Genomic DNA, 144,179 nt, shown 5'->3' with positions numbered 1-144,179 from the left:
GCTTGGCGCGGTCAGCGGCGCCACGGAGTAGAGTTGCGTCAAGGCCGCCAAATTTTACAAACAGTGGTTGTGGTTTTTCAGTTTAACTTTCACACGTAGAGTCATGTTAATTAAATGGTAAAGACCTTTCTCTTTGGCTAGCGATATTGAGGCTACTAAACTATTTTACGAGTGTAAAAGTAAGTCATAGATATTTTTTTATTCTATTCTTTACATTTTACATTTATAAGCGAATTTATTTTTTACCTGTGTAAATAAAACTTGTGATTTCTGTTTCACTCACTATCGTCAAAGTTTCAAATGACAAAATCTGACTGAAGAACATTACATATAGTCTACCCCCCCCCCCCCCCCCCCCTGGCAGCGATGTGGGGAGGAGAGGAGAGCAAAAGAAGAAGATTATGGTAGCCTCAGGGTGAGGAGTGGGGAGGAGGGGGGGGGAATGTTTTATCTTTATCTTTCATTGTAATCACCTCAGGCGCGTCGCACCGATAAGCTCCTATGCTACCAAATGCACATGGAATTAACGTTTCGTGAAGACGTGGGAAATCGGAATTGTACGAGACCCAGATGGAGCAGGAATATCTTCATCGTCATTAACCTCTAAATGCCTTGTTGATTTATGCTGAAAACACGTTCATAGAGCAGCTAGAAAGCAACTGTTCGAACGTTGCGGCTGGCAGCATTTGAAAACATGATGTCATAGTCACGAAGACTACCGACTTGTGCCAATACGTATGAAGCAGAACTATGGAGCAAAGTGACACTGGTACGGCGGCAGGCGGTGGCAGCTGTTGTTTATACTGGAACCTTGTGGTGTTGTGTTTTTCATTATAAGATATTATGGTTTAAAAACCTGAATTTCATAACAGTATTTTCTAAAAAATGATTTTGGTCATTCTAAGTCTTATCACAACTCACTCTCTGAGGCCGGTGGGGTTGGGGGGAGAGGAGGGAGGGAGGGGGGAAGTGGTAGAAGGGAGCGCGTTGCGGCACCTAGAAGTTTAGAAATTAAGCACTGTGGTGAACCGTTCAAGAACTAGTCCAACCCGACAGTGCTTAACATCGGTGATCTGACGTGAACCGATGTTACCACTGGAGCAAGGCCGTTGGCCTTCACTATGGCAAGAAGATCTAATTTCAGACACGTTGCATTTGCAGTTTATTATTTAGTATGCTAATATCTGAACACATCGGAAAATCATTCATAACAAGTTTTCATGCAGCATCTTGAAGTTCAGTTACCTAGGACTGACAAGTGCAGAGTCTCACTGCTCTGTTCTCTAAAGTCTGAAATGTGATGCTGACTCCCAGATCTATGTGAATGAAGAGTCTATTTCAATGACGTTTGCATGTGGGGTATGCGTCACGCAAAATGATTCCGAGTATATGTTAAAGGACTGAAATCTCAGAAAACGATGCATTTCAGACAACATACGAGCCTTTGCCAAGATTTTATCTCACATTACCTCGCAAAGTAGAGAGCAGATTTATTGTGCCTCAGATAGGGGAGCCAAAAGACTGCTCCTTCTGTGATTGTATGAACTATTAGGAACACTACTGATATTGTGACTGACAAACAAACTGTACTTAAGTCTTTGGTTTAACTTAAACACTTTTATTGTGAATAGTTCTGTTCACTCTTCTGCAGTGAAGCGTAGCCCAGTTACTGTTCACACTGCAGTGCTCAGAAACTATTTTTTCCTCATCCCCGCGGCTTGGCTACTCGAGTCGAGAGGATAATAAATTAGAACATCATTGACTTTAACAGGACATTTCACTAAACTAACGACTAAGTTTTCTTCTAATAATCTAACTCTTGTATGTCTCTATATACATTGCATACCCTACCCTCTATATTACTCGTGGTTTGCATGCTACTCTGCATCACATCCTTTGAAACGTCCCCTTAGGAAAATTATGAACGACTGTGCTTAAACTGACCTACAATATTTTTAGCGCAACGCAATCTGACTGTCCAAAATCCCTACAAAAGAATGGCCCTGAGTACCAATAACCTATACCTTTCATGAATTACTTACCTCACAAAAATCTTCGTTACTCAAACTACTGCAATACAGCGTGCGCCAATACTGCCAAGCTGAATAAAAGATTCTAACTACTGATAGGCACAGTTAGCAAATGAAAGATTTTGATAAAAAACAATGTATTTACCTTAATAGTGTTCAAAAGGCATAATATACATATCAGTTCATGATATGCAGTATTACAAATTTACTCTTTCTGGCGCACACACGTCCAGATCGTAAGCTCTTAAAATTCTACCATCTCTCTCCACACATCCACCACTCCTGGCGCCTCACCTCCAACTGCGCAACGCTACGCGCCGTTAACAGCCAACTGCCCAACACTACAATAGCAAATTCCAAGAATGCAAACCAGCCACGGGCTGTACACAGCACAGTCAGTGATTTTCATTTAGAGCGCTATACAGCCTACTTACACCTTTAGCTATTGCGTTGTATCTTGCAATTCATCTACATGATCTTTTTTGGCAAGTGTCTGGTGACTCCACCTCAACTCAAGCACCGGTTGGATTTATTAACTGGTAGCTGACTACCTGCTGTGAAGTACTGGTTGTCATTAGCATTATAACAAGGCCCCCTTAAGTGCCATGTACCACGTCCACAGCTACTGTTCCATGAACACGACTACTGTCGCATGAAAAGTGCGGTTCCCAATTACGGTTGACCCCATGCCCATTATCAGAGTGGTTAGCTTAAAATTTTTTACACTATTCTTTTCATTTGCATTTCGATCCGTACCTATTTCTTGCTGTAAGTTCCGGGATGAATTTACATCACCTTTAGCAACAACTGCCATCTCCCTGTTGTTATTCGGAGAGCAGCTGAAGATATTTCTAACTTTGTCCATGAATATTTTAAAGTGATTAATTCGTACCACTTCTTTTATCGTGTCGTGCACGGTGAGTTCTAAACGATAATTCGAAGAATGCCAGATGAATAAGTTTGGAAATATTTCCATCACCTGCTTTGCGAGGACAGACTTTTTTCCTAATATGACAGAAGCTCCATCGCAAGCCAAAGGGATTAAATGGTCTTTCAAAAAGTTATAGCGTAGACCTAGTGATTCTAACTGCTTTAAAAGTTCTTTCAAGATACCAGATGCTGTTGTGTCATTTAGCTGAAAAAAACTTTTTAACAAGTTTGTAAAGTACACAAATAAAGCTTTTTTGTTTGAAAGAGAAGTGGCTTCATCTAAAAGAAGTGAAAATTTAGGAGTCACTCTTTATTAAATTATTTATTAGATCTGACGTCAACCGGTCAGAAATATGAAGCATTATAATATAGCAAGCAACATTTGAATGTAGTGTTCGGCCCATATCCAAAGCATTTTTAACTTGGAAATCAATTTCTGTCTCAAATTTATAAAACGGTCTATTTTAATTTGCTTGCTTATAAGCTGTGCGAAATACGCGCTCAGTAATAACTTGTTGTTCCTTTACCATGGACGGAACTGAGTTCTGAATGTGATTTTTTTCTGCGTTAGTCTAAACCGTGAGCTTGGGATGTGAGGTGATCAAATAGTTTTTTCCTACGAGACGTTAGCTGGTATTTTTTATTTGTCCCATATGAGCTTACAGTTCGTAAAACCCATTGCTCACTCAGTTTTAACCCATTAGTTTTTTCAGCACCTAGTGTAGATACACTTTTACAAACTTGGCAACCTAGCTTTTCTTTCAATAGTTAACTACGGGTTTTTTTAGCTTTATAATCTGCAGATTGCTCGACAGACCAAAAATCACGCTTTTCATCATCATTACCATTACCTGTAGGTGTTTTGTCCGTATCCATATCCACCACCTTACAGAAATTTTCATTTAGCAACGACGACGCAGGAGAAGGATCGTTTGCTTTGTTGTTTGTAGCCTCCTCTCCAGCCACAGCTGAAGTCGTGGATTCTGCATCTAAACTGCGGTTTTCATTGCTCTCTCTGACGTTTTGTCTTTTAGGTTTGAAGAAGTCACTACCTTCTGTAGAGGTATACGTAACTATTAAACTATCGTGTCCACTCACAGTCACAGTGTGTAAATAAACATTACGAACAAACCGAAACAATGCTGTCGCTTCTGAGCAGAACGAAAATTGAACTGCAAGCGACTGACGTACATAGAGTGAGTGAGTAATATGGTCGAATGTGAATTCCGAAAGTGCCTGTTGGATTGTTTGTTGGCTTCTCTGTGAGGCAGCGATGGCTAACAAGGTAAACTGATTCAAATTGAAAAAGCCGTAGTCACGACCTGTCTGAATCGTGGACTGCAAAGACTGAATCCACAAACAGACAAACAGATAGGCAAGTATAACTCGAGAACCACTTATGCGATTTACATGTTTCTTTCTTTAACTCACAGATATATTCATTTACTATCAATTAGTGTATATTTAGCTACTTTAGGTAGCACAAGAAATAAGCTGTGGCTATAATTGTAAGTCAAGTCGGAAGAAAGTGGGCTGCCGCAGCGCTCTCTTGCAGTACGCTGCTTAAACTATTAGAGCAAAATGATTTGATTTAGTAATGAATTGTAGACCTCAAAAAGAACCGCAAAATGTCGGCGAGGGCATATCTTTGTCTTTTACAGTTGGGTGATAATCACACTCTTTCTGCTTTGTAGGTGCTCAAACAGGCGACTTCAGGAGACAAAAATCGTCATTATCGTTCAACCGTAATCTTTTATTTAGGTACACCTTTTTGAGCTCTAAAATCTGGTACTACATAACGTGATGTCGTTCTTATGGACTACGTAACATATTCCAAGAGAGCACGCTGGTGGATAACATTTTTACTTCCTATAGCTGATGAATTTTGAGCGGCTGAATAAACTTTCAGAAATATAGCCAAGAACCGTCCCGATTGAACAAGCTTTCAAATAAAAACACTGCTTTAAAATTGTAACTTTCGTTTCAGAACTACGTTAGGGCAGACAGACAGACTGACTTAAGGGTCAAACATATACACCTCCATTGTGCATTGGGAGTTGAAACACTTGTGGGAAAATACGGCAAAAGAGACTGATAACAGTCGTTCGCAGTTTCGAAAATAATTGCGGATACGACTGTTTAAGTTTGTTTCTAAAATGTATGACTCCAGTGACGTGTCACCTGAAAAATATCACCCACACCATTTAGAAGTTAGCTTGGGTGGATAAATGAGAGGACTATCTCACAATGTGTGAAACTTACATTGGAACTGGGAACAAAGAAGTATCATAACGAATTCTGCTTCCTTGGATGCCAGACATACGGCGAATCATGCAAGAAGGGCGTTAAGAGCACACTCGCACAGACCGGGATGGCATACCTGGTCAAAACCAACCTGGGCTGACATGAAACATGGACTATAATTTGAGGAAGAAATTTCTGAGGAAGTACGTTAGGAACACAACATTGTATGAGAGGGGATCATAGAGTCTAGGAAAACCAGAAATAAATAGAGACTGCTCCAGATTCAGTGCCATAAGAAGATAATTAAAATTATATGGGCTGATAGAATATGAAATAGGTAGTTTCTCCTCGAGAAAGGAGGAGTATATGTGGTAAACAAAGAGATACGTTTTAGTCTATAGACGCAATTTATTATTATGTCTTCTGGGTACAGGTTTCAGTACACAATATCATCCTCAGGCCATTCAAAGAACTACAGTAGATAGTAAGACAAAGAGTTTAAAAAAGTCATGGGATACATCCTAATACCGTATCGGACCTCCTTTTTCCCGGGATAGAGCATAAATTCGACGTGTCATGGACTCAACAAGTCGTTAGAAGTCCTTTGCAGAAATATTGAGCCATTGAGCCATAGTGCCCCTATAGCCCTTCATAGTGCTGCCAGTGAAGGGTTTTGTGCACGAACTGACCTCTAAACTATGTCCCACGAATGTTCGGTGGGATTCATGTCGGGTGATCTTTGTGGCCAAATGATTAGCTGGAATTGTCCAGTACGTTCTTCAAATACAGGGAACAGTTGAGTCCCGGTCACATGGCATACTATCATCCATAAAATTTCCATAATTTTTTTTGGAGTCGCCAGCCTCTGTGGCTAAGCGGTTCTAGGAGCTTCAGTCAGGAACCGCGCTGCTGCTACGGTCGCAGGTTCGAATCCTGCCTCGGGCATGTATGTGTGTGATGTCCTTAGGTTAGTTAGGTTTAAGTGGTTCTAAGTCTAGGGGACTGATGACCTCAGATATTAAGTCCCATAGTTCTTTAGCTATTTGAACCTTTTTTTTTTTGGTAGTGTGACGTCCATGAATTGGCTGCAAATGGTCTCCATTTATGCACTCTAATCGGTTCAACTGAATCAGAGGATCCAGTGTATTTGATGTAAACACAGCCCACACCATTATGGAGCCATCACCAGCTTGCACCATGCCTCGTTGATAACTTGTGTCCACGGTTTCGCAGCACTAGAACCTTACTGTCGGATACTACCAATGAAATCGGGACTTATCTAAAGTGACCACCGTATTTCAGCAGTCTAGCGTCCAACCGAAATGATCACAAATGTAGGACAGGCACTGCGGACGATGTCGTTGCTGTTAGCAACGTCACTTTCATCAGTCGCCAACTTGCCATCACTATTAACACCAAATTTCCCAGCACTGTCCTAACCCGTGCATCCTACATTGATTTATGAGGTTTTCTCATGCATATTTGCTTGTCTGTCAGCACTGACAATACTTCGCAAACGCCGAAGCTGTGAGCGGTTAAGCGAAGGCCGTCGGCTACCGCGTTGTCGGGGATTTGGAATTCGCAGCACACGCTTGATACTGTGGATCTCGGAATATTGGATTCCCTAACGATTTCCGAAATGGAATGTCCCATGCGCTTAGCTCCAACTACCATTCTGCGTTCAATGTCAGTTAATTTCCGTCGTGCGGCCATGATCACGTCGGAAACCATTTCACATGAATCACCTGGGTATAGATGATAGCTCCGCCAATGGACTGTCATTTTATACATTGTGTATACGATACTACCACCACTTGTATACGAGTATATGGTTATTCAAGACTTTTGTCACCCGAATATAATAATAATCTAAGAGAAATTTACGAAATATTTTTTTACTGTGATAGCAAACATATTGCACAGAACACAACCTGAAAATGTGTAGGCATCGGCTATTCCTAGAATGACGTCGTCTCAGTTTCTTCCCAAGCAGGTGTATCAGACACTAAAATTGATGATCTAAATGGACCTTTACACAGATGCAAACTCTGACCAGCAATGACAAGAGGGACCCTTATGAACAAAGTTTAAATTTTTTCGTGAAGAAAAGAGAGTAGCAGTGCAAGGGACATGTAAAAAATAAAAATACCATAGTTTACCGAAAGTAAAACAGTATTAAGCAAGGAATGCCGGCCGAGGTGGCCGAGCGGTTCTAGGCGCTACAGTCTGGAACCGCGCGACCGCTTGGTCGCAGGTTCGAATCCTGCCTCGGGCATGGATGTGTGTGCTGTCCTTCGGTTAGTTACGTTCAAGTAGTTCTAAGATCTAGGAGACTGATGACATCACAAATGAGTCCCATAGTGCTCAGAGCCATTTGAACCATTTTTTGAAAGCAAGGAATGAAACATATGTGATAAACAAGGAAAAGAAGGGGCGGAATGGTAATGTATGTGTTGAGACTTCAGATAACAATTTCCTTCGTAATAGAGAGAGTTGCAGAGGGTAAGAACCGGAAGGAATGAAAGAGATTGGACTACATGCAACATACAATAGAAAACGTTAGGTGTAAGTGCTACTGGTGTCAAGGATGTCACTTCTACCGGCGACGAATTAAATTTTTCTTACAACCATTTTCAAGAATCTCGTTCAATTAGTTTAGGTTGTAGCTCCAGACGAATACTATTAATTATTTTCTGTTGTAACTTTCGAAGAAGAAGGAGAATTGGTTCTGATTGTTAGGATAGAGGTATTCTTGTGTGCTTTTAATGCAGTCACTGTAGTACGAATTAAAACTTTTCTCTCTTGGTTCTATTTGGGATTAAAACACTAAACAACCGGGCTCACTCTTTCGATACATTTCATTCCTTTCGCATCCTTATCATACTGTGTTACAGGGCTTGTTGACAGTTACATAGACACATTCGCTATACATACATCTCGCGCACACCCACAATCCCTCCCCTCCAACCTCATACTGTCAACAAACACACACAAAAGATTCGGGACGTTGTTGGATGTCCTCCAGTCTCTATCTTCCCCTACATTTTTTACCCTCTACTGCTCCCACTGTTACCAAACAAATTATTACCAGGTACAGTAGCCAATTTTATCCCCAGAAACAAATTAAAATAATTCCAGCCAGCAATTTCGATTCTGGTTTTCTGGAGATTCATCTTGGTCTTACGACGAACTACAGATCTTATAATTACCTTCCACTTATTTCCAAATTGGTACACCTCTACACTTTAACTGCGAACTCGCATACTATTTAACTGAGCAAAATTAAGACTCTCTAATAAGAGGGATTCTGAATAGATAAAAAGAAAAATTGTGCAAACACTTCATGCACAGGATAAAGATAGGTTGAAGAGGACTGGTTAAGCTCATTTCGTAACACCTTATTGTAATAAAACTTCGGGTATCCATCCTGTTGCTTGACCACGCCCATTGGTTCACTAGACCAAAATGTGAGAATAACTGTTGTGACATTAAACCATCAAATGAGAGATTTATTTAAAAAAGCGCCGACTTTGTACTCAGTACGCATATTTAGTGCGCCGCATCCAGAAGTACAATTGCCGTAAATGTAAGCACCACTGCAGCCCCTGTCAAATATTGCTGTGATTTCAGTGACAGTAAAGAGTTCAGAGACGGTCATGTCTGATTTCTTTTAATGATATGTATTACCACCTTATGTGTCACAATGGGGTCATTCGCTTGCGAATTGTTTTCTTAGGGTACTACGGTCGTTATCACGAGAAAGAAAACTGGCGTTCTACGGTTCGGAGCGTGAAATGTCAGATCCCTTAATCAGGCAGGTAGGTTAGAAAATTTAAAAAGCTAAATGGATAGGTTAAAGTTAGATGTAGTGGGAATTAGTGAAGTTCTGTGGCAGGAGGAACAAGACTTTTGGTCAGGTGAATACAGGGTTATAAGTACAAAATCAAATAGGGGTAATGCAGGAGTAGGTTTAATAATGAATAAGAAATAGGAGTGCGGGTAACCCACTACAAACAGCATAGTGAACGCATTATTGTGGCCACGATAGACACGAAGCCCATGCTTACTACAGTAGTACAAGTTTATATCCCAACTACCTCTGCAAATGATGAAGAAATTAATGAAATATATGTTGAGATAAAAGAAATTATTCAGGTAGTGACGGGGGGACGAAACTTCAATAGTCATGGGTGACTGGAATTCGAGAGTAGGAAAAGGGAGGGAAGGAAACGTAGTAGGTGAATATGGATTGGGGGTAAGGAATAAAGAGGAAGCCGTCTGGTAGAATTCTGCACACAACAACATACTTGGTTCAAGAATTATACAGGAAGGTTATATACATGGAAGAATCCTGGAGATACTAGAAGGTATCAGATAGATTATATAATGGTATAAAATAGATTTAGGATCCAGGTTTTAAACTGTAAGACATTTCCAGGAGCAGATGTAGACTCCGACCACACTCTATTGGTTATGAACTGTAGACTAAAACTGAAGAAACCGCAAAAAGGTGGGAATTTAAGGACATGGGACCTGCATAAACTGACTAAACCAGAGGTTGTACAGAGTTTCAGGGACAGCGTAAGGGAACAATTGAAAGGAATGGGGGAATAAATGCAGTAAAAGAAGAATGGGTAGCTCTGAGGGATGAAGTAGGGATGGCAGCAGAAGATCAAGTAAAAAAGACGAGGACTAGTAGAAATCCTTGGGTAAGAGAAGAAATATTGAATTTAATTGATGAAAGGAGAAAATATAAAAATGCAGTAAATGAAGCAGGCAAAAAGGATTACAAACGTATCAAAAATGATATCGACAGGAAGTGCAAAATGGCTAACCAGGGATGGCTAGGGGACAAATGTAAGTATTTAGAGGCTTATCTCACTAGGGGTAAGATACATACTGCCTACAGGAAAATTAAAGAGACCTTTGGAGAAAGGAGAACCACTTGCATGAATATCAAGAGCTCAGATGGAAACCCAGTTCTAAGCAAAGAAGGGAAATCAGAAAGGTGGAAGAAGTATATAGAGGGTCTATACAAGGGCGATGTACTTGAGGAAATGAAAATGGAAGTGGATATAGATGAAGATGAAATGGGAGATAAGATACTGCGTGAAGAGTTTGGCAGAGCGCTGAAAGACCTGAGTCGAATCAAGGCCCAGAGAGTAGACAACATTCCATTAGAACTACTGACGGCCTTGGGACACCCAGTCCTGCAAAACTATACCATCTGGTGATCAGCATGTATGAGACAGGCGAAATACCCTCAGACTTCAAGAAGAATATAATAATTCCAATGCCAAAGAAAGCAGGTGTTGACAGATGTGAAAATTACCGAAGTATCAGTTTAATAAGTCACAACTGCAAAATACTAACGCGAATTCTTTACAGACGAATGGAAAAATTGGTAGAAGCCGACCTTAGGGAAGGGTTATGGACTGTAGACTAAAACTGAAGAAACCGCAAAAAGGTGGGAATTTAAGGACATGGGATCTCCATAAACTGACTAAACCAGAGGTTGTATAGAGTTTCTACATTCCGTAGAAATGTTGGAACACGTGAGGCAATACTGCCCCTACGGCTTATCTAGGAAAACAGATTAAGGAAAGGCAAACCTGCGTTTCTAACACTTGCAGACTTAGAGAAAGCTGTTGACAATGTTGACTGGAATACTCTCTTTCAAATTCTAAAGGTGGCAGGGGTAAAACACAGGGATCGAAAGGATATTTACATTTTGTACAGAGACCAGATGGCAGTTATAAGAGTCGAGGGGCATGAAAGGGAAACAGCGGTTATGAAGGGAGTGAGACGGGCTGTAGCCTCTACCCCGATGTTATTCAATCTGTATATTGAGGAAGCAGTAAAGGAAACAAAAAATAAGGCGTAGGTATTAAAATCCATGGAGAAGAAATAAAAACTTTGAGGTCAGCCGATGACATTGTAATTCTGTCAGAGACAGCAAAGGACTTGGTAGAGCAGTTGGATGGTATGGTTAGTGTCTTGAAAGGAGGATATAAGATAACATCAGGAAAAGCAAACCGAGGATAATGCTGAGGGAATTAGATCAGGAAATGAGACACCCAAGTGGTAAAAGAGTTTTGCCATTTGGGAAGAGAAATAACTGATGATGGTCGAAGTAGAAAGGATATAAAATTTAGACTGGCAATGGCAAGGAAAGCGTTTCTGAAGAAGAGAAATTTGTTAACATCGGGTATAGATTTAAGTGTCAGGAAGTCGTTTCTGAAAGCATTTGTATGGACTGTAGCCATGTATGGAAGTGAAACGTGGACGATATATAGTTTGGACAAGAAGAGAATAGAATCTATCGAAATGTGGTGTTACAGAATAATGCTGAAGATTAGATGGGTAGATTACATAACTAATGAGGAAGTATCAAATAGAATTCGGGAGGAGTTTGTGGTACAACTTGACAAGAAGAAGGGATCGGTTGGTAGGACATGTTTTGAGGCATCAAGAGATCACAAATTTAGCATTGGAGGGCAGCGTGAAGGGTAAAAATCGTAGATGGAGACCAAGAGATGAATACACTAAGCAGATTCAGAAGGATGCAGGTTGCAGTAAGTACTGGGAGTTGAAGAAACTTGCACAGGATAGAGTAGCATGGAGAGCTGCATCAATACAGTCTCAGGACTGAAGACCACAACAACAACAGGGTCCAATTACCAGGCGCACAATTCGAAGAAGATATGCGTTCCAGGAATGTGAATTAACTTCAGAAATCTCTGTTGTCCCCAGACACAGCGTATCTATTACTAAGCGCGAGCGGAGGAAACATCATTCCGAATGTAATAAATGATTCTGGGAACCGGCCTGCAAATACGACTGAAAGACGATGTCAACTGCATTCCCACTTCTCCGAACGCTGAACCTGAGCAACTATTTCCAGCCCTGGGGTCCAGTATCGGTTGAAAGATGAAGAGGAGGGCAATAAGCGTGTGTTATTATTTCATCAAACAAGCTTCATGAGAGAAGTAAAGGCATCATGCATGCCGGGTCTGGTAATTGCAGTTACTGCTAACGTTCTCAGGTAGAACTTGAAAGGAGTAGAGAGAAACTGTTAGCCCCATAAGATAAATTTTGTGACGGCAACAAATTATCCAGTACGATGATGAAAGATATCTGGGAGAGTCTGAAATTGAGCACCAATCTTTAAAAAATGTGGATTTCGACGCCCTTGTATCTGTTTTTGTTCATGTAAAGAGATCTAGTCACTTTTATTTACGTGCCCACAGGCTTAGGTAAGTCAGTAATTTTAAGACAGTTTATCGATATCATCGCAAGCATATTGTATGTGTCTTCGTACAGACATGTGGAAGCCCTTTGGGCAGCCATAGAGTAGAAATATCTCTGGAGTGAGAATTGCTTTCGCGGATGTTTCAACATTAATCTGCGATTTTCACATTATCTCTGCATTTCGCTGTTACCATTAGTTCTCTGTCGCGTACGAAACATAAATATTAGACTTTTAGCTAGATCATACAGTTTCTTTATTTGTAATACCAGTAAAGTATTGCTGTTTTTACGACAGATGGAAAGAGAATGACGTGGAAGGAGAAAAAGTTTGTTGCATGATTACGTTGGTGTATTATGCTTTTTATGCTGAATTAAATAACAGTTTTAAACGTGTTGTTATATGTGTAAAATGTGTACTACTTTTGGGCAAAGTCTTTGTCATTTGTAGCACTCCTTTCTAATAGTGAATTCCATCTTCGTGTTCTTACGCATAACAGGCAATGAAAATCATCATTTACAATGGTCAATTTATTTTGACAGTGGAAATCAAATGCTGTGTGGGAGTGAGACTTTTTCTCTCTTGATCCAGTTTTGTTACTCACATCTGCATTATTTAAGGTCAGTGAGGTTGATTTAAACCGGAATTTAATTACCATGTCGTACTCCGTAACACGAACAACCGGTTTTTGTATTTCATTCAAAAAGAAAACGTTTGTAACATATTGTATCATTATCTGGAAAGGGGGAAGGGACGTTTGCACGGTGAAATACAGTGCAGAAAACTGAAAGAAAATAATAATAACTCAAATTTGTGCCAGTAGCAAAGTGAAATGAAGATCTGGGAAGTATGTAAAGGTGGATAATATGAAATGGTGGATTGCGTAAAATACCAGGACATATCTGAAGTTTGTTTTTTGTGCAATCCTGGTATGGAACACATTTTTTTATTTTTATAAAGACACTTGCATCTTCAGACCCAAGGTATATTTTCGGCTTCGCAATTAAATCAGTAACAAACCAACATATTGAATATGTATCGTCATAGTTGGGAACAGAAATAAGGCAGACAAAACGAGAGCAACAAAACACAATGTAATAACACTTCTTCTTGTCTTCAAAATTTGATTATTAGGCATAAAATATTAGTACTTAATATGCCAGCTAACCCTTTCATATGTGTCATATGGTCCACTTCTCTTGATGCTATTTGATGAGTCAAATGATAACACTGACGCTGTAAAAAAAAGTTTTAGAAGAAGTGTGGGCTGCAGTGTGACAGTGAACACCCTGAAATTTTTGCTGTGCAGACAGATCGAACTGCAGCGACGCCCAAGCTGCATCTTAGACTGGAAAGTCAAAATTCAGCTATAATCTGGCGGAGGCAATGAAAGTGACTCTAAAATAATGGTTGTGGTAATACAATGGTCTGTAATTTGTCCTGATGTTTAACTAAAATGGGAAGGTAAATCCAAAAAGATCGTATAATATAAATTAAAAGTCTCCAAATAGTATACTGGTGCTTACTGTGTATGAATAATGAACATGAACTACGAGAATTGCAAAGTCACCTTACTATTTAACCTTTACCTACTACTGTATTAGAAATTAGTATTTACAGTACATTTATCCAGCTGTTTGAATTTTTCGCATGTTACGTGCTCCTTAATGTGAGAGCTCGCACATAACACGTACTAAGAAATACGTCAAAATGTTACCAGTAGGCCGGCCGCGGTGGTCTCGCGGTTCTAGGCGCGCAGTCCGGAACCGTGCGACTGCTACGGTCGCAGGTTCGAATCCTGCCTCGGGCATGGATGTGTGTGATGTCTTTAGGTTAGTTAGGTTTAAGTAGTTCTAAGTTCTAGGGGACTGATGACCACAGCAGTTGAGTCCCATAGTGCTCAGAGCCATTTGAACCATTTTTTTGTTACCAGTATTTGACAGCCTGCAAAAAAAGGAAAGAATAATAATCGCCAATGTTCGGCAAATTCGGTGTTCTTCGGGACATTTTCAAAGCCTGTGGGTTACTATGAAGTCGATTTGGAATGTTACCAAAGCAAAAATTTATTAGAACTGATTTGATAATATGATAAAAATGCCTCGTGAAACCAAAATATAGAGGATAAAATCCAACGTCAAAGTCATAAATGAAGAAGATTTGCTACTTTGACGTAGTACTTTCATCCATACATGTTTTAAATCAGCAGATCGCCTATCTATTCAGTGGTAACGTCAAAGAATAACAAACAGTTTCTGCTGGTGAAATCTCTGAGTTCAATTTGGGTTGCTGCGACGAAATCGCGACGATTCGATGATTATCACTCCAAACATTATCTTGTAGCGAGGTCAGTGGCAAGTGTCACAGAAATAAGAAAAAAGGTATGTGCATTTTGACTTCAACACTTACTTGCAAAAGAGCGGCATCATCCTACATTTAGTACTCGAGAAATAAGTCTGTTCCTTTCTCGGTATGAAATGCAAATAGCTACACCAAAACCACGAAGCTTACGAAGGGAAACAGTCTGTACTAGTGATTAAAAGAAATTATAGACGAGGGTGGCAATGCACGTTGACAATACGAAACCTGAATGCTCATTTAGAAATATTTCTGCTCTATGGTGGCAATGTGAGAAACAACTCGGAAATGCACGAAGGTCAATCATTCTATGGTGGGGTTCCAGACTGGATGGCTAAGCAGCCACGATAATTTTCACAGCTTTGTCATCAAAGTGTTACACAGTCAGTGCTGCAGATTGTTAAATACAGGCTGCAGTAATGAAGTTTCTGTATATTACTTTTCGAACGCGTAGATATATTTCTGTTTAACGAAGTTCCCTCTTTAAATGTATCTGTGTGAGTTGCATCACAAACCTAATGAATTGTGTGTTTTCATAAATAAACTCACTTAATATTAGGAGGCTACAATACTGTTATAATTTCATCGATCCTCCAGACTCAGCACGATTCCCGCTCATGGTTTAGTTTATTTTCACTTTTTTGTGTAGAATTCAGTTGTATCTAAGTATTATTACAGCCATCAATAGGCATTTGCGGCGCTGCGTCAATCAAAACACTGGGTATGTTTATTATAGAAACAGTAATTCAGTCAAGCCGTTGCACGAAAATTAGCCAACTTGCAACTTAAATCCTACATTCAGCTGCTTAGCACGTCTGCAAAGCAAAGTTTGAGCTAAATGTTCTCTGCTCTCAGTCAGAATTTAACAATCCTGACTGCTTTGTTTAAATGAATTGGATTACATGAATAGGCCTCTACGTGACCACGTACAGTCAATTTTGTAGATAACTAAAGTGATGTAAAAAAAGCATGTAAAAACAAGTGAAATGTATTTTTTACGTTATTCCTGTATTTCTTGACCAGTCATGCGCAAAAAAGTAATTATTAATGATCGTTTACAAAAGTTCCGAACAAAGGGTCAAACAATGTCTAGGGGAGTCGAATAAATGATTTCCAAATACCTTGTGTTACGAATCTTTGTACAGTAATACAAAATTGTTAAGACAGAAGCCAATAGGCAGTTTCTTTGTACAGTGACCTTTTGACTGTGTACGTCATCAGTACGAGTGGGTTTCTACTCGCCTTATAAGTATTGGACATGTGATGCAGTGAGCATCACACTACCATGATATGTAATACGCATCATTGAAGGAAGGACAGGAGATTAGGACACAACACCCCACCGACAACGAGGTGAAGTCCTTAGAAGCCCTGAACGATTAAGAATGGGACACGAATGCTTATGAACGTATGCTGGATGCTTTTCCTAAGTAACCATAGGATTTTCCGGCAAAGCTGTTAGTATCTCAATTTTGCCAGCCTTACAACTTCGCCAATAGCCTAAAACTGTCGATCTCTCTCTCCCACTCATATTTTCGTGGTATGGTTTCAGGAATGGACGGCAACTTCTTTGACTGTTACTGAGACTGTCTTCAATTAGTCCAACACTCCATTTACGATTTCATCCAAGGTAAACAAAGGAGGTTTACTATTAATTCAAACTCATATAGATTCAATATGTGAAACCGATGTTAATTTTGGATCTCACAAGAAAGCTTTACCTCCTTTGACAAACTATACTTTCTCGTAGTATCATCAATATGCACCCAGATCATGTTTGATAATCCCCTTTCTTGTTCTCTTCTTCTATTCCTCCCAGGTATTCGTATGGTACTTCTGATAAGTGAAGTATCCCGTTGTCAAGTAACAGTTCATTTCAACTATCTACGAAGTTAATTTGCCTATACCCACATCCAATTACTAAGTATTTCATAGGTGAGCAGCATTCCGGTTAGGAAAGGTAAGCACGAGATGCAGCATGAATGGGTTTCTACCAGATAGAGTACTCGCCTGACAAGTACTTAACATGTGACACAGTGATCACTACACTCCTATGAAATTACGAGTACGTGTCATTGAAGAAAGAAAAGGAGATTAGTACACAACGTCTCATCGACGAGGAGGTAACACTGTACCATTAAGAATGGGACAAGGATGGTAAAGAATGCTGTAACGGGTTAGTAATTATTTTAAAACATATGTTAGGGAAATGGATGAGGTTGCATTACTTCTCTGACAATAGTTGAAGTCTGATTCAGAACAAAAGGGAAACAGAAATTTGAACAGAAAATTAAATACTCCTCCCACGAATTATAAAGAATCAATTCTCACCCATTTGACTGCACGTTGAAAGTATCCTCTGACTTCTACTAACAACTGTTCTGCAATGCTCCTGTACGCAACAGACAACTTACCTCGTCTTGCTTCTACAACTGTGTGATCAGCAACATGCTAAAATATTTCAAATAAGCAATCCTGCGATTCATGCAGTGTGCAATGCATGGACCAAATTCAAAAATTATTACCTTAATTTTATACATAGAAAATGAAAGATAAAGAGAGATTTAGATAACTAACCTTAAACAACATAAAGAAAAAAAATGAAAGAATCCTATAAAAGTTTTAATTTACTATATTCAGAAAACTCGTGATTCAAATGCTGACAAACTTTACACAGACATTTAATTATTTCACATTGTCCATACTCAATAAACACTTTCCTGGCCACAACAAAGATACGAATACGACCCAGTGCGTAAGCAACCAACAACTTAGTGCAGCAAAAATGCCAAATCACCTATGGCGCTATTAACACGTTCACAGCAGGCAGCGACCTTTCATGTCGCGCGGATTCTCTCCATTGCAACCTCCGTGTGACAAGTTCCGAATACCTTCGACAACTACTTGTTCGCTACCACTCGCGATAATAATACCTCACACTCAGAGTTTGTGTATGCACGGCCGGCCTGAGTGCCCGTGCGGTTCTAGGGCTGCAGTCTGGAGCCGAGCGACCGCTACGGTCGCAGGTTCGAATCCTGCCTCGGGTATGGATGTGTGTGATGTCCTTAGGTTAGTTAGGTTTAATTAGTTCTAAGTTATAGGCGACTAATGGCATGAGAAGTTAAGCCGCCTAGTGCTCAGAGCCATTTGAACCATTTTTTTGTGTATGCACACAACAGAATTATAGACGTCCAACTTGCAATGTATGCTGTGTCCTTTCCTAAGTAAGCATCCGCCCATCCCCCTTAACTGATTGAGAGGAACCATATAAAACTTCAACGTCCATGATTGAAGGAAATCACTGGTAAGAAGCCTTCACTAAAGGAATGGTCAAGCACCTACACCGCAGAATATAAAGATACACGGACACTGTGCTTCAAAATTTTGCTTACGAGTACGATATTATTATAAAAGTATGTATAAGCCTTTCTGAATATTTATTTACGGAATGAAGTTCCGTAAATACTGGATCGATACTGGAATCATATTCATATTCTTCAAAGCATATTCATATTCGTCAAAGCATAGTCGTCACAATGACAAGATATCGACAAAAGAGATTAACACGCAGAAGAAATATGCATTGTAAACAGTAACCTTTGAATAGTCATAATTTGAAATTTCTTGTAAGGTTAAAATTGTGCTCTTGATCTGAACTCGAACCTGGATACTTTGGAATTCGTGGGAAAATGCTGTAACGACTGAGGTGCCCTCACGCCTTTACTTCCAACAGCACCTGTGAAAGTTGGAAGTAGGAAGATGGAAGACAGTTGGACAAAGGGCAAGGTATCCTCGCTCGAGTTCTGATCCGGCGCACAGCTTTAATCTGTCATATAGGTTGAAATCGGCGCACACTCCACTGCAGGATGAAAACTGGATCTGGAGGTATGTTACACATTTTCACTGAATTGTGTCCTTCTTACCGGTAATCGGAAGTAGTTGAAATGACAGTTTCAGTTACATGGTAATTGACAAACTTTGCAGAAAAGGAACTTGAAACTTCTTAGCGATGTAGAGCACCAGTAATGGAGAAGTATTTCGACTCCATTTCGAATTAAACCTCGGGAATGGGTGAGGCCTTGCAAAGTGTTGGTACTCACTAGGTATCATCGTCTGGAAAGAATTTGATGTAATACTTAATGCAGAATGCAGCAGGCGAGCTCTAATACAATTCCGCTGTATGGACAAAGATTGGACCCTTACGGCGGTGTTTCCTGAATGATAAATTCCTTCGCTTCTATCCAAATCGAAAGAAATATTTTGTCACTTCTAAACTAACCTATGATTCATCCGACAGAGAAAAATCATCTGTTCTTTGCGTTCTACGGTAAACGTTATAAATTACATTGTAAACGAGTCCTGGCGTAGCGAACGGCAGAGTAACATGTCGGTAGCTGCGTCTTGAAATAGCCATCTTCAGCAAGTTACCAGGCACAAAATGATCATTCTTTTCACTTTAGTCGTTCTACGACGAAACATGGGCTGTTCCTGAGCGTACTGTATAACTTATTTCAATAACGAACGACGAACACTTAAATACATTGAAAGGGTATCACTTTTCCCATTTCACTTTCGCCCTCAGCAGGTCGTGATTTGAGCACATAATTTCGTTGTATCTCGATACTGTGTTACCAAAGTGCTACTGAGAAGGAATGGACGAACTATGTTGCTTTATTTTTCAGTGCACATCGCTGGGTAATCCTCAAGTGACCTCGTTGTCTCAGAAATTATGTTTCTCAGTTTTGTTTTCTTTTGGTGGTTGATTTCGTTGTTGAGCGGCTTGGGATGTGTCGTCTGCTCAGGTGATGGAGGAAGCTTTCATAGCTGCTGCCTGTGCAGTCCCAAGTTTTTTTCCAAGGATAGAAAATTTAGATTGAGAGGTCAAGGATGTGTACAGTTTGCAGATTTGGTCGTCAATGGTTGGTAGGAAGTGCTCCCCACCCCTCTCCCCATCCATTTCCGCCACTCCCCGGAAGAGGAATTGGTCGCTGCTGACGCCATGTTGGCATTAGGACACTGCGCCGATGATGGCCGTTGACTCTAGTATGTGCTCCGCTTATTTTCCTGATAGCAAGGGTATGAGTATATAATATTTAAGCTGACTTACACACTAGTCCCTTCGTCTTTAGGAAATATTTTGAGCAACTGTAAGGATGATTTTTTTCATTTACTTGCGTAGGAGAACTGAGTAGGAACGACTTAATCAACGAGGCGCCCTCGTCCTATACAAACAGCCTGCTTCGAAACAGGCTTGCAACTGATTCCTGCGTGTGCTAGTCTTAAGTTGAGATTATTTGCATATGGAAGGTAGAATTAGGATGAGCTTACTTACGTTTAATTTCTTTTCAACTCGCAAGCACGAATAAATGGTGAGTACTTTGAAAATCCATAGTCTCCAGTGGACTTCTTGGTCACTGCTTGAACAGAGAATGTCTAAAGTGCATGCTTGATCCGATTTCATATGAAGCTTGAGTGTGTAGATAATAAGTAGAAATAAATGAGTATAGAACTAAGCTGAGTTTACTTTTGTGTGACATCGTTTGTACGGACAAGTGCGGTATACAGTGACTAATTTGAATTATCAGCGTCTGTGGCGGACCTCGTGGCAACTGAGTACACAGACAATAATTGTGGAGAAAGCATGTTTCATCCGAATCCAGTCGAGTATCGCGAGTGCAAGTTTAAATGATATTACACAGCATGTTGCTTGATTAATTAGCTTATGAGTTTTTATTTAGGAGGTAAAATCTATTACTAAACAGCTAATTTAATTTTATGTAGATCATGACTGTGTATGTGTATGTGAAAGAAATTGACGTGCTAGGGGACTGTGAAAAGTAACGACATTTTCACAGTTTGATTTACGGCCTGTGTAAACTGCCAAATTTGGGCATAGCGCGCTTGAGTACTACGAGAGGCCACAGTCCTGTTCTGCTATTGCTGTCTACCTTAAACTGTCGGGAGTATAGAAGACCTATGTGGGATAATATGTGCAAATGTTTAATTGAGGAAACAACGTTTCTCCGTTCCTAGTACAGAAAAACATCGTTTTAGAGGTCGATTGTTACATGGAGAAAGTGAATAAACCCATTGTTTTCCGCCAAGAGTGGTATTTGCTAAAATGAGAGTCAACAGTTTACGATGTAAGTAGGAGACCAGTAGTTTTAGTAGCCAAAAAAAAATTAGAGTCTTTCTACAACCCTCCAAAACGGGCTTTCCCGAGTAAATCAATTTTGAATATGTTCAAAGAACATGGAGAGATCTCAATTTTTCTTGGCAAACATAATATTAATCGATTTGCAGCATTTTGTACCCCATTTTTGTACCCCCATGACCACCATTATCTATATGCCAAGACCGGCACACGCCATGAGGAGGAATAAGAGGGACGTGGACAATCCAATTCTAAACATTCATGGTGGTGTCTGTTTGTTCTATATCGTGTCTCCCTACCACTTTCGCGCAACGACGCTCTGAGCGTGTTTTTTAGGGAATTGACTAGTTTGAACCTGGGACCTGTTGCTGGTAAGGAGACGCCAGACCATACATGACATGTAGAACTCAGAAGAGTTCAGTGAGACTAGCGATGATATAACCAAATACTAAATGATCTCAGCGTCAGCTCCACTGCACTCCCTGTAAAAGAATCTTAATACTAACTAAATTTAGTGGAAGGGGTTCAAGGCTTTCCAATTTTAATTAGCTGGTAAAATAACGTCGAAAAAACAGTTTAGTTTACCATTGGAAATTTTATTCTATTCACAAAACATTGTCTATAAATTGCACTATTGATAAAAGGAAGTGTTTTAATACAGGATGGTAAAAACCAACTGCGTTCAACAAAAATGTGAACGAATATTCCCTGAGTGGGTTTCCAAGTTCTACAATGGATCGAAGGATGACCTATGCCATATCACATTTATAATCTAGGTTTAAATTAAGTTTCACAAAAGAGAAAAATGGTGTACAGTGACCCACAATTATTTTTAATAACTTATCTAACTTGTCGTAAATTGCCATGGCTGATGTGGCTTCTCAATAACTATATAACAGAAAAATCATCGCCTTTCAGATTTTTACTTCAAGTGGCAAATGTGAACACCATGAGCTTTAATTGACGATCGATACTAGTATTACGCAAAAAGGAGGTGTAACAGATGAGACTTCTGCAGTTCTGAGTGAAGCTTTATACGCTGTTATGCGGCATCGCGTGCGTTCATTACCTTGTCGATGTTCGTCAGGGGGGCGGCGGCCGGCGCAGCAGACATCCAGCTCGCCGTCTCGGAACTAACTCTCCGCCTAACTTCTCCTTACTAAAATTTACCGAAGTTGGTTTAAAAAAAACTATCTGGCTGTGTTTTCATCTGACCAATCAGGGTCTCAATGTTAACCTTAAGCTCCGCCTACAAAAATTCTGTCTATCCAATGAGAAAAGTTATACTTTTCGTGGTGGGGCAATGTTTTTAAAGTTTGCAACGTAGCAGAGACGCGAAAAAGTCTCACGCTAAAACTTGCATCTGGTGTGGTCCTTTTAGCGTTCTCGTAAGATCTATACTGTTCTTCTGGATGGCTGTAGCTTTTAACATCGGCTGGGGGGTGGTGCTTGACGTAACAGAGACGCGAAATAGTCTCACGATCAAACTTGCGGGTGGTAGTGGCCCTTTTTGTGTTATCGTAAGATCTATACTATTTTTCTGGAGGGCTCTATCTTTTAACATGGGCTGGGGGATGGTCCTTGACGTAACAGAGACGCGAAACAGTCTCACCCTAAAACGTGCGGGTTGTGTGGCCCTAGTGGTTAGCTGGCGACGTGGGTGTCCAGTCCGTCCCTTATCGGAGGGCCTTCTAGCCTAGTACGGTTCTGCCCTCGGCTTCTGTTCTCGTTTCTCCCCTTGGAACTGCGTCAGTCTCACGGTGGGAAGGTACGACATGCATTTAGGCATTCTTGTGTTAGTCTGTGGTATTCCATTTGCTCACTCGTTACTCGTATTACTTTGGTTAATATAATGTCACGATTTATTCGGAGGTATGTGACATACTACTGGATTTGCTTATCATGACAGGGTTTTCATGGAAGATGTTGGATTTTCATGACACCTTACACAATAATACAGTGAATGGGTCACTTTGCGTACCTTTCGTTGATGTAAGTTCACTTAGTTTTTGAACCTAAATAGTAAATGGTAATGAACTCACTTAGGGGCAGTATATGTCCAATCTATGCATGTTTCAAGTTCCGTGTTGGGTTCGCAATAGACCTTAATATTCTATGTGTCTCGGGCATGTCTGAAAACCCGCCAAACTTATCTACGTCTCCCATCTAAGACAGGTTTTAACACACAAAGAGAAGTGATTCGATGTTAAGATTCATAATAAAAATTTGTCTAGTTAAAATAGAATACAAGAAGACGTAAAGGCATTTCAACAAACCACTGTCATCATGGTTACGTGTATCTAGGTTTTCAAGTATTTGCTGACACTGAGTGATCTTATAAATAGGCAGAAGAGCAAGTCTTGCTACACCGAAACATATAAATTTCATTAAACTCGAGTTCTGACACATCTTGCAACGTTGTAGTGTTGCTTTTCGTGGTGCATGTTATTCTCTTCAGTTTACCAACAACCTGTGGAGAATGGATGAGCCGATCTGTTCATTTATTTTTCTCACACATAGCTTTTCCAATTCCCAAGAGCTCTATATGTAACCATGAGTGAATATGTTTGTATCTGGAACTCGAATGTTTCTGCTGGCAACCAGCGTAGCGTAGCGTTTAACCCTCGCAAACTTAACAATGTGATAAAGTTTAACAAAGACGAAAGTTGAGAGCGAAGTCCAAGATTGACCTTACGAGTAGACTTCGTCGTCTTGTACAGACACAACGAGACCCTTCTTCCCTCCATCTGTCTTGAATGTGGAGATAACTTGCTGCAGGGGCCTCACTCTGTCAGCACCTGGGTACGTGAGCAGTCATGCTCTTGCGAGCTATCTTTTTCGGTGGAGGCTACAGGCATTTAATGTAGCCATTTAGTCATAGAAGTGTTTAATCCATTCGAATTCAGCCTCATTTATGATCGCAAATGCTACCTCATTTTTCATCCACTAGAGTAGTTTGATGTGCACTACTTCGTTCAAACTATAAACCATCACACCGTGATTTAAGCACTGTCTGCTGTTAAGTCACGTATCACGTGATAAGTTTTGTGTATGGTTCAATATTATTTTCATGAGTTTATTTTGCCCCTGATATCGTGATCTCTGCCTGATATAACCCCCATTGTTCAGTAGTTCATAGCTGTTAAACAACGTTGTTATGTGTTTGGTAGTGTTTGAAACTCTGCCCCTAACAAATACCTATTGGATCAGATAATTACTTGCCGTTAACGATGTTTCAGATTTTTGACAAAATGTTTTCGACCATGCGCCTTTGATGCATCGATATCCACTGCCCCTTTCGTTTGTGCTATGTTTAGTCTTAGTCGTGCAGCGTGAGGCGGCGGAAAGTTTAGCACATGATACTCACATTTCGGAGGATCGCGGTTCAAATCCACGTCCGACCATCATGACTTAGGTTTCCATGGTTTCCCTAAATTGCTTCTAGCAAATGCGAGGATGGTTCCTTTAAAAGTGCACGGCTGATGTCCCTTACCAGTCCTTGAAGCATTCATTGTGCTCTGTGTCTAATGACCTTGTAAGAGGTCCATGATTAAAGAATTTGTTGCTAGCGCACTCGAGCTGATGTAATTTCGATGGATTGCTCACGTGCTGCCTGCGATATGTAAGCTGTAAGAGAATCTGAGACCAAAGAGCAGTGTTGACTGCAGTAGGAACTGTGTGGCAGTAGCAGTAAGTAGTTGCTAGCAGTCTGGTGTATCGTGTTGGCTGGGCCCGTCGTGTGCAGCGATGGCGGAGCCTGAGCGTTGTAGTATAAGGTAAAAGCAGCCTCGCGCATGTGTAGTATTGTTACATCAAGTCCCATGTAAATGTTTCTAAAAAAATCTCTTAATGATAATCTTTCTCATAAAAAGTAACTTTTGACAATCATCCATTTCAATTTAAAGACTTTACTAATTTCTCCGATCCTTGGTCATCCCGATTATTGAAAAAGAAAAATCATTTGTTTCGTTTTATATAAGACAAATCTATTGGCCAGCATTACACTTAGCTGCGCCAGAAAAATTTCTTATAGGAGCAGATATGTACGCGTTATCCAGTGACCTAATTAAGGTAAGATTTTTCAGTTTATTCACAATGATGTATCAGGGCCATGACGCAGCTCTGCTGACGTCCAAAATTTACCGGGTTAAATTGACAGTCAATTATTGAAAAGTTATTAGTGAGTCGCAATTTTTTTGAGAGATTAATCGCATTGTATTATTGGTAGGTTACGGAATTTATCTGTGGGAGGTTACGCTGAATGCTATAAATACTTATATTTCTTACTGTTGGGAGGTTACGGAAGTTATTTTGTGGGGAGGTTACACTAAATGAGAATATTGTTCATATTATTTTATTCTGTTGGGAGGTTACACTTGGCGACAACCGACCAGGATCGTATTTTTGTGAATTTCTGAGAAGTAGTCAGTTATATATCTGCTCTTATTTACTTAATATTAAAAGTAGTTTGCATCTGGCGCAACGCATTTACTAATTTGTCACTCTTTCACAGATCATCGGCAATTTATTGCTTTTTGTTGTAATTGTATTTGTTCCATTTTGCTTTGTCCTTGTTTGATTTTGTGCTTAGCTTTGAACTGTGAAAATGCCGCGAAAAACTGCGAACAGTTCATCGTGATGTGCAATGAGTGAAAAAGCCGATTCGAATAATTTGACCGATTATACTAGCGACACTCAGTGTAATAGTGATAATCCTCTAATTACAGATAATCAGTGCGTGACGATCACTAGTAATGATTCTAATCTAAATGATGAGCAAACAAATTCAATTGTGTCCACTGTAAATTTATCGACAATTGATGACGCGGCACTTTCCGTTGCAATGAATGCTGTCCAGTTTCACACGGCTGATTTGCAAAATTTACGTAGGGAACAGATAATTGTTTCTAACGAAGGTGAACAATGTACTCAAAGTACGTCAGATTTATTTGATTCCGATGTAGTGACCAACAGAGCTCATCCGATTTGCAAACCTTTTCCTGAATCAGACAATGACCTAATGGTTACACAAAACGTGACAAATGCATATACACCATCACCAGTACAGAGAATAGAGACGGTAATTTTGGCTTGGATCAAGTTGTAGCATTATTGCTACAATTCAATGAAAAACAAGACGACAATTTCAAACGACTTAATGAATCGAACAAACAACTTAATGAAAAACTAGACAACAATTCCAAACAGTCTAATGAAAAACACGAGAGGTCGATCAAACAAATTAATGAGAACTTTAAACAGATTAATGAACAGATTGCAGCCGTTGCCGTGCAATGTCATGATAATCAAGAACAATTAGGTGAGGAAATTATGGCTTGTGCTAGGAATAATAGTGAAGAAATTAGATCCGTTGCACAAGAATACACATGCAGCCTCAACTAAATTACTTAGATATGAAATTAGTGCAGTCGGTAAACAATGTTCTGAAAACGCAACACAGTTACGCGACGAGTTTAAATTAATGTCATTAGAACTTTCACGCACACTGGATCCGAAAGTAGACACTAAATTTGAACAACAAAACAGCCAAATTGACGAACGTTTTAATCGCCACCTACATAACAGTGAAACGCGTTACCGTAAATTCATACAGGAACAGAACAAAGTAAAGAAATAAGTCATGGAAACAATTACTGCACACAGACAGGAAGATAAGCGTAAAATGTTTACGAAGGCGAAAACATACGTAGACAACAATATTGCAACAGTATCAGGCGAAATCAAACAGTTGAACACCGATATGCATCATGAAATCTCCGATCTTAAAACAAAAACAGACACACACACAGTAGACATTCAGACAGTGACCAACAGACTTGAACAATTAGAATTAATACAGGATCCCGATGCCATCAAAGCAGACGTTAAGAAATTAAACAAAACCACATGTAAAACCAAAAAACAAATTAATGCTTGTGCGACTAAAAGTGATGATCAGGTTAAAGCATTGACTGAAAAATTTGATGAATTGGCCAGTCGTATTAAGGTTATCGAAAATAACAATGATACCAAATCAGACAATACGTCACCAATTTCTTTCAATCAAACACCCGAATTCCAAAATTTACAGCAGACAGTCAGTGACATAGGTTCGTCCAATAATAGATTGCTTAGAAAAGTGTCGTCTTTACAGCAAGAAGTGACGGAGATGAAAAATGTCTCAGCCTGTAACACGACACAACATACGCCACTCTCCGAACATTTCTCACACTCACACAGCCAGTATAATTTAGGTAATTTACAGAAAGTACGTGACTTTGATTCCGGGCAGACACAGACAAACGGATGATCATACAGTCCTGAACCAGTTCACACAATCAGAGACGATAACGTTGATTATAAGCAAATTTTATCCGTGAAAAAATCTAAGGTATTTAAAAATGACAGAACACAAATACATCCTTTGGACTGGATACGACAATTTGCTTTTGTATTTTCATCAGCTTGGCCTGTAATGCAGAAACTAGAATTGGCCTGGATACAACAATTTGTTTTTGAATTTTCACCGGCATTGCCTGTAATGCAGAAACTAGAATTGGCCTGGATACAACAATTTGTTTTTGAATTTTCACTGGCATTGCCTGTAACGCAGAAACTAAAATTTATTTGCAGCTCGTAAGTGACCTCAGGGGATTCATTACACTTCGATGAATATGTGCCGTAGCGTGCACAGGGCCCCGAGCCGTAGTAGTGCTATTCCATCTTTAGATTTCTGCACTGCTGCCTTCTCTTTTACTATCCTTTATATTTATCGAAACAGCTCTTCAACTATCGATCTATCTAGGTGACAGTTTTCATTAGATACTAGCGAAATAAAAAGAAATACCAGCATAATTTTAATAACAGTCAGAATTTTAATCATCAGTATGTACAAAATTTTTAGCTATCGCAGACGCATTTTGGCAACAATAGAGGCTTTTCTCCGCAACAGCATCAAAACCAGCCGGTTGGCATACCTAACCAACAATGTATGGAAAGTCAACCAAGCTACACGTATAGCGTCGGCTCCACCAAATAGTCACGCACAGAAAAAAGGAAATCACTACGTACAGAAAACACACCAATTCAATTCTTATCCCAAAGCGCCGTATAGCAATGATTACCATGACAGACGTAAAAGTTATGAGCACAGTTTTCAGCGTAACAGTCGGTTTTACCAGCAGCATAATCAACCACAACAACAGATCATCATGAATGAACCTGAAAGTCGGTATCATCCCGAACCTAGTACGTCAGGAAGAAATAACAGAACAGTACAAATAGTCGAGATGCCACATCATCCTCCCGCAAATAACAGCACGTCAGAAAGAATTTGACTAGATACAGCACAGGTTGCATCCTTCAACAACGTAAGTACTACTTTCGACACGCAGAATGTTATTCACGAGAATGTTATTGCTTTTGACGACATCCGAGACACTCTTTTGCAGGAAAAACCAGTTACTCAAAAAACCATTTCCCACCCTGTCATTGAAGTAAAGATTGAATCATCCACATTTTCAGCTGTAATCGACTCTGGATCACCTATGTCAGTTATAAATGAGGAAACTTTCAAGGAATGTAACGAAGAGAATACTTATCCTACGTTACCATTAGGCAAAACTAAAGTAAAAGGAGCAGTATCTGGTAAAGGAGTAGATGTAAAATTACAGACACACTTATCATTTTGTATTGCAGGTCATACGTTCCCCTCAAATTTTTGAATTGTTCCCTTATTGACAACAGACGTTATTTTAGGTACGAATTTTTTGGTACAACATGACGCAATTATTGACTTTCAAAATTCCTGTTTAATGTTAAAGGATGAGAATGTACAATTGGCATTAGAATTTCCGCATGCTTTATCTGCAGATGAACAGGCAATTAATCGAACAGTGGTCATTTCTACATCGCGTAACACGGACTGTCATTGCACATTGTTCACAGATACGTACGTACACAACTACAATACACCAGACGAAGCCGACTACGATGTTATGCAAATGATTTCTGAGAAAGTAAAACAAAGCAGTGCAAATACAGACGACGAACGTACAGAGCTACGCAAAATTCTTTTACAGCAAGCTCCAGTTTTTGACAACATCCCTGGTACTATGTCCGGTTTCATGTATGAATTTCAAGTTAAACAGCACGATACGTTTAAAGCCAAACATTATTCCAATCCGTATATTCACAGAGAACAAGTTAAGAAAGAATTGCAAGCTATGCTTGAACAAGGAATTATTGAACCGGCAGTTAGTCCGTACATAAACCCGCTCCATATTGTTAAGAAAAAGGATGGCTTACTTCGGCTCGTACTTGATTCGCGTCACGTCAATGACGTTATTATTAATGAATCAGATCGGCCTCAAACACTAGAAGAACTTCTACAGATATTTCATGGTACTGCTGTTTATACCACATTACATTTGAGATCGGGATTTTGGCAAATTCAGCTCCATCCGAACTGCAGAAAGTACACAGCATTTCTCAGTTTTGGTGACTGTTATCAATTTTGCAAATTACCGTTCTGTTTAACAATTTCTTCAGCAGCGTTTATTCGCGGTTTGAATACTATACTTCCGACAGAATTAAAAGACGGAATCACAACGTATGTAGACGACATTCTTATTACAGAAGCTAACTGGTCTGAACATAATCTGATTCTGGAACGATTGTTACAAACTTTTCGTGCACAAGGACTCACAGTTAATCTTAGAAAATCGCACTTTGGCAAAACTTCTATAAAATCTCTTGGACATGTAATTTCAGCAGAAGGCATAGCGCCTGACCCGGAAAAACTTCAAGCTTTACGTGACATTACTGTTCCCACGACAAAGAAACAATTACGCAGCTTTCTGGGTGTAATTAACTTTTTCCGTAAATTTATTCATTACTCTGCTTTAGACACCCCTAGATTATGTCAATTGACGGGTAAAAACACTATTTGGTCCTGGGATAGCCAAGCACATTCTGAATTTGTTAATTTGAAACATGCCTTGTTAAATGCACCTCTTTTATCTCACCCAGATCTTACTAGAAATTTTTCCATTGCCCTGATAGTTCTAACACAGCTTTAGGCGTACACATTTTTCAGGAAATTGAAGAAGACGGTAATACAGTAATTAAAAACATCGCCTTTGCAAGTCGCATTTTGTCACCTGCTGAACGCAATTATTCTGTTACAGAACTCGAAACATTATGTGTGGTATGGGCATTTACGAGATTTAGGCATTTTCTTTATGGAAGACATACTACCGTTTACACAGATCATAGAGCTATACTGTTTTTACTTTCCGAAAAATTTACACACGACAGGTTAAGCAGATGGAAACTTTATTTACAGGAATTTTATTTTACAATTGTTCACATTCCCGGTACACAAAATATTGTAGCAGACGCATTATCCCGTTCTCCCGGCAACGATCAGCAAGACATCGCAACCAACTTCTGCCAAGAAAATTTTAGTGTCATGTGTACTCAACAAGTTGCATTCGAAAATTTCATTTCGTCGTCATTACGAGATATAGCACAAGAGCAGAGTAAAGACAATGTATGGAAAGAAATTAAACACCTTTGGCAAGATAAGAATAACGTTACCATTAGAAACCATTACACGGTACACAATAACATTCTGTTCTGTCGCTCTCACCCTGACGGCAACAACTGGTTATTATGCATTCCTGAGGAACTTATTAACAAATTAATTTGGTATACTCATTTGACTTACGCACATTATGGAGCCAGAAAATGTTTTCTTATACTGAGACAGAACTGTTATTTTGCCAAATGGAGAAACGTATTCGACGAGTTTTAGCGTCATGTAAAACCTGCCAGAAAGCTAAATCAGACACGACTTCACATATTCCTCCGTTACATCCCATTGTACCTGTTAAATTGAGACACATGGCCGCTGTAGACATTTTTGGTCCGATTCCCAGATCTAATAGAGGGCTTTGTTACATCTTTGTCGCTGTTGAACTCACTTCGAAATTTGTTACCTTCACTCTGTTACGCAAAGCTACTGCTAAATCTGTTTCGAATGCATTTGTAAAACATTTTCTATATCATATAGGGCATGTACTGAATGTAATTTCCGACAATGGACCACAATTTCGATCTGCGATATGGACACGTATGTTACGAGCTAGAAACATTTCTGCGATCTATATATCCAAGTATCACGTTTCTTAGAACCCTTGTGAACGACTGATGAAAGAAATTGGTAAACTGTGTAGAATGTACTGCCATAAAAGACATATTGATTGGGATACACACATACTCTCATTCCAGGATGTAATTAACTCCATGCCAAATGAATCTACTATGCTATCTCCGACTGTTATATTGAAAAATGTTGAACCACCTAACAAAATTAAAGAATTAGTATCCTTTTCTACATCTCGTCGACTGCGCCACCATGAAATAATTGAGATTGCGCTCAACAACATCAAACGTGCCGCAGAGCGCCGGAGAAGACAGCAAAAACAGGTTTGTACACGCCGTGACTTTCACATTGGACAGAAGATATTAGTACGCACACACTATTTATCCAACAGAGGAAAGAGTAGATGTAGTAAATTTGAACTTCTGTACGCAGGTCCATACAGAATTCGCAGCATTCCTCATCCCAATGTGGTACATGTTGAAACTTTGAGAACCAGAAAAAGCCAAGGCAATCACCATGTCTCCAATATTAAACCCTTTATTGAATGAACATACTTCATGATTTATCACATTGTAATGCCTTTTCCGGTTATTGATATGAACACTTACTGATAATTATCATATTTTTTCCTGGCAAGTGCCCGGCAAGGTAAGGTTAGCAGGTCGCTTTTCTTGTCGTTATATATCAGACCGTGCACATTTTCTTTTTTTTGTGTCTGTATGATTGTTTTCCTATCGAAAGTAGAATTTTTGTCTGTATGCACTATGAAATGATTAAGATGTAACAAACACCAATTGACATTGACATTTTGCATTATGATATGTCAACATCTTGACTATTCTACATTTTTTGCTACTACATTATGATACTGTGTGTATATTTTATGCACTTAAAAGCTGTCTATGTTTTTGACTTAATATGTTTTCTGTCATGCTATGCTGTATGCTTAATTATATCACTAGAAACAAGTTTTCATTTAATGAGTATGTGATTAAATGCAAGATATTAATCCTTATTCATCATTTTTCAGAAAGCAATACTGTGTAAAAGAAATGAATTAAACAACCACAGTGGTTAACTGTGAAATGGAAATTTTACCATCAGAATGAAGGAAAGAAAATGCAATATCTTGTCATGAAGAGTAAATGGATCAGAACTAACAAGCATTAACCAGAATATACTGTACACATCGTATGATAGCAGTCTTGACTAATTATTTTTCTTTCAGAGTACAAGGCGATTGATGCAGTCTGTCAGACAGAACTACAGATGTTAATTTTAGTGATGCAATATGCTAGAAGTAAGAAACTCTATACTATATGAAGTCATGAATGATAATGAATAGTTGTATGAAGTAAATGCCAATATGAATATGCATAATGAAGTGTCGATTTTTTGCAGATGATAATAAGTGATGATGAATAGTTATATGAAGAATATGCTAATACGAATAATGAAGTTTTTCTTGGCAGGTGATTATAGTGATGAAGTTATGGTAATATGAATAATGAAGTTTTTCTTTGCAGATGATGATAATATTTACTGTTAGTTAACAAATGCTATGTAGTTATTTAAGTATTTGTTGCAGTTCCTTTTGATGGCATGTCTTATGTCGCATTGTATAATGATTGAATGTTTTGGGAAAGACAGCTAGAGTACATACATATTAAGTACACGTTTCATTACCTGTTAATTGGAAGTTTACTACTTTTCAGCATAATACACATATTTTTCTTTCAGGTCAATAATCCATTTTGTATATTTTCCAGGAGAGGGTTTTCGTGATATTAATGTGCTATAAGTAGTTAGTTATTAAACCTGTTCTAGTAATTGCATTTTTTTTACCCTGTTGTGTCTATCATTTATGAATGTGATCACATATACTGTACTTGTTTCATAACCTTACTACAACTGACTCATGACGAATGACGTTAATAATCCTTATTTCCAGCAATAAGTGAAAAGCAAATATTTTAATGCCCTAGCAGTTATCGATCCTAACGCAATGCATTGCTAGCACACAAAAGAAACCAGTCCCAACTATTACCAGTATACAACTAAATAATGCTACCAGTTTAAGATATATTTTTATTCTTAAATAAAATTCAAATTTTTCTGTGTATTGATTCCATTATGTCTATGTATTATTGGACTACCGACCTTGAATAATAGTTCCAATGTCTTACATTGCACTTACATGATATCATATATAAACACCAGTAGCTTCATGCTACACTCAGTAGCTCCTGTTTTAAATGATGACTTGTGAACAACACTGAATAATGTTTTGTAACACTATATGAATACTTTGTAACTAACCAATGAATGTCCATAATTACTGTCATGAATTGTCTTATGAATGCCAATGATTACTGTTATATGATGACTTATGAATAAATATTATGCCAATAATTTCTGTAAATAATATTTTGTTATATTGTGTAAATGCTATGCCAATAATTACTGCAATCAGATGAGTTATGAATAGTGTTTTGTAATACTCAATACTTACTACATCTTTAGTAACTAGCCAATGAGTGCCAATAATTGTTCATATCGGTTGATACACTAGTGTAATTCTATGATGACTAGCATAAGAGTAAATCACCTTGTGATCTAATTACCAGCAATTACTGCAATATCCGTATGTCCCGTCCATCCTCATGATCATGGAGCACTATATTTGGTTTTGTGCACTAATTCTCTGTTGATATGAGAGTATGGTTTCTACAAGAATGTGCTGTTGTCATATCAAGTTGTCCACCACTCTGACCGAAGGAGATGTTATTATGGTCCTACTGTTTGGTGTACCTATTGTACTACCAAAATGATAACATCGAATATTAATACAACATTTCAGTGTCTTGGCTACACTGATAAATACTTCATGGAAGAGAACTTCAGAGTGTCTCACTTGGTGTTGTGCTTCTGTAGAAAGATATGGTCTTTCAGTGCAGCTACGTGCAACCTACTGTGCTACAACCATTATGCAATCCTTCCCATTCCTTTCCTAGTTCCTATAAAATGGTAAAGACTTATACAGTGCGTTTAAATTTGTGTGAAACGATAGAGACTTATACAGTGCGTGTGCTCTTCATTTCATTTGTTAACAAGATCAGTTGTCCTAAATATGCTCTACAGAGCGTGTGCACTTTATTTCACTCCTTGATATGTTTATTTCTTGTAAAAATGCTAAAGACTTATACAGTGAGTGTGCACGTCATTTTCATTTCTCAATTTGTTTAAATTCTTGTAAAGTGGTAAACACATATACAGTGCATGTGCACTTTATGTCATTTGTTAATATATTTTGTACTCATTGCGTATATACTTTGTCATTTCTGAATATGTTTTGTACTCAGTGCATGTGCACTCTATTTAATTTCTTAATATGTTCTGCACTTATCAATGATGTATATACTCTATGACTGTAGATAAAGTAACTAAATAGATTATAGAAAAATTTGTTGCTAATGGAAAGTCCAATTGACTCACCATCGCTGCCAAATTTTTGCCCCCCAGTGGAGGGTTATGTAAAAGGTCCGTGATTAAAGAATTTGTTGCTAGCGCACTCGAGCTGATGTAATTTCGATGGATTGCTCACGTGCTGCCTGCGATATGTAAGCTGTAAGAGAATCTGAGACTAAAGAGCAGTGTTGACTGCAGTAGGAACTGTGTGGCAGTAGCAGTAAGTAGTTGCTAGCAGTCTGGTGTATCGTGTTGGCTGGGCCCGTCGTGTGCAGCGATGGCGGAGCCTGAGCGTTGTAGTATAAGGTAAAAGCAGCCTCTCGCATATGTAGTATTGTTACATCAAGTCCCATGTAAATGTTTCTAAAAAAATCTCTTAATGATAATCTTTCTCATAAAAAGTAACTTTTGACAATCATCCATTTCAATTTAAAGACTTTACTAATTTCTCTGATCCTTGGTCATCCCGATTATTGAAAAAGAAAAATCATTTGTTTCGTTTTATATAAGACAAATCTATCGGCCAGCATTGCACTTAGCTGCGCCAGAAAAAATTCTTATAGGAGCAGATATATACGCGTTATCCGGCGACCTAATTAAGGTAAGATTTTTCAGTTTATTCAGAATGATGTATCAGGGCCATGACGCAGCACTGCTGACGTCCAAAATTTACCAGGTTAAATTGACAGTCAATTATTGAAAAGTTATAAGTGAGTCGCAATTTTATTGAGAGATTAATCACATTGTATTATTGGTAGGTTACGGAATTTATCTGTGGGAGGTTACGCTGAATGCTATAAATAATTATATTTCTTTTGTTGGGAGGTTACAGAAGTTATTTTGTGGGGAGGTTACACTAAATGAGAATATTATTCATATTATTTTATTCTGTTAGGAGGTTACTACCTTGATGTCGACAGGTCGTTAAACCTTTATCTTCTTCTCTGTGTCCTTGCTAGAATGGAGGATACAGTAATTCGTTGCACATTTCTTTTTTAAAGACGGAATGTGCGAAAATTACGTAATTTTATTCCCTACGATGGGGCTCTGAGGTCACTGATCAGTGGCTGATTCAACCCCGATGTTCCATGCTGGCATGTAGCCCAACCATGATATGCTGAGGGACCCGAATTCAGTAATCAGCAATGAACCTGTGCCCCTGTTAGTAGAATCGGATTTGCTTCATCATTGTACTTCAAGATGTCGTTAGAAGTAAGTCATCAGTTATTTCGCTTGAATAACGCGTCACGTTCTACAGTAAAAGAACTCCACCAACTTCACAATTAATTTTGCTACCATCCGTATCATTGCCCATCAATCCACATATTCTTTCTCAGACAAAAAGCATGCTATATTAAAACAGTTTTTAAGAAGACAATAACAAATGTGATAGAGGTAGTTCCATAACTGCCGGATATCAGTAACGTTCTGCCGCTACTACAGTGGCATTCACCTGAAGATGGCCAGAAGACTCTGCGACGAAATATCGTGGCAGACCGTTACTGATATACGGCAGTTCTCCCGTGTTTTTATGGAACAATCAGTACGCCGGGAAAGCTTTAAACATCGCATGATAGAGGTACAATACGATAAAGACTAGTGTGATTTCCGTTGCCTTACCTTCTCTGACATGTTTGTTTACACTTACATCATCCATTATGCAAACTCGCAGAGTTATTCATTTGGGCCACATCCGTTGTACCACAATATTTTGGTGAAACAAGAATACAAACTAGCGAATGCGACATAACTGGAGGTGGACGCATTCGTAAATTTTTATTGAAGCAAACACAAGTTATTTCATCCTCCTTTTAAGAAGCGATCCTGCAAAGGATTTATTCATTAATTGTAATCAGTTTCCAGGATCACCTTTTATGTGGCGACTCAGTTCAGGCGCTGATCTTCTTTGTTTCCTATACCCTCCTCTAATGTGGCAAGCTGTGCTATTGATCTACTCAAATCCGAGGATATTCCAAGAAACAGACATATATCAACCACATTTTTTTCAGAATTTACGAAATTCTGCTTGTGTTGGTCCAGCATAGATTTTAATCATTGTTATCAACGTTTTCATAGAACATTTATTTGTTTTCTTTTCGATGAATTTTATTAGTGTTTGCACATGCAAGTTAACATTTTTATTCGCAAGTTTTTATTAAAATAAATTAATATTTGGTAAAATTAGCGACCATATTTTCAGTGTCTTGTAATGTATGTATTAGCATATACAAATGTACATGAATATTTTTAGGATGAAAGGAATGGAAAGGAAATGGGATGATAAAGAGATGGCAAGGAAATGATGTCTTCCAGTCGCACAGGGCATTGCGACAATGCAAAAAAAATTTTCAAATGGCTCTGAGCACTATGGGACTTAACATCTGTGGTCATCAGTCCCCGGACTGAGCGCCTAGAACCGCTAGACCACCGCGGCCGGCTGCGACAATGCAACGGTAAGAGTTGAAAATTAATGCGTGACTGGGATTCAAGCGCGGATGGTTCGTTTTTCTAGAACGATTGCCTGAACCGCCTTAGCCATCCGGACACTCTTCTCGTCACATCCAAATTCCCAACTTCTCGCTCGGCGCACCTCAACAATCCCCGCCCTTATACTTATTAATCCCAGATTTCTGATTTTTGAAGGAGTTTTGACGTCGTTTGTGCATCCGCACTCCAAATTCTTCATCAAACAGCCGTCGCGCTCTTAGAATTGAAGATATGAGTGCCGTCTGTTCCGTTGGACATGTCTGATAGAACAGACACCACTCATGCCTGCAATTCTATCGGCATGACGGCTGTTTGATGAAACTCCTACGAGAAGCTGAAATATGCGAGAAAGGGGGCTGACGGACGTAGGTAGTTGCAGTGTGGCGAACGAGAAGTTGTTGGGTCCAACGGAAAGCGTGTCCGGTTGGCCGAGGCGGTAATGGCAACCAATCAGGTTCGAGTCACAGTTCGGAACAAATTTTCAACTCGCTGTTGTGTTGTTGCAATTCTTTGGGCGTCTGGAAGACATTATTTCCTTTATACCTCTTTCCTACCCCGTTTCCTTTCCATTGCTTCCACCTCAATTATTCATGTGTGTGTGTGTGCCAGATGCTTCATAGCAAGTGGTGTCTTTTCATCGGATATATCCAAGAGAACAGACGCCACTCATATCCATATAGTGTGTGACGAAAAGTAGGAGTAAAAAGCATTGTTACTTCGTCGAAGACAAGAGGTTTAGTTGCTGCTGAGAGTGAGCAGATTACCGTTTTCTCAGAGACAGATAAGTGTGTTCAACCTGCCAGTGAAGGTATAACCGACACTCAGGCAACGTCAGAACGCTATTCAACCCTCCACGCATTTTAGTAGTTGGTATTCTTTGCTTGCATAAAACGAAGTAGGAGATTTTATTCTTTTATCAAGTACATTTAGCTGAGAGTGTGTTGTATCCAAGTTTACGATCTTCAGCATCCTCGGGATAACTTTTTGTGGCCAAAAAAGATACGAAGAAATTTTGTCACAGTTTTCAGATTTTCGCCTATTACTCGGAAATTACGCATCTTACTGCAAATATTACCTGTACCAATACGAAATAGAACTAAATTGTGAGTCGAATAACTTACTTAAATGACAAAATCGGTGCAACCGTTTAGCCACAAACAGTTGTCAAAATTTGTTCATTTTTACCAGCTTGACTAAAAAGTCGGCTCCAACATCTGTGACTCATTAATGGCTACTAATAACGAAAAATGTCAAATTATCAAAGTTGTAGAGCACGGAATTTTACATTATTAAAGCAGCTAGTTTTCCAATTTTGAGGTACTGTAAGTAGGCTGTTTAGGTTTTCTTATTGGTAACGCCACATAGCGCTCCGTATAAAAATCACTGGCAGTGCCGTGTGCAGTCTGTGGCTGGTTTGCATTGTTGTCTGCCATTGTAGTGTCGGGCAGCGGCAGCTGGATGCTAACAGCGCGTAGCGTTGCGCAGTTGGAGGTGAGCCGCTAGCAGTGGTGGACGTGGGGAGAGAGATGGCGGAGTTTTGTAATTTGTAAGACTGGATGTCATGAACTGATATATATATTATGACTATAAAGGTAAATACATTGTTTGTTCTCTATTAAAATCTTTCATTTGCTAACTGTGCCTATCAGTAGTTAGTGCCTTCCGTAGTTTGAATCTTTTATTTAGCTGGCAGTAGTGGCACTCGCTGTATTGCAGTAGCTTGAGTAACGAAGATTTTTGTGAGGTAAGTGATTTTTGGAATGTATAGGTTAATGTTAGTCAGGGCCATTCTTTTGTAGGGATTTTTGAAAGTCAGATTGCGTTGCGCTAAAAACTATTGTGTGTCAGTTTAAGCACATTCGTGTATAATTGTTCAAAGAGGACGTTTCACATAGACCAGTCTTGTATAAATTGTTCAAAGGGGACGTTTCATATGTCGACCCTTAGCCAAGGATACCTTACTGGAATCTTATGATTTTTTCTTGTAGTTTGTGTAATTAATGTAGATTTTGTTTATTGCTAGCACGTAATTGTAGAGAGAATCTCCTTTGTAGTTGTAGTCTTTCATTGTTGTACAGTACAACAGTTGTAGCATGCATGTAGAGTTGCACCAAGTATTTCGCAGCTGCGCTTGAAATTAACTAGATATTATTTTCAGTGCTATGTTAATGTGTTCTCTTATTTTTGTTCTTCAAATTGTGTTTTTCTGTGTTGTCGTGTGAAAAATTGTGACAATAATGGCGTGTGAAAAACGTAACACTAGGCTCCAAAGTAAACTGAGAAATGACAGTGAAGACGAAAGCAGTGTGTTAGCGTCACCATCTAATGAATTCACTAACGTTCAAAGTAGTAATTTGGTAATAGCGCATAAGGAAATGGAGCGGGTTGCAAATAATGGTGTAGGAAGTGAAACAACTAGTGAACAGGGAAGTATTATCGATCGATCGGTCGGCAACAGCCCGCCTCAGGATTGCGAAATGACAGGACACAATCTTGCAAATACTGTAGATTCAGATTTTGCGTCCTCACCGTTTTCTCAAATAAGTCAAGACTCATTTTCTGTTTTTCAAACTGCGAATATTGCCGGTTCAAATGCATTGCCGAATAGCACTGAGGAACATGTTTCAGACACCAGTGCACTGTTATTACAGTTAATGCAACAAATGGGACAAAGGCTACAAAAGTTAGACACAACGCTTGAACAAAATCAGAAACAAATGGGACAAAATCTTCAAAAGTTAGACACAATGGAACAAAATCTTCAAAAGTTAGACACAATGGAACAAAATCTTCAAAAGTTAGACACCTTGGAACAAAATCAGAGACAAACACAGCAAAAGCTTCAAAAGTTAGACACAATGGAACAAAATCTTCGAAAGTTAGACACCACACTTGAACAAACACGTGAAGATTTAACTACTGAGTTACATAACATTGAATCGAAATGCCAAAAAATCTGTAATGACGTTAAAACACAAATTTGTGAGCATTTTCAACCTATTTTTTCGCGGCATGAAAATGCATTACAGAATCATGAAGCAGCCATAAAAGAACTGCAAACTATTGTTCGTGAAAATCACGACACCTTGCAAGCTAAAATGGACTCAGTTGCATCCACCGATTCGGTTACGCAACTTGCAAGAACTCAGGAAAACTTAAAGGTCACAGTAGATTCGATTTCATCACAAATGGACACTCTGAAACTTGGTTCAGAAAAACACACTGAGGAAATGTGTTCACTATCGGAGAAAGTAGCCGAACTTTCAGATCAGTTCACTAACTTATCTACAAAGGTAGATGATGATCTGAATGATACAGAAGGGTGCGAACAAATTATGAAATTCAAACAAAAGCAGAATCAAATTAATACACAACACCAAAGAGAAATTCGGGAAGTGCAAGATCAGCTGACACAGGTAATACAAGAATTACGTATTTCAGAGGACAGTCGCGCTCCAACACGGGAAGAGGGACTTATAAATACGGAAAAGCCACAAAATAATAACACAGGGCATTTGGGAAATTGTGAAAGAAATTGGCAAGGTGCACCGAATTTTGAGATGGAACTGCCGACACGACGTAACAATGAACGATATGCTACCCGCCGACACGATGATTTTGACTATAAGCTGTTCATTACTGCACGTAAATTCAAAACATTTAAGAATTCTGGCAACGACATTCATCCACAAGCGTGGCTCCATCAATTCTCTCATTGTTTTCCTCCCAACTGGTCATTAGAGCACAGATTAGAATTTATGTGTGGCTACTTGGAGAATGAACCAGCTGTAAGAATGCGATCGGTCATTCACGATTGTCATAGTGAAGGAGAATTTTATCATGCCTTCCTCTCAACATATTGGTCTCAAGCTACACAAGACCGAGTAAAACATAGCATCATAATGATGAAACATTTCGAACAATCTGAATTTTCCAGTCTTGTCAAATATTTTGAAGACATGTTACATAAGAATCAGTATCTTTCAAACCCATACAGCCCCTCAGAACTCATCCGCATTTGCTTAATCAAATTACCTGAACATTTACGACAGATTATTTTAGCAGGACGATGCAAAGACGACATTGAAGCTTTTCAGGGACTGTTACAAGAACTGGAAATTGACACTGACAATCGCGGAACGCGAAAACAGGAACACAACAATTACAGGTCACACCTGTCACAATTCCGCGATGACAGAAATAATACACGACAAGGCTATTCGTACAGCGTAAATCGTGACCAAAACGGACACCACCCGTATGACGACCGTTGGCAGAGTAGTAATTATTACAGGGAAAGATCACCTCTCTGCGGTAATGACTATCACAGAGACAATCAGAGAAACAGACAATATGGAAACCAAAATAATTATTATCAAGGGAGACGGAATAACTTAAGACGCAACGGTCCAGCGCGCAGTTACGATTCAGGGAGAAATTCTCCACCACGTGACCGACAAGAAAGAAACTATGGAATCTACCGACATGATGACAGACGATATAATCATAAAGACAGACTGGAATTTCATCAGAACCGGCGGGATTCAAACAGAGCTGGGCCCTCTCGGCAAGGTGAATTTGTAGAAGTTAGGTCTCCTAATCCCAATAACGGCGCGCGCCAACAAAGAGACAGACAATGACTCACACCGCAGGAAGCCGCGTGCGCCGGCTGGCTCAGAGAAAAACAACATAGACGCTAACCTTGAGAAAAATTCCAGTATTCTTTACCGATGTGTACCGCATTATAATTGCTTTCAAGTTCAAACTCTGAGTAATCTGAAGAGTAAAGGATTGCACCACACTTCACATGTAAAACCGTTTATTAAAAGATAATCTGCTTTTTAACTTTGTCTTTGGCATAAAACATTTCACTTCACATTTCTAGTATGCTTTGTCAGACTTAGAATCTGTTAACATGCAACAATGTTTGAAGTTAAATATCCAATCAAGAACCAAGAGAACTTATCTAAACAGAAATTACGAATGCAGTGTTACAGTGAACAGACGACACAGTGTTTTTATTTGTACATTCTTGCTTGTTAGTTGCACGATTACGTAACGACTATAAGGCTGACATACTTAGAACAGTTACCAGTACTGCTAATGAGATTTTAATGCAACATTTTGGTTTACTTGAAAATAAATTCTGGATTTAAAGTTCTTTCTGTGAGATTAAAGATGACTTAGCATTTGGTTTCTTTGATAGCTACACGATTATATCACGACGTTACTAATATGTGACATGGTTTGCATTGTTGCTTTTGCGGTGTATCTGTTTTATATCAGCACAGTTTTTCTGAATTTTTCTGGAAAGTAAAACATGTTTTAGTGGTAACTTTTGTGGTATAGCTACAATTAGACAGCCTTTTCCATACCACAGCAATACGTTACAGCATAGTACTGTCTTCATCACGGCAATAAGCGTAATAACTAAGATATTTATACGCAAAGCAATTCACTTCCTTTATTACGAGGTAGGTACATTGACTTCAGTAGAACTTTGCTTGCAGAGGACGATAACTACGACACTTCCACATAATTATCTTGCAACAAGACGCACAGTTTATCGCTACAGTAGACGTATTTGAGTGATTAATTTTGTACTTAAAACATTTATTTTTAAAGATATTTGAAGTACAATGATACAAAGGTTTTCTGTGATACATTTCATTCCATTGCTGTAATCTGTAACACCTGAGGATATAATCACATTAATCGTCAGGGGGGTACACGCTTGCTTTGTGTACCATGTGTTTGGCAAGCACAAGGAGCCCTAGCTAATATGGTATTTGCTTATACAACTCTACACATCGGTACCGTATTTATCCAACACATAAATTACACAGCTATCTGATCATTTAACTGAGAGAAACAAACATTTATTATACTACATCAGTGACAGATGTTTACGTAATTACACAGTTGGATAACTTCACACTTACGAAGTTGTATTTTGTGAACTGTTCATATTTTTTCGGAAACATTGTGATACTATGAGAGCTTTGAATGACATATTTGGTATGGGATCACGATTTTTAAAGTACGTTTGAGGTAGATGACACTTTTGACATGAGCAGAGAATTTTTTTAGATTTTGAAATTATTGGAGGAAGCTACGACGATTTTGAGAATTTGACTGTGGTGTTATGATATTATTACGTCGACGATGTGAATTATGCTGCTGAAGTATGCTTAAGCTGATGCTATATGAGTTATTTGGTTATGCTACATATCTGTTATGATGACATATTGAAGAAGTGTCGACGAATAAGGTAAGGAATAAAGAGTAGTGGTTAGGGACTCTGATTTGTGAGAAAGGATGTTGAAAACCGAGAATCGTACTTTAAGAGTTATAAAATGAGTGTATATGCGTGAATGTATCACTATGTGGCGAAAATTATTTGGACACTATTCTATTTAAAGGATTTTGTTTCTACATATTTGTAACGCAAACTCTCAACCTGTGAAAATATTTTTATATGAGACTGCCACTGTAGCAGAAACTGGTCTTGTAAATATTTCGGTAAGACAATTAAGTGACCACCTGCACGTAATGCGTCGTGGGCACCCAGCTGCGCGACAACCACCTGACAAAAGAAAGCCATTAGTGTGTGCCTGTCAGAGGCACAGGTGGAGAAAAAAAAAAAAAAAAGATGCCGTTATCCTCGCTATTGACATTCCTTTGTAGAAAGCACCGCAAATACGACACGCTCATTTCTCGGAAACATTCTTACATCTTCACATCTGATTATGACAAGTGTCTTTCTACGAGAGTTGAGAGAACTTCTTCTGACTTATGAAATGCCAAATAAGCTATTGAATGATGTTTTTATTCTTTACTTTGCATTATTGCTTATTTCAGTTGATATCTGGTTTCCAGCTGTGTTGCAGCATTGGTTTTATAAAATAAAATTAAATGCATTTGCTAATGTGAACACTTTCTGTCAACAGATCTATTAAATAATTATTTTATGATCCACATTCTTCGAAAAAGGAGCTCTTGGAATGGAAAGAGCAATAAGAAGCGACTAATAACAGTAACTGTATATATAATTTTCTTTTCAAGTACTTGGTAATTTATTTCATTGAATAAGTAGTGGTGCACCACTTTAATTGCATAGACATTAAGATGTGAATAGACATTGTCCTTATCTGCATTCTTGTCTTTAGTGTAACATTTTTTCTGATTGAGCTTTGTCATGTTTAGGTATAAGTTATAGCATTTGCTGCGGCTGTTTGCCATTCATAGTGCTACTGAATGTCACTTTGTATTACTAGGTTAAGCCAATTTTATTACTGATTTATTTTTCTTGTTTGCTGCGCATTGCCTTACATTAGTTGTAATATTGCTGCCTTTTTTTGCCAATTTCCATTTTTTTATCATTGTTGTTTGTGTAAATTGTTTTGTGCAGCTGCATTGCCTCGTCCCTTAGTTAAGCATCTGAGCTCAGTAGATTTAAGTTAGCTTAAGAGGGGGTAGACTATATAAGAAACTAACTATGATGAATTGGAAGAGAAGCATTGAGAAGCTATATGAAAATGATTTGGCCAAAAAAGTAGTGTATAGTGGAGAAAAACTATTTTTGAAAGAGGATGAGAAAAGTACAGAAAGCAGGTATAGATAGGACTTTTTGGAAATAATGAAGAACGAAGGGAGATCTCCGAGAAGTAAAGAAAGTTTTGTTTGCAAAATACTGCAGTAAAACAAACCCTGTCCTTTCCTTTCGTATTATCCCTCTATGTGTTTATGTACCCTTGTGTATTTGTCTTTTTCCTGTCTTTATGTGTTTAGCTAATAAGATTTATGTTGTAGAATTTTTCAAATACTATGTTATTTTCTTTGTAAATATGTTCAGACATTATTTATTGTGTTTTGTTTTAATGCTCATGTGTGAAGTTGATGTTTCAAAAGTTATTCTGATCTTTTATGTATGTACTTACGTCGTCATTTTGTAACACTGATGTATTTGCTATTTCGATTCTTTTGTAAAGCCTGTACTACTGCAAATGTTCTCTGTATTGTTATGTTCTTTAAAGATGTATTTTGTTCCTTTGTTATTGTATTTTCATGTTATAAAATTGTAATTGACACCAGTTCATCAAATTAAGTAACTTGTAAATTACATTCCACTGCACACGTTTCTGTTGGTCATTGTATATGGACAATATGTGAGAAGTAGGGACTGATAGTGTTTGCACGTGTGTTCATAATTCAGTAAGGGACTGGATAACAGCATTACTGGTTGTAAGGACATTTCAAAAACAATTTTTGTGAGTGCACAAGTGGTGGTTATGGACTTGCTATATTATCTGCAAGACTCTTCAATGGTGATTGTGCGCCTGCACAGTCAAACAGATGGCTGCTGGCCATCTCTCCAAGGACTACAGTGGGTCTGCACTTTTGATGACCCACCAATACCATTATTTCTACAAGGAATGCAATGGGTCTGCACCTCTGGTGGCCCACCAATACCGTAATCTCTACCAGGACTACAGTGGGTCTGCTCTGTGATGACCTACCTACCGATAGTTTTCAACGTCGACTGACTCTGCTGTGGCCCATTTCCTGTCTGCTTGTCAAGAGTCAGCACTGCCTTTCTGTTGGAAGGACAACACTTCCTCAAGACTGCATGGAAATCCACTACTTCCGTGTGCATTTTCTTTTACTGCTCAGACTTTGAGAAAAACACTGCAATTTTACTTTGATGAATGATCAGCACTGTCTTTATGGACTGTGAGAAAATTTTAGCTTTTGACCAACATTGTATCGATAAGTGTGTGCATTTCATTTCTTTGTTATTGTAATTATGAAAAAAATTTTCAAACCTGTATTGGCCACTGCCCAAAACAATTTGTAAATTTTTTTGTGGGGAGCATGGGGGCTATGTAAGTAGGCTGTTTAGGTTTTCTTATTGGTAACGCCACATAGCGCTCCGTATAAAAATCACTGGCTGTGCCGTGTGCAGTCTGTGGCTGGTTTGCATTGTTGTCTGCCATTGTAGTGTCGGGCAGCGGCAGCTGGATGCTAACAGCGCGTAGCGTTGCGCAGTTGGAGGTGAGCCGCTAGCAGTGGTGGACGTGGGGAGAGAGATGGCGGAGTTTTGTAATTTGTAAGACTGGATGTCATGAACTGATATATATATTATGACTATAAAGGTAAATACATTGTTTGTTCTCTATTAAAATCTTTCATTTGCTAACTGTGCCTATCAGTAGTTAGTGCCTTCCGTAGTTTGAATCTTTTATTTAGCTGGCAGTAGTGGCACTCGCTGTATTGCAGTAGCTTGAGTAACGAAGATTTTTGTGAGGTAAGTGATTTTTGGAATGTATAGGTTAATGTTAGTCAGGGCCATTCTTTTGTAGGGATTTTTGAAAGTCAGATTGCGTTGCGCTAAAAACTATTGTGTGTCAGTTTAAGCACATTCGTGTATAATTGTTCAAAGAGGACGTTTCACATAGACCAGTCTTGTATAAATTGTTCAAAGGGGACGTTTCATAGTACTATCATGCCTCCATACAGCTGAAAGCCAAAGTAATTTCATTTTGTTGCTTTTTTTAAGTCAAAATTATTTAATGAAATGAAATTTCCAGTGGGTAGACGGCTATTTAATGTGAACATATGTATTTTCTTTGTTGATTTGTATTGTTATTCAGTTTTATTACCCATGTCTTAACTGGTAAGAGAGGGTTGTTAAATGAAAACCAATTACATAGTAATAGCCAATGTCTATTTCGTATGAGTAATATAAAAAATTGTACATATGAACAAATAATAGGTAGCTAGATGCATTTGTTTCGTTTTAAAATAAACATACGTGGTGAAAACGTGACACAGATGGTAGCACTATACATCAACATGGAACTCTAGCAGTAGAATCGAGAGTGAGGACTCTTCCAGTAATTAAATTGGTGACTTTTCATTACAAGGACAGAGGTTAATCTTTTGTTTTCTGCGTTTACATGGTGTACCCGACAGAAATAGATCGCCAGTTGAATGAGACATTTGGTGATGGTATCATGGGTGTGTGTAATACGTGGTTGTGGTTGCGACTGTTCAAAGAAGGTAGAAGGTGATGTGATAACAAACCAAAATAATCCTGGCTTCACACCAGCTGATCTGATGACGCAGTCAACGGAATAGATTGCCGAATAAGTATGGAACACATAACCTCCAAAGTCAGCATTTCCGTGGGATCTGTGCATACAATCATACATGAAGACCTGAAAATGCGAAAAATGTCCTCCACATGGGTGACAAGAAGGCTGATGGATGACTAAGGTTGGGTGCTTAGCATGTCGCTCGGAAATGTTGACTGTTGATGATACGGTGACTGATATATTCTGCCGGCCGTGGTGGTCGTGTCGTGCGGTTCTAGGCGCTTCAGTCCGGAACCGCGGGACTGCTACGGTCACAGGTTCGAATCCTGCCTCGGGCATGGATGTGTGTGAGGTCCTTAGGTTAGGTAGGTTTAAGTAGTTCTAAGTTCTAGGGGACTGATGACCTAAGATGTTAGGTCCCATAGTGCTCAGAGCCATTTGATATATTCTTTTCGTCAACTGCGTTAATGGATGGGCGTTTTTAAATCTTGAATCGAAGTGCTAGTCGGCTCAGTGTTAAACACACATACACATTACCACAAAAAGATTTCAGGTAAGTGCCCGTGCTGAGAAAAATGTTGTATTTTATATTTATAGGACAGAAACGGCGTAATACGTAGTCACTGAGTTCCAAACAGCCCTACGGTTAGAAGTGCATCCTATCAAGATTCTCTTTAAGAACAAACTCCTGAAACGGCCAAGTAAGGTTGCATGTGTGCTCTTTCAGCAAAACAACGGTCGAATGCGTCACTGCTGTTTCTTCGTGTCAACAGAGCTTTGAAGTGGATTCTCGTCCTCCTTACTCGCCTGGCGTGGATCCTAGTGACTGCTGGCTGTTTCCAGTGATGAAAGACTCTCTGTGATCGTACATCAACCGTCCAATTCGCTAATGCAGCAGGGATTTTCCAGTAGTGAAACGAGACTGCTAGAGAAGCGTTCGCAGTAGCCATGGACTCATGCCGACAATATTGTGAAAAATGTGTACCGATGAAGGGAAATTACGTCCAGAAGAGAAACAAGTCGTTTTATGTGTTTAGTTTGCAAGACAAAAATATCAGACGTGCTATAACTCGAACGCACCTCATAATTACTGTGTATTATAACTGAAATATGTTCGTAATTTACCTGCGAACCTTTCGTTAATTGTATTTAAAAATCAGAATTTCTCGTTCTAATCCGTAAAGAAAAATAACCTAGCAATCCCGGTTCATTTTCTTCTCCTGAGACACGGCATACTGAAACGACTTAATAGAGTCGTTTCATTCATATCTTGAATACTTTGAGTGCTGATTTTCATGATGCACGTAATTTGCTAACAGCCTCTGGAGAAAGGATGAGCCGACAGGTTCAGTTATGTCGTTCATACACAGCTTTACTAGTTCCTACGAATTTTATATGTAGCCATGAGTGAGAGTATAAGGTATGTGTATCTGGAATTCAAATGTTTCCATGGACAAGCAGAGTTACCATGCATTGCGTACGTCTTTTCCAACCTAACTTTGCGTGAAGGTTCACCAAGGAAAGACGGTTGAGATCAGAGATAAACAAGTTCTAATTTGTCTGTGGCTGGCCGGACATAACAGGCAATTCTCTCCCTAAAACTCTTCTAAAAGATAAGCTGTTTTGTGGCAGGCATCATGTTTTTCATATTTTGGAACTGCGGGTAGAAGACATGCTCGTGAGAGGCGTCTTGTCTTAAAAACGATGCATTTCATTCAGTGTAATCGTTTAGTTGCAGAACTGTTTAACCCATTATAATTCAGCTTCATGTATGTTAGGTACATGCTTCGAAGTCATATTCTTTGATTCTCTCAGTTTAGTGCACAAGAGTCGTTTGAAGGTAACAGCATTGTCTGAACTTGAACCACAACACCGCAAGCCCACAGTCGATATCATAGGCTTTGTAATCTCAAGTTCTCATAAATTGGACTGTCATTAAGTCACATTGTGTGAAGTTCAATGCTTCTTTAATGAGTGATCTTTTGTGCCTGTGTCTGAAATTCTTTCTCTAACTAATATCAATAGATCAGGAGAATAATTTTATATAAACTATTTTACTGATTTTTACCTGAAATAGTATCTGCATAACTTTGGCTGGATGATACCCACTATACAATTCGTACACTCTCTGCTTACTATGTTTGTAGTTGACGACTGAATAATTCGTCACACTTTTTTTTTAATTGTACGAATTTGCGAGAACCACGTGATTTCACACCCCAATTTATCTCTGACCTCTCTGATACGGATCTAAATTCAATCCCGATGGTCGATGTATCCGTACAGCCCCAATATAATATGTCAAGGTGCTCCATGTTCAGTAATCGATTATGAACTTGTGCTCTTGCTTGTACCATAAGTTTCATTTGATAAATGTACTTCGAATTGTCGCTGCTATCAGGCATAATTACTGGTTTGAATAAAGAGCTATCATTTACGATAAAGAAACTTCTCCGGCTTCTCGACTAGTTTTTGAACCATACATATCATTACCCATTCACCTACATATAATTTTGCCCAAATGATGAATTCGTATGCAGTATCAAAACAGACTCAACGAAAGCAATGAGGAAAACGGTAGAGGTACAATATAATAGAGAATAGTACCATTTCCATTGCAGCGTAATCTTATCTGACATGGTTGTTTAGTCTTACTTATCCGTTGTCGAATACGTAGATTCATTCATTTGGCCATATCTGTTGTGCCACTAGTCATTTAATGAGACAAGTATGCTAACCAGCAGATGCAACATACCGGGAGGTGCACGTATTTAACATGATAGAAGCAATCACTATTTTCGCAGCTCCTTATTATGCAGCGACCTTCTTAAGAAATTGCGTATTATTTGTAATCAGTTTCTCGGACCCTTTCATGTAGCAGATCAGTAGGTACTAACATTCGCAACTTCCCAAGGCCTCCCTTGGACACCTCCAGCTTTACTTCTATTTTTAACTGAATGTACACGAAATCTGCTGCATAAGATGAAGATTCTATCGAGCTATATTTCTGTATGTGAAACGTCCCCTTGTAACAATTAATGAATTACTGTGCTTAAACTGACACACAATATTTTTAGCGCAACGCAATCTGACTTCCAAAAATCCCTACAAAAAAAATGGACCTGACTAACATTAACCTATACGTTTCACAAATCGCTTACCTCACAAAAATCTCGGTTACACGAACTACTGCAATATAGCGAGCGCCACTACTACCAGCTAAATAAAAGATTCAAACTACGGAAGGCACAGTTAGCAAATGAAAGATTTTAATAGAGAACAAACAATGTATTTACCTTAATAGTCATTATATATATATATATATATATATATATATATATATATATATATATATATATATAACACCAATTCTTACAAATTTCAAAACTCCGCCATCTCTCTCCCCACGTCCACCACTGCTGGCGGCTCACCTCCAACTGCGCAACGCTACGCGCTGTTAGCATCGAGCTGCCACTGCCCGACACTATAATGGCAGACAACAATGCAAACTAGCCACAGACTGCGCACAGCACAGCCAGTGATTTTTCATACAGCGCGCTATTTGGCGTTACCAATAAGAAAACCTAAACAGCCTACTTACATAGCCTCCATGCTCCCCACAAAAGAATTTTACAAATTGTTTTGGGCAGTGGCCAATAATGATTTGATAAAATTTTTCATAATTACTGTAACAAAGATATCAAATGCACACACTTATTGATACAATGTTGGTCAGAAGCTAAAATTTTCTCACAGTCCATAAGGACAATCCTGATCGTTCATCACAGTAAAATTGCAGTGTTTTTTTTCAAAGTCTGAGCAATAAAAGAAATTGCACTTGGAAGTAGTGGATTTCTAAGCAGTCTTGAAGAAGTAGTGTTGTCCTTCCAACGAAAGACAGTGCTGACTCTTGACATGCAGACAGGTAATGGGCCGCTGCAGAGTCAGTCAACGTTGAAGACTATCGGTAGGTAGGTTATCACAGAGCAGACCCACTGTAGTCCTGGTAGAGATAACTATTGGTGGGCCACCAGAGGTGCAGACCCACTGCAGTACTTGTAGAAATAATGCTACTGATGGGTCATCAAAGGTGTAGACCCACAGTAGTCCTTGTAGAGATGGCCAGCAGCCATCTGTTTGACTGTGCAGGCGCACAATCACCACTGAAGAGTCTTGCGGATAATATAGCAAGTCCATAATCACCACTTGTGCATTCACAAAAATTGTTTTCGAAATGTCCTTACAACCAGCAATGCTGTTATTCAGTCCCTTACTGAATTATTAACACATGTGCAAACACTATCAGTCCCTACTTCTCACATATTGTCCATATACTATGACCAACAGAAATGTGTGCAGTGAAATGTAATTTACAAGTTACTTAATTTGATGAACTGGTGTCAATTACAATTTTATAACATAAGAATACAATAACAAAGGTACAAAATACATCTTTAAAGAACATAATAGTACCGATAACATTTGCAGTAATACAGGCTTTACAAAAGAATTGAAATAACAAATACATCAGTGTTACAAAAATTATTACATAAGTACATACATAAAATATCAGAACAACTTTTGAAACATCAACTTCACACATGAGCATTAGAACAAAACAGAATAAATAATGTGTAAACATCTTTACAAAGTAAATAACATATATTAAATGCAAATTATATTTGAGGATAACACTATTCCTCATCATAGTGAATGTAGATTAGTATTAGAAGAGAAAAGATTCTATGAACAGTACACAGAGACAGGAAGAAAACAAATACACAAGGGTACACAAACACATAGTGGGATAACACAAGAGGAAAGGGCAGGGTTTGTTTTCAGTGTAACATTTGGTACTGCAGTCCAACCCAAAACTTCATTCTGTAGATCTTTCGTCATATCTCAACATTTGTTTCTACCAAAAATATCCTATTCAAGCATGCTTTCTGTATTTTGTTCACATCCTATTTCAAAAATAGTTTTTATCCACTGTACACTACTTTTTTTTGGCCCAACCATTTTCTTATATCTTCTCAATGCTTTTCTTTCAATTCATCATAGTTAGTTTCTTATATAGTCTACCCCCTCTTAAGCTAACTTTAACCTACTGAGTTCAGATGCTAAACTAAGGAGCGACGCCATGCAGCAGCACAAAACAAATTAACACAAACAGCAATGACCCATAAAAATGCAGATTTGCAACGCAAGCAGCAGTAAATGTAATAACTTATATCTAAACATGACAAACCCACAAGCAGAAAAAATAGTATACTAAAGACGACAATGCAGATAAGGGAAAGTTATAATCACATCTTAATGTCTATGATATGAAAGTGGAGCACCACAAAAACTAATGCTACAACAAATTACCAAGTACTTGAAAAGAAAATTATATATACAGTTACTGTTATTAGTCGCTTCTTATTGCTCTTTCCATTCCAAACGCTCCTTTTTCGAAGAATGTGGATCGTAAAATAATTATTTAATATGTCTGTTGACAGAAAGTGTTCACATTAGCAAATGCATTTAATTTTATTTTATAAAACCAATGCTGCAACTCACCTGGAAACGAGATATCAAATGAAATAAGCAACTGTGAAAGGCAAAGCATAAAAATATCATTCAGTAGTCATGTTACATTTCATAAGTTAGTACAAATTCTCTCAACTCTCGTAGAAAGACGATTGTCATTATCAGGTGTGAAGTAAATAAGTATCTTTTCCAAGTAATGACCGTGTCATTTTTGCGATGCTTTCTACAAAGGAATTTCAATAGCGAGGATAATAGCCTCTTTATTTTTTTCTCCACCTGTTCCTCTGAAAGGCACACACTAATGGCTTGTTTCCAGGTGGCTGTCGCCCAGCTGGGTGCCCACGACGCATTACGTGCAGGTGGTCACTTAACTGTCTTACCGAAATATTTACGACACCAGTTTCCGCTACAGTTGCAGTCTCATATAAAAAATTTCACAGGTCAAGAATTTGCGTTACACATCTGTAGAAACAAAGTTCTATTAATATAACAGTGTCCAAAAAGTTTTCGTTGGCATTGTAATACATTCAAGCATTTACATACATTTCATAACTCTTAAAGTACGATTCTTGGTTTTCAACAACCTTTTTCACAAACCAGAGTCCCTAATCACTACTCATTATTCCTTATCTTATTCGTCGACACTTCTTCAATATTTCATCATAACAGATACGTAGCATAATCAAATAACTCATATATCATCAGCTTATTGTTAATAAACATACCGCAACAGCAGAATACACATAGTCATCGTAATAACAACATCATAGCACCTCAGTCAAATTCTCAAAATCGTCCTAGCTTCCTCCACTAATTTCAAAACCTAAAAAAATTCTCTGCTCATGTCAAAAGTGTAATCTACCTGAAACGTACTTTAAAAATCATGCTCCCATACCAAATACATCATTCAAAGCTTTCATAATATCACAATGGTTCCAAAAGTATATGAACTGTTCACAAAGTACAGACAAAATACAATTTCATAAGTGTGAAGTTATCCAGCGGTGCAATTACGTAAACATCTGTCACTGATGTAGTAAAATAAATGTTTGTCTCTCTCAGGTAAATAACCAGATAGCTGTGTAATTTATGTGTTAGAGAAATATGGTACCGATGTGTAAAGTTGTATAAGCAAATACTATATTAGCTAGGGCTCCTTGTGCTTGCCAAACACATGGTACACAAAGTAGGAATGTACCCCCCTGAGGAACAATGTAATTATATCCTCAGGTGTTACAGTTTACAGCAATGGAATGAAATGTATCACGGGAAACCTTTGTATCATTGTACTTCAATTATCTTTAAAAATAAATGTTGTAAGTACAAAATTAATCACTCAAATACGTGTACTGTAGCGCTAAACTGTGCGTATTGTTGTAAGATAATCTCTGTGCTGTGGAAGTGTCGTAGTTATCGTCCTCCGAAAGCTAAGTTCTGCAGAAGTCAATGTACTTACCTCATGATAAACAAAAGTGAAATGCTTTGCGTATAGATATCGTAGTTATTACGCTTATTGCTGTGATGAAGTAAGTACTGCACTATAACGTATTGTTGTGCTACAGAAAAGGCTGTCTCATTGTAGCTATACCACAAAGTTACTACTAAAACATGTTTTCCTTTCCAGAAGAATTCAGAAAAACTGTGCAGATATAAAACAGATACACCGCAAAAGCACAATGTAAATTGTGTCACACATTAGTAGCGTCGTGATATAATCGTGTAGCTATAAAAGAAACCAAACGCTAAGTCATCTTTAATCTCACAGAAAGTACTTCAAATAAAGAACGTCTTTTCAACTGAACCAAAATGTTGCATTAAAACCTCATTAACAGTTTATGTTCTAAGTATGTAAGCATTATAGTCGTTACGTAATCGTGCAACTAACAAGCTAGAATGTACAAATAACAACACTGTGTCGTCTGTTCACTATAACAATGCATTCGTAATTTCTGTTTAAAAATGTTCCCTAGGTTCTAGACTGGATAGTTAACTTCAAAACATTGTTGCATGTTAACAGTTTCTCAGTGTGAAAAAGCATACTAGAAATATGAAGTGAAATGTTTTATGGCAAAGACAAAGTTAAAAAGCAGATTATATTTCAATAAACGGTTTTACATGTGAAATATGGTGAAATACTTTGCTCTTCATAGTACTCAGACTTTCAACTTAAACGCAATTACAGTGCGGTAAACGTCGGTAAAGAATACTGGAATTTTTCTCAAGGTTAGCGCCTATGTAATTTTTCTCTGAGCCAGCCAGCGCACGTGGCTGCCTGCGGTGCGAGTCATTGTCTGCTATCTCTTTGTTGGCGTGCGTCGTTATTGGGATTACGAGACCTAACTTCTACAAATTCACCTTGCCGAGAGGGCCCAGCTCTGTTTGAATCCCGCCAGTTCTGACGAAATTCCGGTCTGTCATTATGATTATATCGTCTGTCGTCATGTTGGTAGTTCCTGTAGTTTCTTTCTTGTCGGTTAAGTGGTGGAGAATTTCTCCCTGAATTATCACTGCGCGGTGGACCCTTGCGTCTGAAATTATTCTGCCTCCCCTGACAATAATAGTTATGGTTGCCATATTGTCTGTTTCTATGATTGTCTCTGTTATATTCATTACTACGGAAATTCGATCTTTCTCTGTAATTATTACTCTGCCAGTGGTTGTCATATGGGTGGTGTCTGTTTTTTTCACGGTTTGCGTTGTAAGAATAGCCTTGTCGCGTCCCGTTATTATTTCTTTCATCGCGGAATTGCGACGGATGTGACCTGTAATTGTAGTGTCCCTGTTTTCGCGTTCCGCGATTTTCAGTGACAATTTCCAATTCTTGTAAGAGCCCATGAAAAGCTTCAATGTCGTCTTTGCAACGTCCTGCCAAAATAATATGCCGTAAATGTTCCGGTAATTTGATTAAGCAAATGCGGATGAGTTCTGAGGGGCTGTATGGGTTTTACAGGTACTGATTCTTGTGCAACATGTTTTCAAAATATTTCACAAGACTGGAAAATTCAGATTGTTCGAAATGTTTCATCATTATGATGCCATGTTTTACTCGGTCTTGTGTAGCTTGAGACCAATATGCTGAGAGGAAGGCATGATAAAATTCTCCTTCACTGTGGCAATCGTGAGTGACCGATCGCATTCTTACAGCTGGTTCATCCTCCAAGTAGCCACACATAAATTCTAATCTGTGTTCTAATGACCAGTTGGGAGGAAAACAATGAGAGAATTGATGAAGCCACGCTTGTGGATGAATGTCGTTGCCACAATTCTTAAATGTTTTGAATTTACGTGTAGTAATGAACAGCTTATAGTCAAAATCATCATGTCGGTGAGTCGCATGTCGGTCATTGTTACATCGTTTCGGCGGTTCCATCTCAAAATTCAGTGTACCTTGCCAATTTCTTTCATGATTTCCGAAATGCCCTGTGTTATTATTTTGTGGTTGTTCTGTATTGCTATGTCCCTCTTCCCGTACTGGGGCGCGAGTGTCCTCTGAAATATGTAATTCTTGTATTACTTGAGCCAACTGATCTTGTACTTCCCGCATTTCTCTTATGTACTGTGTGTTGATTTGATTTTGATTCTGTTTGGATTTTCTAATTTGTTCATACTCTTCAGTGTCAGTGAAGGCTTCAGGTTTTGTGTCATTCAGATCATCATCTACCTTTGTAGATAAGTTAGTGAACTGATCTGAAAGTTCGGCTACTTTATCCGATAGTGAAATTATTTCCTCTGTGAGTCTTTCTGAACCAATTTTCTGAGTAGCTACTGTGTCCTTTAAGTTCGCTTGAGTTTTAGCAAGTTGCGTAACCGAATCGGTAGATGCAACTGAGTCAGTTTTAGCTTGCAAGGTCTCATGATTTTCATGAACAATAGTTTGCAGTTCTTTTATGGCTGCTTCGTGATTCTGTAATGCATTTTCATGCCACGAAAAAATAGGTTGGAAATGCTCACCAATTTGTGTTTTTACGTCATTACAGACTTTTAGACAATTCGATTCAGTGTTATGTAACTTATTAATTAAATCTTCACGTGTTTGTTCAAGTGTGGTGTCTAACTTTTGAAGCTTTTGTTCCATTGTGTCCACCTTTTGAAGATTTAGTTCCATTGTGTCCAACTGTTGCTGTATTTGTCTCTGATTTTGTTTCATATGCTGCATTAATTGCAATAATAATGTATTACTGTCTGGAATCCGTTCCTCTATGCTTTTCGGCAGTGCATTTGCACCGGCAGCATTCACATTTTGACAAGCAGAAAATGTGTCTTGACTTATTAGAGAAAACGGTGAGGACGAAAAAACTGAATGTACAGTATTTCCTAGGTTGTGTCCTGTCGTTTTGGATTCCTGACGCGAGCTGTTGTCGACTGATCGATCGATAATGCTTCCCTGTTCACTAATTGTTTCACTGTCTACACCATTATTTGCAGCCCGCTCCATTTCCCTATGCACTATTACCAAATTACTACTTTGAACATTAGTTAATTCATTACATGGTGGCGCTAACATACTGCTTTCGTCTTCACTGTCATTTCTCAGTTTACTTTGGAGCCTGGTACTACGTTTTTCACACGCCATTTTTGTCACAATATTTCACATGACAACACAGAAAAACACAATTTGAAGAGCAAAAATAAGAGAACACATTAAAATAGCTCTGAAAATAATATCTAGTTAATTGCAAGCGCAGCTGCGAAATACTTGGTGCAAGTCTACATGCATGCCACAACTGTTTTATTGTACAACAATGAAAGACTACAACTACAAAGGAGGTTCTCTCTACAATTACGCACTAGCAATAAACAAAATCTACGCTTATTACACAAACTACAAGACAAAAAAATCAGAAGATTCCAGGTTCGAATCCTGGCAGGGTCGCCATATGAAACGTCCCCTTGTAACAATTAATGAATTACTGTGCTTAAACTGACACACAATATTTTTAGCACAACGCAATCTGTCTTCCAAAAATCCCTACAAAAAAAGGCCCTGACTAACATTAACCTATACGTTTCACAAATTGCTTACCTTACAAAAATCTTGGTTACTTGAACTACTGCAATATAGCGATCGCCACTACTGCCAGCTAAATAAAAGATTCAAACCACGGAAGGCACTAACTACCGATAGGCACAGTTAGCAAATGAAAGATTTTAATAGAGAACAAACAATGTATTTACCTTAATAGTCATATATATATATATATATATATATATATATATATATATATATATATATATATATCAGTTCATGACACCAATTCTTACAAATTTCAAAACTCCGCCATCTCTCTCCCCACGTCCACCACTGCTGGCGGCTCACCTCCAACTGCGCAATGCTACGCGCTGTTCGCATCCAGCTGCCGCTGCCCGACACTACAATGGCAGACAACAATGCAAACTAGCCACAGACTGCGCACAGCACAGCCAGTGATTCTTCATACAGAGCGCTATGTGGCGTTACCAATAACAAAACCTAAACAGCCTACTTACATATGTGTCGGTAAGCTAAAACTACGAGTGTCATGATAATACACTGCCAGAAAGAAATTAGTACACCCTCTTAGAGGTTTCCAGCTCACTTAAGATGTATAGTTGAAACAGTATGTATGGGGTACTCGAAATGATTGCATTTACGGATCAATACCATAAGAAGTTCTGTGGTACCAGGTACCACTCCATGCTAAAACACCCATATTAGTAGATGGTGTAGCCTCTCTGTGTGGCTACGCAGGATCTGGCTCTGGCATCAAATCGATCATGCAGATGGCGAGTACTGTCCTGGGATACGTTATGGCTTGCGCGCTCTACCTGTTCACGTAGTTCTGTAAGATTGTTGGTAGACGAGTCTCACGAGCTTGTTCTCGTCCCTCACAGCCCACAGGTGCTCGACTGGAGACAAGTCTGGAGACCGTGCAGACCAAAAAAGTTGCTGCACGTCTTTCAGAGGACGTTGAGTTTCACGGGCAGTGTGTGGGTGAGTATTACCCTGTTGGAAGAAAACAGCACCTTCCTGTTGCAAGAACTTACGAAGAATGGGTCTAACAACATTCTGCATTTACCGAGCGCTGGTTGGCGTCCCCTCCAGAAGCACCATAGGTGAACGAGGATTGTAGCTTATCGCACTCCAGGCTATAAGGCCTGGGAAAGGGCCAGCGTGTCTTCGACGAGTGCTCTCTACAACACAGCGCTCACCGTGTCTACGTTGTACTCGCAGACGACCTTCACTTGCTTGCAGGCACAATTTGGCTCCGTTTCTGAAGACCAATGCGTGTCATCCCATCTTCCAAATGATCCTCTGTGGCACCAGCCGAGTTGTGCGCGCCGATGCTGTGGCCTGAGTGGAAGATGGGCTAGAGGTATGTGCCCTGTATTCTCAGTGCTAATATCCTGTTTGCCACAGTTCGTGTTGGTACGCCTGGGCTCACACGCTATCTGTGCTGTGGTTAGCTGTATGATCTGCCACTGCTGACCTTATAATAAGGCGATCATGGCGGGGGTCTGCGCTGTGTGGACGTCCAGAAACGAGTCTATGGGTGTGAGAGTGCTCACGTGACCACTGACACTAACATCATAGCACAGCAGACACAGCACGTCCAAACTGTGTGGCAGTTCTCCGAAAGGACCATCCCGCCACTCGGAAGGCAACAATTTGAGCCTTTTCAAAGCTCTTTCGGTTGATTGTAGGGAACATAAGAGCTTTTCATGGCATGGTTGCCTGCTTGCCCCGCACTTTTGCACCAAACTGAGACTTCCGGCAGTGAACATTCGCTATTAAAGGTAAGAAGCAGATGCTGTATCTATACCACTACGCTATCTGTTTCCTGAGGACGTTGAAACGATTATGAGTATATATTTTATCCCCTAGGTGGTATATCAAAATCGACTCCCGTTCGCCAGATTCACAATTTGTTTCCTACAGTATATGTTAGAGTGTCATGTGTCTTATCACTAAGAGATACGACACGAGCTAAGTCTGTTCGATATAATTATAATGCCTACCCTGTATTGCAGTTGTTTGTTACGTGTAAATCTTGTACAGAGTCAAAAATCTGCATCCATACTATCCCCCTTCACAGCATTCTGCTTTATAGCCAGTGCGCTCTAAACTACCTCCACATGCTGCCATGTTCTAAATCTCCTTAGTGTTAGGGAACACAATCCCAGGAATTACCCCCGGCAGCCCTTTGTGAGTTGCACAGATCGGTGTCCAGGACGGCACATAAAAGGGCATGTCACTTCATGTCTTCTGGCGCTGTCCGCGCTGGCTGTCTTGAGCTGTTGCAGTGGTCAGCATCCTTATTTCTTGCGCCGTCACACTTCGTTGTCATCAACTGCGTCATGTTGCACGAACACATGACAAAAGTAATTTTGAGGTTTAAGTGTCGGGAACGTCCTGCTGCAATCGCTTTTTAACGCACGTGCATCATTTTTATCTTAAATTATGTCTTGATGACATTGGATCCAGCGTGCTGTCCAAGCTTTTGAAGCTGTCCCCTCTCATTCTCTCTGTGTGCTGACTCTGCTGGCGTCAAAATATGTTACTCTTATGTTTTGGCTTGTTAGACACAATACTGTCCTTCATACAAGCTCTTAAGTGAATAGAGGGTAAATCCTTTTATCGTCCGAAACTCCTTAACTCGTTGTGCCTGCGCTTGGCGCGTTAACACGACTGGAAAATGGTCTTGGCTTGCTTTCCGCTACCTTGCCCTCTGCGCACTCTCATTAACTTACTACAAATAGTGCATGTCTTGGCTTTACGACCGCTGTAATGAAGTGTAAGAAGAGGCACTTACTTCTTACAAAGGACACCACTATCCTTCAATCTGTCAGACCGTTCCTCGTTCTAGGAGGTTTTAAGTCGATATACTGACTGATTTTATCGTATGACGTGGTTGGATGTAAGACTCGAAAAGTAAGTTCAGCCGAATAATTCTAAATGTTTTTGTTTCCTTAGCTCACAATGGCCCCTTTCCTTAGGTCAGTTTGACAGTTATGTGTCATGTGTACCTGTAGAGTGTAAGTGACAGTAATCGGCGTGTGTAGTGAGGCTACGTGTTAGTGTTGTGTGCCGGCCGCGGTGGGCGAGCGGTTCTAGGCTCTTCAGTCCGGACCCGCGTGACTGCCGCGGTCGCAGGTTCGAATCCTGCTTCGGGCATGGATGTGTGTGATGTCCTTAGGTTTCAGTAGTTCTAAGTTGTAGGGGACTGACGACCTCAGATGTTAAGTCCCGTAGTGCTCAGAGCCATTTGAACTATTTTTTGTCAGCGTTGTGTGATGATAAGGAAAGAGAGGGAGTGGAATCCATACGTAACAGATCCTTTCCAATAGCTAATAGGGATACAATATCGTCACAACCCGAAAAACCGGATCACCATCTGCAGTTGTGGAATTTAATCCAGGATCCTGGCGCAGATTGTGGTGATCGGCAATTTTACGCCACTACCTCTCCTTCCCTTGCCGACCAAAAGCTGGTGGTGAAAATGTCTTCGAGTACCAGGATCCGAATCGGCTTATCTCCGAATCGAGCGCCAACACACATCGCTGTATCAGCGACATCGGCTTTGCAGGCAGGTAGTTTTTATGTGTGGCGTCGTCCGAAGAGCGAGTTCCGGATCAAGGTTGGTAACGCAATCGCATGAAGAAATAGTCGTAGCAAGCCGCGAATGAGCGACACCGGAGTAGCCACGCCCACCAGTGTTCCACCGTGCCGCCGTATCCAGTCGTCTACACAATACCGCTCTGCCCCGTGGTCGATCATCGAATAAGACGACAGCATCGTCTTCAAGGAGGCCGGCAAAGTGAGCAATGTCTCAGCCAGAAATATAACTGAAGTCGTGTCAGCTCTACTTCAGTTGAAGAGATTTATGTTTTGTGAGTATCAGGTATTAGGTTAACGCTCGGAGACAGTTGTAGATACTGATGGCATTCCTGTGAAATTGATTGTTAACATTAAATAGTGTTATCAGTATACTGTATGTTATAATATCCACTCTTAATGCAGTGACAACCAAAAACCCAGCATTGTATTTGGGAGTGAATTTTCGTTCAGTAAGACGTTATGTATATCCGTCGCAGCATTTATATCGCGATCTAGGTGAAGAAGATGCAGTAGTTATTATCTAGGATTGTGCACTATGGTACATCACTGATACAAGTGACGAAGTCAAAAGGTAGATAATGAAACAGGGAAGAAATTTATGTTTTGTTTAAAATTGTCAATCAACTACATAGACCAATTTACCAGATTTTATTTGTGTAAATTCGTGTTCCTCCCCCCCCCCCCCCCCAAAAAAAGCTTGGTAACATCTATGTCAATGAAAATGTAACAAACAATAACTTACACGGAGCAGCAATAACAGTGATAAACCATAGTTACATACAGTGCAATGGGCTTCTAGTACGCGTTGTTACTAGATACCTCCATTGCAAACAACAACATCTATATAACTGCTAAATGGGCTGTAAGTTTCGATGTGATGTTATTGTAATTTGTGGTACATAATAATTCACCATGAACTGACTGTGGTGGATGTATCATTTGGGGTGGTGCGCTGCTTCTTAATGTGCTTCGTGTCGAGGAGATTCTGGTAATTATTACGAAGTCCCAATTAAAACGTTCCACATGCAAGAACCGCATTTATCCCTTTGTCGCTCTCATTTCCCGTCCTGTAGCTGCCAAAGAAGTGAGTGTGCGGGTCAATGATATTCCGGCGCTTCATGTGGCGTACTTCGGCAACAAAGCAAACGAGTTCGGGCTATATGGTTTTCGGATGTAGCGATATAACTTTGAATTTTGAAATTTGGCTATCAGACAAATTGTAATCCGATAAAGTGGCGCATCTGACAGATGGATGAGGGTGCTCTGGAATAATTTTAGCATCGTGTGTGACTGACAACTTGGTTCAGTATTTCGCTGCATCAATTTTCCAACGAGAAGAATAAAGCAAATTTTAAAATACTCTTTTAATTTTTCATTAGCGTTCAATATTTAATATTATCGAGAGCATTATGATACTGAAATACCGTCATTGACAAGCATACATACTACTAAATCATTTCATATGAATTAATTTAATAACAGACTAGTCTGAACGCACCCATAGCGAACTTACTTTTTCTTAATGCAACTGTGAGAAATATTATCTCAGTTGGAGGACGTTAAGTAGTAAATTTTCTAATCACTGAGTCAACATAACAGCGCAGTCGAACCACTCACGTCACTCTACTCGAAAACGTGGAAGACAGAAGACAAGTGTAGTGTTCTTGGCTTCCGAGATGTGTATAGTTAAATAATGAAAATTAAAAATTTTGCCGTGACAACACACTGCCAAAATTAGGTCGGCAAAAAAGGTTTTATTACATACAAATAATGATTTGTAACTTTTCTGTACTCAAAGAATTACCGATATTGCATTACATTTTTTGACCATAAACCCTGCCCAATAACACAGTCGTATATGATCAAACATAGCTACTTTGTTTACTTGCAGAGCTTATTACAAAAAAGGGATGAAAATACAGGCCGAAATGGAACTTGCTGACTTCATAGGGACGCCATAAGGAAAGTGTGCTGACGTAGAGAGTACTGTCATTCGAAGTGGTGATACCCGGAGTTTGTTAGCAATGAGTCTCATCGTCAGATGCGCCAGTTCATTGCCCTATGGAGCAACGTGCATTTGTCTTAGGGGTGTACTTTCCTAATGGCTGGTCAATGCCTCCGCGCGAAGCATAAGTTAAGCGAACTCTTCAATCTTCTCGCCCCAAGTCTTATTCAACAATTGCTTCTTGTGTCAACACATTCAGGGCACCTACAAATGTGCAACAAAGAGATGTGGAGGAACTCCGGTCTGTAAGATTGAAAGGGTTCTGCTACGTGAGTCTGACTTAGTAATAGTAGAAAATTAGACTTTCATGTAATATTTCAGTGTTGGCATAAGTCGCTACTAATTAATATATCTTAGCTGAGCCAGAGCTTTCTAAGAATCGTAAACAGTTAATTTCTCGCATTTAGTTTCAGTGTTGCACAAACATTTCAAGTTACCTATAAGACAAATGACTGTCGAGGGAAGGGCAGTGTATGACTATAGCTTAAGCAGGACTCACGGGAAGCAGGTGAATAAAGGGCTCCCGGTACTCCCTGGTGGTGACGATCCCAGTGACACTTGTATCAGGGGAGATTTGACGCTTTCGCAAGAGAGTGAGAATAACTTTATCTCCAGTTGGCCGCCGGCCGTTGTGACCAAGCGGTTCTAGGCGCTACAGTCTGGAACTGAGCGACCGCTACGGTCGCAGATTCGAATCCTGCCTCGGGCATGGATGTATGCCGGCACGGTAGCTCAGCGTGTTCGGTCAGCGGGTTAGCTACTCTCTGTAATAAAAAAGAAACTGAGTTAATCGATCAACAATGAACATAAACGGATGTCTTACGACGTCCGCCCCGAGCAGATGCAACGAACGAAAGCGAACAAAATGAGATTGAAAAAAAAAGATGTGTGTGATGTCATTAGGTTAGTTAGTTTTAAATAGTTCTAAGTTCTAGGGGACTGATGACCTCAGCTGTTAAGTCCCATAGTGCTCAGAGCCATTTCGCTTTTGCCATTGTTTATTTCCTCTTAGTTTGACTATTCAGATCCAGCATACAATTTAAATCACGAAATTCATAGGTTTCTTGGGAGGCCATCTTTAAGTTTTATTATCCCCTTTCTCGTTCATTTCATTAATGTTTTGCCCTGGAATATTTTATGTGTTTTCGTACCTACAATAGTTCTTAAATTAGCATGCAAAAATATTGGTTTGGGTTTTCATGCCATGTGCCTTTATAAGAATTCAAAAGGAGCTTCGTGTTCGCTTGTCGGTAGCATATTTCGAAGCTGTTTGGGAACTTGTTACGTTGAAATGCGTCGTACTCTGGTAACTTCCTGGAGAGGACGTTCGTGGTAAATTCGAGATTTTGCGAGACACGTGAGGGCTACTGAGACCCAAGTACTCTGTCATATCAGGTAGTGATTAACGAAGCCGGAATTTATGCGGCTTTACAGGATAAGAATGCCCTCTCGCATGATATCGGAAGTTAGATTTATCTGAATTAGCTATGAGATGTTTATATTTTAATGGTGGAAAGTCAATGCTTACGAAGCGTGTATATGTAGAATGGTTCGGTGTCTGAAGAACTGCCTTATTATTACATTATATACTGTGGAGTTTCTCTTGTTGACTCAATATTTGAGTACACAATCTTTGCGCAAATTGACTCACAAAGAGACGGCACGAACGTGGGGTTGGGGATTTGTCCGGAATTTTGTGTGGTGAAAGAGGGCCCCTAACACCTCACGTGGTTAAAATATTAGGACGCACTACTCGGAAGATTCCGAGAAGAATCGATCCAAAGTTCCTTAGGTGCCTTGAGAGTATAAAATGTTTACCCCATTGCCGAGCCGTCGTCTGGCGTAGATGGTTGCCGGCACGGTAGCTCAGCGTGTTCGGTCAGTGGGTTTAACTCCTGTCTGTAAATAAAAAAAATTTGTTAATCGATTAACGAACTTAAACGGATGTCGTAAGTCGTCCGCCCCGAGCAGATGCATCGAACATTCCTCCTCCGGGACTTTTTTTTCTTCTGGTTCATTTCCTTTTGTTATTCCACCAATTATTCAAAAAGTTTCTCAAACCTCAGTTATTTTTAAAACCTTATTTTAGCTCAAGAACTTAAAGTTTTCATTCACTGAAAAATATTCGTGCTCGTTGTTCTATTTCGATTTATGAGGTTTCAAGGTTTAAAGGGCTTAGCAAGGGTCCCCTTGGGATTATAACGGTCATCTGCGCATGGGACTGTGCGCGAGACGTGAGAAGTAAACGGTTGTTTGTTTTTAGATTTCCTCGTGAACATTGAAATTTCGACGTGTTATTCCGATCGGAGGTTAAACATGTCGACGGAAGAAGTTGCTGGCTCATCTGAAATAGGAGAAAAAAATTCTGAAGATTCCTTTCATAGAGATCTATCAAAATTACGATTGAAGGACGCAGTGGTGTATTATGAAAAGCTGTTGACGGAAAATAATTTAATTACATCGACATCTTCGGAATAAATCTCTCGCGATCCTATGTTATTGGTCGGAGAACTTTATAATAATACACTGGAACTTTCGGTTGAAAAAACATTCGTAACTGAAGAGGAATTAATTCACGCTAATGAGGAATGCGAAGAACGTGAGGAGAACGATGAACAGTTTGAGGTGCCACAAAGTGATTCATCTCCAGACGAATATAAACCGTCACTGAAAAGATTTAAAAGTGACATGATTCGCATTGCCTACAAAGTCAAAGTCGTGAATACTGCTAAAGCGCACCCCACATGGTCCTCTGCGACATTGCAAAAAAAAAAAAAAAAAAAAAAAAAAAAAAAAAAAAAAAATATATATATATAAAATAAAATAAAAATAAAAATAAAAAATAAAAAAAATCCGCCAATTGAAGAGAAAAGAATATCATTCACAATGGGAGAAATATATCAAGAAATTTACAGCGATGGGCATTGGCTGCGGCTGCACAGTTCGTCGATTTCAAATTCACGGCGTCTGATCGATGGGTCACGGCATTTAAACAGAAGCACAGAATTTCACAACGCAAGATCACGAAACTGGTTTCGAAAAAAGAAGCGGCGTCAATCGAGGACGTCCAGGGGTCTGCAGAGACCTTTCGTCGGCAGACGTGCCATTTAATCCCTCAGTACCATGAGGATTATGTGATAAATACTGACCAAACACGTAAATACATGTTTTATGCGTACAAAATGTTTCTACCGGTGTAAAATATATCAATCTAAATTTAGGTATAGAAAAATATATTTACATAAACATTCGAAAGTTGTTTAATGTTAAAAATACTGTTGCTCAGGATGCCAATATCAATCTGTTTTCGACAGGTCTCTCACTGAAAAAGGGAGTAAAATAGTTTTCGTGGAAAAGTCGGATTTGAATAAAGTGACGCATTCGTACACCGCACAATAACATTACCCGGAAAACTGCTCCCACATGTCTTCATATGCTTACAAGAAGCGACCGGTCATTTCGGACGTCGTATTCACAAATTAATAGATGGTTATGCCAATACTTGTACGAACGCCATCGTAACATCATCGAAGTCCGGGAAATTAACAAGAGTCTTATACATGGATTTTCTTCGGAAATGTTTAAAATCTTACGTCGGGGAGAGAAAATATTTACTTCTCATTGACACTTGGGAAGGTCAAAAGAATCTGGAGATATATGATGCAATTTTTCAAGATGACGATAATATGCCAACTCGGTCTGTGAAAGTCATACCTCCAAAATGTACTTCATTGCTGCAACCTTGTGATGTTTACATTTACAAGCAAGTAAAAAATTTCATAAAGCGCTTGCAAAATTGAGGGGCCTTGTTACAGGAGGATCGTGAAATTAATTCCCGGGAAGATTGTATAAAAATTCATTCTATAATTCACCATCAATTATCGTCACCAATATTCTGAGACATGATTCAATATGCCTGGTTTGCCTCAAAATTAACAGGAACTCGAAACATTTTCGTAAATGTTAATGGGGCATGTTTTCGTACAGATTTATTGCAAACGCCCTGTGAGTTTCTTAGAAGTAGATACCTTAGGGGTTGCAAAGCAACTCAAATCGCTTAATACGGGCAAGTCATCAGGTCCAGATTGTATACCGATTAGGTTCCTTTCAGATTACGCTGATACTATAGCTCCCTACTTAGCACTCATATACAACCGCTCACTCACCGATAGATCTGTACCTACAGATTGGAAAATTGCGCAGGTCGCACCAGTGTTCAAGAAGGGTAGTAAGAGTAATCCATTTAACTACAGACCTATATGATTGACGTCGGTTTGCAGTAGGGTTTTGGAGCATATACTGTATTCAAACATTATGAACCACCTCGAAGGGAACGATCTATTGACACGTAATCAGCATGGCTTCAGAAAACATCGCTCTTGTGCAACGCAGCTAGCTCTTTATTCGCACGAAGTAATGACCGCTATCGACAGGGGATCTCAAGTTGATTCCGTATTTCTAGATTTCCGGAAAGCTTTTGACACCGTTCCTCATAAGCGACTTCTAATCAAGCTGCGAAGCTATGGGGTATCGTCTCAGTTGTGCGACTGGATTCGTGATTTCCTGTCAGGAAGGTCGCAGTTCGTAGTAATAGACGGCAAATCATCGAGTAAACTGAAGTGATATCAGGTGTTCCCCAGGGAAGCGTCCTGGGACCTCTGCTGTTCCTGATCTATATAAATGACCTGGGTGACAATCTGAGCAGTTCTCTTAGACTGTTCGCAGATGATGCTGTAATTTACCGTCTAGTAAGGTCATCCGAAGACCAGTATCAGCTGCAAAGCGATTTAGAAAAGATTGCTGTATGGTGTGTCAGGTGGCAGTTGACGCTAAATAACGAAAAGTGTGAGATGATCCACATGAGTTCCAAAAGAAATCCGTTGGAATTCGATTACTCGATAAATAGTACAATTCTCAAGGCTGTCAATTCAACTAAGTACCTGGGTGTTAAAATTACGAACAACTTCAGTTGGAAGGACCACATAGATAATATTGTCGGGAAGGCGAGCCAAAGGTTGCGTTTCATTGGCAGGACACTTAGCAGATGCAACAAGTCCACTAAAGACACAGCTTACACTACATTCGTTAGTCCTCTGTTAGAATATTGCTGCGCGGTGTGGGATCCTTACCAGGTGGGATTGACGGAGAACATCGAAAGGGTGCAAAAAAGGGCAGCTCGTTTTGTATTATCGCGTTATAGGGGAGAGAGTGTGGCAGATATGATACACGAGTTGGGATGGAAGTCATTACAGCATAGACGTTTTTCGTCGCGGCGAGACCTTCTTACGAAATTTCAGTCACCAACTTTCTCTTCCGAATGCGAAAATATTTTGTTGAGCCCAACTTACATAGGTAGGAATGATCATAAAAATAAAATAAGAGAAATCAGAGCTCGAACAGAAAGGTTTAGGTGTTTTTCCCGCTCGCTGTTCGGGAGTGGAATAGTAGAAAGATAGTATGATTGTGGTTCGATGAACCCTCTGCCAAGCACTTAAATGTGAATTGCAGAGTAATCATGTAGATGTAGATGTAGATGTAGATTGTAAACAATCCGCTTTTATATGTTGCGCAAAATGTCGCAAAAATTATTGTTCTGTTTTTTTTTATGATAATTACCACTGCGGTTCTTGTTTATAATTATTATATGTATAAAAATTGAATGTTTCCCAGTCGAATTTGTTATTCTGATTAAAAACCCAATGTTTCTCCTCACATACTTTACAATGAAAAATGGAAAACCCGCCGCCATCAATTGTGTTGTTGGACAAAAAGAAAATAATATTTATTCAATAATGTGACTAATTTGTTAAAGATAATGTAGGTCTGGGAAACTTTCTGAATAATTGGTGGAATAAGAAAAGAAAATGAAACAGAAGAAAAACAAAAAGTGCCGGAGGAGGAATCTAACCCGAGCCCTAAACATCTAGGCCAGACGGCGGCTCGGCAGTGGACTAACATTTTAAACTGATAAGGCAGCTAAGGAACTGTGGATCGATTTTTCTCGGGATCTTCCGAGTAGTGCGTCATAATACTTTAACCAGGTGAGGTGTTAGGGGTCCTCTTTCACCACACGAAATTTGGACAAATCCCCGACCCCACGGTCGTGCCGTCTCCTTGTCAGGGAGTTTCTCTTGTTCCTGCCTTTTTAGTTCTGTGGTGAAAGGTGTGGTCATTGTAATGTGAGCAAATGATAAATCTGACTGCATGTGATTAACGTGTCTCTATTCTCCTCTTCTTGTGCTTTATTAACCAACATTAAGTAAACGTTGTGTAGCTGTTCACAAAGTTCCACGTGTGTCCGCAGCGTCCATTCCTCTTAACTGTATCTAACTTTATATCTGAATATTGAGCGTATGTGGCCAGATAGTAGAAGGTAATTTAAACCAGAATACGTGAAAGTTTTGGTAACCACACGGCAAGGACCAAGTAAGGCCATCGCTCGAATACTGGCTACAGGGCATAGAACGCCACCGCTTCAAATGGTTCAAATTGCTCTAAGCACTATAGGACCTAACATGTGAGGTCTTTAGTCCCCTATACTTAAAACTACTCAAACCTAACTAACCTAAGGACATCACACACATCCATGCCCGAGGTAGGATTCGAACCTGCGACCGTAGCAGCAGCGTGGTTCCAAACTGAAGCGCATAGAACTGCTCGGTCACGGCAGCCGGCAGCACAGCTTCCATTCAGCTCTAAGGCGCGATAAGAAACACGCTGCGATCAGTTGTTCGCTGACTTCACAGACTTTTATGAATGTTTAAAGAGTGCCTGGAAACAAACAAATAGAGAATACGGTATGGTTATTATTAATTCAGTTATAAACGTTATCTGTGCATGAATATCTGTAAATTGTAGAAAGTCATTAACGGAAAATTAATTCTGTTGTGATGAAGTATTCATTAGTGTCAGGCATGTATTGATTATGAATCCTCTGTGCTTGTACATTTATATTAGTCTGTTGTGTTTGTGTACTCGACATTATCCATTTGTGCTTAAACAATCAAGCTTAGATGTGCTTCTGTAGCCAGTATCAGTCAATTGTGTTTCAGTATTCGACATTAGCCGTATGTGGGTTAATGTCAGTCCTAGTAAATTACGAACTGAATTCGATAAGACTTTCAAGGTCACAGAACACCGGAGCAATTCCGATATTTTTGCGGTCGTCATGGCGTTGACGTGCAACAGTAGAACTCGCCTTCGAAGTTCTAATTGTTTCATGTGGCGAATCCTTGATGAGGACCTCCGTCTGCACCTACACAAGCTGGTTGTGGTGTAAAGAAAGCAGTGCTGTTCTGTTACTAGGAAAAATGCCGATGAAGAAATTCTTTACAGTGTGCCTCAAGACACTCTGGGGGTTAGTGACACAAATTGCAGAGGTCTCCAATCGAACATTCTTACATTTTGATAAGCCTCAATGATGGAACCATTTTAACCATTTTAGGATGTTAGTTTTATTATTCTAATACACTACTCACATAAATTACATTACTGGCCAGTCTCTGCCTTAGTCCATCTGCATCCATCATTAGTTTCATCATTTGAAAATGGTCTAAGGCCAAAACTGACCAGTAATGTAATTTATATGTTTGGTGCCTTAGAGGAATAAAACTGACAGCCTACTGTGGTTAAACTGGTGCCACCATTTAGACAATAAATTGACGCTGTTGGCCTTTATCGACATATTTGGGAAGGTTTTTTTTTTTTTTTTTTTTTTTTTTTTTTTTTTTTTTTTTTTTTTTTTTTGCTGAGGCCTCAACAAACTGATGCTGGGGTTCTGTGGATTCAGCAAGATCGCACCATGACACACATATAACGAACTTCATTACGTACTTAGCAGAAATCTCCGCATGACTGATCACTATGAAGGGCGATCTACCACGGTCAACGAATTTTCAAGATTTATTTTCTTGTGACCTTTATTTTCTTCTTCTGATTCTTCTGCTGCTCCTTATCCATAAATGGATGTTGGTGACCACAAGCTGTAACTTTCTTCTGTGAAACGCAGTATGTAATAGCGGGTCTACACTTCGTAGCCCTGTTCACTGCTTTATATTGTCCAACCAGAATGTTCTTCTTCGCCCTTGTCTTCTATTTACTTCAATCATTCCTTCTATTCCTAACTGCAGAAGCATATATTGGGTGTTCCATGCTATGTGTCCTAGGTATGCAGTTTTTCTTCTGTTAATCACTGTCAGCATTTCTCGCTGCTTGTTCATTCGTTCCAGTACTTCGGTGTTGGTTATTCTTGTAGTGCACGGTAGTTTAATCATTCTGTGATAAATTCATATTTCAAAAGCCTCTAACTTCTTCGTTGTGTCATATTTATTTCCATCCTTCAGAGGCATATGGAAGCATGGACCAGATGTAGCATTTCACAAATCGGACTCTAAGGTTTCGGTCAAGGTCAGTGATTGAAAGAATAAACTTAAATTTTATGAAGGCGCTTCGGGCGTTGTCTATGCTGTGCCACTACCGCATCGAACCGGACATCATCTTAAGATTACTTTACACGTGAGTGAAGCACTTATTTGGCGGAGCGGTCACAAGAAAGGATCATGATAATGTGTGGGACCTGAATCTATACTTCCGTAAAACAATGCTTTGATTATTTAATAGCGCGCGCCTTGTTAATATAGTATTGCGTGAGGTGCTTTTAAAATTTATTAAACTGATGTCTAGGTCATGCGTCTATACCAAAAAGAAAGACAACGTAAACATTATCTCAGGGACTGTGTCTCGTGTCAGCATATTAAAATATTGCTGAATGATGTCTTTGCTGTAGTGAAAATTAAGTAAACTTAACCCTGTAATGAAAGAAAGCATTTCCTCTTTCTTTCCCATAAGGTAATATTTTTCGTTTTGTCAAGAAGCGGCCAATATATGATCTGAACGCAATGTTTTTAGTTTTTATTTTAAATACAACATAAATTTAAATATTCACTTTCCTTATCTTGATAATTAAGAACACGTCTTTCATAGACGTCCGTTGATGATGGAACGCAATGAAATTCTAATGCAATTCTTTCTATAGAAGATGTTTGCCAACAATGGGCGACAGTTCGACCATTTTCTCGTTTATCTAGCATGCTGAAAATCTTGCAAATGCTATTTTTATTTCTGCATGAAGGTCACTATGCATACGAAACAATAAATGCACAGTCAGCATAAACTGGCATGTATTATCTAAAAATTTACACTTACAATGTTAAATGGACGCCGTAGCGGGTCTTAGCTTCGAAACTATAACAGAGAGTGAATACTAACGCTGGTCTCTTTCGTTTCTTTCGTCAGCGAGTTAAAGAGTAATTATTGCAGAGATCCTATACAGTTATCTTATAGAGTCTGTTTGTAGCAATATTATTTCATTTTATTATAAATTACCATTACGAGAGTAATTGCACGCTCATTTTGAGTTTTTACTACTTTCATTTTACTTTGTTTTATGTCTGACATTTCGTCTCACGTTTTAATATTTTGTACAGTATTACGGTACAAGGGGCCCCTGATATGCAACGGGCCAAAAACACTTGAGGTTTCCCAACAGTCCTACCAAGTTTATTATAAAACATGTTCCTTCTCACCCGTGTTTTTTAGACACATGTCACTTTACGTCCCTTTTGTTTTTTACACATATGCGTCTATCTACATCTACATCCATACTCCGCAAGCCACCTGACGGCGTGTGGCGGACGGTACCTTGAGTACCTCTATCGGTTCTCCCTTCTATTCCAGTCTCGTATTGTTCGTGGAAAGAAGGATTGTCGGTATGCTTCTGTACGGGCTCTAATCTCTCTGATTTTATCCTCACGGACTCTTCGCGAGATATACGTAGGAGGGAGCAATATACGACACGGTCCTATTTTCTAGTGCGTTTATTCTTTGAAATAAGAGAGATACATATATGCATTCTCCATGGTTGTGAGAGTGGTGACTAAGAAAGCTTCTGGAGTATCTGTTGAGGGATTGACGTGTTTCTGAGAGATACATATTCTGCTTTTCTTCTCGCTAAAGCGAGCAAATTAACATTTGTATCGCTAGAGGTTTGTTTGAAGAGAAAGAGACTGTAAAAGGAAAATAATTCAGGTGTGGAATCACCGGTGATCTGGACATGTAATGGAGATGGATTTAATACACGATTTCCTCCATACATAACGTTCGTGACATTTTGTTCTGGAGTGAATGAACGAATGAGTTTTTTTCTGAATCATCTGTTGATCACGTAGGCCCTGTAATTAGTGGGGAAGTTTCAGCTGTGTCGAAGAGAGCCTCCAATCACTGAGCCTGTGTTAAATCGTCCAAAAAGGCTTCGTGCACATCTGGAATTCGCAATGTTTCGTAAAAGGAAAAAATTGTCCCAACGATTAATTCTCCCGACTGACTGCAGTGTTTAACAGTAATAATCAATGTAAAGGTCTCTTATAGCAAGCCAGCCGCTGATTACCAAGACGAAGACTCCACCAAAGATTCTATTTCACGTAATGAAATATTACATTAAAAACTGTACATACATAAAGGAGAGAAAGAGAGAGAGCGAATGAAAATAGAGATAATACTAATTATCCTCCATTAGTTTAATTTTTCGCCTGTCTTATCAAGGATCAGCCAAGAACTGGGAGGGCCTTACTTTGTTGTATAGATTTATGTGTGAAGGCGAAGGGATCTTAAAAACAACAGATACACGTCTATACAGACAAGACACTACACAGAGATAGCGGCTAGCTGCATTCATCATCTATTCTTAGATAAAGAGACGGCAACTTATTATCCGAACATTAAAATGTTAAAATGGCCAATCTGTGGCAGGACACGTTTTTGGACGTTGCTAAAATAATTTTGTTCTCTGTTTAATGTCAACTACGACGAGCTAACCTAACTGACGCTTCGAAAAGAGAGGAAAGACTCGCAACTGATATAATTGGATCCACAAATAAAGCCGAAAGACAGCACGCTGGGCGCAGTGAAAAGGTCAGATCTATATTTATATCATTAAAGCTTGCTAGTACAGTTGAAGTATATGCTGTTTTCAATTAGTGGTATTTCATATATGAATATGATTATATGTATTCATTTTAGATGCAGGAGTTGTTTTGATTGTCCTGTCGACCTGTCCCGGTTGCATTTATCTGTATGTGTTTATTAAGAAATTAGACACAGAAGTACTCTCGTGTGAAGGAAGTTACAGTTAGTGACAGTAGAACATTTATAAGGTTTTAATTAGGGCAATGTTTAGGACGAGTCAAGCAAAGCAAAGCAGCACGCACCACCCTTCAGCTGTTAGCACTGATAATAACGAAGCAGTAAGAAGTGTTCTAGGACCAGTGGCTACAGATAGCGCAAAAAATGGCTCTGAGCACTATGGTACTCAACATCTGTCGTCATAAGTCCCCTAGAACTTAGAACCAGTGATGGGATGGCGAGGGGCGGCGACTCGAGTGCACAGAGAATTTCTCGAGCCTCTGGTCCTCAAGCAATTCTCGAGAAGCTCACGAGAAATGGCGCGGCGGCGTGCGCCGCTGCGCGCTAGTTGGCTGGGACAACATACGCCGCGCCGCTGTTGTTTTATGAATTGAATGGCGCCGCTAGACAAACAAGCCCGCTGTGCTCGTAACTAGTATGTCTCAGGTTTCATTCGAGTAAAGTTGTTATTCAAATCAATATGGACACTCGAAAACGAATGTCATGGTGCTGGCAATACTTTACGGAGGATGGAGATAACGTTACTTGCAACATTTGTCGTAAAAATGTCCGTAATATCTCAAAAAATACAACGGGCATGATTAGATATCTTAAACTGCACAATTTACCGAGCAATAAAACAGCGACGTCCTTGAATACAGAGCTTCATTCTTCCAATAGTGCGAGGCAGACAAAATATCCAGGTACGTATGGTGCAAAGGGTGAATTCCGTGCAAAAGTTCGGATACTGTCTGAAGCTGTCCGCCACGCTTAAAAAACATTGATTATTTAATCGTACTCCGATAACATACGACATACCCCAAAATCAAACTTATACTATCCTATCTTTTGCACGATACGATATGTAATTTTATTGGACTAGTTGTCGAGCATAAAGTACCCCGTTGCAGGAGCACTGATCTAAATCTTACGTTTCTCTTCATAGAGGGAAGTAAACGGCAATAACAGCTAGATGAAGCATTAGTGGCCATGATAACAGACGATTTCCAACAGCTTTCAATCGTCGAGGACACTGGTTTTCGACGTTTTGTTTCACTGTTGGACCCACAATACTCGATACCAAATCGAAAAAAGTTGCACCTCATGACTGAGGACGATTACCATAAACAGAAAGAGGCTGTAAATTTGGCCGTGGAAGACTCTACTTGTGTTTCTTTAACGACCGATATTTGGACCTCACCCAATAATGAAGCATATATTGCTGTAACTGGTCATTTCATTAACACTAATTGATTTGGTGCCTGAAAGCTTTAGCTCTCGAGATATTCCGTTTCCCAGAAAAGCATACAGCGCTTAATATTTGTGAGGCGTTAGATAACGTGATTTCAAAATGGAACATTGAAAACAAAGTTGTAAGCATCACAACTGATAACGCCAGTAACCGGACGGCAGCCGTACAACTTGTTCACAGTGGCAACATAGATATGCAACATGTGCCTTGTTTAGCACAGCCGGCCGCGGTGGTCTCGCGGTTCTAGGCGCGCAGTCTGGAACCGCGCGACTGCTACGGTCGCAGGATCGAATCCTGCCTCGGGCATGGATGTGTGTGATGTCCTTAGGTTAGTTAGGGTTAAGTAGTTCTAAGTTCTAGGGGACTTATGACGACAGATGTTGAGTCCCATAGTGCTCAGAGCCATTTGAACCATTAATTGTTTAGCACACACCATCAATGTAGTTGTGAAAAGTTCTTTGAACAGCAACAGTGAGCTCTGCGTAATGCGCGAAAGGGCCAGAAATGCTAGCTACTTTAAAACAAGTTGCAATGCTAATGAAAAACTCCATGAGATCCAGGATCTAATGAAAAAACCTGTTCATAAATTGATTCAGGAAACCGAAACCCGATGGAACAGTACGTTTTATATGGTACAACTTCTAGTGGAGAAAAAGGAATGCATTGCAGCCTATTTATCATCTTTCTATTCAGGTGTAGAGAACCTCACAGCTGACGAGTGGCGAATTTTGAGCGAATGTTTGAGTGTACTGGAGCGATTTGAAGTGGTAACTAGTGAATTCTCAACTGAAAACTACCTCTCTTTCGACAGCTATGCCAATAATCAGACACCTAATTATAACCGTAAGCAATGGGAAGTGGGCTACCATGACAGCGCAAGAGCTATAGCAACATCTGCACAACTAGGATTAATAGAAACAAAGTATATGCCGTTGCCACAGTTCCCGACCCAAGATTCAAAACGTTACCATTCACAAATCCCATTCATTCAAAACATGCCGTTGCAAGTCCAATTGCAGAGTGCAAAAACGTGGTAGAGACCGTACGATCTACTCATTCGGCTGCTAACGACACTAGCCACTAGTACCATTACGTACAAAACGCCAGTAGTTCCTTATGGGCTTCTTTCGATGAAGAGGTTTCCAACAAAAATCTGATGAAAAGCGGTTGTGATAGCATAGACCTGGAGGTACAACGATATTTGTAAGAACCGTACCTACAACGCAGTACTAATCCTTAACACTACTGGAAAAAAAATGAAAACAGTTACCCAGGTCTAGCTGTCGTGGCAAAAAAATATCTTGCAATATCTGCAACTTCTGTTCCCAGTGAGCCGGCCGCGGTGGTCTAGCGGTTCTAGGCGCGCAGTCCGGAACCGCGCGACTGCTACGGTCGCAGGTTCGAATCCTGCCTCGGGCATGGATGTGTGTGGTGTCCTTAGGTTAGTTAGGTTTAAGTAGTTCTAAGTTCTAGGTGACTGATGACCACAGATGTTAAGTCCCATAGTGTTCAGAGCCATTTGAACCATTTTTTTGTTCCCAGTGAAAGAATATTTTCGGAAACAGGACTACTTATAAATAAACAAAGAAGCAGACTAAAAGGCCAATTGGTTAATGAAATCATATTTCTACACAAAAATCGAATGCGGTGTAGCAATGGGATGTAAAAATGCCTTCTGCTGAACAACTTTTGTTTCCTTTCTTTCTTCAGTAAGTAAACGCACGTACGCAGTTTCTGTACATAAAAAAAAGCTATAGCACTTCTATTTTACGTTTAAATATGCATGCAAACATGCAGAATGTACAAGGCAACTTATTTTGTAAGAATAAAGCTTCTGTTTTATGCGAATTCAGTGCTTTGATTTAAACAAATATTCTATGACTTTTGTCTTATAACATATATACTAATCCTTCAGTACACATTAATAACGGTAGTAAAGTTGATATCTGTCATAGAATTTCAATGTTATCCGAGCACGATCGTACGACCGCTGCGGCTGAGTGCTTCGTGTACTGAAGGTTTGCGCAATTTCTCAGAGAGCGCAGCACTTTCAACTTCTCGAGCGTACCCGAGAAATTCTCGAGAAATTGCCTTCGCGCCTAGCGTTTCTCGAGCTTGATCATAGCCCATCCCTGCTTAGAACTACTTAAACTCAACTAACCTAAGGACATAACACACATCCATGCTCGAGGCAAGATTCGAACCTGCGACCGTAGCGGTCGCGCTATTCCGGACTGAGCGCCTAGAACCGCTAGACCATCGCGGCATTTCCGGCAGTAATTCGTTTGAATACCGCCCTTCGATTGTGCTGTTACGGTACCAATCGAAGCGATAGGTGTTGCAGGTGCCAGCCAACAAGCCAGCCAGCCTGTCGACGTGCAGCAGTCCAGCCAGCAGCGGTCCCCGCCAGCAGCGAGCAGCCCGCAGCCAGCAGCGGTCCTCGCCTGCAGCCCGCAGCCAGCGCCGGTCCCCGCCAACGCCGGTCCCCGCCAGCAGCCAGCAGCCAGCAGCGGTCTTAGCTGCCTACAGCAGCAGCAGCAGCAGCAGCAGCCGAGGCGTCCCCACCGGCCAGCCAGCCGGGTCTCCCCACCACCAGCGAAAGCACAGTGGGGCTTCGGCCCCAGTCTCTTTCGTCCTTCGTCATTCTCCGTCACTGTCTACTCTGTGTCTCTCGTCATGCTGCCCGTCTCTCGTTTGCTTTCTTGTCTTGTCCTATGTTTTTCCTCTCATCATAATGGCAAACCCCACCACCTCTTCTACACCCACCACCACTGCCATCATATACACCTCCCCCTCAGCCGCTGCCACCACTCTCACGTGGTGTGCCGCATCACTCCCCCCTCAGTCCATCCCCCCACTGCTCACTCTCCCATCTCCCTCAGTATTTGTCGCCCAATCCCCGGCTCCTCCCTCCCCTGCCACCTCTGATCCCTTCCCTCCCCTCCCTACCTCTGCTCCTTCCGTTTCTGTGGCCTCCACTAGGGTGGTTGCCCGGAGAGCTACAGCTCACACTCATCTCTCCCCTTCGCCTTCATCGTCGTCATCTTCACCGTCGCCTCTCTCACCGCCCTCAATATCTCCAGGGCCGACTCCAGCATCGGGACCTGTCACCCCCCGCCATATTCCAGTCACTCCCATCCGCCACACCTCCTCCGCCGTCGTCAACCGCCCCAGTGGCACCCCTGCCTCCTCTACTCCCAAAAAGGCTCCGCCTCGTCCACCTTCCACAGCCCATGATGTCTCCCCGTCTGCCCCCTCCTCCTCCTACTCCTCCTCCAACCCCTCCTCCTGCCGGTACCTACTCTCCCGTCCTGATCCCTCCTTTCTTGAAGCCCAGAACCTCACCCTCTTCCTTCGCCAGAATTGTCCTGGTGCCCCCATCTCCCTCTTCACTCCTCGCCGTGATTAAGTGCTCACCTCCTCCCCCAGCCCTGACCTCCTTACCTGCATCCCTGTCATCTGCTTTAGCCCTAATGCTTCCCTCACCCCTGCTCCTTCCCTGTCTCCCTCCCACCAACCCCACCCCACGTGTCGCCTGCCGATTCTCACTGCAGAGATCACTCTGCTTAGTCCGGCGATCACGGAGGAGGAGTTGTTGGCGGAGCTCAAGGCGCATCCCCATCTGGAGGTGCGTGCGGTTCGCCGCATCCATTACTCTGCCGGCCCCACCTGCCTTATGCGGGTCTTTTCCGAACACGCTCCCTCCATCGAGAGTCTCCTGAAGGAGGGTGCCCCTCTTTCACCGCCGCTACCAAGTTGACCATTCCCATTCCCCTCCTCTATCCCTCCAGTGCCAAAGGTGCTTGCGGTATACTGCACACCCAACATCAGAGTGCCATGAAGCCCCCACCTGCCTTACTGTAGGCAAGCCCACTTTCTAAGGCAGTGCCCCAATCTCCAGTCTCCCCCTCCTGTAATACCTGTAAACTCCCTCATCTTACCTACTCCCAGACATGTAAGGCCCGTCCCCCTCCTACCACTCCCGAGCTCACCGTTCCTGTCCGCCCTCTGGACTCCCCCACCCCTCCTAGATATTCCCTCCATCTGCCCCCTACCGCTGAGGACATCATCAGCTTCCTCACCATCGTCCTTCAGTATGTTAATCCTTTTCAGCGCCCCCACTTCCTCCAACAGATATCCCTCGCAGCCCGTTCCGTTTTCCACCGAAAAATGTACGCCACCTATTCCAACAACCAGGCCCATTTCACCTTCTCCCACCTTGACACGCTTGTCTAAATCCCGGTCATGGCGCGACAGCACCGTATCATTTTCAACAACATCCGCTCCCTTCCCGCCAACATGAACCTCTTCCTGCACACCCTTGCCACCCACCGCATGGATGCCTTCCTTCTCAAGGAAACCTTCCTCCAACCCCACCACACTGTCAACACTTCGCCCTACCTCCTTCACTGTTCTGATAATCCACTCCCAATTGCGCATGGCGGAGTTTCCATTGGTCACAACCACCAGATCCCTGCTAGGCTCCAACCTCTCCTTCTCGACCCCACTGAACACCTCATGCTTGGTCTCTTCTTCCCCGGCCTTACCGTTACCTGCGCCACCATCTATTTCTGCCCTAATGCCCCTATTCCCTTCGACTTCCTCTCCTACATGATCGCCGCCGACCTCAACATCCACAGTCGTTCCGCCGCCCAGTTACAGTGGTGGCATCGGTTCCTCTCCTCCCTTCAAGGCGACCTCATCCCCATCCCCCAGCACACCCGTCTAACTCCACTCCTGATGTTATCCTTTCCTCCCCCAACCTCCTTGGCCACATAACGGTGGATGTCCTGGAGCCTATTGGTAGTGACCATCTCCCTGTCCTCAGCGTTTCAAACGGTAGTCGTCCCAACCCCAACCCTCGTAATGACCCCCCCAAGTACGTCCATGACGTCGCGCCAACTGGAATGCCTACTGGGATACCCTCTCCACCCAGGTCGATAGCCACCCTTTCACGCCGGCCGCGGTGGTCTCGCGGTTCTAGGCGCGCAGTCCGGAACCGTGCGATTGCTACGGTCGCAGGTTCGAATCCTGCCTCGGGCATGGATGTATGTGATGTCCTTATGTTAGTTAGGTTTAAGTAGTTCTAAGTTCTAGGGGACTGATGACCACAGCAGTTGAGTCCCATAGTGCTCAGAGCCATTTTTTTGAACCACCCTTTCACCTACTGCCACCCTGACGATGTAACCCATGCTACCTCCTTTCTCCAGCAGACCTTGTCTGAGGCTGTGGAGGCCTGTGTCTTACTGTCGTGTCCACCCCCACCATCCTACCTTACCCCCAACAGGCAGTCCTCCTCCTCCATGAATCCCGCCATCTCTACTGAGCCTTCTTCCACACGCTTGACCCGGACACACTAAGACGCCACCGGCAACTCCAGGAACACATTCGTAATTTGCTCGAGGCTAAGAAACGCCGGGACTGGCGACAGACATGCACCCATTTAACTGCTACCCTACCTATTAACTCGTCCAAGTTCTGGTGAGCCATCTATCGCCTTACGGGAACTAAACCCTCCCCCTACTATCCTCTTCTCCATGATGATCACCCCTTCCCTGACACACTTAGTAAGGCCAATCACTTTGCCTCCTACCTGTCCAATGTATTTTCCATCCACGATGATCCCCAGTTCGATTACTCCCTCTTCCCAGATGTCTGCAATCAAACTGACACCTCTGTCCCTCCCCTCCCCCCCCCCCCTCGTACCTGGTTTCCAGTACTTGTACAACATTGCACACACTACAACACCACCAGCAACTCCAGCGACACATTCGTAATTTGCTCGCGGCCAAGAAACGCCAGGACTGGCGACAGACATGCACTTGTTTCACTGCTACCCTACCTATCAACTCGTCCAAGTTCTGCTCAACCTTCTGTCGCCTTACCGGAACTAAACCCTCCTCCTACTATCCTTTTCTCCATGATGACACCCCTTCCCTGACACCCTTAGTAAGGCCAATCACTTTGTCTCCTACCTGTCTAATATATTTTCCATCCCCGATGATCCCCAGTTCGATTACTTCCTCTTCCCGGATGTCTGCAATCGAACTGACACCTCTGTCCCTCCCTCACATCTGGTTTCCAGTACTTCGACAACATTGCACACACTACGACGCCACCGACAAGTTCTGGTCAGCCTTCTGTCGCCTTACTGGAAGTAAACCCTCCCCCTACTATCCTCTTCTCCATAATGATCACCCCTTCACTGACACCCTTAGTAAGGGCAATCACTTTGCCTCCTACCTGTCCAATGTATTTTCCATCCCCAATGATCCCCAGTTCGATAACTCCCTTTTCCCAGATGTCTGCGATCGAACTGACACCTCTGTCCCCCCACCTTGCACCTGGTTTCCAGTACTTGGACAACATTGCACACACGGAACTCAATGCCCCTATCACAACACAGGATCTCATTGCTACACTCCGCAGAAAATGCAACACCGCTCCTGGTCACGATCATGTCACCTACCATCACCTTCGTGAAGCTCCTGTCTCTTTCCTCTCCACTTGGCCAGGCTCTACAATGTAGTCCTGTCCACTGGTTACTACCCTGACCTGTGGAAAACCTCCCATATTCTGATGTTCCTTAAACCCGGCAAACCGCTGTCCACTGTCTCTTCCTACCATCCCATCAGCCTTACCTCGGTCTTCAGCAAGGTCCTGGAATCTATCCTCACCCAACGCATCCACGAGCATCTCTGCCAGCACCGCCTCCTTCCCGTTATCCTGTGTGGCTTTCGGCCGTCCTTCTCTTCCGACGACCTTCTCCTTCACCTCACTCATCTCCTTTCCGACCAGCTTTATTCCCGTCACTCCTCTATCTTCCTCTCCCTGCACCTCGAACGAGCTTGTGACTGTGTATGGCACTCCAGTCTCCCCTTCAAGCTCCAAACCTTCGCCCGTCCCATTAACTATGTCTGTCTGATCGGCTCCTTTCTCTCCCACCGTCCTTTCTACGTCACCATCCATAACACGGATTCCTACACCTTTTTTCCCTCTGCCTGTGTGCCCCAAGGCTCCGTCCTGTCCCCCCTTCTGTACCTTTTGTATATGGCGGACATGCCGCCACCGTCACCCTTTCGTCCACCTTCTCCAGTTTGCTGATGACACCGCCTTCCTTTCCCTAGACCCCACCCTGCAGCACTCCCAACACCTTCTCCAATCCCATCTTGACCGGTTCACTGCTTGGTGGCACCAGTGGTTGCCCAAGGTCAATCCCTCCAAAACCCAGACGATCATTGTAGGCAACACCACCCCTTCCTTCCGCCTCCTTGATTTCTATCAACCGTCTATGGCTATCCTATCACCCTCACCCCCACCCTCAAGTACCTTGGCATCACCCTCGATCGTCGCCTTTCCTGGATCCCCCATCTCCGGATAATCCAAGCCAAGGCACATTCCTGACTCCGTCTCCTCAAGCTCCTTTCGCGCTGTACGTGGGGTCTGGACCCCTCCACCATCCTCCACATCTATAAATCCCTCATCCGCCCTATCCTTTGTTATGCCCATCTGGCCTGGATCTCCGCCTCCTCCTACCTTTTATAAAGCCCTTCAAATCCTTGAATGCCATGCTCTCCGCTTCGCCTATGACATCCGTCTCCCCTCCTCCACGCAGATCCTGTACGATCTCATTCCGTTCCCCACCTACTCCTTTTCCTTTAATGGCTACAGATCCTGTACACCTCCTGCAAACTCGACCCTCCTCACTCGCTTGTCTCGCCCATCCTCTCCCACCGTCGCCTGCTGCCGTGCCTGTATTCCCACGTCCCACCCGGCCTCCATCTCTCCACCCTCCTTACCCTATCCCAAGGTGGCTTAAGCCAGCTCCCCCTCCCTGACGATGCCCTCCTCCCCTACATCTACCCCTCCTATCAACTTTGATCCTCCCGGCCCCCACTTCCTGTGTCCTCTCCTCTAGGCACCCTGCCTCCCTTTCCTTTTCCCCCGTCCCCTTCCTCCACCCCTCTTTTCCCGGGCTCATCCCTTTATTCCTCCCCTCCCCCTATCTCCCTTGCCCATGGCATCTGCCCTCCCCTCTCCCTCTCCCACTCCCCTTCCTACTCCTCCTCTCTTGGCAGGTCCCCAGACTCGCACACGCTCAGTGAACATTCGCGCGCCGGAGATCATCACCATCGGTGTCTCCTGTGTGTGCCTTCAATGTGTTTAGTGTTCTATCGCCGTCACGCCACCACTGTTCACGTGTATCGTCGCCGTCATCCGTGTTCTGTGCACCGTGTCAACTAGTGCTCGTGATGTTTCTCGTCCAGCGTGAACGTCTCCATGTTTTTTTGTTTTTTAGTGTCTACATTTTTTGCCCGCCGTTATGATTGTGCCTCCTATATGTAATACTTATTGTCAAACTCAAGACTGAAGAGCAGCGTACACTGCTGCTGACAGCCCGCGTTGTATAAGGTGATCAAAATCACAATAAAAAAAGAAAAAGAACTACCGCGGCCGGCCACAGATAGCGCAACAGAACGCCCTGTAGACACGGCTGCGGGTGTAACAGCGAGTACGCAGCAGGGATTAAATCCATTGGTAATTATCATGAGACAGATGCAGATGATAACCGAGAGCATGAATACTTTGATAACCGACATTAATACGAAATTTGCCTCAGTTGCTGAAGGGCGAAATGATTTGAATACCAAATTAGCCTCAGTTACTGAAGGCCAAAATGATTTGAATACGAAATTTGCCGCAGTTACTGAAGAGCAAAATGATTTGAAGACGAAATTTGCCTCAGTTGCTGAAGGGCAAAATGATTTGAATACGGAATTAGCCTCAGTTACTGAAGGACAAAATGATTTGAATACGAAATTAGTCTCAGTTACAGAAGGGCAAAATGATTTGAATGCGAAATTAGCCTCAGTTACTGAAGGGTAGGAAAATCTGAAAAACGATATTAAAGCACAGTTAGTGACAGCCACTCAAACTCAGGAAGAGATGAAATTAGTCCAGACTGAGATTAAGCAGCAGTTACAAGATAGTTTTTCCGAATTAGAGCAGCGGATAGAGGTGAAGACCAAGGAACTCACAGATCAGGCCGAATAGACGCAACGAAAATTAACGGCACAAATAGAATTGGTGAGAGCACATGTGAGGAATCTACTCAGCGCGTACGTGTCGAAATGAAGGAGTATGTGGCTATTAAGATAAATACCGTACGGGAACAAGTGGAAATGGTTCCGCAATTAGTACAAAAGCAAGACGCCGTGGTATGTGCAATTGCGCAATTTCCTGAATTGGCACGTACACACTAACCTAAAGGAAAGCGTTGAACATCTGACAGAGCGCCAAGACGTTATAGACCACCAAATGAACGTATTAACGGGTAAATTACCCGAAATCACATCAGAAAACAAAAGGCTAATGTGTGAAAACGTTGAGCAAAATATTAAAGCAGCATTCCAGAATTTATCTGGCAAACAGGAAGAGAATTTGTTTGCGAAAGGACTTGAGGACGTGCGACAGCAGTTAGGTGCTGATTTTGAGCATTGGAAACAAACGATAGAAGAGTCGATGCGCGCTTCACAACAAAGCTCAGAAAAAATGAATACAGGGCAGCAGCAGAAGTGGGAAATGGACAGTTACTGTCCATTCGCACACAATACCGACTTGTGCAAGTAATTCTAACATTAAATTGCTACAAGCTGGTTGTTCGCGTCAATTCTTATCTAACGGAGATTACGAAAGCCTTTGCCATGCCGAAAAAAAAATGATTAAGCATCGGCAATTCCAGATTTTTAACCCTGACAAAAGAGGGGTCCGTCCAATTGTTTTTATTCGAAGTTTCAGAGGACTGCTACCCAGAAATTGGTCGAAGTGGCAGAAGATCAGTTTTGTTACAGGATATATACGAGGTTCGGGGGCGATCTGGGCCTCGGACATGACTTATCCTGACATATGACGATTTTGAGAAGGCGTTTTTAGCAATGTTCTGGTCAGAAGGGGTACAGGAACGCCTAAGGCAGGAGGTGCTCTACCCAGAGCCTGTTTCCTTTTCGAAAGGAAGCCTTAGAAGGTATTTCGAAAAATATATAAATAAAACGTGATACAAGTACAGACCTATGCCCTTGCCAGACATAATAATCATACTTAAGGCAAGACTACCAACTAGCATCCGGAATCAATTGATTTACGGCAACGACAAAGACTTGGAGTCGTTCCTCACGACGTTAGACCATATAGATATTATCGAAGAGAACAAGCAGAAAGCCCGTGATAACAGATTCCAATATAGGGCGATGGAACCTCCGTCAAGGGCAAGGTGGAAGTATGGGTTATACCAATGGCGATCAATCGACACAGACGGAATGAACAGAGATCGATAAATAATGGAGGAACCCCTCAAAATCTCAATAGTAATCCCGGCAATGGTCTTGCGAGGGGCTATTCAAGGAACAGCAGGAACGGGAAAAGACACAACTCCGTGCGGGGGAACGAAAGAAATTTCAGACTCCAAGCCGGGAATAATAACAACAGTAGAAATTGGAATCAACAGGGAGGAATGAATTCAAATAGCCAACACCAGTGGGGACGGACATCTCCGAATCAGCCAGTAATTACCGAAGTGACGGATGATGGCCACCAGTAGACAAATCAAAATCCAACAAACTCATAAGGACCCAATCGTGCCACGGAGGAGCGGTCAACAATTGGTTGAGGGGCTACAGGATATGCATACCCATGCTAACGTATAATGATGGACGATTACTGGCAGTTGAACTGACCGAGGACTTAGAACCACAAGATGAGGATAAGGAACAGGTGGCAGTAGCCGAAGTGCAAGTCATTATGGAGACCGTACCTGTAGTGGCGGTTTTAGACACAGCTGCTATCACAAATGTTATTTCGGAGGCACTATTGAGCAGGATCAGAAATATATGACGAGTACCAGTTTTGCAAGTTCAAAATTACAGAATAATAGGCGCCGTTGGGGCTCTATCGGCTAATGTAAAGGTGCAGTCACTACTTGGTGTGGAATTTGGAAATGTAGCAATATTAAGCACATTCCTTGTTGTGAAAAATTTGGTGGTAGATTGCATTATCATAGTCGACAGTCTACGTCAATACGGATGCAGATAGATTTTAAAACAGGGAAAATTTGGTTGAATGTTAATAAACGAGAAATTGAGTTGGAGTTGTTGGAAAAAAAAAGCCTTACGAGAAAATATATTGTGGGGTCAGTGTGCAAGTAATCAGGACGGCCCAAAATTCTAAAAAGCACGTAATTAATGAGTTCCAAGTGAAAGAAGATTTCGGTCAATTAGTGTTTGAAAAGTTAAATGAATCCGACTGCATTACCGAAGATCAGAAGAAGCAGCATTATTAACATATGAAAACGTTTTTGATGAAAGGCCAGGAGTTATTAAGGGATACATATGCCATCCATACGTTAAGCTGCACGAAACGTATTGTAGAACTTTCTATCCTGTTCCCTGGAGTTTAAAGGCTCAAGTTCTAAAGGAAATAGATCGCATGTTGAAATGGGGTTTGGTCGAACCCTCTACAAGCCCATACTGCTCCCCATTGTTAGTTGTGCCAAAAGCAAATGGGACTGTTAGACTGGCACTCGACGCCAGAGAAGTAAATAAAGTCAAAATTCCAGTGAGAACACATCCTGAAAACATAGACGCACTTATACAACAGTTCCAAGATGACAAATATTTGACAAGCATTGATTTGCGGAGCTCTTATTGGCAAGTCAAGCTGGATGAGTGATCAAGGAAGTATACGACTTTCATTTATTCCGGAAGAAGTTACCAATTTACTGTAGTTCCTTTCGGACTCAACATTCTTGCTGGAATCTTTATAGCAGCTCTAGATTATGCGCTAGGCCCAGAACTCAGAAGCAGGATAATAGTGTTTGTTGATAATTTGCTTATTGCATCGAAAACTTGGGAGGAGCATATTACCTTACGGAACCTACAGAAATCACATTTTGCAGTAAACTGAATCAAGTTCCTGGGGCATATAATTGACGCAAAGCAAATTTTACCAACCAAGGAGAAGCTAAATGCGATTAGTAAGTTTCCAACACCCAGGAATAGGAGGCAATTAAAAGGTTTTGGGCCTTGCCTCAATTTTTAGAAGATTCATAACAAATCAGGAGATGAACGCAGCAGCTCTAAATAGTCTTTTGAAGAAGGATGTTCCCTGGCTCTGGACATTAGAGTGCCAAGAAGCATTCGAAGAGATAAAGAAGCAATTAGTAAATGCACCGCTTTTTTACCATCCAGACATGCAAGAAGAATTTTACTTGTCAACAGATCCTTCGAATGTGGATATTGGATGACTTTTCCAAGTACACAAGGTAAATGGACAACTCACCTTCTGTCCTATTGCGTTTGCTAGTCATGTTTTGTCCAACTGTGAACGAACTTACATCATGACCGATTAGAGGCTCTTGCGGTCATCTGGGGATTTAAAAAAATTCATTATTATCTATATGGGTCAAAGACTATCGTATATTGCGATCATGAATCGTTAACGTTTTTACAAACATGTAAACTGTTACACCCCAGACTGGCTAGATGGACTCTCGCTCTGCAACAATACCAATTTAAGATCGTACATGTCTCAGGATAGCAAAACATTATTGCTGGCGCTCTATCAAGTTCACCACAGGGTTTGACCAAAGAGATTGAAGTAAATAATAACTCACAATTCCCTGTATTTCTGCTGCAGGAAAATCCATATAAGATGTACTACGTCAATTTGTGTGCACATATGGCACAGTTACAGAAAAGAGATGCTCAATGGGGAAGTGTCATTCAAAGGTTACAACAGCAACCCTAGGATCAGATGGCAAATTATTACAAGCTGGTAAATGGCGTATTATTTTTCCGCTGTGGAAGGCCAAACAAAGTCCGTTGCTGTGTTTGTATACCTGAGGTGCAAATAGAGGAACTCGTATGGTTCACCCATTTAACCTGGGGACATTTCGGTGCGACAAAATGTGCAGACAAGATAAGTGTGTACTGTTATTTTCCCAACATAAAGCGCAGAGTGCATGAGGTCTTGAAGAAATGCATAATCTGTCAAAAAGCAAAGCCGGATTCAAAAGGGAGTAAGCACCCATTATGATCTATATTAGTCCGAGAACCAAAAGAATTAATTTCGTGCGATCTGTGTGGACCGTTACCTACTTCAGGAGGAGGTGTTAGATATGTGTTGGCATATATTGATGTGTGTACGAAATACATAAAGCTATACCCGATAAAGGCGGCTACAGCGAAAGTAATTGTAATAAGATTCACAAGGGATCATCTTCCACATGTTGGTATACCTAAGGCGATAATAACAGACAATGCTAAGATATTCACGGGACTCCGATGGAAACAGGCTTTGTATCAAGTCGGTGTGAAACACATACTAACATCATTTTACCACCCACAAGGCAATTTGGTTGAGAGAATTCTTAGAGAGTTCAATCGATTTATGAGGACTATTGTCATGATAAGCAGACTGCGTAGTCAAATTATGTGGAAGAATTTGAGCAGATATACAACAACAGTCCCCACTCCTCCACTGGATATACACCTCATGAATTGATGTTCGAGGCAAAAGAACAAACTTCTGGACTGAACGTATGCCCAAAACTCAGGAAACTGAGATGTCATGGGAAGAAAAAATAAGACCAGCCATCATAAATATGACGCAAAAGGCTGATCAGAGAAAACAACAACATGACAAATTAATCAAGAGGAAACAGGCGTACCACGTCGGAGAGAAGGTACTAGTCAAAAGACATACCAAATCATCCTTAGTAAAAAAGAGTATAAAGAAATGGGAGTTAATATACACTGGCCAATACATCATTCTACAAATTCCGAACCCTCGGGCTTTTCTGTTAGCATACCCGGGATTTAACAAAATTAAAGGGCTATTTTCCCACAACGACTTGAAAAAAATTAATGAAGATTAGAAGATAGGGATGAATGGTATTGCGAGTGACAGAGATGAACGCTCGTAAAAACATAACAATAAAATGTGTGTGTTTAGTGTTAGAAAACTTTAAACTGAAATAATTAATCAGTGACACAGATTGTAGAAATAGTGACTAACTATAACTATCGAGTGCTGCAAAGAAGGTAGTGGAGATAGGCTTCACTTGTGTTTGGGTAAACATAGAACTTTGCAATTGCTAATGTCATCAATCATCAGGATCTGAATGACCTTCAAGAAGAAAGAAATATTTCCCGAAAATGACGCAGCACAATCAAAAGAGGTTCCCAGTGAGTGTTCATATATAATTTCAAGTACACGCTTAGATGTGTAAACGTGTGAAGTGAATTTTTGCGGTTAAGTAGCGAATCATGAGTGACGGCTAACGCCGCAAAGATAATTTCCCGCGCAAAACAATGGACGTCGGCGTGAGTTAGAATCGATATAGACGACACATATATGCTTTGTAAGAGACTGGCATCAAACCCGAGGGGAAACTGATTGATGTTCAGCTTCAAATTGTGTCATAATTGGAGGTTAAGAATTTTTGATTTATTGTTGAATGTCAAAAGAAGTTAATATTCAAAGAATTAGTAGTTATTTAATGGATCTTGTTTACTTTAGAATTTTCTTTGAAAATCCATTTCCATATATGTGCATGTATGAATGCCGGATAAATAAGAGAATAAATGAAAGAAGTGAATCCACATTCCTTACTACTAATAACTTTTACATTACAGCAGTCGAGCGGAGAAATATATGTATTTAGGATAAAATTTTTATGAGTGTAGATAAATTATTTGACTTTTCATGGAAATGATGGATTATGTATTTGTATAAAATAAAACACACTTTCCATTATTCGATGATTTGAATCCAAAGTCTACTGCAAGTTGCATGAATCCTTTAAATTATGAAGAATAAATCATTGACAGAAAATGTGTCAGAATTTTTGGACTTATAAGCACAAGTGGTGATGCGAAGTCCAAAAGATAATTCAAACTAGAGTAAATATGATGACGCTTTCGGCAACAGCATTAGTCAATGGACAAATGAAAACCTTACGTCAATGGCTAAATTTCTTGTAGTACATCGTAAGAAAAAGGATGCATGAAGCCATAGGGATTTTGTTTTCAAAATGGAGAATCTTGGAGGGTGCAACATAACCAGTTCTTTTACAGGAAGAGTTTCCCTTTCGATCATTGCTAATTCTTTTGGAATGAATGCTGCATGTATAATCTGGTATCCCTGTCCCTTCTACTCTTCCCATTGTGCGCCGCGTAGAAGACCGACCACAAAAGTGGACGTCCGGGACATGCAAGGTCCGGGGGAGTTTCAGCACCGCAAGATATTGTCCTGGGATCAAGATGGTTATAAAAAAAAATAAAAAAATGAATAAAAAATCTTGAGTTAGTGACTGTAAATATATTTTTAGCTAGAGGCACAAATCACTCTTCTCCAAATCGTTATAGAAATCTATCCCTGTCTTTCCTTTAGAGATTAATTTCAAAATTATTTTTTCTCTTCTGAGGGCTCTCCTAAATTCTATGTACCGTAGGCTGGGAGTCTAGGCATAAGTTTTCCAACGTTTCCCTGCTTAAGAAAGTTCCCGAATGGGTAGACCCTGATAATAGTTTCATGAAAGATCATCTTCCTTGGTTGTGTACAGCAGACATAACACCTTGATGCACGTAAAAGCAATACAGTCGCGTTACCTGTCTCCTCATTTCTTCTGTTTTCAATGTTTCTTTTCTTCGTCTGTCTTACTCATAATTTTTTTTTCAGTTGGAGGACTGACACTCATCACTTCCAGGTTATCCACACTAACAGATAGCCCGCGAAGTGTGTTCGGTTAATCAAAATTAGGCTTACAAATTTCGCTCGTTACGAGGGCATTGTAGTGTCCCCACAGCAAATACCCTCTACCACGCACCAATTAATCATTTTCAATCAAACCATCCACATTCATTCACTTTGGAAAAGTTATCTGATCTGATTTTCTCGTAATATATGCGGCTACAGCTCGTCGACGACAAAGTATTCTCTAGTGCGTTTATTCTTTGACATAACAGAGATGCGTATATGCATTCTCCATGGTTGTGAGAGTAGTAACTAGGACAGCTTCTGGAGTAGCTGATGAGGGATTGACGTGTTTCTGAGAGATACATATTCTGCTTTTCTTCTCGCTAAAGCGAGAAAATTAACATTTGTGCCGGTAGCGGTTTGTTTGAAGAGAAAGAGTCTGTAAAAGGAAAATAATTAAGGCGTGGAATCACCGGAGATCTGGACATGTAATGGAGATAGATTTAATACACGATTTCCTCCATAAATAAGGTTTGTGACTTTTTTGTTCTGGAGTGAATGAACGAATGAGTGTTTCCTGAATCATTTGTTGATTACGTTGGCCCTGTACTTAGTGGGAAAGTTTCAGCTGTGTCGAAGAGAGCCTGCAATCACTGATTCTGTGCTTAATCGTCCAAAAAGGCTTCGTACACATCTGGAATTCGCAATCTTTCGTAAAAGGAACAAATTGTCCAAACGATTGATTCTCCCGACTGACTGCAGTGTTTAACAGTAATAATAAATGTAAAGATCTCTTACAGCAAACCAGCCGCTGATTACCAAGACGAAGGACTCCACCAAAGATTCTATTTGGATGATTTCACGTAATGAAATATAATATTAAAAACTGTACATAGATAAAGGAGAGAAAGAGAGAGAGAGCGAATGAAAATAGAGATAATACTAATTATCCTCCATTAGTCTAATTTTTCGCCTGTCTTATCACGGATCAGCCAAGAACTGGGAGGGTCTTACTTTACTGTATAGATTTATGTGTGAAGGTGAAGGGATCTTACAGGCAACAGATACACGTCTATACAGATAAGACACTACACAGAGATAGCGGCTAGTTGCATTCATCATCTATCCTTAGATAAGGAGACGGCAACTTATTATCCGAACATTAAAATTTTAAAAACTTTCAATGTACGTCCACTTTACATAAGTACCATAGTTTTAAGAAGATACATACAGCACATGTCTCTCGCAGTCAATATTGTGGAATATATCAATAATTTGAAGTTTCAAACTGCGAGAATGTTTTGGGTTTGTTCACAATTATTTAGTCACAGGTGTCACTATCGTCTTGATCGTGTGTGTACTTCAATTGCAACGTCATTAGTCGGGGGCAATACAACGCATAGTATTAGGCTCATGCCCTGTCACTATTTAATAAAATTCCGTCTCACCCGCACTGCATTTTTACTTCCTTGAATGTTCATAAAGTCGTCGTGTTCCGTTAGGGTTTTTTGTTGCAAGTTGGTCCATCTGTCACTTCAAGCGTTCAAATGTCCCGTGTTTTCACGTTACTCACTGCTGTATGCGGAGTCCGCAGTTTGACAGTCCATCTAACACTTTTATTCATATGATATTTCAAGAGTTTTGTACACTGCATATAACTATTTTGTATGTAAACTTCACATTAATACTTAAACATTTCGACAAGCTACGGTTTTGTCCATAAATTTACGTATTATTTACTCATTCACAGTCTTTTCTGTGTATCACAATTATTCCTTGCTGTGGTTGCCCTCACCGCTTTTTACACTTACAGAGTTCGTGGATTTGTCGTTTGTTTATTTAAAGGATTTAACCTTCCGCTGTCGCTACTTTAGCATCCAGATTGATCGACACTTAAAATGCACTTTACGCACAGAGTTTTTACATTGTACGTATCAAGAGTCCATTATAAGCACTTTCATTTTTACATAAGGTAGGACACATTGTACATATTTTACAATACAAATCTTTATATTTCGGTAGCATTCATGTAGCCAGTGTCCCCTCACGCAGAAAGTTCCCACAATTGGTCATCTGGTCTATTCAGTTCAGTTTATTTAACCATCATATCTGCTCGTAACACCAATTCATTCTCTAGTGTTTACTTTGCTTTCTAACAACAGGATCCGAGCACATTACTCAAAAGTATTTAACGTGTGAAGGATTTATACTTCCACCGTGATAGAAAAAAAATGGTTCAAATGGCTCTGAGCACTATGGGACCCAACTTCTGAATTCTTTAGTCCCCTAGAACTTAAAACTAGTTAAACCTAACTAACCTAAGAACATCGCACACATCCAAGCCCGAGGCAGAATTCGAACCTGCGACCGTAGCGGTCTCACGGTTCCAGACTGCAGCGCCTAGAACCGCACGGCCACTCGGCCGTCCCGTGATAGAAGTTTAATATCGATACTTATGTTTGACAAGTCTGTCATTATGGTTATTCTAACATTCTTTAGTATTGGTATATGCTTTACGTGCACACATTAGTCACCTGGGGACTATGCAAATTGTCTACATTTCCTTACTGACATTGTGATTTTATTAAATTTCCACTACCGAAGTGCACTTTCCTCATTAGTAATTCACTTTTTGTTGCCAGTGTTCAAATGCTGTTTCATTTGTTCATACATACATCCTGCTTTCGTACACAGATACATTGACTTACATGTACATAAACAATTAGACTCATATTTACGATACATACACAAGAAAAATATAAGAATGAACCTAAGACTAATGAAACAACCTTACACTACTGTAGCTACTTTTGTTTCATAATCTTCATTTTGCGATGTATAGTCTTATTCATTTCTTTGACACAAATCTTTATGTGGGTAAATATCACACACCTTTTGTGTCTCAGGATTTGCCAAAACATAACATCCCTCATGTGGTATGTTAATAATCCTATGTGGACCTGTATATAACACTTGCCATTTTTTGTTAACCTTTTTTATACTTGAGGGTTTTGGGTGTGTCCTCAGTAATACTAGATCTCCCACGTGGTACTGGTGTACCCTGTTTAACCGTTTGTTGTGTTTTTAGGTCAGCTTGTTTTTTCTGTGTCACCCAAACTTGTTGTAATCTTTCCTCCTGCGACACATCTCTGGGTACTCTAGGTAGTGGTTTTACCCACTCATCTAGCATAACCGTTGATGCCATGATTTCGGCCAATGTATACCCAGTTGTCCGAGAACAAAGTCACAGGTTTTCCCACAAGCGGAATATAGTCAGTGACTAGTTTTCTTACTATGTTGGCCGTTGTGGAGTTTCTTCTCAGATACATTTTTACATATTTTGAAAATATGTCGTAGACAGCTATGATATACCTGGCTCCACCTCTACGCGCCGGTAAGGGTCCTGTGACATCGACCGATGTTGATTGGAATGGTTTTGTTGGGATGATTGAGTGTAACTCGTTACGAGTGCTCATATTTATAGGCTTTGTCTTGTGACAAATTACACACGACCATACCAGTTTTCTGAGACGTCGGCTCGAGTTCAGGAATTAGCAATACGTTGCAATTTTCTCTGGACATTTTCTAATCCTAAAATGACCCCATCATTGGCGCGTATATAAAATTACTTTGTCGACTGCATCTGACGGAATACATATGCTCCATTGTTCTGATCGCTCTAGTTTTCTATGAAACATGAGTTCCTTATGTACTTTATAATTTTTGTGTAAGCTCACGGTCGGATTTTGTGCAAGTGAAGTCATTATTCCATTCCATACATGGTCCGACCGCTACTGGATTTGTACATTATTGCACATGCGTAAGAACGCCTGTCTACCGCTTGTGTCTTTTATCAGCAAGATCTTATACTCTACTGATTATTCCACCAATTCTGTGAATTCTGGCAAACCTTTTGGCAACCACAATTACGTTGTCACTACCTTTATACGCCTAATTTGGAAATCTTAGTCTTGTAATGCAAGCACCCACCTAGTTCAATGTGTATGAAACAATCGGCATGTAAGTACGTACCTTAGAGCTTGGTGGTCACAGTATATAACCACCCTCTTTCCATAAACGTGGTAGTGATACTTCCTTAGTGCCCACACTACAGCCGGAGCCTCTAACTCAGTCGCTGAGTATGCCCACTCCCATTCAGCTCGTGACACCAATTGTTCTCACTTCAGGTTGTTCCTCATTTTGTCCTAGCTGGAATAAGCATGCTCCGAGCCCACAAAAGGAAGCATCTGTTGACGTACGGAATACTTTGACATGGCTGAGTGGTGAAGTATTCCTGATTCCAACAGAGCATTTCTTAACGTTGTAAAAGGCCTTTCTGCGCTCCTCTGCGAACACTCACTGTTTATTTTTGCGTAACAACCGTAGCAGAGCCTCATTATTAAGCAGCTGCAAGGGAGCAAATTGCCATACCAAAAAAGCCTTCAATTGTTTCTTCATAGTGGGGTACGACAAATGTTGGATAGCTTTCAACGTGCCTCGGTCTGGCATTATACATATTGGTGACACTATATGTCCTAAAACCTTACCTCCAACTGGCCAAATTTTGATTTCTTTCAGTTGGCAGTAACTCCTGTTTCTGCGAACTTAGCTAAAAGCCAGTCTAACAATTCTAGAAGTTCCTCTACATATCTACGTCTAAGCTTACCTTTTCCAGTAAATCCGGTCCGAGTATGGTGTCAAGCGCTTCAGTAAAGACTCTCGCGCTTACGTTAAGCCCAAAGGGCAACACTCGAAATTAGTAACTACGACCAGCAAATATAAGGGCTCTATATTTTCACAAGTGCCTCTGTTAGCAACACGTGCCAATAGGATGCTTTAAGGTGAAGACTAGTGAGGAATTTAACTCCTTGGAAATTTTGAATCTGTTCTTTGAGGTTTTCAAAACTAGTTCAAATGGGGGCTATGGGACTTAACATCTGAAGTCATCAATTCCCTAGACTTAGAACTACTTAAACCTAACTACCCTAAGGACATCACACACATCCATGCTCGAGGCAGGATTCAAACCAACGACTGTAGCAGCCGCGTGGTTCCAGACTGAAGCGCCTAGAACCACTCGGCCACTGTGGCCGGCTTCGATGTTTTCAGGTTGGGTTCTTACAGGTATGATAATTTTGTTAATGTCTCGGGCATCCAGCACTAACTGCATACTTCCATCTGCTTTCGCGACTGCGAGCAGAGGGCTCCTCTATGGCGACAATGAATGTTCTATTATTTGCCATTTAAGCAGTTGTTGAAACTGTTTAGCTACGGCTTGCTTTTTAGTCCATGGCACGGAGTATGTGGCATGACAAAATGTATCATGCGTTTTAATTTGCATGTCGTGAGTGTATCTACTTATAATACCAGGTTCCTCGGAGAATACCTGACTATACTTATTTAGAGGGTGAGTCAGTTTATTCTTTTGGCTACGGTCGAGGTAACTCGATTCTGACACCTTTACATTAATACCTTGTCTGATTTCTTTTGTTTCAGAGTCCATATCGAGGAATATCTTATTTTAATCCCCTCTGTAGGAGTCATTTTCTACATGCAGTCCCTTTTGGTCGGAGACATCCACTTGAAACTGCCTACAATAATTGTCATATGTGGTAGCAGTCTTTATCGGTGCCAGTTCAATGACCTTGTTATGCTTATATGGATATGGTGTCTGTTCTTTTGGACATGGCCGAAAGAACGGACACCATTGATCACCTGCTGCTGTCTAGAACTAAATTAGAATTATTTTAATACCTTCAGATGCTGAGGCCGTTGATATGTATCAACGAGGACAGATGACAATGTGAGCCCTGACTGGAACCCAAACCCGAGATCTCCTACTTACACGGCAGACGCTGTATTCATCTGAGCCACCGAGGGCACAGAGGATAGTGCGAGTGCAGGGACGATCTGGTGCACACCTCCCGCAAGACCCACATTCTCACCTTGTATGTCCACACACTACAATCGTAGTGTCCCACCCCAATTCACTCATTACTTGTGGAAGTCATTCTTACCAAATCCGAAAGAACAGAGGCCATATCAATATAAGTATATACTTCTGGCAGTACCGGCCATGACCTTCTTCTTCTGTGCATATGCACACATATTCCCCAAACTCGTATGGGACTTGGTAAGAATGTCTTCCATGAGTGTTGAGTGTGTTGGGGTGGGACACTACGATTGTAGTGTGTGGACGTACAAGGTGAGAATGTGGAGGCGTGCACGAGATCGTCCCTGCAGTCGCACTATCGTCTGTGCCCTCGGTGGCTCAGATGGATACAGCGTCTGCCATGTAAGTAGGAGATCTCGGGTTCGGGTTCCAGTCAGGGCACACATTTTCACTTGTCCCCGTTGAAATATACCAACTCCCATCAGCAGCTGAAGGTATTAATATAATTCTAACCTCGTTAGGGTTTTTCGAGATGTATGTCATACGAGAAGGGTCTGTCTTAGCACTCCACTCACGTAACTTATCCAGATACAGGATAATGCTAAGTTCCCAACGACCAGGAACGAGCGTTTTATCGCTTCTTTTTCTATGTCTAGGACGGCCTGTACCTGATTTTTAAAGAACTGCACACGGCCAAGTATAGCCCCATAATTTTAAAGTTTTGCAGTGGTAAAACTGGCAGTCTCTTGACCTGGTCTACGCATTTATAAAATTCATAATCTATAAATGAAGCACTTGCCCTTGTATCAATAATGACAGTTACTGGTATTCCGTTTGTCTGAGCCTTAAAAGCAGCTTTACTAACTCAACCATTTGCTGCTATGTTTGCCTCGATTCAGCAATCAATTCCTCCATGAGGTTTTCACCTTCATTATATCTCAATACGAATGTTTGCACCCTTTGCCCTGTGCCATACCGACCCTTTGTGGAAGGCTTACATAGGTTGGTTGGGGATTACCACCCCGAACATCCACGTTGCGGCTCTTCAACCACCTCAACAATACGTATTGTTTCATTTTGTTTCTGTTGTTGCTGTTTTTGGACGTATTGCGGTTGTGGTGTCCAATGCTGCTGCGTAGTGGGAGGCAGCATTGGTATAACATTTATGTTATTCCCTGGCACGTTCCGGTCGTCGGAAGCGTGCTGTGTCTGCCAGTTTGCAGGGCCAGATTTGTGCCGCTGCTCATTTGCAGTTCGCATATATTTGTTGGCGAAGGAAGTGTTAAAACGTCCTTCGTTCCTCCGTTTCCTATTTAAATTTCCGTATCCGTTTTTATTCGGGGAACGGTTACTACTCCCTTGTATTGGTAGCCAGCCAAACCACTGTGACTATTTTGTTTGTTATTAACATTGAACGGCGTGGTTACCACTTTCACTATAATGTTCACCTTTTATGGGAAATTTTCCATTGAGATTTGTTTACTTATTGCTACTACTGTTCGATCCTGGCTCACCATTGCCACATTCGTTTTGCCTGGCGTCTACCTGTATGAAAGCAAATGAATCTAAAGTGGCCATAAATTGTTCGAGGTCAGTATCAGGCACATGCACAAGCTTTTCCCTAACTGAAACTGGTAACTTGGCCCTTAATATACGCAATACATGTCTCGGAAGCATGGGTTTGTCGCAGTTTCGTGCCTTGTTTAATATTTTTCGAAGAAGTTTGGAAGATTGCCTTGCCGTGGATTAAAAGGCTCAGGGTTATGCACCTGCTTCCTGAGTCATTCTTGTATACAGGACAATCAGAAACGAGCTAAAAACATCATCGCAAAGTCTGAGTATAACTGACAAATCTCTGCAGCTTCCATTGCTCAGAGAGCTGCTTCTCCGCTTATAAAAGAAATCAGAATAGTATTTTCTGTTTCTCTGCGAAAGGAAGACGTTAAACATTTCTAAAACTCTTGATAAATATTACTGGGTGGATTGACGTTCGTGAGTCAGTGAATATTTGCAACTACCTGTGTTTAAAAAGCGACTCCTCATGTTTTACCAGTGCGACAGTTGGCACTGCACCCACATCTGTCGCGCCAACGATGCTCCCATAACTGCACGGGCTATTCAGCGTGGCACTATTGCAAGCCAAATGCTCACCGTTTGACATATTCACAGGTACGTTTCCGTACCAAGTACTAATGTGTGGTGGGCTATTATGTTCCCTACGACCACTTTTCCTCTCTACTCCGGAAGTGCGTTGCTGCATCTCATTTAGTTCAGGGTTAAGTCCGTGTTCGAGTACTTGTTCTCACACTCAAGACTCACATTTAATGCCTGCAAGGCATTTGTTACTTCTTGTTCTATTTTTGTTTCTACACTACCAGCTATTTGATCTACGCTCCTGGAAATTGAAATAGGAAAACGGTGAATTCCTTGTCCCAGGAAGGGGAAACATTATTGACACATTCCTGGGGTCAGATACATCACATGATCACACTGACAGAACCACAGGCACATAGACACAGGCAACAGAGCATGCACAATGCTGGCCAGGGTAGTTGACTTACACCTTCTAGAGCACGTTGGGTGGCACGGGATACATGCGGACGTGCATTGTCCAGTTGGAACAGCAAGTTCCCTTGCCGGTCTAGGAATGGTAGAACGATGGGTTCAATGACGGTTTGGATGTACCGTGCACTATTCAGTGTCCCCTCGACGATCACCAGAGGTGTACGGCCAGAGTAGGAGATCGCTCCACACACCATGATGCCGGGTGTTGCCCTGTGTACCTCGGTCGTATGCAGTCCTGATTGTGGCGCTCACCTGCACGGCGCCAAACACGCATACGACCAACATTGGCACCAAGGCAGAAGCGACTCTCATCGCTGAAGACGACACGTCTCCATTCGTCCCTCCATTCACGCCTGTCGCGACACCACTGGAGGCGCGCTGCACGATGTTGGGGCGTGAGCGGAAGACGGCCTAACGGTGTGCGGGACCGTAGCCCAGCAAAATGGAGACGGTTGCGAATGGTCCTCGCCGATACCCCAGGAGCAACAGTGTCCCTAATTTGCTGGGAAGTGGCGGTGCGGTCCCCTACGGCACTGCATATGATCCTACGGTCTTGGCGTGCATCCGTGCGTCATTGCGGTCCGGTCCCAGGTCGACAGGCACGTGCACCTTCCGCCGACCACTGGCGAAAACATCGATGTACTGTGGAGACCTCACGCCCCACGTGTTGAGCAATTCGGCGGTACGTCCACCCGGCCTCCCGCATGCCCACTATACGCCCTCGCTCAAAGTCCGTCAACTGCACATACGGTTCAGACATTCCGGAGGACTCAACGGAAGGCCTCTCCAGTTTGTCTGAGGAACCGGTTTCAGGCTCTGTCTCCGGCTGATACTGATGTTCGGCCGGAGATGTCTGCTTGTCCTGTTCCAGAGATTGCCCCTCAGTCTGCAAGATCCGGGCAGTCGCAGAGGGTGGGCTTACTCGTAGTTGGGAGCTCCAATGTCAGGCGCGTAATGGGGCCCCTTAGAGATATGGCAGCAAGAGAGGGGAGGAAAACCAATGTGCACTCCGTGTGCATACCGGGGGAAGTCATTCCGGATGTGGAAACGGTCCTTCCGGTTGCCATGAACCGTACAGGGTGCACCCATCTGCAGGTGGTCGCTCATGTCGGCACCAATGATGTGTGTCGCTATGGATCGGAGGAAATCCTCTCTGGCTTCAGGCGGCTATCTGATTTGGTGAAGACTGCCACTCTCCCTAGCGGGATGAAAGCGGGGCTCACCATCTGCAGCATCGTCGACAGGACTGACTGCGGACCTTTGGAACAGAGCCGAGTGGAGGGTCTGAATCAGAGGCTGAGACGGTTCTGCGACCGTGTGGGTTGCAGATTCCTCGACTTGCGCCATAGGGTGGTGGGGTTTCGGGTTCCGCTGGATAGGTCAGGACTCCACTACACGCAGCAAGCGGCTACACGGGTAGCAGGGGCTGTGTGGCGTGGACTGGGCGTTTTTTTTTTTAGGTTAGATGGCCTCGGGAAAGTACAGAAAGGGTAACAGCTTCAAAGGGATAGTTCCTGCGAAATATTATGGGCGGACGTTACACTCAACAACCGAGCTAGGTTAATAATTGGCTCCTTTTACCGACCTACCGACTCAGCAGCATTAGTGGCAGAACAGCTGCGAGAAAATTTGGAATACATTTCACATTAATTTTCTCAGCATATTATAGTCTTAGGTGGAGATTTCAATTTACCAGATATAGACTGGGATACTCAGATCTTTAGGACGGGTGGTAGGGACATAGCATCGAGTGACCTTATACTGAGTGTACTATCCGAAAATTACCTCGAGCAATTAAACAGAGAACTGACTCGTGGAGATAACATCTTGGACCTACTCATAACAAACAGACCAGAACTTTTCGACTCTGTAAGTGCAGAACAGGGAATCAGTGATCATAAGGCCGTTGCAGCATCCCTGAATATGGAAGTTAATAGGTATATAAAAAAAGGGAGGAAGGTTTATCTGTTTAGCAAGAGCAATATAAGGCAGATTTCAGACTACCTAACAGATCAAAACAAAAATTTCTGTTCCGACACTGACATTGTTGAGTGTTTATGGAAAAAGTTTAAGGCACTTGTAAAATCCGTTTTAGACAGGTACGTCCCGAGTAAAACTGTGAGGGACGGGAAAAACCCACCGTGGTTCAACAACAAAGATAGGAAACTACCGCGGAAGCACAGAGAGCTTCACTCCGAGTTTAAACGCAGCCAAAACCTCTCAGAGAAACAGAACCTAAACGATATCAAAGTTAGCGTAAGGAGGGCTATGCGTGAAAACGTTCAGTGAATTCGAAAGTAAAATTCTATGTACCGACTTGACAGAAAATTCTAGGAAGTTCTGGTCTTACGTTAAATCAGTAAGCGGCTCGAAACAGCATATCCAGACACTCCGGGATGATGATGGCATTGAAACAGAGGATGACACGCGTAAAGCTGAAATACTAAACACATTTTTCCAAAGCTGTTTCACAGAGGAAGACCGCACTGCAGTTCCTTCTCTAAATCCTCGCACAAATGAAAAAATGGCTGACATCGAAATAAGTGTCCAAGGAATAGAAAAGCAACTGAAATCACTCAACAGAGGAAAGTCCACTTGACCTGACGGAATAACAATTCGATTCTACACAGAGTACGCGAAAGAACTTGCCCCCCTTCTAACAGCTGTGTACCGCAAGTCTCTAGAGGAACGGAAGGTTCCAAATGATTGGAAAAGAGCACGGTCTTCAAAAAGGGTCGTCGAGCAGATGCGCAAAACTATAGACCTATATCTCTGACGTCGATCTGTTGTAGAATTCTAGAACATGTTTTTTTCTCGAGTATCATGTCGTTTTTGGAAACCCAGAATCTACTCTGTAGGAATCAACATGGATTCCGGAAACAGCGATCGTGTGAGACCCAACTAGCTTTATTTGTTCATGAGACCCAGAAATTATTAGATACAGGCTCCCAGGTAGATGCTATTTTCCTAGACTTCCGGAAGGCGTTCGATACAGTTCCGCACTGTCGCCTGATAAACAAAGTAAGAGCCTACGGAATATCAGACCAGCTGTATGACTGGATTGAAGAGTTTTTAGCAAACAGAACACAGCATGTTGTTATCAATGGAGAGACGTCTACAGACGTTAAAGTAACCTCTGGCGTGCCACAGGCGAGTGTTATGGGACCATTGCTTTTACGATATATGTAAATGACCTAGTAGATAGTGTCGGAAGTTCCATGCGGCTTTTCGCGGATGATGCTGTAGTATACAGAGAAGTTGCAGCATAAGAAAATTGTAGCGAAATGCAGGAAGATCTGCAGCTGATAGGCACTTGATGTAGGGAGTCGCAACTGACCCTTAACATAGACAAATGTAATGTATTGCGAATACATAGAAAGAAGGATCCTTTGTTGTATGATTATATGATAGCGGAACAAACACTGGTAGCAGTTTCTACTATTAAATATCTGGGAGTATGTGCGCGGAACTATTTGAAATGGAATGATCATATAAAATTAATTGTTGGTAAGGCGGGTACCACGTTGAGATTCATTGGGAGAGTCCTTAGAAAATGTAGTCCATCAACGAAGGAGGTGGCTTACAAAACACTCGTTCGACCTTTACTTGAGTATTGCTCATCAGTGTGGGATCCGTACCAGATCGGGTTGACGGAGGAGATAGAGATGATCCAAAGAAGAGTGGGGCGTTTCGTCGCAGGGTTATTTGGTAACCGTGATAGCGTTACGGAGATGTTTAGCAAACTCAAGTGGCAGACTCAGCAAGAGAGGCGCTCTGCATCGCGGTTTAGCTTGCTCGCCAGGTTTCGAGAGGGTGCGTTGCTGGATGAGGTATCGAATATATTGCTTCCCCCTACTTATACCTCCCGAGGAGATCACGAATGTAAAATTAGAGAGATTCGAGCGCGCACGGAGGCTTTCAGACAGTCGTTCTTCCCACGAACCATACGCGACTGGAACAGAAAAGGGAGGTAATGACAGTGGCACGTAAAGGGCCCTCCGCCACACACCGTTGGGTGGCTTGCGGAGTATGAATGTAGATGTAGATGTAGATGTCATTTTACTTTGTTTGGTATACGACTTTTCGTCGCACGTTTTAGTATTTTGTACAGTATATCGGTACAATGTGACATTTTATTTCCACGTCTGTTCTCCAGTGTTCACAAATCCAGGCTCTGAGGTATTTAAACTTTTGAAGTTAATATTCACATCTAGAATACTGCTGTAATCTCCTATTATGTTGACTAGTTGAAGGACATCTACATTATCAGCTATCAACAACGTTTCATTAGCATTGCGAATGTTGTTGATATACTCTCTGTTAACCTTTATGCCTTTTTCTACATCATCAAGGGCCTCCTGAAAAATACTCTCAGAGTATGAGTTAAATAACAGGGGTGACAGCATGCATCCTTGTCCGCCTCCTCTACATATATTGACCAAATCTGTGACCTCTTTATCAAATTTAACCTGCGATGTCTGATTGCAATGTAAATTCTCTATACAGCGGATATCTTTCTTTTGAGAATTTACAAGAGATTATGATCTTGTACTCTATCTAATGCTTTTTAATGGTCAATATAACAGAGGCCTACATTTTACCCTGATAACGGCACTTTTTGTATTAGAACTTGTAGTGAGACTATTGCTTCTCTTGTATCTAAGCCTTCCCTAAATCCAAACTGTGTCTCACTAATAAATTTATCACATTTTTCGTATAGCCTTTGATGGATGACTCTCATAAGTACTTTCAGAGAATGGCTCATAAGACTAATGAGACTGTGATATTCACATCTCGCATTCCTCTTCTTTGGTAAGGGAACGAAAGTTGATAATAGCTATTCGGCAGGGTAATGACCAGTGTCGTCAGTTTCGTTAAACAGTTTGTGTAAGACTTTGATACCTTCTTCATCAAGGAGTTTAATAAGTTCGACTGGAATTTCATCAGGTCCTGTGGCTTTATTGGATTTTAATTTTTTGGTTGCTTTCTCGCTTTCTTCTTCCATGATTGGAGGTCCTGTTAGACTGTTGTTCGTAGAAGACTCAACATTTGGTCTACCATCTGAAGAGAGGTTTGTTGGTGTACTCTTCCCATATCTCTTTCTTCTCAATCATATGTAGAACTATTTTAATATTTTTGATGCTTAATAAGGAAATGTTTTTTCTTCTATATATCCCAGCAGTTTCTGTTAATTTGTATGTAAGTTTAAATCGTCATGTTAAGCTTGCAAGTTCTCAATTTCTTCACATTCATGTTGTAGCCAGTAATTTTTTGCTGCTCCAGTCTTTGATCTTATGAGTTTATGGATATTTTTGTACTCAGTTTGTTCTCTGGGCTTTATATATGCGCCGTTCATCCATCAACGAAAGAATTTCATCAATCATTCATTTCTGTTTTCGATCTCTAGATATGTATCCTATTTTGGTTAGCATAATGTTTTTCATCTTTTCCCGTACCAGGCACTGTTTTCTTGGTCAGTCACAGGTTTCATTGTCACTATTTTATTGTTGATGTCCTTGCTAACCTCACTTCTTAGTTCAGACTGTTTGAGTTTCTCATAAGCTATCTTCCTTTGTTGAGTCGGATTTTTGTGCTTTACAAGTTTTGTTTTTAGAGCAGCTACTAGTAGTGTATGGTCAGATGTAACATTTGCTTCAGGATAAGTGGATGCTCTTGTAACTGAATTCCAAGACGCTTATTAATTAAAATATAGTGTATCTGGTTACAGACTATGTTATCTTTGTTGTCAGCTGGAGATTTTCATGTATAAAGTCGTGGTGGTGGTAATTTGAACCATGTATTAGTGACTTTCATGTTTTCGTTTTGGCAGAATTGTAGGAGACGATCAACGCTCTCGTTTCGTGTTTCGAAGCCAAAAGGACCTACTAGGTCCTCATATCTGCCGTTTCTCAGTTCGACATTGAAATCTCCCATTATTATATTAATTTTGTGAAGGTTCCTAAGGGCAAGCACTTCTTTCACTTGGTCATAGAAAGAATCCACTTGTCGTTCATCTGCATTTGCAGTTGGTGCATCTACTTGAATAATATTGAGGTTAATTGGCTTGACACTGAGTGTTAACAAGGCAACTCTATTGGAAAGTGGCACAAAATCCATAACGCTCTTGGAATAGCTCTTGGAATAACGCCCTCCCGTCTTCTATGATTTTGGGCCTGATTCCCAGATAAAAGCAGTGTACATCCAGCTGTACAACACATTCCACAGGCAGGCCACCACATTTATGCTATACCAAGCATATCAATACTTTGTCGTGTCATTACTTGGATAACATTTGTTAATTTTCCTTCTTCATATATACTTCGAACGTTCCAGGTTCCAATATTAATTTTCTTCCTTGTATTCATCTTTAACGTGGATCCATTCAGAACTGTTCCCCCGCAGATCCGTCAGGGGAGCTATTTAAAACTCTCTAACATTTAGAAATGAATTTATCAATCCATGTGTTTTTTACGGATATAAAATCCATTGTTTACGTCGATAGTCCACGGTCGCACAGCTGAATGTGAAGATTCAGTAAAGAATGGTCCAAATTTCCATCGCTATGCTGGAATCACTATAGAGGGACATAAGAATTGGAGTATATGAGAGCACTGACTGTATTAAATTTTATTTTACAAAATCGCAAATTTTTCGAAATCCGATTTTGGTGTGGTTGTTGTTGTTGTGGTCTTCATTCGATGGTCTGGTCTAAGGCAATTCTGCAAAGTAGTCCACCCTGCACTAGCTTCCACTTTTCTGCAAATCTACTGTAACCCACGTTAACTTCTGTATGATACTATATTCAAGCCTTGCTGTCCCATTACCCCCACTCCTCCTTCCGTTACCAAATTGGCATTGCATGATGCCTTAAAATGTGTTCTATCAAATCTACCTTTTTACAGTCAAGTAGTGAAATAAATCTATTTTCATCACAATGCGATTCGGTACCAATTTACTAGATACACTATGTCTGAATCTAAAAATCAGTATGCCTCTGAAGTATCAAATTTCAAAAACTTCCTCTCTTCTCCTATCTCAACTGTTTAGCCTCCAACGTTTCACATACATACGTGGCCACACTCCAGACACATAGCAATTATTTTATCTTGGCTGTCGTTAGACATCTTGATGCCCAAATAAAAAAATTAACCAACTAATTGTAGTCTGTCATCTTCTAATCTAATTCCTTTAACATCGCGTGATTAAATTCGATTACATTAAGTTTCCTGTGTTTCACTTGTTCCACTACTGACCTCTTTCCGAAATACTACACCTTCCTCTTAACTAATCTTCCATGTGACTTTACGTCAGGATTGTACTGTCATCGGCAAACAACAAAGTCAACTTTAATTGTATATGAAGGTAGTATCTGTTCCCGAGAGAACAGGTACCATAGTTGATTGTGCAGCTTCTCTAGAATGAAATGATAATTAAATCGACACCCTAGCTGCAAACAAGCGTTGATATACATCATTGGGGACATGCTGAAAATGTGTGCCCCGACCGGGACTCGAACACGGGATCTCCCGCTTACACAGCAGACGCTCTATCCATCTGAGCCCACGAGGGCACAGAGGGTAGTGTGACTGAGGGACTTATCCCGTGCACGCTCCCCGTGAGACCCACATTCCCATCATGTCCACACCACTCCATACGTAGTGCGCCTAATAGATGTTTGCCCAACACTTTCATTGCATGTCCAAATCTCACTTTAGTTTCTTTCAGAGCTTGATAAATGTACAGACTGAATAACATCGGAGATAGGCTGCATCTCAATCTCACTCCCTTCTCAACTATGGCTTCCGTTTCACGTCGTTCGAGTCCGACGTTCAAATGTGTGTGAAGTCTTATGGGACTTAACTCCTAAGGTCATCAGTCCCTTAGCTTACACACTACTTAACCTAAATTATCCTACGGACAAACGCACATACCCATGCCCGAGGGAGGGCTCGAACCTCCGCCGGGACCAGCCGTCGACTCGTATAAAAGTAGTGCAGTTGTAAACAACTTTCATGACATTAGATTTTCAGAGAGTAATACAGCCTACAGTGTACACAGCTTTCTCTTACTCTACAAGTGATATAAATGTAGGTTTGTCTCCCTTCAGTTTATTTTCCAAGATAAGCCTCAGTCCAAACCGGTCTTCACCGATGACTTATTAAACGAATAATTCGGCAACAGTCTATCAACTGTCCTGTTTACAATTCGAACTATTACCTCCGTCTGAGACTATTTTGCCTATCAGTTACATCTCGCATACCTTCTAAATTGCTTCTGTCATAATATGTTTCCCAAAGATCTTAAAAATTCGCAGGGACTTTATTTACTGCAAGCATTTCGACTTCGGCCTTCCAAACTCTACTCGCTTTGTAATATCTCCCATTTGATCAGCATCATCATCTACTTCTTTTCTCATATGTATAATGTTGTCTTCGTTTCCCGAGGACAGTACTGCTATTTATTTATATCACCTTTTAGCGTTCCCGTCCTCACTTAGGATACGGCTTTTCATTTGAGCTCTTCATATTAAAATAAGTGCTTCCTTTTCCTCCGTAGGCTAACTTTCTCGTGATCATGTAAGCCAGTAGAACCTTTCATTTATCCTCGAGCCATTCCTATTTTGCCATTCTGCATGTTCTATCAGTCTTATTTTTTACACATCTGCATTCCCTTTTTCCTTTCATTTATCCTCGAGCCATTCCTATTTTGCCATTCTGCATGTTCTATCAGTCTTATTTTTTTCACATCTGCATTCCCTTTTGCCTTTCTACTAAGCCTTGTGTTTTTGCTCATTCGTCGCCTCCACTACAAAATCTCTCAAATGTATCCAATCGTCGTAAGGTATTCCTATGGCCTGTAAATCGTTGCCTCGTTCTCCCTTTGAAACTCGCAATGCCTACTGGTTCCTTCCATTTATCCAAGTCTCTTCTCCTTAATTTTCCACCTTTCTCTCAGTTTCTTCAGTTTCTGTCTTCAGTTCATAAGCATTAAATTATGGTCAGAGGCCAAGTCCTGAAAATGCCATACAGGTTAAAATCAGGTTTATAGATGAGTCTTCCCATTACATAATCAATCAGAACCTTCCAGTGACTGCAGGTAGCTTCCAGGCACAAATATACTTCCATGATTCTTAAACCAAGTGTTAGCAGTGATTGAAATACGTTCTGTACAAAATTCTACCTGGCAGCTTCCTCTGTTTCTTCTTTTCTTCTGTCCACATTCTCTTATTATTTTCTCTTCTTTTCCTACTCTTGAATTTCATCCTCACACCACAGTTAAGTTTTCCTACTGGGAAATTTCATTTATACCATCATACATTCTTCGAATCTCTACAACATGTGCTGAGTTGTACTCCTGATGTGGGTGTCGGCTTTGTAACTATCTTTGCTACTATAATACGTTAACTACGCAGTTCATCCCCATACAAGTTGCACCGTTAATAGGAGTATTGTCCCTCAATACATATTAGGAAGGCAACTACTCGTCTTTTCTCTGCCTTTATTTGTATTTAAGTTATTTCTTCGTGTTTTTTGGTATTGTGTGTGTGACATTTCTCAGTAGAAATTAAACATTTTGCTGATATTACGAGATACACGTGTGTCATATTTCAGATTTATTTCAATGTACACTCCTGGAAATGGAAAAAAGAACACATTGACACCGGTGTGTCAGACCCACCATACTTGCTCCGGACACTGCGAGAGGGCTGTACAAGCAATAATCACATGCACGGCACAGCGGACACACGAGGAACCGCGGTAATGGCCGTCGAATGGAACTAGCTGCGCAGCATTTGTGCACCGCCGCCGTCAGTGTCAGCCAGTTTGCCGTGGCATACGGAGCTCCATCGCAGTCTTTAACACTGGTAGCATGCCGCGACAGCGTTGACGTGAACCGTATGTGCAGTTGACGGACTTTGAGCGAGGGTGTAAGTCAACTACGCTGGCCAGCAAGATCTCCGGATCTGTCCCCCATTGAGCATGTTTGGGACTGCATGAAGCGTCGTCTCACGCGGTCTGCACGTCCAGCACGAGCGCTGGTCCAACTGAGGCACCAGGTGGAAATGGCGTGGCAAGCCGTTCCACAGGACTACATCCAGCATCTCTACGATCGTCTCCATGGGAGAACAGCAGCCTGCATTGCTGCGAAAGGTGGATATACACTGTACTAGTGCCGACATTGTGCATGCTCTGTTGCCTGTGTCTATGTGCCTGTGGTTCTGTCAGTGTGATCATGTGATGTATGTGACCCCAGGAATGTGTCAATAAAGTTTCCCCTTCCTGGGACAATGAATTCACGGTGTTCTTATTTCACTTTCCAGGAGTGTATTTACTGCGAGTCAGATCTAAAATAGTACAGTGTTGTGCCTACCTCAAAAAACATAAATTTAGATGCAGTCTAAATTAAGGTTTAGAACATGGCTGAGCTTCAGTAAGTTTGTATGCAAAGGCTTCAGTGGACTGGAAATAACAGCCAACCAGTTGACAAATAAAGGTTTAGTAAATCTTTAATATGAATTTTACAGTTTTAAAACTGTTTGCTCAGAGGGAATTGTACCTATTAACAATTATTAGGACACTGTGAGCAGAACAGACAGGGTATCATAACAATAAACCAACTTAACGGACATCTTCAGAAACAATGTTAGTGAAGGATGCTCACAGGGAATGGCATGTTTTCTTTATCTAATGTGGGAGTCGTTGGCTTTCTCTAGTACACTTGTGTGTCATCCGCTTAACCACCATTTAAAATATATGTTTTAAAAGCAGTAGCTCCCTTCCGTAGAGTTTTCTCTTAAAACTTTTCGAAACATCACACATTTGCCGATGGATTCAACGATGTATAGTTTGCCACTTGAATGATTTGTATACATACATGAGATTTAAAAATTCAAAACGTGGCATAGAATCGTACAGAGCATAAGTATACCACGTAAAGAGCTAGTGACATGGGACGACTGGCCGAGAAGTAGAGAGGTACCAGCCGTAGGTCGCCTCTGGTAGATGATGTTTCTTGTGCGTTGTGTATGAGCGTACCTGCAATGAGCAGCGTATATGATTTCACAAGTACATATTCAGAAAAAAATCTGCTCCACAACGTAACAAATCGACTTATGGTAAAGAATATAATAATGAATTCATTTCCATCTCGTTATAGGTAGTGGGAGCTATGAGAATAAACGCCTCATTGTGAGTAAATATAAATGCAAGGTATTATTTTTCTACTAACAACGGCCTATAGAAACATCTTGTGCACATTATCGTAAAGGCTGAGGATCCGTTCCCAAATTCGGGCAGTTACAAAATTATCTGATGCAGTAGTGGACAAACTGGTAGAGCGATAAAGGTAAGATATACGGAACATCTATTGGGATAGAAAGGTTGTATCGTACAGAGTTCCACTTTGCAGAACATTTATTTACTCCTGGTCATACTTTGAAGGATTTAGAGGGAACTGTAATCTTACACAAAGAACTAAAAGGCGTAGATTAGATTTATTGCAAGGTCTCGACATTTTCAAACACTTAGAGAAAAACTATGGCTTCATTTTAAATGATCAGCTTCAAAATGCAAGTACACATTTTCAGGAGGGTTTGATGGTAAGTTCGTATAGTAAGTTCCTATGGAACCAAATTGCTGAGGTTATCGGTCCCTAGGCTTACACTTTACTTAATCTAACTTTAACTAACTTACGCCGCGAGAACCGTGGCAAGGCGTCCCAAATCGCACGGCTACAACGCATGGATGGGAGGATGAAAGTTTCTGTTTGTGGCCGAGTAACGAAGTTCAGTTGTCGATGGTGCCTCCTCGCGGTGTTTGTTTTCCTGGAAATTCTATGTTCAGTAAAAGTATGTCGTTTATTTCGTTATTTTACAACGTACACAACGCCATCCACAGTTAAGCTGCTATTTAATATTTTAGTAATGAACAACATTGGACCCAGTTCCTTTTCTAATTTTATCGTGTTTTATTGTGCCTATAAAATCGTGATTTCTAGGTATATATTGTACATATGTTGGTGTGGCATCGTTTATTCACTATTTTATGGATATTTTATGACATCCCCTACACCCGTTCGAGTATGTTTATTCACATAGCATGCTCTATCTGTGCGACCACTCCTTTAAGCACGATGCTCCACAAATTATGATGTACCCTCTTTCTCCCCCCCCCCCTCCCCCTTCTCTTTCACCACGTTGCATCAGACTTTTAATATTTGCAATACCTCTATCACAGTGTGTACTTCAACAGTATTACAAAGGGAGTCAAAAAAGTTTTGCACAGTCGTCTCAAATTTTTTTTTATTTTTCGCAGTAGGAGAATGAAAATTTTTGCGAACATACTTGGAACATTTAGCTACAAGGCGGTATATAAAACTATTTTCTTTTATTTACAGGTGAGCCATAATGGACCGTGAAGTAGATGTCAGATTGCGGCAACGGTCGGTGATGGAGTTTATCTTCAAGATCGGCGATGACTTTGCCACATCGATTCACAGGAAGTTGCTCCCTGTTAACGCGGAGGACACAGTGGATCGCAGCAGTATCTATTGAATGTTGCAGAGGTTTAAAGAAGGCGATATATCTCTACTGGACACTCCACAATGCGGTAGACCATCGACAGCAGTGAGTGATGTGAATAAGGAGACCATTGATCAAATCATCCAAAATGACAGATGTGTGACGACACGACAGCTTGCTGAAATGACTCGTTTGTCATTGGGTAGTGTGGTATCATTGGTACAGTCGCTAGTGGACACAAAAATCTGTGCACGTTGTGTGCCTGGATTATTGACAAGATAAATGAAAACCACGAGGAAGAATGCGTGTGAGGGTCTCATGAAGACCTTTACTCAAGAGTGGAAACAGTGTTTTGACAGCGTAATTACCCAGGATGAAACACAGTTGTCTTTGTACGCACCTGAGAGCAAAACCCAATGCGCTTGGGAGAAGAAACCAAGACTTTCACGAATGGCTGGCCTATAGGTGATGACCTCCTTCTTCTGGGATCAGTGTGGCCCCACTTCCAATGAATTTTTGAAACCTGGCTCCGCAACTAACTGGAACATTTACTGTTTGTCATTGGACAAGCTGCGACATGTCATTAAGACCCATAGACCTCAGCTTCAGGATCAGCTCATCAGACTACACCATGACAGTGCCAAATCCCATACAGCCCTTATGACGCAGGAGAAAATCAGGAAAATTCGTCGAAAAATGGCTCCTCAACCTCCCTACAGTCCGGACTTGGCTCAATGTGATTTTTACCTATTTGGTCGTCTGAAAGCCACGTGTGAGGTAATACATTTGATAGTGAGAAAGACCTTATTTCCTGCATCAAGCAGTGGTGTAAAAGTCAATCCCCAGAATTTTACAAATGGTGTATTTACATCATGGAAAGAGCGTGGGGCCAGATGCACCGCAGCTGGTGGAGGCTATATTGAGTAGGCTCAATGTATAGCTAAATGTTCCAAGTATGTTCACAAAAAAATTCATTCTCCTCCTGCAAAAAATAAAAAAAATAGAGACGAGTGTGTAAAACTTTTCGAACGCCCTTTGTACTACATGTAACGAGCCAATACGTCAAGTATTTCTTATGCACTGACAATATTTCCTTGAAGCGTTTTCACTTTGACACTCATGATAATTACAGATGCGTATTCACGCACAGGCATTTCTCGAGCTTTTTTGTGATACTGCAGGTTGAGCTATGTTTACCAGAGCCTGTGGGCTCTTTCTAAGCCATATGACTTTAATGACATTGTAATGGCTGATGACATCAAATCTAGTGGATGGGTGCCACGAGGTGCCGTATTAAAACTCAGCGAGAACTTTCCAAGTGATTTATTTATTTCCACTACAGCGACCTGTTCGCCTCGGTCCACGTCACATGGTCCCGCAATGCTGAGGCCACCGCCACAGCGACCCAGTGCAATGTGTTGTGTGATGGACTTGTACACCAGCGGAGTGCGGTGTGGTCAGGATGCCAGAAGATGGCTCAGCGGTCTGCATCCCTCCAGACTCAGTGCTGCTCAGTGTGAGCCACGGGCGGCCAACTGCTGTTTCTTCTCGCCGGCGTGGCTGAGAACGCGGTGACAGCAAGCGCCCATACTCTGGCATCTGAATGTGCGGCCCTCGCCTCGGAATGTCTCTGGCATGTGTTGGGAGTCGAGACGACTGCCCGTCCAGGAGAGCTGCCACACTTGAACGAATCTCGTTAGGAAACGACACCTATTTATACTCGGCTGTGTGCCTCTGTTTTGCTAGCGCGCCACTCTGAGTGACGTACTCGGTTGCGCCAATGCGTCCCTTCTGCCCCTAGCTTGCGCCATGCATACTGCTATGTTTTCTCTTTTCAGCGGTTCGACAGCCGTTTGGCCTCCAGTCTACTTTGCAACCTATCCTAAATGGTGGTGCCGCTACAGAATATGTCCTACTCCCCTCGCATCCCCCCTTACATGTTATTAGTTTATATATTAATTCTAGTAATAAATACGTACTTGTGAAATTGCACACGCTGCTCATTGCAGCTACATGCCAACACCTAATAGAACTATCAAAACTAGTGCCTCTATTCTCATACCAGTCGGTGCATATCACTAGCTCTGTGCAGGGATACTGGCGCTCTGTAGGATCTGCTGTCCGTTTTATGATTTTAAATGCAATTTATATACATGTCTTTTAACTGGCACACAACATGTTGTTGAATCCTTTATCAAATGTGTGATGTATTAGAAAGCTCTAAGATGAAGTTCTACTTTCAAATCATATATTTTAAATGGTGATTAGATGATGACACGCACATGTACTAAACAGTTAACGACTTCCACATCTGATATAGATAATATCTAATTCTACGTGAATATGTTTGACTAAATTTATGTGTGAAGTTTTAAAACTGTCGAAACCATGGTCAAGATTTGATAAACTTGTGTTTTGCAACAGGTGGCTGCTATTTCCAATCCATTTAAGTTTTTATCAGATATATTTATTGTTATTGACTACTGAAACTAGAATCTGACAAGAATTGGGAATGGCTCAAGGAAGCAACAGAGACTTGTCGACAAGCTGGGGGCCAACAACAGTGGTTAGACAAGTGTCAACAAGATGATAACGTCATCTGCATGTACATCTACATACATACTCCGCAAGGCACAATATGGTGCACCGCGGAGGGTCCCGTGTACCTCTACTGCTCATTTCCTTATCTGTTCCACTTGCAAATAAAGTGTGGGATAAATGATCGTCTTTATGCCTTCATAGAAGCCCTAATCTCTGTGAACTTATCTTCATGGTTCTTACACGAAATGTACATTGGCGGCAATAGAATGGTTCTGCAGCGTGCAACAAATGCTTGTTCTCTAAATTTTCTCGAAAGTGCTCCTCGAAAAGAACGTCGTCTTCCCTCCAGTGATTGCCGTTAGAATTCACAAAGCATCTCCGTAATACCAGCAGTAACAGGAGAACGGACAAAAGAGACAGCACAGCAGATTAACAATGTTCAGACGAGCAATCGAAAAGCGAACACCCGAGGTCCATTGAAGTCTGAGAACAAACCAGCGGTCTGTATCAAGAACGATACGAGAGAACAGAGAACACACAACTGAAGGGACAGCGACACAGCGGGCATTATAGTGCGGCTGCGAGCATTAACTGGCCGACCAAGATGGGCCTAAGGATCTACGAGGCTAATGCTGCTGAGTGGATGCTAGCACTAGCAGATGTAGCAGTCACATCCAACGGAAATCAGCAAGTTCCGCGCATACTGCCTGGAACATATTGCGATACTACCTGCACGACTCAGCAGGGCAGCAGAGACGCCAGGTATTACTCCCCGACATCACACCCAGTCTCACCGCTAGGTAGATGGATCAGACATGCAAGAATGGGAGTTAGTACAGAATCTCCATCCATTTTTGAGCTTTAAATTTTCAACTCTGCAGCTCATCGGGAATTTGTAATCGATTGCAAAATTTGAACCTCACAGACAGAGGAGAAAGCGATTTAAAAAACGTATTAAACAGAACAATTATTCAGTGTAGTGTAACGACGTAAGTTTTGTATAAGTGATTTTCTTTTGACATATGACCATGTGCAGACTTCGTGACCTACTTCAGTTACAAAACACTTCAAAACCATTTAAAATCTTTTTAAAGTGGTCTCTGAATGGTTCTTGAACGAAACTGTAATTAAAACATCATCATTTGAGTCGTATGCGCAGAATTACGTCACTCAGTCCAATCGGTTTGCGCAAACTTTTTTCAATTTAGATGTCATTTGTTTCTTCTCAGAAATTATATTAATGCAAGTAATTTGCTTTAATAAATATTAAAGCCACATGGAATAAACTCTTACGACTCAAACTCGCGATGAATGTTGTCAAAAATTAATAATCTTGTCAAATATATCAGTAATACTTCTTCTTTAATATAATTCTTCATAAATAAATTCTCGGAACACGTATTTAAACTTTTGTAGTATACACTGGTTTATTATTTTCATATGTACTACATATAGACGTGAACATGAACCTTGACAAGATAGGACTGAACATTTACAACATGATTAAACTTTCTATGACGTCATTGTTGTAGAAACATAACAAATTCTTATTTTTCAGTTTTTACAAGCGCGACGCAACTACTCGGTTTCAGGATCTTATGTTGCTTTTTGGCTGTTGACCCGCGACGTATAGTGGCCAGCAATTTTCTCTCTGGTCCCGGCAGTGAAGATGCTGTCTCCGTTCGTTGTGCCGCCCTTTCCGTACATGAAACATAAAAATAAATACAAAACTTTAGATAATTCACAAACATTACAAATGTTACAAAATACATAAACAAAACACTAAATGATACTTATATTCACCTGCAAACTATGCTGACATTGGTGGATGGGTGACGCTTCAATTTCGCGTCCCACTACATCAGTCACATCATAGCATAAATTACAGTTACTTAGATTATCACGATTTACAGATATTCACACTTAATTCATCCTTCTAGAAGAAACAAAAACTGAAGTTGTATAGAATGCGAGGATTCAGAACCATATTCCAACTGAAAACGAGTGGAAAGTGATTATATATGTAACAGAAACGGACCGATCAGACGAGGAATCAGACATGTATATACACACATAAAAAAAGTTTTGCATCACCCTGGTTTCCAAAAGTCCTGAAGATAGATGTTGACTGTGGATATTGTGTCACTAAAACCGCCCAAAGATGTAAACAACCATGCATGAACAGCGCCTGTTAGACGGAGGGGGGTCCGACAGTCGATCAGTTTCAGTCATTACACCAAGAAGGGGGTACACGGCTCGAGCTGTCTGTAGTTCAAACATGCCTAGACGGTCAATACCGAGGTTCAATTGCTTCCGCATTGTTACTTTATGCCAGGAAGGGCTCTCAACAACGGAAGTGTGTAGGCGTCTCGAAGTGAACCAAAGCAATGTTGTTCGGACATGGAGGAGATACAGAGAGACAGGAACTGTCGATGACATACCTCGCTCAGGCCGCCCAAGGGCTACTACTGCAGTGGATGAGCGCTACCTACGTATTATGGCTCGGAGGAACTCTGACAGCAACGCCACCATGCTTTTCGATTAGCCACAGGACGTCGTGTTACGACTCAAAGTATGAGCAGTGGGCTGGATAATGCGGAACTTCACTCCTGACGTCCAAGGCGAAGTCCATCTTTGCAACCACCACACCATGTTGCGCGGTGCAGATGGGCCCAACAACATGCCGAATGGACAGCTCAGGATTGGCATCACGTTCTCTTCACCAATGGGTGTCGCATATGCCTTCAACCAGACAATCGTTGAAGACGTGTTTGGAGGCAAGCCGGTCAGGCTGAACGCCTTAGACACACTGTCCAGCTAGTGCCGCAAGGTTGAGGTTCCCTGCTGCTTTGGGATGGCATTATGTGGGGCCGACGTACGCTGCTGGTGGTCATGGAAGGCGCCGTAACGGCTGTACGATACGTGAATGCCTTCCTCCGACCAATAGTGCAACCGTATTGGCAGCATAGTGACTAGAAATTCAATGACGACAATTCGTGCCATCACCCTGCACATCGTGTGAATGACTTCGTGTAGGATAACGACATCTTTCGACTACAGTGGCCAGGATGTTCTCCAGGCATGAACCCTATCGACAAGCCTGGGATAGGGCTGTTTATGGACGACGTGACTCACCAACCAGTCTGAGGCATCCACGCCGAACCGCCGGTGAAGAGTGGGACAATCTGGACCTACAGTGCCTTGATGAACTTTTGGGTAGTATGCCACGAAGAATGTTTATGTTCATCTCTACTCCAATTTTCTGTACAGGTTACGGAACTCTCGGAACCGAGGTGATGCAATTTTTTTATGTGTGTATCATTTAATAATGAGGAATAAAGTAAATGTAATTAATTTATTAAATTCATTGCCCAAGAAAATGAAGTTAACACAAACATAGACAGACAAGCAATTATTTAGGAATCATAGTTACGAGAAAGAGCGAAAGAGGCATCAGGTTGAAAGAGAAACATGGAACAAAGCAACGTATCATTCAATAGACACCTTAGTTCATGAAGTGAAATGCGCAGACGGCATAGCACCTGTTAACAGAGAGCTATTTGTGCAAGTATTTGAAGATTTTTTCAAAGGTTGCTGAAGTGAGTGACATGAATCATAGAATTTTCTGTATTACCAATGTATAAATATAAATGGGGAATAAAATATTGTAAGTAGTGCAGTTACTGTGTACCGAGGCGCCGGGAACGACGGGTACCTGATACGAAAATAATCCCAAATTTCGTCGGTCATGTTCGTGTTCAACGTGTAAATTTAGAAAACGATGTAGCTGACACATTGCGCTCCTGTGTTCTGGCTGTCCTTTTGATGTCAAGGAACCGTTTTACAACGTTATCTTGGTAATGTGTCGGTTTAAGAGCAAAACCAGGCAAAACATTGTGTACTAGCTTTTGTTGGTTGCAAGGCATCCTTTCTGAATCATTCAGTAGTTTTTTCATATTACTTACTTTGTTGACATGTGTGTGTTGTGATCACTGCGGCACGTCACAAATTTGATTCGCCGAACGTTTAAAGTACACCTCATTGTCGAAGATAACCGACAATGTTCTGTCCGAGAAAGAAAGTCCTTAATCCCAACTAAAGCCGTCCAATAAATAGGAACACTCTACTAGCAGGCCTACCCAACAAATGATATCGGCAGATAATGTAGTGTTACAGTTACACAGATACTGAATGATGAATAAGTTGTCATTCGGGAACTCAGATGAAGTACACACAGCCATTCGGCCCAAAATAATGAAGCGTCTGGCTCATCTTGCCAAAATCCGGTTTTAACGCAGCAGATGTTTCGCGGATCAGTAATTCGGTTACGTGACGGTGTTGAGAGGTTGCACTGCAAAGTAAACTTTCAGCCGTCAAAGAGAGGCTCACTCATCACATCGAGGCTACAGGCAACTGTTTTCCGAGCAAATGGTCGATAATAGCTGGCGAAACATTATGTTTTCTGTCAAGTTGATTTTCGCACCGGGCTCCAAATGTATTCGCGATTTCTCGTTTCAGTGATCGTATGTCTATGACACTATGGGTTGGATGTCTTTTCATGAAACGTGAAATGCCTTCCTACATAGACGGTGGGCTTTAGGATTCTCACTGAAATCAGATTACGAATAAAGATTTGATACCATCTATCTGACAACCACATTCTGCGGAGATATCCTGTTTCTAACAAGGCCAGTCTCCAGAGCATACGTCGAGTGTTGTATTTTATCATGTATAATGGATCGTGTGATTTGCATGTGCATGCCATGTTATAGCAGTGTGACGTGACATTATTTCCCCTGGGAAGCAGCTGCAGTTTTTTGTACTTTTAATTATCTAGTGCGGCGAGTAGAGCTAGTAGTTGTGGATGTGGACAGTTGTAGAGTCTCGGTGCTCTTCGGCCAAGTACCAGATGAGCAGCTAATACAAAGAGGCATTCCCACTTAGAAATAAATGGGAAGAGTTGACTAGCTCCAACACTTACCTTACATCGATGGAAACTCCCAAACATCTTAGTCGGAACTGTAGGATGAGAATAATTTTTATTCCTGGGACGACCACAAATGCAATATATTTGTATTACATAAATGAAGTATTTTCGTTTGCCTTGTTTCGTAAAACACAACTAATTCGAAAGGTGGGAACCAAACAAAGAGAAACGCATGTCAGCTTCTTAATCCAGTAATTCTGTACTTACACTATACACGGTATCTCTAGTTATTTTGATATAGTTACATTTGTGTAGCACAACCGTGCGACATTCATTAGGATAGGAATACAATATGTCACTGATCGCACATTAGAATCGGCTGGAGTTTTTAAATGCCGCCGCATGCAGTGGCATCAGTATACACAAGCAGCCCTCAGCGGCAATCTTTAATTTTTAACTAGAAATGACAGTAAAACTTTTACGTAGGATGTTTTATTATGGGACGTGGCCTTTTTGTTGTTAAACTTGTATGACGAGAGCTGTTATGCTCAACTTATTACGTATGTAACATAAATTCTGATGAAGACTCCCTTAGTTTAAGAGTCGAAACCATGGTCAAATTGACTATAAAATCCATTGAAACCAGTGGGCTGTCTTTACTATAGTAAAAAATATTTTCACGGTTGCTGCACTCAGCTATGTTTAAAATTGTACAGCATTGTATAGTAGTGAAACATGTACTGTAGGAAAACTGGAACAGAAAAGAATCGAAGCATTGCAGATGTGGTGCTACAGGCGAATGTTGAAAATTAGGAAGACTGATTAGGTAATGACTTAGGAGGTTTTGCTCAGAATCGGAGAGGAAAGGAATATATGGAAAACACTGACAGGAAGAAGGGACAGGATGATAGGTCATCTGTTAAGACATCAGGGAATGACATCCATAGTACTAAATGGAACTGTAGAGGGCAGAAAATGTAGAGGAATAGGGAGCAGCTGAGGGCAAAAACTGTAAAGGAATACAATAATAATCGAGGCCGTAGGCTCCAAGTGCTACTCTGAGATGAAGAGGTTGGCGCAGGGCAGGAATTCGGGGCGAGCGCATCAAACTAGTCAAGACTGATAACCCATAAAGTATCGATATTACTGCTGGCTTGATAGTATGGGGAGCCACGGGGCATGACTTCAAGTCGTCGATGGTTGTGACTGAGAGAACTCTGGTAGCGCAAGAGGTACGTCACGGAGTCCTCACGTGTTACCTCTCACGCCATAATGTAGTTGTGCCATTTTTGAACAGTATAGCGCGCATTCGCACGTGGCACGTACAAACGGTAGCGTAATACTGTGCTCTCCCGTGAAGGGCAGGATCCCAGATCTGTCCACGGCAGAATATACTGCGAGGGGGAAGTGGGGAAAGGGGGGGGGGTGTCTGGGAGGCACCTCTGACACCATCTCCATCCCAGTGCCAGGTTGTTAAGGACCAGATACAGCAGCTGTGATACAGGAAGGAACACGATGGCCTTATGACACCCCAACGGAATCATTCATTAATTGATCTGAGGGAAAGGAGAGAGAGGGTTGCCATGCCATAGTGATAAGTAGGCTCCTACTGTCAAGTACTTTGTAAATCTGACTTCTTTCTAATCACTGGAATAACAACGCATACCCTCTCAAAATCGTCACGTTTCTCTTGTTCCCTGATCCTGTTATGTGTGCTTCACTTCTTGTGATGGCTAATATTTCATAAGGGCGAGCCATCATTACTCACTTTTTTCAGAAAGATACAATTACACTCAATTGTTAGAACAATTCTTCATGAATATGTTTCAGCATATGTTTTCATTTCTCTCTGTTTTCTTTTGCTTCGCTGTAATACACATCTCTTGATAATTTAATAACGACAGGGACATAAAAATGAACTTTTTCGTAAATTACGTACGGAGAGAATGAAAAGCAACTATTCTTACCGCTACTGTTATGTTAAGGATCGACTGGCTTTGTCGCCACTATGGGCACCAGCGTCGCTTCAACAGCGTCTTGTACCAAATATACCTGTAGGCTGTCAGTCTGGCAGAAGTAGTCTCAATGTAGAATACTCGCGAGGATATTCAGTGGACTGCCCAGGCATCACAACCATTTGGAATCCCACAGATTCTCTCTATAGCTCCCAGTTAATTTCGAATGCTGCTTGTATTTAACATATTAAAATACCAACAAAGAGTGAATTCTGTCGATGGGTTCTGGACCAGATATACAGATCTCGTCTGCATTTCAGGCCTTTATCCAATCCACTGAGCTGTTTTTACCAATATCGAGTCAGTTCTTTCATTCGTATCTTAGCTTTGAAGGTACATAATTTTGGGAATTGGACGGCTATAGTTAACATGTGTATTTTTAGATACTGAGTCTTGATGCATATTATCTGTCACGAACAAACCTTTTACACATATTGAAAATTACAGTGGTTCTGTACTGTGAGCAATGCTGAACGCGCTGTTACTAGGTTAGCTCGAAGACAACTTGAGATGGAGCTAAAATTTCTGTTCTGGACCGACCAACTCGTACAGCGGAACTCTTGGGCTACCACTATCGTGTTCCAAGGTTTGCCAAGTGCTTTCACTGCTCCAGGTCATGTAGTCCTGTTTTTTAACTTTATCACATAAGGGTAAAGTTGGCTCATCGTTAAAGGTAATGTTTCTAATGACACATTCGTCGTTATGAAATCGATGTAACATTTCTCCGCAAAAGACCTTATTAGCAATCCAATCAATTAGCTTCAGTTATCCGTGTAGTTACTTGTTTATTTTTGTAATTTCTTGAGTTTTTGAGTGTTTACTAGGCATAACCTTTTATTCTAGTAACAGTGTAGCGTAGAGTACCGCCGTTGTTATCTACCTTGCATCGACCGTCCTATCGTACAGGCTATGTTTTGGTTAGAGGGTCTCAGGAAACCACAGAAATGGTCTGTTAGACCGTCAATGCTATTAATAAGGCGAGTACACTGTTCGTCTCTTACATGTTTCTACGAGCTTCAAACAGGAGCGACTTCAGTAATTGATGGGAACTGTGACTGCTGTGTACAGCGAGCTGTATACAACGAGCTGTATACAGCGAGCTGAGTTGTTGACCCTTCGCTCACAGCTCCAGGCTGTGTTGGTATCCGTCACACAGCTTGAGGTTGCTGCCCCGGGGCATCACTTTGGGGGGGGGGGGGGGGGGGTCGTACGCGGGTATTCGGAACTTGCTGATTTCCGTTGGATGGGACTGTTACATCTGCTAGTGCTAGCATCCACTCAGCAGCATTAGCCTCGTAGATCCTTAGGCCCATCTTGGTCGGCCAGTTAATGCTCGCAGCCCACGTTCCACGTGTCCCCCGATCAGTCCACTGCTTTGGCCGCCCCGTGTATTGTCTGCATTGAGGTTGGTCCCTCACCTGTGGTCGAGTGGGAGACCATTCCAAAGTCTGGCAGGTAGCAAAAGACTTTCCGAGGGGCCGATTGTAGGGCTTCCCCGGTTCGTTTGACAGATTTCGGGCGTAATCTGTGGCTAACGAAATCTCTGAGCGGGTTGCAGTCGTCCACCCTGTTCCAGAGGAAGCTTCTCGACCCGCAAGATCTGGGCATTCACAGAGGGTGGGTTTGGTAGTAGTTAGTAGCTCCTAAGTTATTAACGTAATGGGACCCCTTAGCAACATGGCTGCCACGGAGGGCAAGGAAGGCAGTGTGCACTCTGTGTACGTACCGGGGGGTGTCATTCTGGACGTGGAAAGGGTGCTTCGGGATGCCATGAAGAGTACAGCGTGCAGCCAACTGCAGGTGGTAGCTCATGCCGTTACCAATGACGTGTGTCGCTTTTTATTGGAGGAGATTCTCTATGGTTTCGGGTAGTTGGCGGAAATGGTAAAGACTGGCAGTCTTGCTTCCGACATTAAGGCGGAGCCTTCTATCTGCACCATCGTCGACTGAACCGGCGGTGGTCTTTTGGGGCAGGGCCGAGTGGAGGGTCTGAATCTGAGTCTCAGACGGTTCTGTAACCGTGTAGGCTGCAGATTCCTTGACTTGCGCCATCGGGTGGTGGGTCTCCGGGTTCCGTTTAATAGGTCAGAAGTTCACTAAATATATGAAGGGGCTACACGGGTATCGGGGGCCTGTGTAGAAGGGACTGGCGGTTTTTTTAGGTTAGAGGGTCTCAGGAAACCACAAAAATGGCGACTGTCTAAAAAGGGACAGGTAAAACACAGTAAGGTAGTTGTAGGAACCATCAGTATTGTAGTTGTAAATTGTCGTAGCTGTGTTGGAAAAGAACCAGAGCTCTAAGCATTCATAGAATGTACTGAAGTTCGAATGGTTAAAGGTACAGAAAGCCGGAAATAAGTTGAGCCGAAATATTTTCAAACGACCTAACAGTGTTAAGAAAGGATAGTTTAAATACAGTTGGTAGTAGAGTATTTATTGCTGCAAGAAGTAATTTATCTTGTACTGAAAATGAAGTAGATAGTTCCTGCGAAATAGTATTAATTGGATCGATTTACCGCCAACCCGACGCAGAAGATATAGTTGCTGAACATTTCAAAGGAAACTTGTGTCTCATTTCAAAAATATCCCATTTATACAGTTACAGTCAGTGGTGACTTCATTCTAAGCTCGATGTGCTGGCAGGTATGAAACGTCATCGGAAATTGTGGGGAAGGCTTTCTTAGAAAATTATTTTGAACGATTAGTTCATGAGCCGCCCCCCCCCCCCCTCCACCCAGAAGCGTAAAAGGTTGCGAAAGCATACTTGACATCTTAGCAACAAATAATCAATCAGGGACACATAGGGAGTATCATGACAAATACAGGGATTAGCGCCCACAAGGCAGTTGCTGCTAGGCGGAATACCGAAGCCACCTAGAACCATTAAAAAGAAACGCGAAGTACATTTATTTTACAAAAACCTTTTTAAGAGGCAGTCTCGACTCCTTCCGATATGTTCACGTAAGCGTAGAAAAGATGTGGAATGATTTCTAAGAGGTATTATCGATGGCAGATGAGAGATAGTCGTGATCCGCTGAATTATCGCCCATATCACTAACGTCGATTTGCAATAGGGTTTTAGAACTTATACTGTGTTCGACCATCATAAATTACCTCGAAGATAACGTTTTATTGGTAGTCAGCAGACCGGCCTCTGTGGCCGAGCGGTTCTAGGCGCTTCAGTCCGGAGCCGCGCTGCTGCTACGGTCGCTTTTTCGAATCCTGCCTCGGGCATGGATGTGTGTGATGTACTTAGGTTAGTTAGGTTCAAATAGTTTTAAGTCTAGGGGACTGATGAACTCAGATGTTAAGTCCCATAGTGCTTAGAGGCATTTGAGAGCACAGAAACAGAAAATATAGATCTTGTGAAACACAACTAGCTCTTTATTCTCATGAAATAATGAGTGCTATCGACAGGGGATGTGAAACTGATTCCATACTTTTAGATTTTCAGAGGGCTTTCGACACCGTTTCTCACAGCATCTTCTAACCAAACTGGGTGCCGATGGAATATCACCTCAGTTGTGCGACTGGATTCGTTATTTCCTGTCAGAAAGGTCACATTTCGTAGTAATAGACGGAAAGTAATCGAGTAAAACAGGAGTAAAATCCGACGTCCCCCAAGAAAGTCTTATAGGCCCTCTATTATTCCTGATCTGTATTGACGGGATAGGAGATAATCTCTGTAGCTCTAATAGATTGTATGCAGATGATGCTGTCATTTACCATCTTGTAAAGTCATCAGATGACCAAAATGAATTGGAAAATAATTTAGATAAGATATCCGTATGGTGCTGTAAGTGGCAACTGAGACAAATAAATAAAAGTATGAAGTTATTCACATGAGCACAAAAAGAAATCCGCTAAATTTGGATTTCGCGATAAGCCACACAAATCAACAAAATACTTGGGGATTACAATTAGAAATAACCTATATTGGAACGATTACATATATAATTTTGTGGGTAGAACAAACGGAAGGCTGTGGTTCATTGGCAGAACACCTAGAAGGCGCAGTTTTGAAAGCACTTTTTAGATGCAGCAGTTACATTGTCAAAAAATAAGAGCATTGTGCTATCTGCAGTATTTCCTAAAATAGTCGTTTGTCTCAGTTCGGTCTTGGTGTTTAAGCTGTGACTTTAATAAAAAGAACTTCTAAGAGACAGCGCGCTGTTTGTCGCCTCCTCATAAAAATATGGATACTTGGCTGCAGTTACACGCAGTTCAAAATAATGTTTAAATTATGTCATGCAAACTTCAGTTGTCGGAATTTACCTCGAAACAATTAGAACGTAAACTCATTAATGATTCAAATGTCACAGATTTGTTTTCTACTTTTTTATGCAGGCGTTCGTTTGCTTTTGTGTGAAAAATCCTACCACAAAGTTGGTAATGTTTCCAAAAGCGATAGGTAGACTGTGTTAGTGAGTCGCAGAGCATACTTCAAGACATTTTAATTACATATTACTCACCAAATTTGGAAAGCGTGGTTTTGCGGATCGAGTAAGTAGTTTGACTTTTCAGCATCTAATACCTGCGTAAATAACGAGGAATGTGTACTGGGAGTTTTTGATACTGTCTCGCATTGTTCATTCATTAGTCAGCACGAGTAGCATTTATTTGGGAATAGTGCATTACCCTCAGTAAAAACTCCCAAAAATGCGTTTTCGTGAACTTCGCTGTCTATCTTTGTTTGGTTTCCCGCACTCGTTGTGGTTATGTTGTAGCTCTTCTTTCTTCTTGGTGTACTTGCGTAGTCACACCCGCATCATTCCCTTTGCCTTATGTTTGTTCTCGAGTAGGTGGCGAGCCCATCTGCGCTTTCTTGGATTCTGGTAGTTCTGTGTTACTATTGAGTTTTGAGTGGTTTTTGGAATTTGGGCATCTACGTTCGGTCCCATCCCCAGTGCAGAGATTTCAGGTGGCCAATGGCCAGGTGTTACCGTTGTAGGGTTGGGTCAGGGGGAGTGTAGCAGTTGGATATTTTTCGTGGCCTGTATCTTTAGCGTTTGATAAAGGATTGCCTGTTGATCTAATATTGGGGTGCTATTTTATTTATAAAACCAGCCTCATTTTTGATTATTCCGGACGTACCTTTTCCTTTATGGTCTCTCCTACCGAAAAGTTTGGCCTTTGCGAGTGCGGTAAACCTGGTGCATGGTGAACTGCCGGGACCTTTGGCGCACAAGGGGCAGATAATGAATTCGATCTGGCCTATCTCTTGCCTAATCAGGCGTCTTAGTTACGCGATTTGTTGCACAGTTCTTCTCAACTGTTTGGCGATAACCTGGGTGTCACCAGTATTCTTGAATATCATATCCATTTGTCCGATGACACCCCCGTTAGGCAATCTTCATATTGCCTCTCATTCCTGAAGGTTAAGATACTCAAGACTATCTGAGCTGTTGGAAAAAGGAGTCATCAGATCTTCTACCTCCGCCGAAGCTTCTCCAATTTTTCTTATACCTAAGGGTCAGGATCTGGATTTTAGACCTGTTCTTGACTACCGGCTTTTGAACGCCAAGGTTGTACTCGAATCAGTACCATTGCCGGATTTGAATAATTCTTTTAGCTAGTTTGCTGGTGGTAATTGGTTTACTGTTCTTGATTTGAATCAGGCCTATTATCAGATTCCGCTGGCTGAAGAATGTTAACATGTCACCAACTTTTGTATTGATTGGAACTTGTTTGCGTTTAACAGAGTCCCCTTTGGGTTAGCTAAGGGAGCGGAGCTGCTTACTCGTTTGTAGGATAATTTTCTTGGGAATTTGAAGTTAGTTTGTGTCTATAATTATTTGGGCGACAGTTACCTATAGCCGTTCGTTTCACGATCATTTGGAGCATATCCGGCAAGTTCTTTTGAGGTTACAGCCAGCTGGTCTAACTGTTAAACCTAGTAAAATTACGCTAGCTAGGAGGTATGTATCCTTCTTGGGCCATATTGCGTCGGGTCTGAGTATTCGAACTGACCAAGGGCGGATGAAAGCCCTGTGGGCATTGTCAGCTCCTGTTGTTAAGCGAGGAATCACTAAATTTATTGGCATGGTGAATTACGTTAGACGTTCTGTATCCATTTTTGCTCAGTTGGCGACCACCTTAAATCAGTTACGCCGTAAGGATGTGTGTTTTGAGTGGGGACCTGCCCAGGAGGCCGCCTTTGATCGTGTTAAGACTTAGATAGCCAACCCGCCGGTTCTTGGAGCAACCGATTTTAGCAAGAGGTTTATTCTGCAGACTGATGCTTCTAATGCCGGTATTTCGGCTGTTCTCTTCCTAGAATTTGAGGGGCTGGTACAACCATTAGCTTATGCATCTCGGTGGTTAACAGATGCAGAGCTTAAGTACTCTGAGTGCTAGGCCTTGGCCGTGTTGTTCACATTAGAGAAGTATCGGTTCTACCTTGAGCATCGGGTTTTCCAACTGGAAACCGACAATCAAGCGTTGAGTTGGGTACTGGCGAGGCCGCGTAAGACTGGCTGTATTACCAGGTGGGCAGTGCGTATCTCGGCATTTCAGTTCAAAGTTAAAAATGTGAAACATTCTGAAAATGTTATGGCGGATGTTCTTAGCCAGATGTTTACCGAAGATGTGTCTAGTCAGGGAAGCAAGCAGGGTAGAAGGCGACAGTCTTGATTATATGGCCGGCTGGAGTGACCGTGCCGTTCTAGGCGCTGCAGTCTGGAAGCGACCGACTGCTACGGTGGCAGGTTCGAATCCTGCCTCGGGCATGGATGTGTGTAATGTCCTTAGGTTAGTTAGGTTTAATTAGTTCTAAGTTCTAGGCGACTGATGACCTCAGAAGTTAAGTCGCATAGTGCTCAGAGCCATTTAATTGTATGGTGTTAGGTGAAATTCCACTTCTGTTTCAAGACACTGCGCACCATCAGGAATTTGAGATTATGAGGGGGATTCTTTGCAGTACAGTGGGCAATGCTAAGCAGTTTAAGATCTGTTTGCTTGCTACCCTGGTGTGTCCGGTCTTTCGTTATTTTCATGTCTCATTGGTGAGCGGCCATTTAGGGGCTTATAAGACGCTGCAAAAGATCAAGGAACATTTAACTTGGCCCTCTATGGACCAGCTGGTTAGACAAATGGTAGCACAGTCAAACCCAACAATGCCCTTCAACAAGGCTGGTTGAGTTCTGAACGCGATTCCTCTCCCATGCACAAGCCTTACATTGATTATTTTGGGCCTTTGCCTCGGACCGAAAGGGGTCATCGATATGTAATCGTTATGATTGATGCATTTTCTAGGTTTACTTGGCTCCTTCCGAGCCGCAGCGTTACCGCTGCCACCATGATTAATCACTTGATTAATGTTTTTAGTGTTTTTCGGGCTGCCTAAGAAGTTGGTTAGTGACAACGCCCCAGCCTTTCTTTCAGGCCCCTTTAAGGTTTTCTGCTTTCAGAATGGAGTTAAGCATGTCACCATCACCCGGTATTATCCCTAGGGGTCCTTTGTGGAAAGGGTTAATCGGAATATTAAGTGTGCTTTGATTATTTATCATCAGAAAACACCCAGCAAAAGGGATTCTAGCCTTCCCTGGCACAGTTTTGCCTTTAATACCACCATTCATGAAGCCTGGCGAAGTATGCCTGCGTCTTTGATATTTTCCTACCCAGTTAATTCCACTCTTTCCGAGTTGTGGGGGATTCAGGATCTTATTCCACCTGACGTTAATCCTCGGGTCATGAAGGAAAACTGGATCGAGCCAGACGTATTATATTCATAGCTCATAACAGGCAGGCCGAGCATTATAATCGTAACTGGAAAACCTTTAAGGGTAGGCTGGGGCACCAAGTTTAAATTTCCAAGGGAGGCAGTTATGCTACGGTAACCTTAGTAAATTTACTCCATGTTTTCTGAGGCCTTGCACTATTATACGTATATTAGGCCCAGTAAATCTCTTGGGCAAGGAGAACAGCTCGGGCAAGCAATATCGGGTTCACCCTAGTTCAAGTAGCTCGGGCGTGAATTAACTAACCCCTTCCTGAGTTAAGTTTGCGGGGAGGGGGGGGGGGGGAGGTTGAGCCGTGCTCACTCCCAACTATGCGTTTTGATGAACTACGCTGTCTATCTGTGTTTGGTTTGCCACCCTTGTTGCGGTTTCGTCGTGATTCTTCTTCCTTCTACGTGTGGTAGCAGTGATGTGTATCGATATTTGCGCCGTGTACCGTCTTTGGTTTGGTGAAGATAGTTTCTGGCAAGGGGGGCGGGAGGCAGTCGGTCGGTCGTTGCGGACGAGGGAAGTTATCTCCGCGCGGTGAAATCGGCTGGGGCCGCTGGCAGCCCCTGCGCAGTGTCGAAGCATGTGTGGAGCTGTCCGACGGCTTCGTTGTACACGGAACCAAGACGTCAAAGCTGAGTAGTGGTTTAAACTACCCAAGCCACGTCCATTCATGTTGTAGTGGTTCGTTTCGGTATTTTGCTGTTGGGGAGGTTTTCCTGTGAGCAACACAGAGTGTTTGTACTGCTGAAATTTAGCCGCCACGCGGTGTAATTAACTATCTTGGTTGACTACAATTTGAGTGCACCAGTGGAATTCTCTGTGGCCGTTAATGTTCTGGTTACCTGCTCCGGGCACTAACGTAATTTCAGGCAGCGTCCTTTGCTCAACTGTTGTCGCTGTCCAACATGGTGTGTAATTTTGACAGCTAATACGTACTCAAATGGTTCAAATGGCTCTGAGCACTATGGGACTTAACATCTGTGGTCATCAGTCCCCTAGAACTTAGAACTACTTAAACCTAACTAACCTAAGGACATCACACACATCCATGCACGAGGCAGGATTCGAACCTGCGACCGGAACGGTCACGCGGTTCCACACTGAAACGCCAGAACCGCACGGCCACACCGGCCGGCAATACGTACTCCATTGTGGGTTATCACGTTGGTAACCTTTTTCAGCTGTTGGTATTGCACCTTGTTCTGTCTGGTTAGCCTTAAGGCTTTCCACGTGGCCGTGGTACGTTTTTAATTTATTTGATTTGTCTCTTTAATTTCATATTAATCTTGTTGATTTTTAAGATTTCTTGTTGATAAACATTCGGGCTTTTTGCTTTTAAAGGTCTATGGTAATATATTCTAAAATTGTGAAATTTAATTGTGGCCACAGACACTTGTATTCCACTTCGCATTTGTTTGCTGTTTTTTTTAAATTATTTTATTGCTATCTTAATTGGATTTTTATCTTGTTGATTTGTTAAGAAGGCCTTCAGCCGTCAAAGAGTTCCATTCGGTAAAAGTCTGGATATGTGCCGCTTTGATTATAAAGGTTATTAAATTACAGTAAACGACAATTTCAAAGACAAACTGACGTCACTCTTGGCCGTTTCCACAATCCTATTACCTGTTCTGCCAGCGGGTTCAGTGGGCGTATCCAAAAATATTAATCGTCGAACTTCACGACTTCGTTGTTTTGATTTATGAACAGAAGAGAAACTTTTATTTCACCTACGTTTTGTTCGCGTATACATTCTGAAGAAATGTTTAGCCTCTGACTTACACTAACTTCATACACCCTGTGCTAGGTAACATACTATTTATAGTTCACAATAGATGAAAGCATCCAACATAAACTCGTAACAGGTGCCAAACAGGAACATCAGTGTATTTAGAATACCTGTAGTGCCGGAGCAATCACTTTTAGAACAGTGATATCCTTTTATTAACACGCCAATAGCACACTCTGTCAGTCGCTAAAGCACTCTGCTACTGCTCCTCTTTTGGCATGGGTGTCGCTGTCCACGTGTCTGAGAATAAAGCACAAGGTATCACACTAGGCTACTTGTAAGTATCTCCATAATAACAGCTGTTTATTATCGCTAGTAAAGGCACTTGTCACTCGTCTGTTGCCCTAGACCATTTGAAACCCGGTCTTCCAGAGCGCGGCCTAACCGAAATGAAACACGTGGAAGAACTGGCCCATGGTTTTAAGTATACATCATTCACCATTTGATAACTTTATTACTCTTCTAAAAACAATACTAAATATACTCTACATTAAACAGTAAGTGAAGAAAGGCTGGGGGAGGGGGGCGAACAACAACAACCACAACAATTTGCATATTACGAAGAGGTATAAAAAGAAATAGGGCCTATTATCAAATTACAACTCTTTACAGACAAGCCTTTAAAACTGGAAACCTCTAATGTCAAATTACGACCAAATGTTATTCTTTAAACCTCAGACCGTATATATTTTAACAAAAGGCACAGATTGAGAGAACAGTAACGGGTGCAAATAATTCAAATACAATTTTCCATAACCATTGACAAGAACGTTACAAACAGGCATCACTGGGCTCACTCAACATTTAAATAACCATAAGACTAAGGCTCAACGGCCAGAAACTTGGAATAAAAAAAAGTAGCAAATATGAAATCTCAGGACTAGGAGCTGCCTAAATGCCCAGCGAAAATTCAATGAGAGAGAAAATATTCATGTTTGGCGCTGTGACTTTCTCTTAAAAAAAGAAATCTGTATCAATAAACTCTACCGCGCGCAAGACCGCTTACAACAATGCGCAGCCAAGATGTTCGGCAGAGATAAGTCCCTTTAGCATAAGGTTTAAGACATACAATGAAAGTCATATGCTTTTCCTCTTACACTATTTTACTGGTAATATCAAACACAATAAATAGAAACTATCACGACGATGACCTGGAAATAAGGAAAAACTGAAAACAGTCTGTTAGCATCTAGACACCGTGCCTACGAAATACAGTGAAACCAAGCTCGACGAACCCGAAGTCAGTGCCGTTACACCCCCCCCCCCCCCCCCGACGTTAAAGAAAGGGAAAGGGGGACTTCCACAATGAATGAATTACTGAACAAAAAGAATGAGCAGTTTAGAAAAGGTGTAGCTTCTCATACTAATTAAAACTTGATCAAGTTTAAAAACGTATTACACTCTTATGACATGGGATACTAAACTAACATAGAATGACTGCTGCTTAGGCACCGATCGAGCTGGTGCAGTGGTTAACACACTGGACTGGCACTCGCGAGGATGACGGATCAACCCCACGTCTGTCCACCACGTTTTTCGTGGTTTCCCTAAATCGCCTCAGGCAAATGCCGGGATGGTTGCTTTGAAAGAGGACTGCTGACTTCTTTCCACACTTTTCGCTATACCGGTGTGGTCGATGACCTTGTGTTTGGTCCGCTTCCCAAAATCAACCAACCAAGACTCTTAGGCCCCTAGAATGAGAAAAACCTCAGCTACTTGAAAGAGTTACTAGATTACAATTACGTAAACCACCGTGCGGCGACCTCCACTAGCCGCTTAGGCCTTCAGAATGAGGAAAACAGCAGTTACATGAAACAGTTTCTAGATGACAATTACGTAACTTAGCTAGCGGCGTCCTCCTCGGCTAAGATGGTGCCAGCCAGCGTGGCGTTTAGAAGCACAGATGGAAAGACACTACGGTCCAAGAGTCCCATAAGACGGCATAATACAATGTCCGTGGCGCTGGAACAGACTGAAGGTGCGTCTAAGTCCGGACCACCACTGGAGGCTCATCACTGCCGCAGTTACACCGCACAGCGAAATTGCTAAAGTTGAGTAACTGTGTTATAGTACACACACACTATGGTATTACAGAACTGTTTGGTAGAACACAAAAATGATTCCAGAAGTACTACTGAACATAAACGAAGAAACCTAAGCAGCCAGAAATCAGCAGCTGAACTCGGATCCTCTCCGATTTACAAAGGTACCGGGAACGAGACCGTTGGGGCACTGAAAACAATCACAGCCTGAACAATGACATTAACTTGCAGAAGTTCGATCTACGCTTTCAGACAAGAACTGTATCTTTCTATCAAAATTCAATGGCTCGCTCGGAGCAAAAATTCACACTAGCCGAACAATTAACAATGGGGCTTAATTCTGCGGCCACGAATCAGCTACCATGCGCAACTAGATTACCACAGAGGAAATTAATCAATTAAGGAAGACTTGAATGACCTCTACACTAAGAAAGGGCCGTTGTACGGTACACACGCAAACTTCCCAATGCCCAAAGTCAAGGTGTCTGTTACCACAAATTCGAACTACGTGGTCCCCTTGACACCGAGAGAGGACGTCGCCGCTCCTGGCTCACTACTCACCGTGGCGAAGCCTTGCTTTCCCGGTCGTGACACCACCGCCAGGCTCCCTAGATGAACAGCACACACTACAACGCAGACGCGAACTTATGACTAGGCGCGCAATTTGTAAAAGAAAAGCGAGCCCGCATACATCACCATTAACGTAAAATTTCGCCTCACTGTCCTGGCGGACGCGTTCGTCGAACGTCACACATTGATATCTGCCCTTATTTGAACCAGTGTTTCTTGTATGTTTGCACTGACAATTCTACGCAAACGCCGCTGCTCTCGGTCGTTGAGTGAATGCCTTTGGCCACTGCATTGTCCGTGGTGAGAAGTAATGTCTGAAATTTGGTATTCTCGGCAGACTCCTGATACTGAGGATGTCGGAATATTGAATTCCCTAACGATTTACGAAATGGTATGTTCCATGCGTCTAGCTTCAACTACAATTCTTCTTTGTCAGTCTATTGGTTCCTGTCATATTATAATCAGGTCGGACAGCTTTTCATTTGAAGCAAACGATTGCTCTGCCTGAGCACTGCCCCTATTCCGTTGTTTACGTGATACTGAAAGAAGTCTGTTTAGGTTTTTATATTGGTTACACCACATAGCGCTCTGTAAGAATATCACTGACTGTGCTGTGTGCAATCTTTGGCTCGTTGGCATTGTTGAAATATTCTCTATTGTAATTTAGGCAGTTGGATGTGAACAGCGCATAGCGTTGCGCAGTTGGAGGTGAGCCGTCAGCAGTGGTGGATGTTGGGCGAGAAATGGCAGAATTTTAAGTGCGGACGATCTGGACGTGTGTCCTCCAGAAAGAGTGAATTTATAATACTGGATATGCTGTGCTAATGTGTTTTCTTGTTTTTGCTCTTCAAATTGTGCTTTTCTTGTTATCGTGTGAAATATGTGATAATTATGGCGCGTGAAAAACGTAACACCAGGCTCCAAGTGGTAATTTGGTAATTGTGCATAGGGAAATGGAGTGGGGGGAAACAATGGTGCAGACAGTGAAACAATTAGCGAACAGGGAAGCATTATCGATCGATCCGTGAGCTACAGCTCGCCTCAGAAATCCGAAATGACAGGACACAATCTTGCAAATACTGTAGATTCAGGTTGTGAGTCCTCACCATTTTCTCAAATAAGTCAAGACACATTTCGTGCTTGTCCAAATGTGAATCTTGCCGGTGCAAAATTCACTGCCGAAAAAGCATAGAGGAACAGATATCAGACACTAATACATTATTATTGCCATATAATACAGCAATTGAAACAAAATCAGAGACAAACACAGCAACAATTAGACACAATGGAACAAAATCTTCAAAAGTTAGGCACAATGGAACAACACCAGAGACACACACGCAACAGTTAGACGGAATGGAAAACCATCAAAAACAGTCACAGCAACAGCTTCAAAAGTTAGACACCACGCCTGAACAAACATGTGAAGGCTTAACTGCTGAGTTACTTGAAATCGAATCGAAATGTGAAAAAGTCTGTAATGACATAAAAACACAAATTTGTCAGCTTTTCCAACCAATTTTTTCGCGTCATGAAAATGCATTATAGAATCACGAAGCAGCCATAAAGAAACTGCAAACTATTGTTTATGAAAATCACGACACCTTGCAAGCTAAAATTGACTCAGTTGCATCTACCGATTCGGTTACGCAACTTCAAAACTTAGGTAAACTTAAATGACACACTTCCAGATCGTTCGCTCTTAAAATTCTGCCATCTCGCTCCCCACATCCACCACTGCTGGCGGCAGTGGTGGATGCAACTGCGCAACGCTACGCGCTGTTCACATCCAACTGCCCAACACTACAATAGGGAATATTTCAACAATGTCAACCAGCCACAGACTGCACACAGCACTGTCAGTGATATTCTTAAGAGCGCTATCTGGCGTTACCAATATAAAAACCTAAACAGCCTACTTACAATAGTACCGCCATCTGTATATGTGTGTATCGCTATCCCATGATTTTCGTCACCTCACTGTAGAAACCGAGCTCAAATACAATGTCAGTGGATGTATGCCCACACACACGTACAAACATAATGCTCCCCTGGATACGGATATACGATGAAACTTTGTGTTGTCGTAGGCGGCGGAGCAGGAGGAACAGTGAAGGATCGATGATAGGTTCCAAATTGGCTCTCGGAGTAAGGTCTTGAAGATATGTCCGACGTCGACAGTTGTTGGAGACGATGTCTCGGACAACGTTAGCCGCAGAAGCTGATGACTCGGACAATGGTAGCTGCCGGTGGGACGACGTGTGGCATGGTATGGCACCAGGGAGCAGCAGGCGGCGGTCCTGAGTGGCGTCAGCGGCAGGTGCTACACGTCGAGGTCGAGGACTTCGTGCAGGTTACTCTGGTGTGAAGCCCTGGGAATAACTGCTCCAACTTGGTCCTACGGCAGCCTAAACAGTCTCCTGTGGAAGGATACCCGCGTCACTCTGAGAGAGCACGTGACGTGGCATAGAGAAACAGTCCCTAGCCTACAACTCCCCCTGACGCGATTGGTCAGGTTAACGTCCCCGAATGCTGTGGCGCCTGCTGGTGGCTTGTCTACGCACTCAATTTACAAGCAAATTCCTTGGTGAACCAGGGGCCATACCTGGCCCACGAAGCATAAACATTAGTGTCGTGGCTACAAAATGCAGGGACCACCCTTCATAAACCACTACTTGTGTACACACATCAGCCACAGCTTGAGCTGACCGTTTGTGAAGTCAAAAAATCGGCTGCTGGATGCACTGACATTGGTGAAGGGTAGCTTTCCTTTGTTGTCCACCCACAAGGAGTTCGACAACGTGGAGGAACGAGAAGAATGCAGCAGTGACTCTTCTGTCACAAGACCAGCAAAATTTCAAGCTTCCTGAGCCAGCCAGTCGTCAATGGACCGCTGGGCTATCTTACAAGGCCATCACTGTGGCAGAGGCCACCGTTAAGACAACACCTTCGGCATGACGCTGCTGCCGTCACCGTTCGCTGTGTCTCGAACCAGGCACATGACAAACCTCAGCTCTCTCTCCTCTCCATTGAAACTCGCCGGGATCCGGCTGCCTTCACACGTTCCGTGGCTCAAATCTCAACCCTGGCCGCTGGCTTTTAACACAGCTTGTCTTAGTTACCTAGTATAGGCTACAAGATTCAGGACATTAGCCGCCCCGCTGTCTTCCCTGTGACAGCTACAGACGTCTGAGCTAGCTTGTCATAGGACCTGTACTGGAGACTTGCACTGACGCAGTACCAGGGCTGCCCGGTAGGCTCTAAAGCTGGTAAGGTCGGTTCTGTGGAGTCAACTCGCAGGAAGACACCTTGTCGGTGTACATGCGACACTTGAGGCCAGAATTGTTGGTACCCAAGGAGTCAATGAATGTAAATAAGAAACAGCAAGGGCTTTATATCCATGAGCCGCTTTCTTCTGCTGCACCCACATCCATCGCTGCTTGAGAAACACTCGCTCACACCAAGGCAATCCGACGAATACTGAGAACCTAGGCAATCAATGCTTTTTGGCTTGGAGGGAGCCTTCCTGTTCCATTTATCTGATATGTTTGAACTCAGACTTGTTCATCATCCTGCCCTTTCCTCTTGTCAGTGTTTTTGACATTCTCCATTCTTCAACGAGTCTGTAGAGTACCCGACATACCTTACCGATCAACTTAATTTGCGACATCATTCCGAGCATCAAATCTGAAAAGCTTCAATTCTCTTCTTGCCCACAATCCATAATCCATATCAATAAAATGCTGTACTCCTAACGAACATTCTCAGTAATTTATTTTCAGATAACACAGACAACACACTTTCTCTCCCCACAACTCTGCAGCTTCAGTGTCCTTTACCGTGGCAGTTGAAAGGGTACAGGGTTAGTCCAGTTTTTGGCATGCTAGCAGGTGATTGTGTATCTGGACTCGTCAGCAGCTACACATAACACACTTTCTTTGACACCAGATTTGTTCTTCACCTTGAAACTCCTTAACCTAGTAAGGCTTAACTTAGTAGCGTAGGGTACGTGTCAACCACAGTTAATTTCTTCCCCTGGAGAGAAGTAAGTAGATACTGGTACACTTCTTTTGGTTAGGAATGACCTATTCTGCTTTTTAAGTCCTTCTTGCTCCGTTCGTCATATGCCATTTTGCTTCCAAGATAGCAGCATTACTTCAATTTGCAGATGCTATTTTGATATAAATTTATGGCTAATCTCATTTCCACTACTCCTGGTTAGTTTCGACTTTCTCTAGTTTGCTCTAAGTCCACAGTGTGCTAATTAGACCCTTCAGTTCATTAAACAGAGAGCCTTGAGCCCTGAACAGGCAAGTTTTCTGCCACACATTTCGAATGTTGACATCTACGGGCCCCCCGGCATGTCTTTAGCCATTGCTTAGGTACGAGACGACGCTGCACCGCGACGTGACGGGCTGGTGTACGGTCCACACACTGTGCTGGCCGGCTTGTGGAGGCAGTTGAGTGGACTGGCTGTAGAAATGGTTCAAATGTCTCTGAGCACTATGGGACTTAACATCTGAGGTCATCAGTCCCCTAGAACTTGGAACTACTTAAACCTAACTAACCTAAGGACATCATACACATCCATGCCCGAGGAAGGATTCGAACCTACAATAGTAGCGGTCACGCGGTTCCAGACTGAAGCGCCTAGAACCGCACGGCCACACCGGCCGGCGACAGGCTGTAGATGTTGGGCGCTGCTGACGAGCCTCCTTCGCCGCAGCGTGTTTTCCTCGGCGGTGCGCAGCTGAGTACGGAGGAAGTGACGGAGTTGCCTCTCGTTCGTTGATGTCTGTCAGTGATCTGGATGCGGCCAGTCTAGCAGTTTACGCCACTTCGCCGCTAATCGCAGCATGGAATTGTCCTGAATTTTCAAAACAATGCAACCGTTAGTGGCAAGCTTCGGGTTTGGCATTATTTGAAGGTTTCCGCCTGTTTCTGAATATTCATGGCTTTCCATCTTCTTAGGAATACGCGCCTTGCTCTATTAGGCCGTTGTATGTTGCCGCTCAAGGTGCGAGATGTTTTTACGCTGTGTTTGTTGTAATCACGCATTGTCCTATACGCTATGGGAGGTGTGTGTTGTTCAGTGTGTAGCATGTGTCTTTCTCTCTCGAATAGTGTGCTGCTCTGTTGTTTACTGTCAGTCGACAGTGCCTAAGTGCGCAGCTTTCATTTTCTATTCCGGAGGTGGCACCAAGCAGGTGCTGGCGCTATCTCCGCGTAGGTCGTGTTCATGTTGTAGTCTTGTTCTCATACATCGTTTAATCCATCTGCAGAGTAGTTTTTAACACCTGTGTCGCGTATGTCTATCACTGGTTTCTGTTTATCAAAATATTCGCAAGTAAAACTTGCTTCATTTTGTTTTCACCATTTTTATATGTACTTTATGTTACGTGACACGCAAGCGTATGTGAGTGGCAAGTGTGCTAACGAAGTTTATTAATATTCACACGATGCTTGGAATCATTCTCACGAACGGATATTACGTATATGGTATCATACGATCTCTGTACTCAGTCACTTTCATGTCCACACGTTACTTTGATCAACTTGAAGCTACTGGACCATTAGGCGTATTTTTTCATTGGTTTTTGTACGAGACCACAGGATCATGAGGTGCATTCGTTTATTGATTTATGTGGCTAACCTACTGAGTATAATGACATGTGTTGTTATAATCTGAAGAGTGCTTGCTTTACTTTATCTATTTCAATTAAGTGGGTACTTACGCTTTTAGTATACCATGTTCGTCTATTCAGTTTGTTTTGGTATAAACTTTTAGCAGTTCCGACATGTAATATACTAAATTCGCTTGCCTTTAAAACTGTTGCTTTAAAGTTTTGCTTGTTGCTTTACTGGAAGCTCTTGTAGGCGAGTGTCATGTACTTATTTTATTAAATTACCACGAAATGTATCACCTTCACTTTGTCGAATTTTGATATCAGTGTTTCACGAATTCGGTTACACATAGTTTTTGTAATTCTGTTGCATTGCATTTATACTGCTAAAATATTACACTGAGATTGGGCTGTATTATTGAAAAGATTTTGTATTGAGATTTCGTCATGATTAATTTGGATAGCTATAACTAGTTTTTATAATGGGGAATTAAGTGTAAATATTTAATCTGAGGAGCTATTTGTAACATCTGCATAAAACAAACGCAGATCATAAAAATTGTAACTGCTTTTATTATTTGCCAAAAATAGTTCTCAATTTTCGGGTACCTCACCTCACTCACCCATGTTATGCAGTTGGAGGGTAATGAGTTTGTTGAACTATATTTTCTGGACTGCCACTCAATGGATATTAAAGATTCAAGAGTATGCCAGCATGTTTTCTTCTCTGTTCTTGACTTCCGACCAGTACTTGAGGGTCTTACTCATTACCTGAACTGCGCTTGTATATCTTACCACTCGCTGCATCGCGCAGCAATAAAAATTCCGCCCATCTTGCTTTCACTGAGAAGCCTTCAGCTAATCTTATCATTTATCTTCTTTCACTCTGATTTTTAATGGCACTCTTGAAGTTTAGGTCTATTCTCGTCATTTCTTCCAATCCATAAAGGCTGAACAGCAGCGGTAAAATTCTGCTTCAATGCATTATGTTCTTTGTAATTGTAGCGTTTTATTATTCATATTCTCTTCTGATTTTACCTACATGGTTCTTCTGCCTGTTGAAAATTACCTGTATTTCTCTGTAACGTACTTCTAATAGCCTGACAATTTCGAAACTATTACCGCATTTTACTTTATCGAAACCTGTCAGGTTACCAGATCCATAAACATGTCTTGATTTTTTTTAAAGTCTTGCAAGTGCAACGTCACAACTCCCTAAAGCCAAACCCATCGTTATATAACGAACCATCAAGTTGCTTGTCCATTCTTTTGTATATTTTTTTGTCAACATCTTGGATGCATAAAACCTGAAGCTGACTGTATCACAGTTCTCGCAGTTAACTCCACTTGGTTCTTTGGGATTATATGCATATCAATGTGCTTAAATTCTGATGGTACCTATCCACTATCATAAATTTCAGACACCATCTTGAAGAACAGTATTGGCTCCATTGCCCCCAGTGGTCTTTGAAGATCCAAAGGTATTTTATCTACCCTGTCTGCCTTATTTGATCGCAGGTGTTCCGAAGCTCCGGTCAACTCATATTATATTAATGGATCCTCTACGATTTCCTACTCTCCTGGCGTTTCTTCTTCTAATGTAGCTCAAGACTAGTCGTCGCCCTAGTACAGGTCTTTACTTTATTGTTTCCATCTATCCGCTGTGTCTTTAGCAGTGGAAATCCCAATACACCACTAGTGCTGATGTCCATCGAATCCATCTGCAGCATACAGCAAACCAGTGCTTAACGGTATTGATAGAAAACTATGCATTTCACCTAATTTAGGCGTCTTCAGGTTGATCTACATAGAAAACAAAGAACAGATGCATCTATTTAAGAATCGTGATCGCGTTGTGCAGGCTTGAATAATCTAAAAGCATGTATAAACAGATCAAATACTGAAGCAGCAAATACCTTAATTAGGTATTTCTTAGAACGATCATTTAGACAGTGTAACCAAAGGGCATCGTTGAATACGTCAGGTCTACATCGCCTTCGTTAAACGCAGTAAAAACTAGAAATATAAAATAGTAAAAACAGATAAGGGAATTCACCAGTGATCGGACACTCAGAAATACAATCTTATTGCCGAAGTCTTATGATAAGGCCTTACCTTTCTATATGGACGTGAGTGACTCCAACACCTGCATAACGCGTTACCGTTCACAGGAGCGATTATTAGACAAAGATGCGGCTCAAGTGGTAAGTATAATGCACCACAGCATCGTGTGCTGGTACTGACACCTGATACAGAATCACCTCAATAGGTGGCCCTGCCACGCCGCTACTGGTAAGAATGAGAGATCGTAAACTGGATATACATAGCCACTAAAACTTTATAAATGTAATACACATAAAACATTAATAAGATGGAATTACTAGGAGCAACACCTGTACAATAACTTATCGTAAAATTTTGACGACGCAGAATTCAAATGAAGGCGGAAAATTTAAAATGAGAAAACATTGTATATAATACAACACACAGATGCAGTAACTAAACAGATTTTACGTATCTTACATAACTTGAACGAGAACATTAAAAACACGGGACCGTAATTTCAGATGAAGGCTCCACCTCCCCCATATAACACCCAATGCTGCGTCATTCGGAGCTAGAAATTCTATCTAACAAGAAAATAAGCTTGTTTCGACCAATACGGTGTTCATTACGGTGTACTTTGGGGATCGCATTCTGGCTCTGGGGCACCCAGAGGCCACTCGCATTGGCCTCGATTGGACGTCATTTTCTCCGGATCTGAAGACATACCACTCCATTTTGTGGGACTATATAAAACACGTGTACAACAATAACCCTAAAACCATTGCCGAACAGAGAACAGCCATTTAGGAGGTCATCGACAGAACTGATGTTTCGACGCTTCAGCAGGTCATGGAGATGTACGCTATTGGTCTGTGCTACATCATTGCCAATGATTCCAGGCACATCTAACGTGTCGTAACATAAATCTGAATATTTGTAGTGACGTTCAGATGTTGAATAATGTGTGTGCACGATCTAGTTTATAACTAATTTACGTTTTTTTATCCAGTTCAACATTTGACACGCAGTACGTTTGTCAGTGGAATGTCAAACCTTCCTGTACATATGCATTGCTTCGGTAATCACTTTGAAATGACGCAAAGTCGGAACTATAGTATTGGATACTGTAATAAACAGGTCAATCAGCGGCGATTATGGAATCATTTAAGGAACGAAGAATTTGATCTTTTAGTAAGTTCTCGCTGCTCATGCAGTAAACGTTCAGTATCAGCTAAGACGTTTTAATGTATTAATTCAGTATCACGAACTTCATTCGCAACAGATTTTGCAGCCAATATTCACAAATGCCACTCAGTGTACAACTTAGCATACACAACACAGGAGATAAGAGGTCATAAACATTCAGATACGTAGAGATGAATGGCATATTACTGGGACTCTGTTCTATTCTTTCCTAGCATTGAAAATACTGACAATTAATGAAGTGGACGAAGTAGTAATGTTCCTGTCATAGGGAACGTGATTTCGAGTTTTCTCTGTCGAGTCGTATTCTGAAACACCAGAGGTGGCGGCTTTTTCCCAGTTACTTTTATGTCTTCACAGATACAGGAGTCAGTCAGTCGTGTAAGTGCTGTCTCCTCCGACCCAGGAGCACTTCTCCCCCTGTGGCTGCACCGTCACGTACGAAATTCGCTCGAAAATTGTGTGCGGCTGTCAGTAGCTGCCTCCGCTGTCGTTACAGCAGCGCCTCGTAACTCTGACAGGATCGCAAGCGGTCTGTAGGTGCTAGGAACAATTATACCGAATTATTAAAGACTACTGTAATTGTCATTATCATTGTTTTCACAGCACATATCACCAAATAGTTTGACCCATGGCATGTAACAACGTTATTTGGCCGCACATTCTCTGCAGCAGGGAGCGTATTGGTTTGTACAGCTACAGATTACTCAGTATGGTAATCGTAGATACTGTTCACAGTCGCCGTATTCTCTCAAAAACCTTGCCAAATTTCTCGTCAGCAACTTATGATCGATCCTACATCCTAGTGCAGCATTCGGTTATTCTGAAATACAGTTTATATTTGTAAGTTCTGAAATAGGAAGGACGGGGCGTGATTTATAACTAACGATTTATTGCTTGCTTTCTCACTTGAAGACTGCTTTGTAAACCTGTCATTCATGCAACGCATAAACTAAAGCGCTACTAATTCTTAGCACTTCTAGCTGAATTGACTTCTTGTAATTCACAGTCTTCACAAAGTCACGAAATGAAATCATTTACTGCTTTTGGCTCTAGTTATTTTTATAGTGCTATCAGTTTCGGCCTAAATGCGTTTGTCAAGCGTAAGATTGAGCGTCATATTATGGCACAGGAACAGGCTAAATATACGTCCCAGTAGGACGGTGTTTACCGTAACACATTTTGTGATCAAAAGTATCCGGACACTCGTTTTAACTCA

Source organism: Schistocerca gregaria, chromosome 6, assembly GCF_023897955.1.
Source record: "Schistocerca gregaria isolate iqSchGreg1 chromosome 6, iqSchGreg1.2, whole genome shotgun sequence".
NCBI classification, from domain to species: Eukaryota; Metazoa; Arthropoda; class Insecta; order Orthoptera; family Acrididae; genus Schistocerca; species Schistocerca gregaria.
The sequence above is the reverse complement of the archived record's forward strand: the minus strand, read 5'-3'. Positions refer to the sequence as shown.